The 132,863-nt window shown below is 50.7% G+C and overlaps 6 protein-coding genes and 1 non-coding gene across 9 annotated transcripts; 2 read left to right on the forward strand and 5 right to left on the reverse strand.

Moving 5' to 3' along the window:
• Positions 1-8,084: 8,084 nt before the first annotated feature.
• On the reverse strand, positions 8,085-29,256 carry ATG2A (autophagy related 2A). Its single transcript, XM_052662580.1, has 41 exons — positions 29,002-29,256; positions 26,546-26,708; positions 26,275-26,427; positions 26,048-26,150; positions 25,504-25,639; positions 25,061-25,159; positions 24,668-24,764; positions 24,411-24,575; positions 24,165-24,305; positions 23,370-23,607; positions 23,140-23,284; positions 22,946-23,038; positions 22,351-22,509; positions 22,009-22,252; positions 21,573-21,669; positions 21,316-21,472; positions 20,475-20,617; positions 20,259-20,395; positions 20,007-20,164; positions 19,375-19,525; positions 19,039-19,238; positions 18,864-18,944; positions 18,528-18,634; positions 18,339-18,431; positions 16,686-16,756; positions 16,388-16,464; positions 15,509-15,679; positions 15,232-15,358; positions 14,931-15,145; positions 14,172-14,380; positions 13,802-13,937; positions 11,524-11,724; positions 11,234-11,335; positions 11,065-11,149; positions 10,833-10,968; positions 10,675-10,747; positions 10,440-10,522; positions 10,082-10,203; positions 9,786-9,940; positions 8,789-8,941; positions 8,085-8,699 (listed from the first exon to the last, which is right to left on the reverse strand). The coding sequence occupies exons 1-41, from the start codon at positions 29,170-29,172 to the stop codon at positions 8,463-8,465; spliced, it is 5,784 nt and encodes a 1,927-aa protein (XP_052518540.1). The 5' UTR covers positions 29,173-29,256; the 3' UTR covers positions 8,085-8,462.
• Positions 29,257-38,328: 9,072 nt separating this feature from the next.
• On the forward strand, positions 38,329-47,097 carry PPP2R5B (protein phosphatase 2 regulatory subunit B'beta). 3 transcript variants are annotated; one of them, XM_052661565.1, is made up of 15 exons: positions 38,329-38,681; positions 39,121-39,231; positions 39,508-39,593; positions 40,377-40,573; positions 41,147-41,248; positions 41,408-41,500; positions 41,627-41,757; positions 42,903-42,962; positions 43,066-43,174; positions 43,704-43,757; positions 44,065-44,115; positions 44,239-44,358; positions 45,196-45,323; positions 45,590-45,691; positions 46,315-47,097. In XM_052661565.1, exons 4-15 carry the CDS (start codon positions 40,436-40,438, stop codon positions 46,457-46,459), a joined length of 1,233 nt encoding a protein of 410 aa, XP_052517525.1. In that variant the 5' UTR covers positions 38,329-38,681; positions 39,121-39,231; positions 39,508-39,593; positions 40,377-40,435; the 3' UTR covers positions 46,460-47,097. The 3 variants fall into 3 exon arrangements, with proteins under 3 accessions (XP_052517525.1, XP_052517523.1, XP_052517526.1); XM_052661563.1 differs by having other exon boundaries at positions 39,121-39,593; XM_052661566.1 differs by lacking the exon at positions 39,121-39,231.
• Positions 47,098-47,305: 208 nt separating this feature from the next.
• GPHA2 (glycoprotein hormone subunit alpha 2) lies at positions 47,306-47,959 on the reverse strand. The gene is made up of 3 exons (XM_052662562.1): positions 47,857-47,959; positions 47,519-47,703; positions 47,306-47,407 (listed from the first exon to the last, which is right to left on the reverse strand). Exons 1-3 carry the CDS (start codon positions 47,957-47,959, stop codon positions 47,306-47,308), a joined length of 390 nt encoding a protein of 129 aa, XP_052518522.1.
• Positions 47,960-50,512: 2,553 nt separating this feature from the next.
• MAJIN (membrane anchored junction protein) lies at positions 50,513-67,395 on the reverse strand. The gene is made up of 10 exons (XM_052661696.1): positions 67,295-67,395; positions 61,631-61,676; positions 58,855-58,930; positions 58,553-58,678; positions 57,662-57,693; positions 57,274-57,365; positions 55,661-55,724; positions 52,030-52,102; positions 51,110-51,227; positions 50,513-50,558 (listed from the first exon to the last, which is right to left on the reverse strand). Exons 1-10 carry the CDS (start codon positions 67,393-67,395, stop codon positions 50,513-50,515), a joined length of 774 nt encoding a protein of 257 aa, XP_052517656.1.
• A 32,957-nt stretch (positions 67,396-100,352) lies between these two features.
• On the reverse strand, positions 100,353-105,984 carry BATF2 (basic leucine zipper ATF-like transcription factor 2). The gene is made up of 3 exons (XM_052662466.1): positions 105,875-105,984; positions 104,245-104,349; positions 100,353-101,036 (listed from the first exon to the last, which is right to left on the reverse strand). Exons 1-3 carry the CDS (start codon positions 105,911-105,913, stop codon positions 100,353-100,355), a joined length of 828 nt encoding a protein of 275 aa, XP_052518426.1. The 5' UTR covers positions 105,914-105,984.
• Positions 105,985-108,971: 2,987 nt separating this feature from the next.
• LOC128069315 (U6atac minor spliceosomal RNA) lies at positions 108,972-109,097 on the reverse strand. Its single transcript, XR_008201569.1, has one exon. It is a non-coding gene; the product is annotated as a U6atac minor spliceosomal RNA (small nuclear RNA).
• Positions 109,098-120,705: 11,608 nt separating this feature from the next.
• Positions 120,706-128,045, forward strand: ARL2 (ADP ribosylation factor like GTPase 2). The gene is made up of 5 exons (XM_052662176.1): positions 120,706-120,844; positions 124,780-124,890; positions 124,986-125,148; positions 126,654-126,734; positions 127,572-128,045. The coding sequence occupies exons 1-5, from the start codon at positions 120,780-120,782 to the stop codon at positions 127,704-127,706; spliced, it is 555 nt and encodes a 184-aa protein (XP_052518136.1). The 5' UTR covers positions 120,706-120,779; the 3' UTR covers positions 127,707-128,045.
• Positions 128,046-132,863: the final 4,818 nt, after the last annotated feature.

Here is a 132,863-nt window from a genome sequence, read left to right on the forward strand (position 1 = left end):
AGAGACTCAAAGTGCAAGAATGGCAAAGGGTGTGCCCTTGTTGGCTTGAATTAGAGGGGACCACTTGGAGAAGAATGTTGGTGCTCTAGGAGTCTAGAGCAGCCTTCAGCTGACAACCAGCAAGGAAACGGAGATCTTACTTCTGGAGCCGCAAGGACAGGCTCCTGACCATCCTTGCCAGCAGATAAGAACAGGCATGGAAGCGGATGCCTCCGAGAGCTCCCAGAGAACTCAGCCCGACCAACACCTGACGTCAGCATTCGAGACTGGACTTCTGACCTACAGACCCATGAGCTAATAAGTGACTACTGTTTTAAGCCACTTAGTTTGTGGTTATTTGCTGTGCGGCAACAGAAGACGACTACTGCAACGGATTTTTTTTTTTTTGTCAACCACCCGTTTATTGGATTGGCAACTCCTGGCAACAGGACATGAGAAGAAAATGAAAGGAAACTAGAGTGATCGTGGAGTACAGATAACCAGGAAAAGTGAAAAAGTGAAAGTGTTAAGTCGCTCAGTTGTGTCTGACTCTGTGACCCTACGGACTGTAGCCAGGCTCCCATGTCCGTGGAATTTTCCAAGCAAGGGTACTGGAGTGGGTAGCCATTCAAGCAGATATCAAACTGAATATAAAGTCACCTGGTTTCACACACACACATACACACACACAAAGGGACTCTCAACTGGAGGTGACTCTTCTCCCCAGGGGACACCCTTGGCAATGTCTGGAGACATTCTTGAATGTCATAGCTTGAGGGATCTGCTGGCATCAAGTGGGTGGAGTCGAGAGATGCGGCTAAGATTTTATAAGACACAGGACAGCCCCTACAGCCAAGAGATACCTGGTCTCGACCCAAAATGTCAGTAGGGTGGAGGTTCACACACACAGACACACACACACACACACACACACACACCCAGCCGCTATGGAGAAACAGTGCAGCCTAAGAGCCAAGTGCATCACCAGGTTCAAGTCCTGTCTTGAACCTGATCTTTAGCAACTCAGGGTCTCTGGGACAGGCTGTGTAAAACAGAGCTAAGGACAGCACCCACCTCCTAGAATTAAGTGTTAGTGTACAGAGTGCACAGGACCGCAAAGGCAACTAACTCGAGTGCTTACAGGAAATGTCTACAGGGCTATTCTTGTGTCAGAGGAGCTGGGGCAATTTTGGTTTTGTTGTTGCTGTTGTTGTTTAGTCACTAAGCCGCATCCAACTCTTTGTGACTCCACGGACTGCAGGCACACCAGGCTCCTCTGTCCTTCATTATCTCCTGGAGTTAAACTCATGTCCACTGAATCGTTGATGCCATCCAATCATCTCATCATCTGTCGTCCCCTTCTCCCCCTGCCTTCAGTCTTTCCCAGCATCAGAGTCTTTTCCAATGACACAACTCTTTACATCAGGTGGCCAAAATATTGGAGCTGCAGCTTCAGCATCAGCCCTTCCAATGAATATTCAGGGTTAATGTCCTTTAGGATCAATTGGTTTGATCTCCTCGGTTTATTTCTTTTAGTTTACTTCCCTACATTGTCCAAATTTTATATAATGGACATATTTGATTCTCTCTTTTTAAAGTTTTCTTAATGGGAGGGGAGAAGAGGGAAAAAACTAAGGGACATTCTACAAAGCAGCTGCCCTGTACTCTTCAAAAATGTCGTTGTCGTCTGGTCACTCAGTCTTTTCCAACTCTTTGTGACCCCATGGACCTCAGCACACCAGGCTCTTCTGTCCTTCACACATGTTAAAGTCTTGAATAACAAAGTAAGGCTGTGGATTGTTCCAGATTAAAGACTAAAGAGACCTAACAACCAAACGTGAGGCATGATCCCAGCTCACGGGGACAATCAGAGACACCGGAAAGGGGCCGGCATATCAGATCCCAGGGTTGCATCAGTGTTGCATCACGGATGCCAGGCCTAAATTTGGTAACTACTGCGGTTGTGTAAGACATGTCAGTTTTCTTAGGAGATACATGTTGAAATACTTGAGGTAACTTCCTGCCAAATGGTTCAGAAAAAAAAAAAAAGTGTGTGTGTATGAGACAGAAAGCAAATGTGGCAAAATGACAGTTACTGTGAATCTGAGCGAAGGGTATATGGATGTTCCTTGTACTTCTCTCTCAGCTTTTCTGAAAGTTTCTTGACTATTAAAAACAAAAAGAAGGGAATTCCCTGGAAGTCAGGCATAGGTTCAATCCCTGGTCAGAGAATGAAGATCCGAAAGCTCCCGAAAGCCAGCCGCTTTGCGCTGTAACAAGGCACCCCTCTTTCAGGCACCATGTGGCCTTGTCCAGTATCTGCTCCCTCATTACCTAGTAGTTCCAAGGTACCTTTACAGTCCACCGGATAATCAATCAACTGGATTCTACTCATGCAATGGAGTACTGTGGGCAGTGAATGAATGGGAACAAAATACAGCTCCAGGAACCACCTGGCGTCCACTCGACCCAGCAGCAAGTTTCCACTGATTCAATAACCGACCCCAGGCCAAATCAACACACACTGTTCTGGGCTACGTACCTGGGTGGTATACTGCAGAGAAAGGCAAGGAAACGGTTACGGTAAAGGTCAGCATTGCGCTTACCTGGGGAGCTTCAAGGGGTCACCTCCAAGGACACCTGCAAGGAAGCTCTGCAAGGCAGATTTTCTTATCTTCAATGGTGTAACACATGGGCTCATTTTATACTCATTGAAATATATACTATACATTTGTTTTATACTCAAGTAACAATAAACGTCCCACCAGAAACGTGTGAGATGCGCGCTGAACGTTCACCGGGGACCCGCCGCAGCGTGCTGGGCGCTGACGGTGTCCCGCGGACCGGGAGGGGTCCGGGCGGGGCGGGGCCGAGGGATGGCCGCTGAGACCAGGGCTGGGCGGCGAGGCGGTCCCGGGCGCCCCCTGCTGGTGACCGCTGGGAGTACGGCTTGCAGAAGAGCGGGCTCCCGGGCCGACCGCGTGAATGCCAGCTTCCCCTTTCTGCACCCACCGTTGCCCCTGTCACTCCTTCCGCCCCTCCAGTGCTCACGACCTCTTCCTGGGCTTCACCTCAGCAAAAGGTGAACTCAACTCACCTTCTTCAGGGAACCTTTCCCGATCAAGGCCACCCAACTCTGACCAGTCCTTCCCTGACGTCCTTTCTTTGAGGGTGGACAGTTAATTTGTGTGTACTCTCAGCCACCCTAGTCAGCATCACCTTGGTCCATGGATGAGTGCAGATAGTGAGGAAGCGGCTGGCTGGAATTTACTGAGGCCTCCTCCCTGCAGGCACTGTGCTGACTGCTCCAGGCTTCTGCCGCCCCTCCCCTAAGCATCTTCACTCACTCCTTCAGCGTGCATTTATTCAAACACCTACTCTGTGCCACTCTCTGAGGCTGCAGGAAACAAAGTCAGTGGCCACTGCTCCTAGGGGTTCAGTCTGCGGGCAGAGTAGCTGGGTGTTGGTGATGGGGTGTAAGGGGAGCTCTAAGACAGGCCACACAGCACCCTGGGGACCAGTGAGTTGGGGAGAGGGCGACGCCAGCTCTAGTGGTGAGCTGGGAGGCGTCCTGGAGATCTCCAGGCTAGGTGAGATGTGCGCAGGCCCGGGGCTTGCTGGGGAAAGGCAGCAAGTCAGTGGCGATGGAGGAGGCCGGGGGAGGGAGTTGGGTCTGCCTCTGGTCTCTGAAAGCCATCAGAGGGCTCCGTAGAGGCAGGTGGAGGAGTAAACCCAGGGAAGGAGGCTGCCTGCCACCCCTTCCCCCGGAAGCCAGCACTCTAGGCCTGGGGCCTGACAGCCCCGAGAGGGTCAGAGTTCAGATCCTCCACGCAGCCAGAGTATGTCGAACACCTCCAGTGTTGGGCTGCCAGGCCAGGGAAGATGAATGAGTCCCAGACTTTGCCCTCAAGGAGTCTGGGATCAGCACAAGGATAAGATAAGCTCTTAGAGCTCTGAGCCCCGCACAAAATGAGATAAGGAGGCAGAGAGAGGCCCAAGGAGCTGGTGCAGGTGGAGGGGAGCAGATTGTTCAGTCATAGGAGGGTCACCCCTGAGGGCCCTCAGCAGAGGGGATGGGGCTGACAGGACATGGAGAGCAAAGCTGCGTGTGGGAATGAGCGAGGGAAAGGGGCCGATCCTTGGCCAGCCGCGCCAAGTCCTTAGAGAGAGAAGGTCGACTTGCTCTGTGACTTTAGCGAAATGCTCACCCTTTCTGAGCCCATGTTCTCATCTCCCAGACCAGCCTCACAGCAGTTACCTCACAAGGTTGCTGGGGTGATTCCAGATGATTGATGTAAGCAAGCTCCCAGCACACAGAAAGGGCTCAAGAACATTCCATTTACTAAGCAATTTGGACTTTATCCCTAGGTCTGTGTTTCCAATGTTTAAACACTAATGTTTTAGCAGCAGAAAACTTTTTATTCAAATGAAAATGTTCTCAGAACCCCACGTTATAAAACCCAGGCAGGAGTGAGGCTACTGTGGGAGCTGGAGCAGGGGTGGGGGCCGTGCTTCTGTCCACGGCGGGGGCCTGGGCAGTCAAGAGAGCAGAAGGGGTGGGCGGAGCAGGGGCCTGGCTCCTAGGGGGCTTCAGCACAAACTGGAACCCAGAGTCCTTGGCTCCTCTTGGTCACATTGGACCGTTGGCGGTGCTTCCTCAGGGTGCAAGGTGGAGGCCCAGGGTCGGTCCAGACATTTATTGAGCACACACCTGGGCTCAGCTTGGTCTGGGGGCTGAGCTCATAGGTGGTGGGGAGAACAGAAACACGGGGAGAATGCAGTGCTTGGGGGAAGCATGGGGTGCTGGGGGTGCTCGCTGGGCACTTCCGGTCAAGTGGGCTTTAAGAAAGCTTCCTGGAGGCAGCAAATGATCCAGAAAAGCTTGGAACAGTTATTGATAGTAAGTAAGCCCGACAAAGAGGCTGGGAAGGATGCTCAGGCAGAGGGAACCTCACGGACTGAGCACAGAGACACACGGCACAGCCGGTGGAGGTGGAGCCCTAAAGCAATTCATTCATTTCCCCCACGCAAGCAGGAAAGTGGAAAGGCGGGGAGGGGCAGACTGTGGTAGACAGGTTTCATGGCCCACCAGGGCACCCCCCGCCCGCCCCTTGGCCCGCAGGTCCTGGTGGCTGGCATTGAGGCGAACATACCTGTGACCTATGGAATTGGCAGCCAGAGGGGACACGAGAGCACTGGCTGTCAATTCATAGGTCAGAGCCCTGTGCACTCGCTCTTGGCAGCCTGCTGACAGCCCACTGCCCTTCGCCACCCTGGTGCCGGGAGTGTGGCCATGGGGGTGGGGATCCCTGCTGGTGTGTGCTGGGCAGTCGCCGCTTCGCCTCCTCCGTGGGCGTGGCCCCCACCCCAGATAACAGCAGCCCCACTGGAACTAGTGGTACTTCCACATGGAGTTGCTGTTACAGGGGGTGGGAGCCAGTTGGAGGCCTGGGCCCTGTCCTCACGGCCCTCGGTCCACAGTCTTTTTATGGAGGCTCCTTATCATCTGGGGCCCACACCTGGAGTCTGATGCCAGACTCCTTCTGGGCGAAGTCCAGGCTCAACCCCAGATCTGCTCATAAAGCCGGGAGTGGCTCCCGTTTACAGCTCCTGGGCAGCCTTTGCCCACTGACACCCCACACCCTCTCCCCAAGTTCCTTGTTTCCTCGTTTCTTTCCCAACTAGAGCTGGGCCCCAGGTTCAGGTCTGCCGCTGCGGCCTCCACTCTCTGCCCTTTGCCCACCCTTCCTGCTGCAGCCACAGGGCAGAGACACAGTGAGGGACCACTGGGCATCTGCGATCTCCAGGGACCTCTGAATGCCCAGAACCCTGAGGAGGGCGCCAGACACGAAGCTGGAGATGAGATGGAGAGAATGGTGAGGGGACAGAGAAGGGGAGACAGAGAAAATGGGAGAGTGAGGCAGGGGCGCCGAGAGAGGGCGATGAGAGGGACAGGCAGAGAACGGGAAGCAGACAGAGCTGGGGGACGGGGAGCATAGAGAACCAGAGAAGGTGCTTGAGACATCACCCCCCACAGAATGCTAAGAACAGGGCTATCAGCCGATTCATTCTGGAAGAACACTCAGCACCTCAGTGGCCCGACAGCCAGCAGGGTCCTAGGAGCTGGGTGACCTTGAGCAAGTGGCTTAACCTCTCTGAGCCGCTGCTGGTTCTCATACCAGGGTGTGTGAGGTCACCCTGGCCGGCGCTGTTGCGGAGCCACCTCCCCTTCCAGCTTTGGGTCCATTCCCCCAGTGGAGAGAGGAAGCGAGTGTTGGTTGGGGTCCCGGAGCTGGCCCAAGGCCCCAGGGGAACAGCCCTCTCTCCTGCAGTGTGTTCGCATCCCCACCAAACAGGCTCTGGCCCCTTACAATAGCGGTCCTGTAAGGCCTAGGGGATTCTTTGGAGAACCCAAAGCTTCTGGGGAGAAAGAGGACCTGGGACTCAGCTTTTAGAGTGGACCTAGGCTATGGACCCCTTTCCCAGCAGTGGAAACCGGCCCTGGGGGGCAGAGGAGGCTGCCCAAGGTCACAGAGCAGGTTCTTTTGAAGACCTGCAGGCAAGACCAAGTACCTGGTTTAGCAGAGGCAGGAGCAGAGGCAGAGATCCCCCTGTCATCCACCCAGGCTTCCATCGATAGAAACCGAGGCCCAGGGGCAGAAACGACTCGCTTGGGTCACCCAGGAGTTGCCTCGGGGCCCTTCCTTTCTTCTTAGAAGGGCTGGGCTTGGGAGCATCCAGGGTGACTGGGCAGAGGGGCTGCAAGGACCTAACCCTGCAGGGAAGGCTCTTACCTGGGCGCTGGGCTGGCCCTCGGGGCACGAGGAGGAAGTGGGGCCACTCTGGGCCCAGCGCCTTTTGAGCCGTTGGCCCAGCCCCTGGCTGCAGTTAATGATTACCCTGTCGCTTGTCAATACCGATCACAAGTGCAGTTCGAAGGGCATCAAACCCTGGACTGTGCTCGGGCAGGGTGGGGCAGTTCCAGGAAGCATCAGCCTGGGCCCCACCTGCCTCTCCTGGTGGCATCAGATTCCAGCCATCAAAAGCCTGCTCCCCTGTCACGGCGTGGCCTATCGCCCCACGAGACGTTGAGGACCCTGGGAGCCACTAGGACAAAACTGCCCCACTCACTTAGGGCCCAGGTCCTCACCGAGGAGGGCCCACCAGGGACACAAAGCGGGTTGGGGGGCTTTGCTGACACCCCAGCAAGGTGAGCATTCTCTATGCCTCAGCTTCCCCATGGGCCCTCCCATCTCAGTGCAGTGCTCCTGGAGAACTGGGTGGGGAGGGACCCAATAGAGCGGCCCCTTCTTCCTTGTTCACCAGAGACAAGGCAAGAGGTGTGGGGAGGGGCGGGCAATAGCCATTTCCCCATCCCAAGTGTTTCTGTGCAAAAGTCACTGTCAGGCCCCCTTCCAGCCCGTGTTGTCCCCAGCGCCCCTCCCCCTCCAGGGTGGAGCTGGGACCCCAGGGCAGAGGTTCCAGTCACCTGAAAACCTGCTAAGGAAAGCAGGCGTGGCCCCAGAGGGCCCAGCCTTACAGGAATGGCCTTGACTGACCCTCGTGGTCCCTGGGTCGGCTGGGCAGATGACTGGGAGGGGCCTGAGGTTCAGAGACCAAGGGCGAGGCCTCGGCCCCCCTGGGGTCCTTCACAGTCCAACCCTTTGCTCGGGTCCAGTGCCCTCCCAGCGCCCCAGGGAGGGCTGGATTGGGCTTTTTGGGGGAGGGGCAAGAAACATAGTCTGGGTGAGGTGGGCTCCAAGGACCATTTCTCCTCTCCTCTCTACTCAGCGCCCGCCAGGTCACAAGTGGTGCCAGGGTGGCAGTCCCCCATGAGAGGGGCGAGGGGCCTAGCGCAGCAACAGGGCAGCGGAGGGGAGGAGCAGAGGCGGGCCGGCGGCTGGGTTCGAGGCCAGGGGCTGTGGGTGGGGTGGTGGTGGGCAGGGGGCTGTTCACCTGCCGGGTGGGTGGAGAGGGTGTGGCAACCCCTGGTGGTGAGCTGGGCGGGTGCTGGGTACAGAGCTGGGGACGGGGCGGTGCAGGTCGAGGCTGGGGCACTGCAGGTACACAGGGGGGCTGGCGGTGGGCAGTTTATTCCACGTCATGCAGACACTGACCCACACGCTCAAGGAGCTTAAAAATACATTGAGCCACACGGTGTCCGTGCCCCCATCTCCCGCCGAGACACAGAAAGACACTTGGCTGAGTGGGTCCGGGTCCGAGAGCCTCCATTCTGGAACAAGGCAGCGATGTGGGCCCAGGTGGTGGGGGTGCGCGGTGTCCCTTCTCCCGGGAGGAAAAGTGCAGAGACAGGGCCGAGGCCCCAGGCAGGGAAGGTCCACTCTCACAGCGGTGGGCAGCGGGTGGGCCCGTCAGGGTCCTTCCTGGTCCGTTTCTGAAGGCCTGGCCCATCCGGCAGGGGCCACAGCACTCCGGAGGTGCCCCTGGGCTGGCCGGCCGAGGTGGGGTCCTGGGGGCCGCGCTCAGTCCCGGGCCTCGTCCAGACGCCACTTCAGAGCATGGTCCTTGTGCGCGTCGGGGAGGATCTGGTTGCGCATCCCTCCCAGCAGGCTGGACGTGGCCTCAGTGGCCAGGATGAGGGGCTTCACCACGGTCGGGGGCAGCTGGCGGATGACGCCCCCCACGGCGCCGGTCAGCCCCTTCTGTTCGTGGCCCCGAGACGCCACCTCGCAGATGGTCTGAGCTGTGTCCAGGATGCCCTGTGGAGGCCAGCGGTCAGTGTGGGGGTTGGTGGCGGGGGTGTGGGTGTGGACGTGGGACGGCTGGGAGCGGGACTGGGCCTCCTTACCTCTCGAACCGTGTCGTAGGCCTTGGCCACGCCCTCCCGGAGGTCGGCGGGCTGCTGGCCCTTCCGCAGCCTCCGCACGGAGCGCTTGTCCTGCAGGGAGCGCGAGACGGGCGCCGCTGGGGACAGGATGTCATACACCGTCTCAGCTGTGGCCTGGGGGTGTGGGGGACAGCAGATGAGGAGACAGGACCAGGAGGGAGCCCACTACCCCCCGACAATCCCTGCCTCCCCCACAGCCACACTGTACTGTGCTGCTCCTGGGGTCCTGCCAAGCTCCCAGCCGCCAGGGCAGGGGGCTTTCGGGTGACCTCATGCCTCCTGAGGGGACTCCCTGCACGTCCTCTGGACCCACACCCCTCCTCCTGCCCATCTGGGAGCGCCACAGACACAGCCCGAGCCCAGCGCCTGCCCTCCCCAGCTGCTCCTCGTGAGCTCCAGGGGCAGCCCTGACAGAGACCTGGGTTCCCCTCTCCCTGGCCAGGCCACACCCCAGCTCACTGCCCTGGGAGGGCCTCAGATACCTGCTTATCCCTACAGCCTCCTCTCGAGAGATCCTGCCTGCCCCTCCCCAACTGCCCCGAGGATCTGCACACTCCCCCCTCACTTCTGAGGATGGACACAAACATCTGTCCATCCACCCGCTTCTACTCCAGACCCCAGGGCACTAATGTACAACTGCTCACAGGATAACCCCCGGGCTTCCCCCCCGGGCCTGGTGAAGCACAAGGGTCAATCTCTGGTTCACTCAAGAGAACCAGCCCTTCCCCCCCGTCAGGACAACGCCATGAATGGACACCTAGTGGGCTCTAAAGCTGGGGGCCTGACGCTCCCACACAGGAGCTGGGGGCTCCAGGCCAGTCACTTGGCCTCTTGTCTCTGTGATTGTTCCTCCTAAGATCTCACACGTCCAGACTGCCCATGCTCGGTAGAGCTGTAAGGAGGGAACTGGGCACATGGAGCAGAGCCTCCCCGCCCTGGACGCTGGGGGTCCGCTCACCTGGATAGCTTGCACCAGCCGGTTGCTGAGTTCCAAGGCGGCCGAGGCTGTGGACGAGCCAAAGGAGGCGGCGCCGCGCTGCAGTCCCCGCATGAGGCGGCCGTCCTTCCTGTACTGCTCGATGGGCAGCCACAGCAGGTCCCGGAACCCCTGGACTAGGGGCACAGGGTGGACAGAGATGCCCAAGGCCGCCCCCACCTACCCTGCTGCGGGAACTCGTCCACTTAACTCCCCAGAGTGGCTTCTAGGCTGCCCGAGTATGGCAGTTTCCAGAGCCTCCAAAGTCAGATACTCACAGAGCTGGACGACCGAGTGCATGGGGCCCACGCCCCCCAGCAGGCCGGGCAGCTGGTTCTTGCGGATGTCCTGCAGCCACTCGTTGAGTGCGTAACCCAGCACCTTGTCTACACCCAGGAGCCTGGGACGGGGCGGGGAGAGGAGGGCAGGGCGGGCAGGGCCTCTCACTGAGGGGGTCACAGGGCCAGAGGGAACCAAGGCACCCAACATACCCCGCAGCTCCACCCAGCCCTGTATGGAGGGACTGACTGAGCCCATTTCACAGAGGACAAAACTGAGGTGCCAGAAGCGTGAGGTCTTGGCCAAGGCCCGAGTCAGGAACAGAGAGAGGGCCCTGCGAAAGGCCTGGAGGCTCACCCATGCCGGCAGCAGAGCCGCTTTAGCTTCAGCTCGGAGCAGTTGAGCTGGGCCAGGCCGATGAGGAGACCTGCGAAAGTGCCCTGGGCAGGGGAGAGGAGCTGGAGTTTACACCCTGGGGCCCCGGGACCGGCCCAGCCCCACCAGAGCCACTAGAGGCTGACAGCGGCTGGTATTGCCTGGCCCCCTGGCCTCCTAAGGCCTTGGCAGGATGGAGACCTGACAACCCACTCACCACCTGGTCCATGGTGACGTGCTTGCCATGGTAATCCAGCCAAATGGGCACCTCAGACGTGAAGCGGAACTCTCTGGGTAGGGAGTGAGGAGAGGGTCCTGAGGTCACTGGCCTGGCCCCTTGCAGCCTGGCCCGGGGTCCCCAGCCCAATGCCCTACCTGAAGTAGATGGGCTGCTGCTCGGTGGGGGGGACGCCGTGCCTACCACCTGCGGCCTCCTGGGAGCTGGTGGTCTCCACACCCTCGGGCTGCCCTTCCTGGGGGCCGCTGGGTGGGACCGGGGTCTCAGGGCGAGCTGGAGGGGAGACAGCAGGGACAGACTGGGGGTGGGCCCAGGCATGGCGGTGAGGCAGGAGGCCCGGACCCTGCCCTCGCCGGCCCAGTTGCTCACCTTCGGCAGAGTTCTCTGCCGGGACCACGGGGTTGATGCTGGCCGCCAGGGTGGTGAAGAAGTCCCTGAGGAAGAGCAGGGCGTCCTGTGGGGAGTGAGGGGGTCAGACTCAGAGGCTGGGGGGTGCAGCGGGCTCGGCTCAGGCTCCGTCCCCACGCGGCCCGCTCACCTGATCCACGTTGAGCCGCAGGGGCAGCAGCGAGACACGGAGGCAGCACTCGGGGCCCCCCAGGTTGGTCACGGGGGCCACGTGCAGCGCTTTGACCTTGAGCTGAAGGCAGGAGGTGAGCTCTGGGCCCCGCTGGGCCTCAGGCACCCACACCCCCACCGCTCACCCAGCTGGTCCTGCAGAAGCTGCTCCCTCAGTGAAAGCCGCCTGGGCCCCCACCCTCTGGGACTCACAAATGGCTGGGGTGCCTGTATGTATGAGCGCATGCGGGGGGACCACGGGGCCCGTACCATGTTGGAGTGGGTGCGCCGCGGCATGCGCTCGCTCGTGTGGAGATACAGGAACTTGTTGATCTGGGAGGAGGCCAGCCGGTCGCGCACCTCCAGCTCCTGCACGATGAACACCTGACGGGACAGCGGCTGCTCCTCCAGCTCCCTGCCGGGGACGACCGGGCCTGGCTCTGCCGGGTACGCCTCGTGCTGGAAGCTCACCTGCAGGGCGCACGGCGGCCTGAGCAGGCGCTCCCCACACTCTCAGCCCTCCCCCGCTCCCCAGTCTCAGCCCCACGGGGCAGCCCCGTTCTCACAGCCCTCCCATCCCTGGAGGGGCAACGGCACCCCCGTCACTGTCGAGGGCAGACCCCGGTGCGGTCCTCCCCAGCACCTCTCCCTCGCTACGGCTGTCAGTCCTGCCTCCTCTATAATCCCCCCAGCCCCTCTGCACTGTCAGCTCCGCAGCCGCCCCTGGCCCCGGGGCTCCCGTTCCCCTTCCCTGAACACCCCCCACCCACCCCCGCTCACCCCCTCCAGCCCCTTCTCCTTCCACCCAGAGGAACCTTCGCAAAGTGTTTGCCCGCCCACCCCACGCCTGCAGGACTCCTCCCTGAGGCCTGGCCAGGCCGTGCTCTCCCTCCAAGCCCACCCTCAGCCCTTGCCCTTGATGTGCGGCACCCTGGCCTCTCTGCCCTTGACAGGTCAAAGCCTCTCTCAGCCACAGGCCCTTGGCCGGGCCTTCTCTCCCCATCACTCAGCGCTGTCATCAGCTCCCTGGCCTGTCTGGAGTCCGAGGTGCCCCTGCCACCCCTCTGAAGCACTTCTCAGCACCAGCGCCCTTGCGAGCTCGGGGGGTGGGTCTGTGCAGGCTCGCTCTCAGCAAGCGGCCCTTGACCTGGCCCTTGACCCAGCACCATTTCTCAGGCCAGCCTGGTCCGCTCTCTCCCTCATGGACACTCAGTGCAGCAGCCCATCCTGTGGTTCTTTCCGCTGTCCCTCTGGTAGAACCCAGAACCGCCCGTGGTCTTCAGGGCCTACGCAGCCTGCCCGGGGTCGGATCTCCGGCCTCGTCTCCTACTGCTCCCCTCCCTTCTCAGCGGCAGTCCCGCCGGCCTCCTTGCTGGTCCCAGAACATGCAAGGGATGCTCCTGGCTTGTAGCCCTCGCGCTGTGCCCTCTGCCTGAAAACCTCCTGGCTCACTTCCTCACACCTTTGTGCAAAATGGCACATTTGCACGAGGACTTTCCAGCCCTCCCCAGTGCTCCCTGAGCCCTCTCTCTGTTCACATTCCCCAAGCACTTATCACACTTGAGTACATGTATATATAGTCTTTGGAGGCAGGCATGGCAACCCACTCCAGTACTGTAGCCTGGAGAATCCCATGGACAGAGGAGCCTGTCCACAGAGTTGGACACGACTGAAGTGACCTGGCAGACGCGCATGTGTAGTCTTATCAGGCTCCCTCTACTATGACACAGGGACAGGAAGGCAGGTTTCTATCTGCTTCGCTCATCGCTGCATCCAGCACTTAGAACAGCAGAGCAGCAGCTGACCGAGTGCACGACCCGCAGGTTCCGTGGAGTGAAGCGCTAGCTGAGCAGCGGGGAAGGGAGGGCCTGTTCTGGTCCCCCACCCAGTCTGCCTTCTGTGCCCGAGCCCCCCGCTCACCTTGCTGACCCCGGTCCCCACCCTGCCTCCTCTCCCCGAGCCCCCCGCTCACCTTGCTGACCCCGGTCCCCACCCCGCCTCCTCTGCCCGAGCCCCCCGCTCACCTTGCTGACCCCGGTCCCCACCCCCGCCTCCTCTCCCCGAGCCCCCCGCTCACCTTGCTGACCCCGGTCCCCACCCCGCCTCCTCTGCCCGAGCCCCCCGCTCACCTTGCTGACCCCGGTCCCCACCCCGCCTCCTCTGCCCGAGCCCCCCGCTCACCTTGCTGACCCCGGTCCCCACCCCGCCTCCTCTGCCCGAGCCCCCCGCTCACCTTGCTGACCCCAGTCCCCACCTCGCCTCCTCTGCCCGAGCCCCCCGCTCACCTTGCTGACCCCGGTCCCCACCCCTGCCTCCTCTGCCCGAGCCCCCCGCTCACCTTGCTGACCCCGGTCCCCACCCCTGCCTCCTCTCCCCGAGCCCCCCGCTCACCTTGCTGACCCCGGTCCCCACCCCCGCCTCCTCTGCCCGAGCCCCCCGCTCACCTTGCTGACCCCGGTCCCCACCCCGCCTCCTCTCCCCGAGCCCCCCGCTCACCTTGCTGACCCCGGTCCCCACCCCGCCTCCTCTCCCCGAGCCCCCCGCTCACCTTGCTGAGCTGGATCTCCATAAGGATGTGGTGCTGCCTCCCACTGCCCCCCTGTGCACGCCAGGAGTTCTGTGGCCGGTTGGGGCCGGAGCTACGAGAAGGGGAACTCCGGGGGCCTGAGAGGCTGACCCTTGCCCTGGGCAGAGGAACAAGGAACGAGTTGACTCAGAGGGAACAGCCTTCCCACGTTCCCTCTGGGGCCAGAGATCCTCCCCCTGGGAAGTTGGCGGGGCATGGGGAAGAGGAAGACTTAAGGCCAGAAGATGAGGCTTGGGTTCAAGGTCACCAGCTGCCAAAGGTCAGAACTGGACCCCAGCCCGGGCCCCATCTCCTGGGGGCCCCACTGCCACCCGCACCCGCTCCTTCTCACCTGTGGCCAGGGTGGGGGCCAAAGTCTCGGCCACCATAGAGGTGCCAGACGAGGGAGATCTCACGCAGCACCACTCGACTGCTGGGCACGGGGAAGTGGGCAGGTGCCCGCAGCAGGTCCGTGCTGCCCAGTGGCTGTGCAAAGTGCCCGTCCTGCACTACAATGGGGCCTGGGTGCAGCTGCGTCACCACGGGCTCCCCGTCGGCGGGCTGCAGGGAGGACACCACGTGAGCACGTGGGCACAGCAGCTCCCCTGGTCCAGGCCGCTTGTTTCCCCCATCCTCACACCCCTCTCCCCTATTTCACAAAAGGGGGTCTCACGGGCCGTGACCCAGAGGGGCCTGAGTGCCCCGTGCTCCTGCCAGCCCTGCCTCCCTGAACTAAGGTCTAGCTTGCGTGCGACAGTGAGCTCAGGCATTCCCACTGGCACCGGGCGGCCAGGAGGCCAGCACCCTCACAGCGAATGGTTCTCCTCCCCTTCCTGCTATCTGCCCTGCTCCTCTCCCTCCCGACCCTCAATGTCCCCACCCCTCTGCCCTGGACACCATGCCTTGTCACTTCCTCTGGACCTCCATCAACTTCTTCCAAGCCCACAGTGAGGGCTGCCTCCCCAGGGAGCCCTTCTCAGCTCTACCTGTGGTTTCAACCCTCATTCCCGCAGATGGAGACCACCTCCTGCCTCTCTCACAGTGGGAGCTCTAGTTGGGCCCCGAACTGAGCACCCTCTTCCTGGCCCTGCCCAGCCTGCCCACCACACACCAGGATGCCCAGGCCAGGAGCGTCCAGGATGCAGAACTCATCGCTGTCCAGAGTGTCTACATCCCCCTCCTCTTCCTTTTCAGCTTCTTTGGCCCTGGAGCGGGACCCCAAGCTGCCAGTGGGGGCCCCAGCAGCGGGCGAGGGGGGTTGGGCCCCACTCCGTTCTCCGGGGAACAGGTAGACTGACACTGGAGAGGCCTGGAAGAAGGGGCTGCCTGTGGCGGAGAGAGGGGCCGGTTGAAGGGGCAGCCTGGTGCGGGTGCTGACTGCATCTGCTGACCCCACCACACCCTGACCCCACCTGAGGCCTGCGCCAGCTCCCGCAGGCTGCGCTCAGTGTCCAGGAGGGCGTCCGTCAGGTCCCGCTGGTTGATGAGGGCCGTCTCCACCGGCGGGCACGAGGGCAGGGAGGCGGGGCTCTCTGAGAGCTGGGCCGGGCAGCGGGGCACTGGTGAGCTCGAGTTAGGAGGGAGGGGCAGGCCCCAGGGCCCTGGTGGGGGCCGCGGCAGGGGCGGGGCCTGGGCGGAGCTCCGGGAGCGCCTGGGCGGAGCTCCGGGAGGCGTGGGGCCAGGCCTCACCTGCACCTTCTGGCCGGCGATCTCCGTGGGGCTGGGCGGCCGGGGTGGGGGGTGCAGGTCCCCCGCGCTCGTCAGGTACTGCAGCAGGTTGATCAGCAGGGCGCAGGAGTCAGCGCAGCTGTGCACGTGCATCGCATTGTTGGAGCAGCGCAGCTCGAACAGCGGCTGGCTCTGCGGGGCGGGGCAGGGCAGGGCGGGGGTCAGCCCTGGGATGGTCAGTCAACAACCCACTGGACACATGGGCACACTCAGCCTGAGGGGAAGAGGGGCTTTGCCCAGGGCTGTCCGAGGAGGCACGGGCGCTCTTCTGTGCCTCCAGGCTCCCGAGTCCTGCACCTCAGCCCGGTGAGCCGGGGCCTGTGGTGGGGGTTTAGTTGCTCAGTCGTGCCTGACTCTTGGCGATCCTATGGACTGTAGTCCACCAGGCTCCTCTGTCGAAGGGCCTTTGCAGGCAAGAATACTGGAGCGGGGTGCCATTTCCTTCTCCAGGGGATTGTCCCCACCCAGGGATTGAACCTGGCTCTCCTGCATTACAGGTGGATTCTTTACCAACTGAGACCCCAGGCCTAGTAACTGTCTTTTACAGACAGGGAAATCAGGGACCCCCAAGGGCTGCCTCCTCAGGTCCTGCTCTTTCTGGGCTACAGCTGCCTTGTGCTGGTGGGGTTCCTACGGAGGGATGTCTGCCTAGGGCCGGACCCTTCCCAGGAGGGCGGGTAACCACAGGGGAGGGCTACCAGGGACTGTGACCTGAGCCCAGGCCCCGGGGCAGAAGCAAAAGAGAGCAGGCCGGGGACAGTGATGCCCTGAGGCTCTGTCGCCCAGATACCTGCTCTGGCTCCGGGGACCTGGGTAGACCCTGGGCACAGCCACACTCACCAGTCTGTCATCAGTGTTCCCCTTCCAGGTTTTGATCACAAGTTCCAGGAGGTCAACGTCCACGACGCAGACATAATCTGAGGCAGAAAGCAGAAAAGGGCCCTGTTGCCTCCTCCTACCCAGCCCCAGCCCTGGTGGGAGAGTCTAGGGTTTGAGTGGGTACCGCCCTGGTGTGCGTGAGTGTGTCTGTGGGCGCTGAGAGCCTGACCAGCAGCTGGGGGAGGACATCTGGCTGCTCTGGGGGTGGCCAGGCCACAGTCCCTCGGAGGGGAGGGAGCCCAGCCTAGGCCCTGCCCACCTCGCCGCAGATCCAGGGTCTCCATCTCACACTTGTCGGACAGGTACAAGGCGGAGTCGTCGAGGATGAACCTGGCGGGGAACAGGGCTGAGAAGGGCCGGGAGCCGCTGCAGGGCCGCAGCTCCTAAGAAGGTGGGGCTCACAGAGACAGGCAGAGGGGCCCTAACAGGGCGTCCCAAGCTGACAAGAAACTAGTGCTGGCCCTTCTCTGGCCTCAGTGTTCTTGTCTGTACAATGGGGAGACCACAGGCCCAGCCAGCAGGCACTCAGGAACACTGGGCAGCATTTCTCTTCCTGCATATCTGTCCAGCTCGTCCACCTCACCTGGAACTCACAGCAGCCCTGGGAGGGAAATGTCCTGCTTTCCCCCTACTGCTTCTAAATATGTAAGAATAAAGCTAATCTCAGATTCTGAGAACAGAACCTGGGCCCTCCCAATCTGTGGGTTCTGCTTCTGAGGACTCAACCAACTGCGGATCAAAAGTATTTTTTAAAAAATCCATTCTTGGTCAGGGAACCAAAACAAACAAACAAACAAAAATTTAGAAAGTTCCAAAAAGCAAAACTTGAATTTGTTGCATGCTAGCAACTACTTACGTAGCATTTACAATGTGTTGGGGATTAAAAGTAATCTAGAAATGACTTAAAGAATATGGGAGGATGTGCATGGGATACACGCAAATGTTGCACCCTTTTACATAAGTAACTTCAGGGCCCCTGAATTTTGGTGTCACGAGAGGTCCTGGAAGCAATCCCCTGCAGATACTGAGGGATAGCTATCCATCTCCTTCCAGTCTTTTCTGTGAAGACACGGAGATGTATACAAACACACCCACAAAAATCTTAAAAAAAAAAAAAAAAAAATATATATATATATGGCTTTGTATCTTGTTTTTTTTCAGTCAATATTATATGATGGAATTTTTCAATGTTACTCTTAAATTTGACTTTAATGGTTGGGTAGGCCATGTTTGGGTCAGGAAAATCCACTGGAGGTGGGCATAGCAACCCAATCCAGTGTTTTTGCTTGGAGAATCCCATGGACAGAGGAGCTGGACAGGCTACAGTCCATGGGGTTGCTAACAGTTGTAGACAAATGAAGTGACTGAGCACAAGGCCACGTTTACTGACTGAGGTCGTAATCTGGGGTCACATAAAGTGTTTACAAGGTTTGGCTATTTTAAATTATACTACGGAGGCTTTATATTTCACCCTTCTTATCCTTTCTTTTTGGCTCTTCCCTGGTGGCTAAGAGGTTAAAGTGTCTGCCTCTAATGAGGGAGACCTGGGTTCAATCCCTGGGTTGGGAAGATCCCCTGGAGAAGGAAACGGCAACCCACTCCAGTATTCTTGCCTGGAGAATCCCATGGACAGAGGAGCCTGGTGGGCTACAGTCCATGGGGTTTTATCCTGAGGACGACCTCCAGAAGTGAGATTATCAGGCAAGAGCTCAAACGCTCTGCCTCAGAGGTCTGACTGCCTCTAGGCAGGGGAAACCTCCTCGACTTCCTCAGAGAGGGATCACTCAGATGCACAGAAAGGCTCAGACTGGCCTGAGGACACGGAGCGGGCATGTGGGACCCTGGGGCAGGGGCAGCTACAGCCGATTTGGGGTGGGATGGACGGGGGGCTTGGGTAGGAGGAGCTGCATACCTGAGCAGGAAGGTAGCGGTGTCCATGACGATGTTGCTGGAGAGGGTGAAGGTCTCAGCAGTGACAAGGACACGTACGGGGAGGTAGAGGGGCCTGGGAGGGAAGGGGTCACGTTTGGGCTGGGGCAGCTTCCTTGCTCATGAGAGCCTGGCCCCAGCCCCAGGCCCCCAGGCCCCTAAGCCTGGGTACCTGTAGTCCATGGCACAGGAGAACAGGTGGACGTGTAGGATGGTGATGACCGTTGGAGGCAGGTAGCCCAGCACTGGGTCATCCAGGACATCTAAGAACTCCAGTAGCTTTGGGGGCCGGAGGAGAGGTACATGAGGGTGAGGGAGCTTCTTTCTTCCCCAACCCCCAACCCCAGCCCAGCCCCCTACTTGGGCCCACCAGCTGTCCACCACAGCCTGGCCCAGGGGCTCTACCCACGAGCCAGCTCCAGTCCAGGGTCAGCTCTGGCCCAGCCCCTGCCCTCGCGCCTGCCTCACCCAGGCCTGGAGACCTGCCCGCTGCACCCCGTTGGCTCACCTGGGAGTGCCAGCTCTGCTCTGGCAGGGCCATACGGTGGCGCAGGGTGGCCCTGTGCAGCCGCAGGGTCACCAGGAACTCCTGGAGGGCAGGGCAGAGTCAGCACGGGAGCCCCAGGGACCTGGGAGGCAGAGCCCTGACCAAACAGGTGGGCCGGAAGCAGGCGGGCCTGTACCTTGACGTTCCTGTGGGGGTCCAGCTGGATGCGCACCGCGGTGGACAGCATGTGGGGGCCCCGGCCCTGGCCTCTGCGGCCCGAGGCTCCTTCCTCAGTCACCCCGTCCTCTGATGGGTAGATGGTCCGGGCCAGCTGGGCCGGGGGAGCAAAGGCGGGCAGCTCCAGGCGACTGGGCAGTGGGTAGTCATCCATGGCCGCTGGGGAGGTATCTGGTGAGCTACCCTGCCCAGTTGGTGGACGACCCACTCTACCCAGGGCACACATCCCTCCCGAGAGACCACCCCTGACCATGGACCCCTGGGACCCACAGCAACTGGCCCCCAGCCCTCACACCTCGGTGGTAGAGCGCTGCCTTCTCCGCTTCCAGGCAGAAGTAGCCAAGCCCCGGCTGGCCTCTGTACTGAGAGACGCTGAAGATGGTTCCTTGTTCCACGTCCAGCACCAGCTCCCCATGGGCGCCCTCCAGCCGCTTCCCACACTCGTCCTGCAGACAGAGCGCGCAGCCTGGCCTCAGAGGCTTTACTCGGCAGCCCCCACGCCCTCAGGGTCAGGGGGCCTCCAGAGCCCTGGTCTGACTAGGATTGGCTCTGGCCGCTCTCCAGACTGCTGCAGATCCGGGGCAGCACCCAGAGGAGAAGGGTCACCCTCCCTGTCTACCTCAAAGCATCGGATGGTGCCTGCTCGGACCCCGAGCCTTACCTAACCCTAACCCTGAGTGCCTTACACCCGGCAGGTGCTAGTAAGCGGCTGACGGGGCATGATGGGATGGGTGGGGTGGCATGGGTGGGTCGGAGGGGCAGGTGGGTGCTAATGGCTGGGCAGGCCACACTCGGACCCCAGTGGGGCTTCTGTTTCACACATTCCCAACTTGGAGCAGCTCACACAGGCCTGGTTTTCCTGGCAGTGGGGGCTCTGGAGTCGGGGGTCCCTGCTCCTGGGCTGTCGTCACCTCCTCTATGCCTCACCTTGGTCTCACAGTGGGCGGTGATCCGGCCCTTCAGCACCGTCACCAGTGCAGAGAAGGTGCTCTGGGAGCGAGGGCTCCGGGACTCACGGGCAAGGGGCTGGGGGGCACCTGACGCCCCCACTGAGAAGTGGGTATCCTCGTCGTCCGAGTCCGAGTCTAGGGTGAGGTTAAGGAACTGAGTGGCAGGGAGGCCTGGAGGTGGGGGGAGGGTCTGCCACAGCCCCCAGGGCCCCTGGAGCACCCTTCCTACCCAGCCTGAGGGCAGACTTGCACATCTTGAAGCTGTCGTGCCAGAGGCCCGAGGCACCTGGGCAGCCGGCGGCGGGAGTGGGGGCGGGGGCGGGGAGCAGGTCTGCGGGCTCCCACATGAGCAGGTCGTTGTTGATCCTGAGAGGACGGTGAGACCACGGCAGTGAGGGGGGCCCAGCCCAGGCCCTGGCCACCCCCCTGCCGCCCACACCATCACCTATTGTAGAGGCTCTCGTAGACCTCCTTGCTGGGCAGGAAGACATGGGCGGCGGGCAGGATCACTTCCAGGCTACAGTGGGACAGCGCCAGGGCCCGGTTCTGAAAGGTCCTCATCTCCTCAGGGTCTCCAGGGATCACCATCTTGCAGGGGGAGGGACGAGGGCGGGGAGAGCAGGGAAGGGGATGCGAGAGAGGTCAGGGCCTGCCGCCAGACTTAGAATCTGCTTCCTGAATGCCAACTGTCATTCACACGAGCCTCCTCTGCTGGGATGTATGACAGCCATCTTCAGGCTGGTCTGAAGGACTGACAGCATGTGAACCCTGCTCCAAGGGGCCTCATGTATGTTACCTCCTCTATCCCCACGGCAGGCCCCACGGAGGGGTCATTACACCCACTCTCTGGAAGTAGAAGCTCATCTGTTGTTCACTTTCTAGGCGGTTGGACAATCCCGAGATGACAGCCACCAAGTGGCAGAGCCTGTATTCGAACCTAAGCCGTTTGGACCAGAGGCCAGGCGCTTAACTGCCTCTTACTCAACCCTTAGCACCTTCAGAGAAGAGGACCCCGGGGCCCAGACGTCCACTGCTGAGAAATGGCTGATGGGACGGGGTCACAGCCGTCCCACCAAGGCCCGTGGCCCAGGGCGCTGCCCTCGCCACGGCCCTCGCTCTCGGGCCCCACAAGCTGCGGTGTTTCTGACTCTTCACTGACGAGACAATGGAAGACATGGAATTCTCGCTGGCACTGAGTCACGTTATCTGGCCCTGCAGGTGGTCTTGTCTCCCTGGCCCACAGCCACCAAGTGGCTCCCGAGAGACTCAGAAGGCCTGGACCTCACCTCTTCCGTCTCGTACATGGTCCTCTTGGAGGAGAAGGGCGAGGGCTCAGGCTCCCGAAGGTCGCACAGGTTCTCAGCCGACAGCTCCAGATCCTCTCCCTTCTCCGGGGCCACTTCCCACTGTGCGTTGAGCTGGGGGTTGAGGGTCACCACTACCCTGCCAGGGCACAGGCCAGTCACTGGCCTGCAGGGCCTCCCGCTGCCCTCGGAAGCAAAGCCCTCCTCTCCTGTCTGCTCCTTCCAGAGCCCCGACTTACTGGGGCAGGAAGTACTTGTGCCCAGGGCTCTTGGGATCCAGAGCTTTGGAGACCCGCAGGCAGGGGACGGGCGGCTTCTCTCCATCTTCATAGGTGACTGGAGGGGATGGGGAGGGGTGGAGGTCGTCACTGCCACCTTTTCCCATCTCTTCCTCAATACCAGGTGGGTCAGTGGGGGCCTGGAGCCTTGCCCACGACAACTGTGTTTTATTGTTTACGGACCTGTGCCCTCCACTGCACCCACATTCTGCCATGGTCCTGGGATAAACGGTCCATTCTGCCCACTGCAAGAGGAGCCCGGGGAATGGAGGGCGCCTCACAAAGCAGATGAGGCCTGGACCCCACTCATGACCCAGCCCCTCCCGGGGCCCCAAGTCCCCCTCTCTCAGAGGCCTCAGCCCCCTGCCCAAGGGGTTGTCTCCTGGGGGAGTCTTACCATGCAGGTCAGAGCAGGTAAGTTCCAGGCGGGTGGGGGCTGGGGGACCAGGCCCACTGCTCAACTCTGACTGGAACTGGGGCTCAGTCAGCTCCAGTCTCAGCTGCTCAGCCCGCACGGCCCGGCCTGCCCAGGGGTCCCGCTCAGGCCGCAGGTCAGCGATAGGGAAGCGCAGCTGCAGTGTGGCCCGGGGTGCTGAGAGCCGCACCAGCGTGTGCTGCTCGGCTGCCAGCGGGGGCTCTGTCTGCGGGGGGAGAATCAGAGCTGCGGCAACCCCCCGACCCCCGTGGTCAGGAGCGGGAGGATTCGTGCCCCGCTCTCCACCCTGGTTGGGCCTCTCACCAGCAGGCCCGCAGGCAGCTCAGGAGGGGGTGTGGTGGCCTGGAGCAGCAGGGCAGCGAGCCGGTCCAGGGCCCCCAGTTCCACATCCGCCTGGAAGTCGGCCAGGTCCAGGGCCAGTTCTGAGTGACAACGGCAGGCAGGTGGGCGCCGGGGCCGGCTCTGAGGGGGAGGGTGCTCAGGTCAGCGAGGGCCGTGTGGCGGGGTAGGTGAGGGCAGGATGGGCAGGGGTCCCCTGAGCGAAAACAGGAAGAACACAGAGCCCTCCCAAGGTGTGAGGAGACGAGTTCGGGGAAGGACCCAGGAGGGGAGCAGGGTGTCACGGCCTGCTCGAAGCAGACAACCATGCCGCCCAGAACCTACCACCCTCAGCCCTACGGGCTGGCAGGGCTTTGCCATGAACCAGGAGAGGGGCTGAGAGGGTGGCATGCACGTGGCCCAGAGGTATTTCAGGGCTCCGGGGTGGGGGTGTGCTCTGGATGGAGCACAGGGACTGGGGTGGGGGTGGGGGCAGAGAGGCACCCGGGGAGGCCGGTGGGGGGCAACACCCACAGCAAACAGCCAGGGGCCCCAGGCCTGGAGGCGGGGGGGTGGCTACCTTGGGCACCCGGCGCAGGGTCTGCGTGTGGCGCAGGTGAGCGCAGGGCTGAGCCGAGGCCTGGGGTCGCAGGCTGTTGGGGAAGCTCAGGATCTGGGCAGGGACGGGGAAGATGGTGGGGTCAGGCTGAGCCCCTGCACCCACCCTCGCCGCCAGGCCCGGGCACACTGCACGCACAGGCTGTCAGCCCTCACCTCTGCGCACTCAGGCTCCAAGGCGCCCCTGGGCCACAGGCACTCTAGCACCTCCAGCTGCCCGAAGTGCATTTCTGTGCTGGTGACCCGCCGGCCCCTGCTTGTCTGCAGCTCCCAGGACAGCTGCACGGCAGCACCCGTTAGCCTATGGGGAAGAAGCCGGGCGTCAGAGGGGGGACTTCAGGGGCTCGGGGAGTCCCCTCATGCTCAGGCCTGCCTTGGGCTTGTACCGGACATGGCTGCAAGGACAGGCCCTCTGGAAGCGCGGTCGGAGACGGTGCAAGTCATGGGAGCCGAAGGACCCATCCACGGTGGCATCAAATTCGGCAAAAAACTGGGTGGTGAGGTCAGGTGGTCCAGAAGACGGGGCAGACGTCTGAAGCAAGGTCAGGGTCACACCCCCCAAGGTCATCTTCAGCAGCGAGTCGGGGCGCAGGGTGTTTGAGGGGGGCACTGGGGCTGTCCTGCCTGAGAGGATAAAGGCTTCACCAGAGGCTCCCCAGAGCTCGTGGGGACCCCAGGTCAAGTCACAGTCAGACACTTGGGCTCAGGGCTGGGAGAAGCCTTGGCCGAGGTGAACCCTGACTCCGACCGGGAGCTTGGCCAGGCAGGGGTGACACGAAGCCTCGTATGTCAGACACTGAGTCCAGGCTCGATTCAACCTGCTCAAGGAAACTGGACAAACTGGAGGTGATAAAGCACTTACCCAGTACCTGACACATATAAACCCTCAAACATACAGCCTGGTGGGGTCAGATCTTATCCCTCACGAGGGGAGAAACTGAGTCTCCAAGAGTTTAAGTACTTGGGCCAATGTCACTGACTCTACCGCCTGAGCCCCCGGGGAATCCCCCAGTATCACTGACTCTGAAATCCACGCTCTGTCCATCACTTTGCCACCTCCCCTGAGTGTTCCCCTAGAACCAGGTCACCAGTGGTGGACCCCCAGGCCTCCTGCACACACATAAGCAACATGACCCGACACGGTGCCTTCCTCTAGCTCTCCCTGACCTGGGATGACTCACCGGTTGTGGGGGCTTGGGCAGAGAGCCGGCGGGAGGCTGTGGTACTGTGCACAGAGGAGCCCAGGTCTACGTCGGAGAGCGAGAGCTCGGACACAGCTGAGGCCACACTGCTTGTGAGGCCCGCCATGGAGAAGAAGAGGTCTGTGGGCCAGAGGAAGGGGTCTCAGAGACGGCCGGGCTCGGCCCTCCGACCCCTGCACCCATACCGGACTCCCTAGCAGTTGCCAGGTCTAGCCCCGCACCCACCAGTGCCCTCTAGGTTGACAAGGGGGTTCGAGAGGGGGTCTGGGCTGAGGGGCTCAGTCCCAGTCCCCGCCTGCAGCTGCTGGTTCAGATCTTGTTCAATCAGCCACAGGTCTTCAGCGCCGAGCGGGCGGCTCTTGTTCAGCTTGTCCACCAGGCTCTCGGGGTCTGCCAGGGAGGACATGGCCTTGTGTCAGTCCTGTCTGCCTGCCCCTTCCCAGCCATCCTCCCCCACCCCCCAGACTACCCAGACGCCTCACCTGCAAGGCTCACAGCACCGAGCAGTTCCTGAAGCTGCTGGAGCTGCCGTGGGGTCAGGAGCAGGTGCAGGGAGCCCAGCTGTCCACACACCTCCAGCTGGGGGAGGAGCAAGCAACCATGGAGCTCACGCCAGCCTCTGCGGCCACCCACCTGCCCTCACCCGAGGAGGCAGCTTGCCAGCCGCCAGGCTGAGCTCGGCCACCAACTAGCTGTGCGACCCTGGCCCCAACTTGACCACTCTGAGCCTCTGTTTCCCTGTTTCCCCAGTTGCCTAGAAGGCAGTGAGCTCCCCTCTTCCAATGACCTCGCTCTGTGCCAGGGAATACCAGCTCTGCTCAGAAGGATTCTGAAATGGGGTATAATTCCTTGTCCCCAGAGGTCTGGGGACCCACCTTGGGGCCTGGGAACGCCTCATTCTGCTTCAGTTTCACTGTCAGCTCCAGGCACCCTGAGCAGCTGCCGATCTGCAAGGGCGGCTGTGGGGGTCCTTCCTGGGAGACGAGATATAGGAGAGGAGGGATCGAAAAGATGCGGTCAAGTGGCACTAGTGGTAAAGAATCCGCCTGCCGATGCAGGAGACGCAAGAGATGTGGGTTCACTCCCTGGGTTGGGAAGATCCCCTGCAGGAGGAAATGGCAACCTGCTCCAGTATTCTTGCCTGGAAAATTCCATGGACAGAGGAGCCCGGTGGGCTACAGTCTAAGGGCGCTCAAAGAGTCGGACATGACAGAGCACATACGTGGTTAGAAGGGGTGGAGAAAGGCAGGTGGATCAAGGGCCAGCAAGGACAGGGATTCGAAGGAGAAAGAGATTGTGAGGACCAGAGTTGGCCCACCTGCTGGGGGAGCTCTTCGAAGTGCAGGCGGACCCCCGCCAGCTGCAGCAGCTTGTGGAGGAAGGCAGGAGGCTGGTGCACATCCACCGGGGGCGCCTGGCTTGGGTCTCGCACCGCCTCATCGCAGTACTCCAGTCTGGGGAGTGGAGGATCAGATAGTGCCCGGGCCACCGCGAGCTGGGGTCCCCTGCCACGCACCATACTCTAGAAGTCTGGGGTCAGTGACGTCCGGCCTGCTGAGCTACTGCACTGCAGCCAGGCCATCCTGGAACTCCACGGCCAGCTCTTGCTCCTCAGACCCTCGGCGTGTGACCTGATCCTGGGGTCCCAGCACCCTGGCCCTGTGCCACCCAGCCCCTGGACACCACTCCAGGCTCCCAGCACGGTCCACCTCCCTCTGCCACGGCCACAGCCCAGGCCCACTCAGACTTGACCTGACACCTCCGAGGAGCCCGGGATGGGGAGGCAGGCAGGGCCAGGGCCATTCAGTAGCCCCTCGCTCCCCTCCCCATTCACACAGCCCACCTGCTTGGCCTGTCCTTACCTCTGCACATGGGCCTCCACTGCCACGCCACGCTCCCCAGTGCCCGGCGAGTGCTCCACCCTCACGACAGTATCTAAGAAGGTCACCTTGATCCTTCGCAGTACTGAGGGGTTGGGGGGGGGGGGTCTCAGGTCAGGCAGAGTAGTGAGGGCCGGACAGTTTCCCTGTCAGGCAGCAGGGTGCTGCCTGAGGTCCTTGTGCTAAGGGTCACGGAGGGGCCTACTCACCAGTCTCGATGGTTTGGGCGAACATCTCCAGTCCTTCCAGGGGCTGCGGTGGCTCAGAGGGCTCAGGCAGCCCGTCCCGCAGGCACTCCTGAGCCAGCTGCATGCTCGTGGTCATGCACGAGGCCCAGCTCTGTGAGTCGGCGGTCCCCGGCCCTGCAGGTAGGAAGAGGGTCTCAGGGAAGGCGGGCCCAGTCAGATCCTGGGTGCCCAGGCCCACTCCCACTGTCTGCTCCCCTCCCCCACCCCCACCTGAGCTTTACCCTGCTCTTACCTGGGCCCTGGCGGGGTTGTAAGGTGAGCTGGAGGCCTGACACGTGCACAGTGCAATGGTCGGTAAGCAGGGCAGCCCAGGGCACGGCCACTTCAATGGAGCCCACGAAGCCTTCCACCAGCTCCAGTGGCGACTCCATAGACTCCAGTACCTCATTCACAGACTGGGAGCAAACAGGAGACAAAGCCAGCTCAGGGAACTCCCAAACCCAACTGTCTCCCTGGCCACTGCACTCCTCACCAGGCCGTTCCACCTTGGAGAGCACTCTTGCTCTCCCATCCCTCCACGTGCTACTTACAAATCCTATCTTTGCTCAGCTGATCCCTACTCTTGGCTGCCCTATTACTGTACAGTCCAACACGCCCAGTCTTTCAAACCTGAGGACGCGGGAGCTGAAGGAGGAAGAGGAGGGAGCCAGGCAGAGGGGATGGAAGGGAGGGTTCCAGGCATGGGAACAGCACGTGCAAAGGCCCAGCCAAGACTGCCGCAGCCCACGTTCACCTGGACAAGCACAGGGTTTAAGGGGAGTGTCCGGGAGAGGCAGGCAGAGGCTGACCTGAGCTAGAGGAGGACTCCCAACTCCACCTGGTATAGCTGCACCTCTCTCTGAGGCACAAGGCTACAGCCTCCCATTACAAATAGATGGGCAGCCCCCTGCACCAGTCTGGGAGCTCCCTGGCTGCAGGAGCCCACCTGCCTTCGTGGTGTGACTTTAGGCACTGTGTGGTGCCACCCAGAGAGGGCCTCAGTAAACCTCTGTTGGATCCATGAAGAAAATACATGGCAGAACCAGAAGGTCCACAGAGATCAAGTGCAAATTCCTTACCCAGAGACCCAAGATGGGGAAACTTGAGGCCTAAACAGAAGGGACTTGTCTAGTCACCCAGTGTATTCTAGAAACTGAGATTGAGACCTGGGCTTTTCTCTTCCTCCTATCGCAGGGTCCCCAGGACCAGGCTTCTCTGGGGGTCCACAAGGTAGGGGCTGCAGGCCTAGCAGCTTGGAGAAGGGTGGGCATATTGGGAAATAATTTGCATTCCACCAGGGGTCAACTCCTCCCTGGAGGCTAGGAAGGAAAGCAGCCTAGCTAGGAGTCAATTCACTCCCCAGCCAGAGGGCAGGGCAGGTGGGAGTGTAGAAAGACTACAGGTTTGGGCCAGTTTAAGAGGCTGAGGTTAGAGGTCAGAAAAGGTCTTCTGCATGGGGATTCACAGGTAAGAAGTGTCACCAACTCTGGGCCTATGGGTCTCCTCTGCTCCACATTTGCTCAGGAAGGCCTGGTCTACCGTAAAGCCCAACTCTTCTTGCCCAGACTATATTGAGGTGAGGCACACTGTCTGCTTCCCTAGAAAACTGAGAAGCCCCTGTCCTCATGGCGGCTTCCCTGGTGGCTCATTTGGTAAAGAATCCACCTGTAATTCGGGAGACCCGGGTTCGATGGCACCCACTCCAGTATTCTTGCCTGGGAAATCCCATGGACAGAGCAGCCTGGCTGGCTACAGGAGGTGGTCCATGGGGTCGCAAAGAGTAATATACAACTTAGCGACTAAACCACCAACCACCACCTGTCCCCTTGCCCACCCCTGTCGCTCTGGACTTGAGGCCTGACCCAGTGCCAGCCCTGGTCTTTCGCCTCTACGGGGAGGCTCCTTTGCAACTTCCCAGGTCAGCTGTACCATGAGTCACAGCTCTTTACCGCCCCCAGCCTCAGGCCTCTGACCCAGACCTTATTCCTCTCTGCTTGCCCAGAATCTCTCTCCTTTCTGCCTCAGGCCAGACCTCTCCACCTTTCCTCCAGGGCTTTCCTCTAGGTGATGCTAGATGCTGATGTCCAAGCCCCTCCCCAAACACCCATTCGGTCCATCCCACTCTCCCCAAAGCAGGAAGTAGGCAGCAGTGGCAGTCACACAAAGTGTTGATCAACAAGGGTGCTGACGCGGTTGCTGACATCCATATCCGGAGATGAACACCACCCACTGAGCCTGGGACGTGGGGTCAGGAGGTCAGGGCACCTTTCCCACAGGTGCCCACAGCAGGGTCCTGGACCCCTTCCAGACTTCCCCAACCAGCTGTATGTCCCAACTCTGCCACATCCGTGGCCTGGTCCCACCAGAGCCCCCTAGTTCCTGCAATCCCTCCTCACCTTCTCCTTAGCCCCTTGACAACACCCTCAACTCTGGCCCCCAATTTGATACGCTTATCCTGTCACTCTCCAGAGAAGTGACATCCGGCTCCCCAGCCTCAGTTTCTCTTCCTGCGAAGAAGAGGCAGGGACCCCTTCCCGTCTAGCTTCTGGCTCTGGACGCGACTGGCTGGGGTCCCTCTGACCCCTGGAAAGGGCCAGACACCCAAGGCCTCTCCACTCCGGTGCCTGGTCCCTTAGGTCAACCCTTTCGCAGGCAGCCTCAGGCCGCTGAGCCCCCCGAGTCTGACCCTTCCCGGGTTCGGATCCTCACCCAGATCTCCAGATGTATATCCCGCAGGGCAACGCTGCCCTTGTACAGATCCAGGCTGAGCTGGTCCAGGCTGAGGTGCTCCTGGAAGAAGTGACCCAAGTAGTGGTGAAGCAGGTAGCGGCAAACCCGCTCTTTCACACAGTTCGACCACGGCCACAGCCATCGTGACATCTCGGGGACCGCCGGGCCCGGGCCGCTTCCACTCGCCGCCTGCCAGCGTTCCCCGTCCGGTTGTGCTGTTCACTAGAGCCCCCGGCTCACCCCGCCGCTTCTCTTAGGGCCAGGCCGCACCCCCCCGGACGCCCGACCACGCCCCCCACGCTCACTGCCATTGGTCACTGCAAAGGGCGAGGCCTACTGATTGGCTGCGGGGGCGGAGCCTTCAGGCGCGAAAAAAGGGACTGGGCTCCCAGTACGATATAGAACTCCCAATATTGATTTACGCTTGCGTATAAATTCTGTGTGGGTGGACCTTTAACCTCTCCTACGGGCTCCGGGAAGGCTGTAGCCTGAGGTGCCAGCCCTTCAAAGGAATGCGCATGTGCCAACTCGTCCAACTGGTACTTGAGGTGGTTGAAGAGAATTTAAAGGGACAGTGTCCCATTAAACTTAGTAAAAGCTTTCTAGAGGACTACTTAGTGTCAGAGCCCCAGCACTCATCTCTAGAAACAATTAACTGAAAACATTTGCATTCTGAGCATTACTTTGCTAGCGTGTGAGATGCTTTTGAACTGTGGTGTTGGAGAAGACTCTGGAGGGTCCTTTGGACTGCAAGGAGATCAAACCAGTCAGTCCTAAAAGAAATCAGTCCTGAATATTCATTGGAATACTAAAAGCGAAGAAGAACTAAAGCGCCTCTTGATGAAAGTGAAAGAGGAGAGTGAAAAAGTTGACTTAAAAACTCAACATTCAGAAAACTAAGATCATGGCGTCTGGTCCCATTACTTCATGGAAAATAAGTGGGGAAAAAATGGAAACAGTGGCTGACTTTATTTTGAGGGGCTCCAAAATTACTGTAGATGGTGATTGCCGCCATGAAATTAAAAGACGCTTGCTCCTTGGAAGAAAAGTTATGACCAACCTTGACAGCATATTAAAAAGCAGAGACATTACTTTGCCAACAAAGGTCTGTCTAGTCAAAGCTATGGTTTTTCCAGTAGTCATGTATGGATGTGAGAATTGGACTATAAAGAAAGCTGAGCGCCGAAGAATTGATGCTTTTGAGCTATGGTGTTCAAGAAGACTCTTTGGAGTCCCTTGGACTGCAAGGAGAACCAACCAGTCCATCCTAAAAGAAATCAGTCCAGAACATTCATTGGAAGGACTGTTTCTGAAGCTGAAGCTCCAATACTTTGGCCACCTGATGTGAAAAACTGACTCATTTGAAAAGACCCTGATGCTGGGAAAGATTGAAGGCGGGAGGAGAGGGGGACAACAGAGGATGAGATGGTTGGATGGCATCACTGGCTTGATGGACATGCGTTTGAACAAGCTCCGGGAGTTGGTGATGGACAGGGAAGCCTGGTGTGCTGCAGTTCATGTGGTCGCAGAGAGTAGGGTACGACTGAGCAACTGAGCGACTGAAGTGATTTGCATTTTGCAAAACGCTTGACCTTTCTCTATCTCATTCCACCCTCACAGCAACCCTCTAATAGTCTCTAATGTAGAGACTATTGTAACCATTTTATAGAAAAGGAAACAGATTTATAAAGGTTGCTATGAGCCCACAATGAAGAAGGTCTCACCTGCAATGCTTGAGAGGAGATTAACGGATCTTCCCTTCTCTTTGTACTTGGTCAGGCGTCCAGCCTCTCTCCCTGTGATAATAATAATAACTTTTAATATCTCTAATCCTAAAATCCAGTAAAGAATGGATTCTAACCCCCCTGAGCAGGGGTTTATTATTTTGTACAGCCCTTGAACCAAGAATGTTTTTTACATATTAGAACAGTTGGAAATAACAAAAAGAAAGATTTCATGACCTAAATAGCGTATGAAATTCACATGTGTCCACAAATAAAGTTTTAGTGGAAGATATCTATGCTCATTTGATTAAGTACTCTAGGGCTGCTTTCTTTTTAAATTTTTTAACGAATTAATTTGGCTGTGTAGCTGCAGCACGTGGGATCTTCCTTGTGTCATGCAGCCCATGGATTCTCTAGTTGCAGTGCAAGCTTATTTGCTCTCAGCATTTGGGATCTTAGTTCCCTGACCAGGGATCGAACCTGTGCCCCCTGCCTTGCAAGGCGGATTCTTAACCACTGGACTAGCAGAAAACTCCTTGGGATTGCTTTCTTGCTACAGCAGAGTTGAGTACTTGAGATAGAGCCCTGCAAAGCCTAAAATATTTATTTTCTGGCCATTTATAGAAAAATTTGCCCACTCTTGCTTTACAGGTTTGGTCACACAAGATCCCTTACACCATTATGACTTAAGAGATACTCACAGGTAATTATAATCCCATTTTAGCCTTACAAGAGTGATGAACTCTGCTGCTGCTAAGTCAGTTCAGTCGTGTCCGACTCGGTGTGACCCATAGACGGCAGCCCACCAGGCTCCCCTGTCCCTGGGATTCTCCAAGCAAGAATACTGGAGTGTGTTGCCATTTCCTTCTCCAATGCATGAAAGTGAAAAGTGAAAGGGTAGTTGCTCAGTCGTGTCCGATTCTTCGCGACCCCATGGACTGCAGCCTACCAGGCTCCTCCGTCCAAGGGATTTTCCAGGCAAGAGTACTGGAATGGGGTGCCATCGCCTTCTCCAGAGATGAATTCTACTAAAATCTGAAACCAAAAGTTGGCCTGAAGCCCAAAGGTCAGGGATCTGGATTCCAATCCCAGCTCTGTGTGGCCTCAGGCAAGTCACTGTTCCTATTGGTGAGCCTGTTTTAATCCCTTTAACCTGGGGTTGGGTTCAGTTCAGTTCAGTTCAGTCGCTCAGTCGTGTCCGACTCTTTGCGACCCCATGAATCGCAGCACGCCAGGCCTCCCGGAGTCCACTCAGACTCACGTCCATCGAGTCTGTGATGTCATCCAGCCATCTCATCCTCGGTCGTCCCCTTCTCCTCCTGCCCCCAATCCCTCCCAGCATCAGAGTCTTTTCCAGTGAGTCAACTCTTCGCATGAGGTGGCCAAAGTACTGGAGCTTCAGCTTTAGCATCATTCCTTCCAAAGAAATCCCAGGGCTGATCTCCTTCAGAATGGACTGGTTGGATCTCCTTGCAGTCCAAGGGACTCTCAAGAGTCTTCTCCAGCACCACAGTTCAAAAGCATCCATTCTTTGGCGCTCAGCCTTCTTCACAGTTCAACTCTCACATCCATACATGACCACAGGAAAAACCATAGCCTTGACTAGACGGACCTTAGTCGGCAAAGTAATGTCTCTGCTTTTGAATATACTATCTAGGTTGGTCATAACTTTTCTTCCAAGGAGTAAGCGTCTTTTAATTTCATGGCTGCAATCACCATCTGCAGTGATTTTGGAACCCAAAAAATTAAAGTCTGACACTGTTTCCACTGTTTCCCCATCTATTTCCCATGAAGTGATGGGACCAGATGCCATGATCTTCGATTTCTGAATGTTGAGCTTTAAGCCAATTTTTTCACTCTCCTCTTTCACTTTCATCAGGAGGCTTTTTAGCTCCTCTTCACTTTCTGCCATAAGGGTGGTGTCATCTGCATATCTGAGGTTATTGATATTTCTCCCAGCAATCTTGATTCCAGCTTGTGTTTCTTCCAGTCCAGCGTTTCTCATGATGTACTCTGCATAGAAGTTAAATAAGCAGGGTGACAATATACAGCCTTGACGTACTCCTTTTCCTACTTGGAACCAGTCTGTTGTTCCATGTCCAGTTCTAACTGTTGCTTCCTGACCTGCATAAAGATTTCTCAAGAGGCAGGTCAGGTGGTCTGGTATTCCCATCTCTTTCAGAATTTTCCACAGTTTATTGTGCCACACAGTCAAAGGCTTTGGCATAGTCAATAAAGCAGAAATAGATGTTTTTCTGGAACTCTCTTGCTTTTTCCATCATCCAGTGGATGTTGGCAACTTGATCTCTGGTTCCTCTGCCTTTTCTAAAACCAGCTTGAACATCAGGGAGTTCACGGTTCACGTATTGCTGAAGCCTGGCTTGGAGAATTTTGAGCATTACTTTACTAGCATGTGAGATGAGTGCAATTGTGCAGTTGTTTGAGCATTCTTTGGCATTGCCTTTCTTTGGAATTGGAATGAAAACTGACCTTTTCCAGCCCTGTGGCCACTGCTGAGTTTTCCAAATTTGCTGGCATATTGAGTGCAGCACTTTCACAGCATCATCTTTCAGGATTTGAAACAGCTCAACTGGGTAGACAGCTCTTTACCTGAAGAGACTGAAGAACAGCCTCTGAGAGAATTGTTAGAAACACAAGGCAGGCCCCATTCTAGGAGGCCAGCTAATAAATAAGATGCTGCCCAGAAGATGCTTGTGGAATGAGTCAAGACATCTGCCTGACCCCCATGATAGGCCAGGAGCAGAGCTGTGTTCATCAAGTGTTTATTAAATTAATAATAAAAATAACAGGGCTTCCCTGGTGGTCTAGTGGCTAAGAATCTGCCTGCCAATGCAGAGGACAGGGGTTTGTTGACTTGAAAATTAGCCAGAACCTAAAAATTGAAGTCCTCCCCTGGACAGCAAGGAGATCAAACCAGTAAATCCTAAAGGACATCAACCCTGAATATTCATTGGAAGAACTGGTGCTGAAGCTGAAGCGCCAATACTTTGCCCACCTGATGTGAAGACCCAACTCATTGGAAAAGACACTGATGCTGGGAAAGATTGAAGGCAAAAGGAGAGGGAATCAACAGAGGGTGAGATGGCTGGATGGCATCACTGACTCAATGGACAAAAGTTTGAGCAAACTCGGGAAGATAGTGATGGACAGAGAAGCCTGGCGTGCTGCAGTCCATGGGGTCATTAAGAGTTGGACACGATTTAGAGACTGGACAACGACAAAAATGGAGAGCCATGTTTTATCTGGGAGACGGCATTTCAGGAGACCCTGAGAGAGCTGTTTTGAGAAGGTTGGGTGGGTTGGGGTGGGGGGGAATCAGGTTAAATAGAAGTTTGCAACAAAGGGCAGATGGTCTGAACATCAAAAGTATTTCTGTGAATTAAGAAGAGCAGAGTTCCCAAGTTAAAGGGATTAAGTGCTTTTCTCTGTATGGGAAGATGCAAGAATCTGGCCTCACTGAAATCATCCCTTTCCTGTGCACGTCAGCTATCTGGGGAGTTCCTCAGTGCTCAGCATGGGGAGTGGCTGCAATGTGATGACTGTTATGTCTCAGGTATTTTTCTCTTTACTGAGTGCCCTTACGGCTCGGGAATTCACATTTGGAGACTGGGAATCCTGATGACTGTGACATCCTTGCTGACTGACATGGCAGGAAATACTCCATTTCTCAGCTTGGATCCCTGGTCTGGGAAGATCCCACACGCCGCAGAGCAACTAAGCCAGTGCAGCACAGTTACTGAGCCCATGCACTGCCAATTGCTGAAGCCCAAGCATCTAGAACCCGTGCTCCACAACAAGAGAAGCCACTGCAACAAGAAGCCTGGGTACCACAGTGCAGAGTAGCCCCCACTGGCCACAACTAGAGAAAGCCCATGGGCAGTAACTAAAGCCCAGCACAGCCATAACTATAGCCCATCAGGCTCCTCTGTCCATGGAATCCTCCAGGCAAGAACACTGGAGTGTGTCAGTTCAGGTCAGTTCAGTCACTCAGTGTTTCCATTGTTTCTCCATCTATTTTCCACAAAGTGATAGGACTGGATGCCATGATCTTAGTTTTTTGAATGTGGAGTTTTAAGCCAGCTTTTTCACTCTCCTCTTTCACCTTTATCAAGAGGCTCTTAAGTTCCTCTTTGCTTTCTGCCATTAGGGCGGTGTCATCTGAATATCCGGAGAAGGCAATAGCACCCCACTCCAGTACTATTGCCTGGAAAATCCCATGGGCGGAGGAACCTGGTGGGCTGCAGTCCATAGGGTCGCTAAGAGTCCGACATGACTGAGCGACTTCACTTTCATGCATCGGAGAAGGAAATGGCAACCCACTCCAGTGTTCTTGCCTGGAGAATCCGAGGGACGGGGGAGCCTGGTGGGCTACTGTCTATGGGTTCGCACAGAGTTGGATACAACTTAGCAGCAGCAGCAGCAGCATTTGAATATCTGAGGTTATTGATATCTCTCCTCGCAATTTTGATTCCAGCTTGAGTTTCTTTCAGCCCAGCATTTCGCCTGATGTACTCTGCATGTAAGTTAAATAAGCAGGGTGACAACATACAGCCTTGACGTACTCTTTCCCCAATTTTGAACTAAGTCTGTTGTTCCATGTCTGGTTCTAACTGTTGCTTCTTGACCTGCATACAGGTTTCTCAAAAGGCAGGTAAGGTGGTCTGGTATTTCCATCTCTTTAAGAATTTCCTATAGTTTGTTGTGATCCACACAGTCAAAGACTTCAGTGTAGTCAATGAAGCAGATGTGTTTCTGGAATTCTCTTGCTTTCTCTATGATCCAACGGATGTTGGAAACAGGAAGATCTCTGGTTCCTCTGCCTTTTCTAAATCCACCTTGAACATCTGGAAGGTCTCAGTTCACACACTGTTGAAGCCTAACTTGAAGGATTTTGAGCGTTACCTTGCTGGGATGTGAAATGAGAACAATTGTGTGGTAGTGTGAACATTCTCTTGCATTGCCCTTCTTTGGGGTTGGAATGAAAACTGACCTTTTCCAGTCCTGTGGCCACTGCTGAGTTTTCCAAATCTGCTGACATATTGAGTGCAGTACTTTAACAGCATCATCTTTTAGGATTTGAAATAGCTCAGCTGGAATTCCATCACCTCCACTAGCTTTGTTCATAGTAATGCTTCCTAAGGCCCATTTGATTTCACACTCCAAGATGTCTGGCTCTAGGTGAGTGATCACACCATCGTGAACCTTTCATCTTGCAAAACTGATATTCTATACTTGTTAAACAGCAACACCAAAATGAGTGAGTTTTGTGGTGTGTTAATGATATCTCGGAGAAGGCAATGGCACCCCACTCCAGTACTCTTGCCTGGAAAATCCCATGGACGGAGGAGCCTGGTGGGCTGCAATCCATGGCGTCACTAAGAGTCGGACACAACTGAGCGGCTTCACTTTCACTTTCATGCATTGGAGAAGGAAATAGCAACCCATTCCAGTGTTCTTGCCTGGAGAATCCCAGGGATGGGGGAGCCTGGTGGGCTACCGTCCATGGGGTCACACAGAGTTGGACACGACTGAAGCAACTTAGCAGCAGCAGCAGCAGCAGCAGCAATGATATCTCAGTAAAAATGATTTAAAAAATAATTTTCAGGCTTCCCTGGTGGCTCAGTGCTAAAGAAACTCCCTGCCAATGCAGGAGACATCAGTTCAATCCCTGATTCGGGAAGGTTCCACAGGCCTTGGAGCAACTAAGCCCTGTATGCCACAACTATCGAGCCTGTGCTCTAGAGCCTGGAAGCCACAACTGCTGAGCCCGTGTGTGTGCCACAACTACTGAAGCCCTTGCTCTAGAGTCCGTGCTCCACAACAAGAAAAGCCACCACAATAAGAAGCCCTTGCACTTAAACTATTAATAGAGAGTAGTCCCTGCTTGCAACAACTAAATAAAAGCCTGCACAGCAATGAAAACCCAGAAAAACCAAAAATAAATATTTAAAAATTATTTTTAAAGTCTTCTTCAACTCTTCAATAGCCATGTAATATTGTGTCTATTTTGAAATGCAGTTCAAAGGCTATTTCTTGCAGGAAATCTTATGTGTGTCTTCTGCTCTTCAGCGCTCCAGTCCTCAATCTGAGGGTTGTACAAAGCACCAACCTTCCATGGCCACTCTGGCCTGGAGACCCTCAGAGTCCAGAGCACTGGCCCCGGGACCTCAGCTGGGGGTCTGGAGCTCATGTGCTCCTGACTTAGGCTGGGAGGTGGGAGTCCCGGATTTCGATGGCAGGATATGTAACCTTGGGCAAAGCACTTCTCCTCTTCACTCCTCAGGGTCCTCATCTGGTTGTAGAAGGCTTGGTGGGCCTCCCCTTCCCCAGCTTTTTCTGTAGGGGTGTTGGAGAAGCTTCATCTCCTGAGCCTGGGAGGTGGGCAAGGGGGAAAGTATGGGCTTCTATTTGACAGATGAGGCCACAAGGGCCAGACAGACAAGACCTACCGAGCAAAGGATTCTGCCCTGGATCTCAGCCTGGCGAAACTGCAGCATTTGCTTTTTATTGCTCCGGTAGGTGGGCACCCTTTGGGCACCCAGGCTCCGTCTGCAGCAGGCAAGGTGGCTGGGTGGTTCCAAGGCAGCAGAGTGGCCAACAAGGCCTAGGGTAGGGTGAGGAAGACTCTGAAAAGGACCCCAGCCCCTCCCTGACTTCATCGCCAGGTTCCATTGCCCATTCTTGGTGCTCCATGGACTAGTTGTTCATTTGGGAGGAACTTCTGGGTGGAGATTTCACAGTATAGGGTAGGGGATGGAGTCCAGGAGAATGAAGGGTGTTGGGGTCCAGGGTGCTAGGAAAGGGGCCCAGGACTACAAACTGGGAACTTTTGGCAGGAATGCCAAACTCCTGGAATTCCACCTGTGCCTTGGAGTCCCTGCAGCAGGGTTTTGAACAAGAGACCCCAAGAGCACATCTTAGGTCCCAGAGAGGCTGGGAGTTCCATCCAGAGAGGCTAGCTTGCTGGGGTGGTGTGGCAGCATTAGGGAGCATCTCCAGCTCTGATGCTTTGCCACTCCTAGGCTGGCCCTTTAAATCCAGACCATGATGTCACCTTAGACAGCAAGGGAGGGGAGGGGGACTGCAGGCTGAGGAAGGACTTCATTTCCCAGCAGCCTTGGGGGGTACCACACCCCTCCCAGCAGGCACTGACTCACTGCAGACTATTAACCAGTCCGGTGCCATTTTCTACTGGGGTTTTAAAGTGTCCAGCCAGTCTGGAGTGAGAGTGACATTCCCTTGTGGGTTGAATGCCTGGGGCACAGATGGAGCAGGGCAAATCTTTGGGTGTGACAGAGGATTGGGCCTCTTGCCCCCAGCTTCCTGGTGCAGACTCCTGAGTCTTCCTCTCTCCGTATACATTCCCTTCCAGAGCCCAGGAGCCCAGCCCCAGTTGGACCCCGTCCCACTCTGCTTCAGTCTTGTCCCCTGGTTCCCGCAGGGATTAACCCTTCGGTCAGGCAGCCGCTTTAATTGGTGCAGGGACTACATCTCCCAGCTGCCCCCGGCGGGAACTTCCTGACGCAGCCCCCCTCCCCCGCCCCCCAAACCCGCGGGGATGTGCGGGCCGACTGGGGGAGGTGACTTGATGTCATCGTGAGAAGCTGGGCGGCGGGTGCCGGTGCGCACAGAGCCGGGGCTCCCGCGGTGCTGCGCGGGTCTGATCCCCCGACTTGAGGAGAGGTCTGCGCGCTGCCCCGGCCAGCCCGGAGCCCGCCGGGCGCCCGCGCCCCGACTCGGGGCTGAGTTGGGGGCATGCTCCGGCCCCCCCGGAGCCGGAGAGAGAACCCAGGAGCGCCGCCGCCCAGCGCCAGCGCCCCGAACCGGACCGCTGCGAAGGAGCCCTGAGCAGCTGCTCCCCTCCCCACAGGCAGCCCCTGGAGGGCCCGTGACCTAAGTCTGAGCGTCAGAGAAGTGAGTGTGCCCCCATTGGGAGGCAGATGAGATTTGGGGGTGAGGAAGGAGAAACTGAGTTTTGGGAGGGCGCCCGGTTGTAGGAAGGGGGTGGCATGGGGATAGGGCCCCCATTCCTGTAAGAGTCCCTGGTGACCCTGATTAGTGGAGCAGGAACGGGGTCCCCATTCTGTTAGGGGCCAGGGATGAGGGCCAAAGTCCCCATTCTAGATAGGGTCTGGCTTGGGGGAGAGGCCCTATTTTGAGGGGGTTGTTTTAGAGCCTGGGGCCTTTATGTCTGGGAGAAGGGAGGCACCTGCACCTCCTTTAGGGTCTGGGCCAGGGTCGGAGGGCAGGAAGACAGGCTGTCAGCGGCAGCCCCACCGGCTGTCCTGAAAGAACTGACAGCCTCTCTGTCTCTTTCTTGCCGGCCTCTCTGCCCTGACTTCTTTTTCAAAAGAGCCAGGCTGGGAACCCTAGCTGGACTCTTCGGACCCTCAGGAAGGACCTGAAACCTGAGCCATCCTCCTGTCTACCGTGCTTGCCCCCCAGGACTGGGCAGTTGCCAAAGGTCCTGGGGGGGGCCCAGGACTGTGGTTGTGCCCACCCCATCCCCCTCACCTCCCGCAGCGCACAGGATGGGCCCAAGTTAGTCAACCCAGCCTCATAAAGCATCCTGCAGCCCCAGAGGGAACCTCAGGGGCTCTGAAGGCTTGACCCACCGCCTAGCCGCCATGGAGACGAAGCTGCCCCCAGCGAGTACCCCCACCAGCCCCTCTTCCCCGGGGCTGTCCCCTGTGCCCCCACCCGATAAGGTGGACGGCTTCTCCCGCCGTTCCCTCCGCAGGGCCCGGCCCCGGCGGTCCCACAGCTCCTCTCAGTTCCGCTATCAGAGCAACCAGCAAGAACTCACTCCACTGCCCCTGCTCAAAGGTGAGCCCGGCTGCTGGCCGCGAGGGGACCTGAGTCCTGGAGTGGGCCAGCGAGCCTTGGGGGTGGGGGAGTGAGAAGCAGCTGGCAGCTGTGATCCGACGGAGTCTGGATGGCCCCTTCTGAGCAAGGGACTCCACCACCTGAGCTGACCCCCACCCCCCAGCCCTCTCGCCCTCTGTGCTGACGCATGGCCTGACTGGCCTGTCATCCTTGGAGGTGGGGCATCTGGAGGTGGTGCCACCCTGGGGGGCAGACCAGGGCTAAGGGTGGGGCCTACAGCCTGGGTTCCAGGAAGCCACTAGCAGCCTGGCTGCTGCCAGGGTCCTGGAGCAGGTGCTCAGCATGGCTCCCTGCAATTGTGGTGTTGTCCCCCCACCTCTGGGTACAGGGCCCCACTAGCTGAGGCAGAGGGCACCCGAGAGACTCCTAGTCCTGGCTCTTCTCCCCACTTCTGGCTCTTAGGACAGAGTGCTACCTAGGAGAGGGAGGCCATGGCTGTTGGGGGCACCTGTGGAAGGCCCAGGTGTCCAGGGTCTGTAACCATGCTTTCCAATCAGGCCGTCGTGTTCTCTGGGCCTCAGTTAGGATGAAGAGATGAAGCTCCTTTACCTCACAAGAATGGAGGATGGGACAGAAGTGGTTTACTTTCTGCAAGGAGTGGGAGATGGCCCAGAAGCATGGGGCATGGGGGCAGAGAAGCCTGCCCTAGGGATTAGGAAGGCTCACCCCTGCCCAGAGCTGCAGCAGCTGGGGCCCAGGCTCAGACCCCTCCTCCCTCCCCAGATGTGCCAGCCTCTGAGCTGCATGAACTGCTGAGCCGGAAGCTGGCCCAGTGTGGGGTGATGTTTGACTTCTTGGACTGTGTGGCCGACCTGAAGGGGAAGGAGGTGAAGCGGGCGGCACTCAATGAGCTGGTGGAGTGCGTGGGGAGCACCCGGGGGGTCCTAATTGAGCCTGTCTACCCAGACATCATCCGCATGGTGAGCACCTTGGTGCGCATGGGAACCCTACTGCCTGCCCGCGGAGCTCCCGGGCAGAGAATAAACCCATGCCCTTTGGCTTGGCCTTAGGGCCCGTGTCTCCCGCCTGACCCGTCTCCCAGCCCCACTCCTGCCCAGCACCCTGCCAGTGTAGGTCCCTCAGTGCCTCCTGGACTTGTCCCACCCTGCCCTTTTGCTTGCGCTCTTCTGAAGCCTGGTGTGCCTTCCTTGTGCCATGGCCTGGCTCATCTGCTGCTTCTTCCATGAAGCCTCTCTCAGTATTCAAACTAGAAATCTCCCTTCCGCTGCTTAGAAGGTCCGTCGACCTTACCATTTTCCATCTCATCTTCCCTGCTGGACTGCACCTGCTAGAGGGTGGGGATGTGTCTCATCTGCCCCTCAGTCCCCAACTGCAAGCCCAGGTCTTCCATGAACTAGATGTTCAGGCAGTGATTGCAAAGGAGGGAACTGCTTGCTGAGGCAGGTACTGAGGCCCGTTAGACTTTGGATGAGGGATGTCCTAGCTTCTGCCTCAGAGGGTTCTTCCTTAAAGAACCCTGACCTGCCCCTCAGATCTCAGTGAATATCTTTCGGACGCTGCCGCCCAGTGAGAACCCTGAATTTGACCCTGAAGAGGATGAGCCCAATCTTGAGCCTTCATGGCCACATCTTCAGGTAGGAGGGCTGGGGAAGACAGGGATATGAGTTTCAGAAGAGACCCGAGGAGGGGGTAGAGGGTCTCCTGAGATCCTGGACTGTTGGCTGAGGGCCACAGGGCAGGATGAAGGGGGAGGCAGTTCCTGAACTCACCGTGTCGTCTATCCCCTCCTCCAGCTGGTATATGAGTTTTTCCTGCGTTTCTTGGAGAGCCCAGACTTCCAGCCCTCTGTGGCCAAGAGATATGTGGATCAAAAGTTTGTCTTGATGGTGAAGTGGGGAACCCAGGCTGGGTGGTATCATGGGGCAGGGGCAGGCTCTCTGTGGGGGCATGGGGATAGGATGGGAGTAGCCTGGCTTGGTCTCTTTCCTAACCCCTGATCCCGGCTCCCACAGCTCCTGGAGCTGTTTGATAGTGAGGACCCCCGGGAGCGTGAGTACCTCAAGACCATCTTGCACCGGGTCTACGGCAAGTTCCTGGGGCTCCGGGCCTACATCCGCAAACAGTGCAGCCATATCTTCCTCCGGTGGGTGCCTGCTGCCTGCCCTGCTGAAACCTCTGGAGGGAGCCGGGAGAGCTGTAGGAAGAAGAAGACAGAGGCAAAGGCTTCTGGGCTAGGGGACCCTGTAGAACTATGGTTTATTGAGTTTTTTCTTGGCAGCATGTACTGCTACCAGTAGTACTGCTTATACAAATCCTGTGAGATCAACAGAGAAAGGTATTTATTTCCGTTTTACAGATGAGAAAATACAGGCTGAGAGATGAAATGGTTTTCAGGGACTAGGTCAGTTCAAGGGGTCTAGGATCTAAATCTTTTGATCTTTGTTGTACCAGGCCATAGGACCCAAAGAAAGAGATTCTTACTGTAAGTATGTATTGAGCACCAATGCCTACTTGGCATCAGAGGCCCATATGGCCTTTTAGTTGAGACTGGCTCTTGAGCTCGATGGCCTGTGTTTAAGTTTGGTTCAACTATTTGGGTGAATTTGGGCAAAATATTTAAGCTTTTTCCTAGCTTCCTCGTCTCTATAATGGGAATGATAACTATACTAACACAGAGTTGTCAAGATGAAATGAGGCAATGCCTTCGCTCACTATAGCTCCTGGACGAAGGCTAGAACTCTGAAACCTTAGCTCTTATTGTTATTAGCTACGAAATAGGTGAGGAATGATCCCTGTCCTCCAGGAGCTCAGGGTATTAGATCCCTTGCTTATTAATTTTAGGGCAAGTGTGACTGAGCTGCTGAGCCCTGATTTCTTCATTTGTGTAATGGATCTAATAAGCTTTACCTCTTGGGATAGTTTTGAGAAATACATAGCCCAGAATAGACACTCTGTCATTCTTTCGGTTGATTGGCATGAAGAGTGAAGGATTCAGGCTGAGTGCCTGTGGACTGGATGGGACCAGGTAATGAGAGTTAAGGTCTGGCAGATAATGCTTCATGGAAGAGAGGTTTGAGCAGGGACCCAGAGTAGCAGTGGTGGCTGGGCTGAGAGGGTGATATAGAAGTGGGTGTGGATCTCATTGGGCCTGGTTTGGTGTCTGGGGAAGAGAGCACAGCCTCTGGGTTAATGTGCAGGGCTGGGGTGGGTAGGCAGGGTGGTTGAGAGGAGGGTTGGGCCCGCTCCAATTGCCTTGAACTCTTGTGCATCCTTCTCTTCCTCTCAAAGGTTCATCTATGAATTCGAGCATTTCAATGGCGTTGCTGAGCTGCTGGAGATCTTAGGAAGGTGACTCTCTCTGGGCCTCAGCTGGAGCATCTGGAGGACTCTGGGAGGAGGGACGGAGGCCCAGTCACCCCAGCCCTCTGCATCTCTTGTGTCCCCTCCTCAGCATCATCAATGGCTTTGCCTTGCCCCTGAAGACAGAGCACAAGCAGTTCCTGGTTCGAGTCCTGATCCCCCTGCACTCTGTCAAGTCGCTGTCTGTCTTCCATGCCCAGGTGAGGCCCAGGCCTGGCCCCGCCATAGTGGAGAGGGCCTGAGGGTCAGGGCAGCCACCGACTGGCAGGGTCAGCCTGACACTCTGACTCCAGGCACTCGAAAACATGAACTCATGGGATCCTCTCTCACCTTTTTCTTGACTAATTCTCTTCCGTCTAGAGAATCCCCACGATCCCTTCAGGCCGGTCTTAGACATCAGCTCTCTGAAGGCTTCCCAGCCCCCTCCCTCTTAACTTGCTCTGGGCAGGCTTAGGCTCTCCTCTTTCTATATTCCCGTAGATCATGATACAGATTGTGGTTATGGAACCTTTTATAAAATTTTTAAGGATTGGTTTGCTGAATATTTCCCCTGTAGGGTCATTATTGTGTCCCTACACATCACACACGGTGCCTGGTATCTCCTAGGTGGTCCGTAAATGCTTGTGAATGAGTGAAGAGTAAATGAGCAAATATCTGGTGTCCTCTCCTGACCCCTGTCCTCCTTCTCTCTGCCTACCCCTCCACCACCCTACCCCCACTCCCTTGCAGCTGGCATACTGTGTGGTGCAGTTCCTGGAGAAGGATGCAACCCTGACAGAGCATGTGAGTACCTCTGGTGTGTGCGCTAAATTGCTTCAGTCTTGTCCTACTCTTTGTGGCCCTATAGACTGTAGGCCGCCAGGCTCCTCTGTGCTTGGGATTCTCCAGGCAAGAATACTGGAGTGGGTTGTCGTGCCCTCCTCCAAGGGATCTTCCCAACCCAGGGATTGAACCCACGTCTTGTGCGTCTCCTGCATTGCAGGTGGATTCTTTACCACTGAGCCACCAGGGAAGCCCTCAAGTACCTCTGGTGGGGGAGGCAACCTGGTGTCCTGGCAGGCCTGACTCCTTTCTGCCTCAACTCCCACAGGTGATCCGGGGGCTGCTCAAATACTGGCCAAAAACCTGTACCCAGAAAGAGGTATGAAGGAGGGCTCTGGTGTCCACTGCAGGGAGGCTGGGAAGGCTTGGCTTCCCGAAGGCAGTTGGGTGTATGTCGGGGGAGATGGGAACCATCGCCCCTGTGTCCCTGCCCCCACCCCAGGTGATGTTTCTGGGGGAGATGGAGGAGATTCTGGATGTTATCGAGCCCTCGCAGTTCGTGAAGATCCAGGAGCCCCTCTTCAAGCAGGTGGCCCGCTGTGTGTCCAGCCCCCACTTCCAGGTACAGGTGGGGACAGGTGGGGTGAGAGCCAGGGTATGGACTGGACGGTTGGCAGGTTGACCTCACACAGCTTCCTCTGCCCTCAGTTTCTCCTCTGGACCTTCCTGGGTCTGATAATGTGGAGATGCTGGACTCAGGGTCAGGAGACCTCCCAGTGGCTGAGGAGATTTGAGCAAATCACTTCACCACTCTGAGTTGGATTAAGCTTCCTTATCTGTAGAATGGGCTGCCTGGGTGGAGAGGAGAACTGAAGAGACGGTAGCATAAGCACATCTGGTAACCTGAAATGGATGTTTACCAAGTGTCCATGAATGGGATGGATGGTTGTCTTCACTTTCCCCCTTTCTTAGTGGCCTTAAATTTCATTGGCCTCACAGAGACCAGCAAGGCTTCCCGACTCCATCCAGGCTGGATGTAACCAGTGTTCTCCTACATGTGTGTGCAGACTTTCATTTTTATAAGCCGTAACCTGGTGGTTGTCAATTTTTCCTCACAGTGACTCTGGCACTTCAGTTTACTAAATACCTCATATAATTCTTATAACAGCCATATGGAGGTAGCTATTATTAGCCCCAATTTACAGATTTGAAAACTGAGGCTGAGGGGTAAATTGCCTTTCCCAAAGCCATGTGGCCAGTGTGTAGTGGAGCCAGGATTCACTTGAGCACTGGACTCCAAATCCAGTGTTCTTTGCACCTCACCATGTTGGTCAGATGAACCCTGAAGATGGGATATAAGGAGGACAGCGTGCCCTGGGTCTGGGGCTGGGTCTGATTCCAGGACAGGCACCTGCAGGGAAGCCACTGAGGCGCTTACTCTGCCATCTCGCTGCCCCAGGTTGCAGAGCGGGCTCTGTATTTCTGGAACAATGAGTATATCCTGAGCCTCATTGAGGACAATTGCCACACTGTGCTGCCTGCTGTGTTTGGGACCCTCTACCAAGTCTCCAAGGAGCACTGGAATCAGTGAGTGCCCAGGCTTTGACCTGATCCACAGAGGCTGGGGCAGGGCCAGCCAGTCCAGAACTGGGGTTACTCCTAGCTGGAGAGGATCAGGGAAGGCATCTGAAGGTGGTGGAGGCGGGGTGAAAGGGGAAGGAGAAGGGTAGTGCTTATGGTGTTCAGGGCTGCAAGCTGTGTTTGGGACACAGAGATAGGCAGAATGCTGGAGTGGGAGGTGGGACCCAACTGAAATTGCTCTCATCTCTCACCTCGTCCTTGTCCCTGCCAAGAACCATTGTGTCTCTGATCTACAATGTGCTCAAGACCTTCATGGAGATGAATGGGAAGCTGTTTGATGAGCTCACGGCCTCCTACAAGCTGGAAAAGCAGCAGTGAGTGCTGAGAGGCTGGGCGTGGAGGGAGAGGGGAGAAACGCAGGAAAAGGACCAGCTCCTAAGGGTTGGAGGGAACCTAAAAGGATAACCCATATCCCATCTGGTCAGATGTTTAAAGTCTCTCCCTATGGTTTTGTCACGTGCTGGGCCATCTGTGCCCAGCTTTCCACTGCATCCTCCAATTATCCTCCCAAGTACTTCCTCCTAGTATGGAGGTTACTGGTGGCTCAGTGGTAAAGAATCTGCCTGCCAATGCAGGAGATGCAGGTTTGATCCCTGGGTCAGATAGATCCCCTGGAGAAGGAAACAGCTACCCATTCCAGTATTCTTGCCTGGAAAATCCCATGCATAGGGAAGCCTGGTGGGCTATAGTCCATGGGGTCACAAAAGAGTTGGACATGACTTAGCAACTAAACAACATAACAGCCCTTCAGGCGGGGCCTCTCAGGGCCAGGCTGATCCATCTACTCCATGACCATGGGCTGGGACCCGTCTCTCCTCGGTGTTTTCTCCCCAAGTGGAAGATTCCCACTGAGTCTCTTTGCAGGTGGGGTGGTGGTGAGGGAGTTAGATTGCCCCTGGAGCTCCAGGCAGGGAACTGCCTCTCCCTCTCTCCCCAGGGAGCAGCAGAAGGCCCGGGAACGTCAGGAGCTGTGGCAAGGCCTGGAGGAGCTACGGCTACGCCGGTTACAGGGGACCCAGGGGGCCAAAGAGGCCCCGCTCCAGCGGCTTACACCCCAGGTCACCGGTGGAGGTCAGAGCTAAAGATCCCCAGAAGGGGAGGAGCTAAACCCAGAGCTATCAGTCCCTCCACCCTCCCTCCTGCCCAGGGGCCTAGAGAGATACACACCTGCTCCTGGCCTTGCCAGTGGGTCTTGGAGGGCTCCCTGCCTGGCCCAGCGTGGGCAGTTTCCTCTGGGGGGAGAGGAGAGATGGTGGTCCTGGCAACAGAATTCTCAGGCCCTCCTGGCAGGACTGGACCAGGGTGCGCTTGATCAGGAAGCGGCCATCGGGGACTGCCCTGCCCCACAAAGCTGGGCTCCAGACTGCAGGCAGGTTCCCACCCCCCGCTGCCAGCCTGGGGCAAGGGGACGCAGCCCCTCGCCTGCCCCACCTTGTGCCAGCGCGAGGTCCTTCCTCACCCCACCATGGGATCCATGGTCTATTTATTCTCCCCCAGCTCCCCTGCAACACAGACATTATCCTGGGCCTGGGGCACTCTCCTCCTCTCTCCTCCCTGGCCCTGTACATCCTTGTCCCCTTTTTATTTATTGGGCAGGGGGAGGGGTAAGGGCACAGGCAGAAGATTCCCTGTGTCCTGGGACAAGGGGGGTGGTCACAGTAACTGTGGTCTGTTCCCCTTTCCATGGCTGGGGGTAGATTTAATAAAGAGAGAAACTCACGATCTGCTTGCTTTATTTAGGGGTAGGGACAAGGGGGAGGTGAACTGATGAAGGACTGGTTCGGAAGCTAGGCAGAGGTGGGGAAGAGGCAGAAACCCCCCTCTTTTCAGAGGGTTGGACCTGTCATCCTTACTGAGGTTCAGGATACGTGGGCTACACTCCGACGCTAAACCCTGTGACCAGGGGGAGGGGAAGGGGGGAGGAAGGGCTAGTAGCGCGAGAGGCGGCACATGTCACACTGGCAGGCCCTGGCCGTGAAGACCTCCAGCTCCTCCTTCCGGCTCCCCCCACAGCGCAGCTGCACCTTCACCTGTGGGAGAGGTGGGCGTCTGCTCCAAGCTCCTTTCTTAGGCCATCTTAGATCCCTGCCTCCTCTGTCTCCACAACCCCAACGAGCCACTGCCGAGCTCAGCCCCCTCACCTTCCTCAGGCTGCTGATGGTACAGCACTGAGACATGGAGGTGATGTTATGTCGATAACCACTGGCCACCAGCACGGAGTACCGGGAAGGGAAGGCGCTGGACTCGCAGTGGCCCACACAGGCCTGTGCCACATGGGAGCCCTGGCAGGTGCCTTGGCGGTCACTTCGCACCGTCACGTTGAAGGCTAGGAGACAGGGGAGTGGTAAATGGTGCCTTGGCGAAGGCTTGCCCAGCACCTGCCACCTGAGCCTCACTGGGTCCCTCAAGGGTGCCCCAGCTTGGTCCAGTCCATCCGCTCTTTGCTTCCACCCAGCTCTCTGCTCCCAGAGTCACTTACGGTGCAAGTAGCAGCCTGGGATGGCGGCCTGTCGACTCTGGCCTTCAGTGACCGCCAGGAGCAGCAGGCAGAGGAGCAGGGTTTGGGGGGACGCCATGGGCATCTGAAACACAGGGGGTGGATAGATGTTTCTAGGTGGGTGTGCAGGTGTGGGGGAGGAGCTTTTTACATGCTGCAGCCTCTGGGTGAATGAGCTGGGGCTAGGCTGGTCTGACTGTGGTGAGGCATGCCTTAGGGGCTGTCTTTTCCTCGTGTGTGCCTTTGGGTGTATGTGTATATGCATGTATGTGTGTACTCATCCTCTCTGGATGGGTGTGAGTGTGAGCAGCTGTCCCAGAGTGACTCGCGTGTCAGCCCACTGCAGTGATTCTCCCCAGGAATCTCCTCCACCATCTGGAGCACAAACCTCTGCCTCCCTCCGCCTGCCCCGTCTGGGCCTGCAGGACCCTTAGCTACAGCCCCCAGGCCCTCCCGGGGCTCTTGCTGCCTCAGTGAGCTCACCGCTTCTGAATGGATTGGTGAATGGCTCCTCTTGCCTCCTGCTGGTCTCCAGACGGTGCTGGCTCTCTGAGTATTTATTCGCCATCATCCTGGAGCCACGCCTTCTTGGAGATCAGCTTTCAGGCCTGCCTCTCTTCTGCCCGAAGCCTCACAGCAAAACCACCTGGGAGATCCTGCTCTTCTCTGAGGTGTGGTCCTCAGAGAGTGGTTTCTGCTTTCCAGCTGTCCTAGGGCTGCCTGTGGCCCAGGGCTGGGGAAGTGAGGTGTAGAGAGGCCAGGACCTGGCAGAGGGGGCAGTGTGTGTACGCTTGCAGAGAGAGGGCTCTGGACTGGGCTGAGTTGTGGCCACCTGGATTCTCTTTGCTGTGTGACCTCAGGCAGGACACGTCTGTTTGCCAGCCCAACCTTAAAGTGATTAAACCCAGCCCTGCCTATCTCTTTTACCCAGGAGATTCTTACGGACAAGGGAGGTGATAGCATCTCACTGATGTTATCAGTGGGGATACCCTGAGAGGTGCTTCATGGCAGAGCCAGAGGAGAGTGGGGCAGGGGGTTCTAAGTTCGTTTCAGAGCTTCACTTTCACTGTCAAGCGGATGATTTCTCATTCTGGGGGTCAGCTACAGGGTGGGGTTCCCCCTAGTTCCTGGAATAACAGGGACCCGACACTTGGAAGAGCCTGAAGCCATCAACCCCAGCAGATCCAATCATTTAGTCCAGCCCTGGCTCTGGTGTTGCAGGTGGAGGCAACTAAGGTTCAAAGAAGGAAATTTACTGAAGGTCACACAGCTAGTTCATGGCAGGGCTGATTTGGAACCCAAATCTGCTGTTCATGCATGGTGCTAAATTATACCTGGGGCGAGAATGTGGCAAGTTAGAAAAAGACCCCTCATCAGCGAGAGCCACAGGGGCTGGGGCAGGGGAGAAATCAGAAGGAAGCCAGTGCTAACTCTGGCCCCGCACACCCTAGGGCTATAGTCTCATTGACTTGCTCAGAGAAGCAGAGCCAACCACACAGACAGCCAGAGCTGGAAGGCACTTGAGAGCTCATCAAATCCTACCCTTTGATTTTCCAGATGAGAAAATAAGAACCAGAAAGGAAAGTGACTTTGCCAAGGGTTCATTGTAAGCCTGGAAGTCAGAATGGCACTACTCAGATCTCCAGACTCTGGGGCTGAGCCTCTGGACAGCTTTGTAAAGCAGGCTGTGTTTGGGACAGGAGGGCAAAGGCTGTAAACACAACTTGTCCCTAGTCCTCCAGTCCTCATGCAGAGTGACTTCCCCTTCAGTCCTTCTCCCCTCAGGTCCCAGGCCCTTCAGTAGCCCACCTTATCTGTCCACCCACCTAAAGGAAAGGTATCAGAACAAGGGGTCTCCAAGAGACCCCTTTAGCAGTCCAGCCCTAACTTTTCCATTTACCATGAGACACTTCCAACATGACAGATAATCAGCTCTGTTCAAAGAGTAGGAGTAACAAGGGCTCATTACCTTACAAAGTGGCCTATTCTAATACTGGTCATCTCTACAGCTAAAAAATGCCTCTAACCTACACTGACTTCAAGTTAATCCAGTAAACTGGTCTGCATTACTGTCAAAAGCCAAAGGAGTAGCTAGATGAGAAGAATTTATCTACGAAGAGACTGTATTTTGGGGCCAAATGGGGTGAACTGACAAGACATGATTTCTTGAGGGGCAGCAGGGCTCAGGACATGGAGTCTTGCGAGACCCCATTCTCTAACCCTGCCAGGAGAGTTGAAGAGTTGAGGTCAAGTACAGACTCCACGTACCCAAAGTGTTCTGTCAACAACTAGATCCCTATATCTTGAGAAAAGAGTTTGCTCTCTCTCTACCTGCACTAAAATTCAGTCATTAAGTCTTCATAAATAATTTATTGTCATTAGAAATCAAAGTGCCAGAGATGAAAGACCCAACTGGCCCACTGGGCAGTAAAATTCTCAGACTAGAGCATTTTAGAAACTTACATTCTTAGTGATTTAAATTGGGTGAGGACACTCCTTTGAAAAGAGGCAAATGAAAGGACAAACCCACAGGAGGACTCAGGGAGTCTGGGGCTTTCGTTCTCCATGACGGGAACGTCATAAGCAGAGAGTGGAGTGGGAAGGGTCACTGCCCCTCTCACTGCTGCATTTAGGAGGCTCACTGGCTGCTCTTTCTGAAGAAATACCTAAACGGGAAGAGAGAGCTGCAGAAGGAGAGCAGAGCAGGTTGAGACTCCAGAGGTCCGGTTCCCGTCTCCCAGGTCCCATTAGGGCTCTATTACTAGCTAGGGCATTTTTTCTCTGAGACCACTGATTGGAAATTCAAGTCTGAAACAGCATTTGAAAAGGTACCCAAGTTAAATTATACTCTGGAAGTATAAGTAAAGAACAATAGCAATGGGATGGCTGAGCTCTAGACAGATGAAGGGATTTGTTTTGTACTCTGCAAAAAGAACTCTGAAGACAGAGCCTAGGTTCAGAGAGAAGAATGGAACTATTTAGTAATGAAATCAACTGAATAACCCAAACACAATAAGAATGGTTGTTGTCCAAGTAACATTTGGGATATCAGATTCAATGCTGGGCACATCAGGGTGGGGTAGGTTAGTTAGGACCCTAAAGCTCTATCTCATTTCCATCATTTGTTCTGCACAAAATAGAGATTTATAAGGGTAATCTGCTTTCTTTTCTAGTCTACTTTCCCTGAGAGATTCAATGGGGCTAAGTTTAATGGCAGGAGAGAAGTCTGTCTTACGTCAGAAACCCAAAGAAGCCACTGGTTCCCAGCTCTGTGGGTCCCTCAGCTGGAGGTGGATTGTTTTGCTGCGTTGGTGGGATAGTCTTCCCTACCAGGCTGTCCTCCCACTTAGAGTCTGCAAGGGAAACACTCAGGCAGGGAAAGGGCTACTTGCATGTGAGCAGAAAAAGGCAGGACACTGAGCATGAGCCAAAGGCAGCCTCAAACCAGGATAAGTGAAGCCAGGTGCACTGTTTGTTCTGATCTTCTCAATTTCATCCCAGCTCAGTAAGAGGCTATTCTGACCTTGGAGTATTTTCAAAGTCAGGTCGAGATTTCTTACACTGCTCAAATCCTAGACACCTACCATGGCCGGTGTGTCTACACATGGACTGACAACTTGTTGGAGAACTCACTTTGCTCATGTGCCTGCATCTGTGATAACTGCATCCATACTGAATTCTCATGCTGAGTGAAAGATCAGCCAGCCAAAAGGGCGACACCTTGACATGCATTCCCAGCCCCTGCCGAGCACCATCTGCACCTTCGATATTAACACTAATGCCCCAAAGAGAAGAGGAGGAGAGACAGCTTCCCAGAGATTGTTCTCTGGGATAGAAAAGCAAAGCATATCCCTCCCAACTTTTCCGTAAAACTTACACGGACTGTTCTGAAACTGTGGGAGCACCAATTTTGCTATCAGAAGCACAAGAAGAACATGCATTGCCTCTTTCACTCCATTTGGGACCTGCAGGGGCTCCTATTACCCCAGAGCATGCCCCCAGACTGAATGGCCAACAAGCGCCTCCACGGCAGCAAGGCACATCGCCCACTGAGTGTGCCCAGACTCAGAGCTCTGTGCTGCTTTGCTCATCAGGGGACTAAAGAGGACAGAATGCTTATTAGAGGAGAACAAATATGAATTTCCCAGAACCTACCCTGGTCCTGGACATCGGTGACATCAAACGCTGGGGTCTTCTGGCATTCTTGCTGGGTTTTTCTTTCTCTGTTCTGATGAAAAGACCAAGAAAAGTCTTCAACTTTACTCTTTTCCAGCTTGGGGGTCTGAATGCTATTTGCTGGTGAAGAGATTTCACATCAGTGCTGGGGTCTGGCTTCTGACTGCCCAGACAGGTTCTATTTTTCTGTCCTTTTCCCATATCAGCTTCCTCATTTCATCACTGTCCTCCTAAAATCATAATGTTTAACAGACAAGAACAAACCAAGCTGGGTGTACCTTATCATTCCATGTTTCTGAGTGCCAGCTATTGCCAAGGACAGAATTTCAAGGTTTCAGAAATCAGGAGGACCTTTATTTTACCTTGGAGAAAAGTATAATCTATATGGTAAAACTGACATATAAACTAAGTACTATAAGTCAGTGTGATAAGACTACCCTATCAGTCTATATAGAGTGCTGAGGAGGTTGTGAAGAGAGTGGGTGGTGGTTAGACAAGGAAGACTTCACAGGGGAAGTGATATTTAAGTGAGGCCTCAATGGACAGCACCAAGGAGTCACAGAGAGCAGGGCATTCCAGACGAGGACACGATGTACAAGGGCACACTGCCATTAACATGTAAACATGATCAATGTGGCTAGAGCCAGCAGAAGCATGACTGGCATAAGCAGCCAGCGCCCCACAACACAATCCTACTGTTTCTCTCTGTGCTACTGCCCTGTAGACCTTACTCCGTACTTTGAAGTGTAGGCTGGTTCCAAGCCTACAATATTCTCTGAGACAACTTAACAGTCAGAAACACGGTTTATATATTTCTTTTTGGGAATCACTGCCAACTGGTCACTTCCCTCATTGAGGCAAAACCTGAGGCTTGACCACCCAGCAGTGCTGGGGAGTTCTTGAGCCATTTTGCCGGTGAAGAATTCTGTAGCAAGTGGCTGCCGACTGTCAGGGTGAATCAAGGGGGCAGAGGCACAGCAATGCCAGGAAAGGGAGGACAGGTCCTCCATGCTAAGCATGAGCTGATATTGCTGGTAACCTTTTCCACAAACCCTTAAATTCCAAACCACATGGGCAGCCACCTAAGTCATACTCCTATAAAAGTGAAAAGAACTCTTGGGCAGAAGGAAACTACCTCTCACTTCTATATAGGGTGGAGGGGAATTTAGAGGCCCTAGATATGATTTCTAGCTTGAGGGAATGATTCTCACGAACTTAAGGAAACTACGGTTTGCCATTTAAATCCTGCTGCATTGGCCCTAAGGAAAGCATCGACTAAGGTTGGAAGTGGGGACCAGAAGTGCAAAGGCCCTGGGGCAGAGGTACAGCCTATCTCTGAACCAGTGGAAATTTCCATGGTAAGAGAGCCTTTGTGCTCTTCTGAAATCTTGACAGAGGTTTCCTCAGGCAAATGTTGTAAGAGAGGAAAAACATTATAGCCTGAAATAAAACTGAGGGTACCATCCAGGACATCCAGCCACACATAATACCCTGAAAACCTGACGCAAAGCTGTCCCCTGTACGTTCAGGGTCACCTCTGCTTCAAAGTGCAGGTCAAGTAGCAGAGGCGGAAAAGAAAGCTACGTGCACGGCAGTCTATTTCCCTTCTGGACCATTCATCTGCTCTCTTCCATTTTTTTATCCTTTTAAAGTCTGGATCTCTAGATCTGGGAGCTGAAGTAACAAAAGGAATGAGTCTGCCCTTCTTATCCATTCTCCCTAAACACCTCTGATGAAACAGAGACCTTATTCAGGTATGTGTTGTATTCTTCTAAGCTTTCCCTGCACAGATGTGTACAGATGTGCACAATCCATACTGACTGTGTTTCTACACCTTAACTCCCCCCAAAGGGGAGCAAAGATATCAAGCACTGGACCAAAGGAGCATGTTCGATTCTTCCGGCTCTTAATGACTTGCACTAAGAGTCACTGTGATCACGTTAATTTAGGAGACGTCTGCTCTCTGGGAACAGGGTCTACAGTGGAGATCATTTGGGCTCTGAGTCAAAATCAATAAACATATTCCTTTTCTTTTTTTCTCAGAGTTTTTTTCTAACCCAGTATCAGGTTGACAAGGTAATTATGTTGAGTTAAGAAACTGTGGGTTCTTGAGGGAGATGATGCGTCAGACTAAGAATAGAAAAGTAAAAAGGGTAGAGAGTGAGGGAAGTGTTCCTTTAATAGTAATTATCTTGGTTGTATAAAGTGTCTTTGTTCTCCAGAGCTTCATGTACTCTTCTTGTACTTTATAAATTCTTCTTCTTCCCTCTTGAAAGGATGAGAGTATAGAGAGGGAAACCATCTGCTGAAATCACTCCGTGGGCCAGTTGGCCATGGGTATAATAACATGGCTCTGTACCCTGCCCCTGCCTACAGAGGCAGAGGTCTTCATCTTTAAGGGTTCACTCTACTCCAACTAAATGGTGAACTCCTGGGAAAAAACTAGATTTTATATGTTTGTGTGCACTCCAGCACCTAACACAATGCCTGGCAAATGGGACAGAATTGTTTAGAAATGAAAATCAGTTTTCTGCTTAAAAATGTTTTAGGGAATTCCTGTGATCTTGAAGGTGGCTTTAAGACCTTTTAGGATGCAGCCTGAGCTGACCCCTCCAGCAGGTCACTAAAAGCACTGCACTCTTATACTCTTTCCACTTGTCTTAAGTGCTTGGCGCTACCCTGAGCTACTCTGGGAACTCTCTCTCACATCCACTTGGTCTCAGTGAGGCTCTCCTTTGTGGTCCCTTTGTCCCCTGGGCTTCCTTTATTCCTGTCCATAGCACACTTATCATAAATTGTCTGCCCAGCTTTACATTTTCAGCACTGTTGGGGTAGAGTGTGCTTGCTAGTACTTGGCACACAGTAGACACTCAATAAATATTTGCTGATGAATGAATATATAAATGTTTACTCAATAACTGATGATGTTTTGGATCCTGGGAAGGTGAGGGAGGTGAGCTAGGAAATACTGCTTTGTAGCTGTGGTGGAGAAGTAAGAAAAGTCACAAATAACAGCTATTTCAAGGAAAAAGGGCATTATTTTAGGGGCTATTATGGAAAAGAAGCCCTAAAATGGAGGAGTAGCAGATGTATGAATATCTAAATGGAGAACAGACCTCACAAAATGAATCAAGTATTATTGAGGCCGACCCATCACTGCTGTCAATGAAGTTTTCTTTTACCAGTATCCTGTGCTGATACAAACCTATTTTGTCTGTAAAAATTAGATGTTCCCAGACTCAGACTCCAGTGCAGATGAGGGCAAAAAGCTTTTGAAAAAAAATTCTACACTGGATCTCACCTCAACTCAACAGACCTATTTTCTTTTTCAACTGCAGAGTATAAAAAAGCAGCTCTTTAAGCTAAGAGAAGGCTTTTTAACAAAAGGATTCATCGATGTGTGTATTATGCAGCTACATTTAGGACAGGCTGTGGCAAGGGTGGATGGCTGAAAGTTGCTCTGCACACAGGGAAACCTGTCTGAGGTTTCCAGAATGAGTGCAGTGAATTCAGTCTGTACTTAGGACCAAGATGTGCTGGTAAAAGGAATCCTGACTCGTAACCAAACAGAAATAGCCAAGAGTCTTGAAGTCTCCATTTTGGTGCATACCCTCCTGGTTTCCACAGGGGGCTTCTTTTTGCTGAGCCCTTGACTGGAAGTCCCCATCTCGGCCCTAAAGTGGGAGGAAAAAAAGCCCAAGAAACATTACTGGCAGTGGCAACATCATCACATTCAAGCAAAAGTATCCCAGATGAATATTTCAGCAGGTTGGCTATTTTTACGCCACTCCTGGCCTGCAGAATTCTGTGGCCAAATTCTCTTTGGGTGCTGCTTTAATTCACAGCAGAATCACAATTTGAGACACTTGGGGATCTAGGGATTGAGAAAGGGAAAATGTGATCGACAGCAGGATTTTGAAATACTTGGTTGGGCATCAAAACACAGAGAAAGGGAAGATATGAGGCCCCTTCTCCGTGAAAAATTCAGTCAAACAGAACCAAGCAAAGCTTCATACCTCCAAGCACCCTCACATCCCACCTGTCTGGGGAAGGAATTTCCTGCCTCTTCACTGACACATGCATTTGGACAGTGTAGGGGTCAGCTCCTGTATGGCCTACCCTCACAGCCCCATGAGTCCTCACTGCCCTTGCATGTATTGGTGCCCACATAATACCAGGAAAAGAACACTTGCTTTCTGTGAACCTGAGTTGAAAGCACTTTGGGTTGGGGAGCAAACCACACCTTGGATTATTCCAGCATCTCTCTGTGGGTGTTAATATGAAAAACTGAATTGTCTTACTGACTCATTCTGTCCCTGACAGAGAATCAAAAGAAGAAATAAGTAGCCCCTACAATAGTAACTTCAACATGTTAAGAGTTGTGCTCAACACTCCCCGTAATTTGCAGTACCTCAGCCAGTAATTGAGGCATACCCTCTTACAGACATCTATGTTTCGGCCTGTACTACCTCTTAAGGTAGAGTTCCAAAAGCTGCACAGGCTCCGCATGCAGCAGACACAACCACCCACACCTGCTGGAAAAGTGAGAGCAGGTACAAAAATATACTGCTCACTGCATAAACTAAGATTATATTTTATTTGTTCTCACTCTTCTGAGGCTTTCTCTATGTTCATGTATAATGCTGTGGGCCTTCATATCTTATGCCTTCTGAGTGTCTTCTTTTTTCTTTCTCTTTTTTGGCTGCACTGCTCGGCTTGTTGTTGCTTAGTTGCTCAGTCCTGTCCGACTCTTTGAGACACCATGGACTGTAGCCTGCCAGCCTCGTCTATCCATGGGATTTCCCAGGCAAGAACACTGGAGTGGGTTGCCATTTCCTTCTTCAGAGGATCTTCCTGACCCAGGGATCAGACCTGAGTCTCCTGCATTGGCAGGCAGATTCTTTACCCCTGAGCCACCAAGATCTTAGTTCCCCATCCAGGGATGGAACCTGTGGTCCCTGCAGTGGAAGCTCAGAGTCCTAACCACTGGACCACCAGGGAATTCCCTCAGTCCTCACTGAGGATAATGAACAGAAAGCATTCTACTTTGCTGAGGAAGTAGATTTGCAAATTACATTGCAAATACCAACTTGCTTCCTTCCCTTAGTCTACCCACCCGAATAAGCAGCTATGAATAAAGCCCTGAGACAGAGTGACTCACCCCAACAGAGGGCAAGGCCTAACTAGAATGCAGGGTTTAGTGCCTCACCCAACACCACTGACCTGTCCAGCCCTGGCCTGGCTGGGGAGCTGGGCACTTCTCTGCGTTTTCGTTTCTTCAGCACGGTTTCTGCTGCTTTCCTCTCTGCCAGGACCTTCAGAGAGGAACCAGATTCCTGAGACTTTTCCTTTTCCAGAGTTGCTCACATGAGGGCACAGTGAAGAGAACTGCCCATCTATAAATTGCCAAAGGCAGCTTCTAACATCAGCTTTCTAAGTAAGGATAGACAGAGTCTCAGAAATCTAGCCAAGAAGATAAAAAATTCTTGAGTATACAATCCTTATTGGACCTGGGCAACAACCAAGGGGCAAAACAGAAGAGTCAAGAGCAAAACATGAGATAAGAAGCAATAAAGGCAATTTTCATTTCATAAAGAAAAGGCAAACTTACCAACCCAAGAGGACTGCTATTCATTGATTTTCCTACAATAGGAAATTTGAATATCATAATGAAGCAAGGCTGTTTCTTCATTGACTTCTTAGAACTGGTTCTAGATAAAACTTTGGTGTGTGCCCTTTTCCCTTTCACCTGGTATCAGTTTTCCTAGAAATACTGTGTCTCCGAACTTTTTTCCTCCCTTATTTTATTGTCACCTACAAGTCATGTGGAGATGTGGTGAGAGGTGACTCCACGGTGTCATCTAAAAAGTCTGACGCAGATAATATTATAACAATAAGTCACTTAAATGGGGATGATCCCTATTAGGAAAGAAAAAAGGTAGAACTTATGGCATCAGTGACAAATGAATTGAGATTTTTTGAGATAATGCCTTTGTACTTTCCCCCCCCCCCCCAAATCAAACTGGTAGATGTCTCCTTGTCCCTCTATTTGTAAAAATAACAATGGCCCCCAGAGATTAAAAATTGGGAGATATGTTTAAGATATTACTAAGATGAAAGTCATTAAATACTCTAAAATGGAAGGAATTATTTATATCATAGGTTATTTTTCATTGAGTTATTACCCTAAGTCACACTGTACTTTCCATTTCCCCATACACATTTAATATTTTCAACAACTCAATGACTATTATTAGTTTTCACCATTTCACAAAGGAGGCATACAAAGATTGAGTAATTTATCTAAGGTCACACACTCAAGTGGCAAATCCACCAAGATTTGAACCAGGCAGTCTAGCTTGGAGGACATGCTCCTGACTTCTGCAGTGTCAGTGTGGGGGCTCGATCTGGCTATTTCACCACATTCAGCACTGCTAACCTGTGGATGTTCAACCGCCCCCTCTTCCTTCTCCTCTACCTACACTTACATCGTTCTACTTACCTGGTGACAGATTTTCATGAAACCATTTCATCTCCACGTACAGAGTGAAAACAAATGGATAAGGGACCAAGACAGCTTCCCCGTGTTTGAATTTCAGATGGGATACTCTTTCCCATTTGCTTTTATCTGGGAAGTGTGCTAAGGAGTGAGGATGTAGCCAGTATGAATCCCTGAGTACTGTTTTAGAGGAAAGACTCCATCTCCTTTCCTTGACCTACCCTCCAAACTGCACGGGTTTGCTGCTTCCACTTAAATCTACAGTGTGAATTGTAGTTCATTTCCCCCCAGGAAAGAAAGGATACAGGGAAATACAATAAAGTGTTCCGTAGCAAATGGCTGTAAATTATCCAGGTTTCCTAAGACCGCACGAATAGAATCCTGAAAAAAAAAAAAAAGTGAAATAACTTTAATACTAATTTCAGCCAGCCTATCAATTTATCTCTATCACTGCTCTTCACATAGCCCATACTCTTTTAGAGTCCAACTACTTGCTGTTCCCTGAATATACCTTCCACTTCTCCACTCCTCTGCTCTGGCCTGAAATACCCTTTTAGTCCATCATCATATGACTAAATTCCACTTATTCTTTTATGGCACAACTCAAAAGCCATCTCCTCCACAAAATTTTCCCTGATTTCCCAAGTTAAATTAACTACAGGTCTCAAATTTCACAGTAGTTAGCCTTGGGCCTTTACTATATTCCTTGCATCTTTTTTTTCCCCCTTCTGTGCCTCCAGGCTTATGAAATCTTAATTCCCTGACCAGAGATTGAACTCTGGCCCGGCAGTGAAAGTGCTGAGTCCTAACCACTGGATTGCCAGAGATTTCCCTCCATGTACATATTTTTATTTTCTTTACTAAGAAATCTTCTTGAAGTAGAATATATACCTGATTTATCTTAGCATCCCTTCTCTACCACAGTGGATGAAGCATAACAGGTCCTCAACAAATAGATGCTGGATTTGTTGCTCAGTTCTGTTGGACTCTCTATGACCCTATGGACTGCAGCCCACCAGGCTCCTCTGTCCATGGAATTCTCCAGGCAAGAATACTGGAGTGGGTAGCCATTCCCTTATCCAGGGGATCTCCTCGAGCCAGGGATTGAACCCCATCACAGGCAGATTCTTTACCATCTGAGCCACCAGGAGAGCCCCAATGAATAATATTGGTATTTATTTATATGTACTTATTTTGCTTTTGTTTATGTCAAACCTTTTCTTCTACTGTCTTTAAATCTTAATTATTTAGTCTCTAATTAACCTATGCTTATTAGTATATGGTCAAAGAGTCTGACATGACTGAGCACTCACCACTACTCAAGAACCCTTTAAGATAAAAGATTTCTATTATCCTCTTTTTACCGACGAGGAAACTAAGACAGAGAGAGGTATGGTGATTTACGGAAGGCTACACAGCTAGTAATGATAAAGTTAACACACGAACCCAGGCAGTGGGGCTCCAGAGCTTACACTCCTAACCATTAGACTAAACTGCTTATCAATACATGTTTTCTAAGTGAATGACAAAGGATAACTTCTGCTTCAAAACTAATGAGAGTAAAAAAAAAAAAAGAAGAAAGAACATATAAAAAGCACTTCAAAAAGTTTTAGGGAATTCCCTGGTGGTCCAGTGGCTAAAACTCCACACTCCCATTGCAGGAGGCCTGGTTTTGATCCCTGGTCAGGGAACTAGATTCTGCATGCTGCAACAAAGAGTTCGCATGCTACAACAAAGACTGAAGATCCTGCAACTAAGACCTGTGCAGCCAAATAAATCAATAAATGTTTAAAAAAAACACAACATTTTTATATGATTATAAGTGTATATAAGTGTTCTCTAGCTACCATTAGATGAACTATTGTGCAGCAAGAACTATATACGTCTATTTCTAATCCTCACTACAATCCTGAAAACTGATATTATTTATCAATCTTACTGACAGGTAAGGAAACAGACTCAGATAAGGAAGACAAATTTCCCAAAAATTGTACTGTGAAGGCAGAACTCGAGTTCAAATCCAGGTTTCATTGGTTCTAAAGACTATGTTTGCAATATTTTACTGCGCTGAGCTTTACTCTGCCCATATTAATGAAGCAAAGTGAAATAAATTTTGCTCTACTCATAATTAAAATAAGCAGAAAACTGTCATGGTCCTATGTTAAAATAACTGCTATTTATAATGATGCCTCTGAGGTCCTCAAAGATCCTAATGTGTTTTTCAACACATAGCTAAAGAGTACTTTTAAGGCTTTGACCCAAATTTTTGGTTTCAGTTTTGCATTTGTGTATGCAATTATATTCTAATTCTTTGAAATGTGGCAGCATATGTCTTTATAAATCACAACAGTCATAGATCACTCAGTCATGAAGTTAGAAAAGAATAAACTAGTTTAAAACTCTCATATTATGAATGAGGCAAATAAGACCCAGAGAGATAAGTGATTTGCTAAGGCTCACACATTTCTTAGTGGTTCAGCCAGGACTAGAAACAGGGGCCAGGCCCCAGAACTCTTAATTCCTTGTCCAATGCTTTCACCAGTTTACAAATTTGTTCACCTTCTTTTTCTTCTTCTTGAGGGAGAATCTAAAGCCATTAGAGTTGGGTAGGAAAGGAATGAAAATGAAGTGGAAATATAGCAGATGCAAATGTTTCCAATTAAAATGAAGACACAGCAGCCTTGTCTGTGTATTTACAGTTGAGTTTCCTGAACGTCAAGTACCAGGCAGTGGTTGGGATGGTGAGGTTTCCCAGAGCCCTGGAAGGCAGCAGTCCTCCGGATGCGTTCTCTATGCCAGCCACCACAAAAGACAGCTGCCCATGGCTGGGAACTCTAGTGGAAACAAAATCACTCTTAGCCTCAAAGGTGCTGACACTTCAACTAGGAAAATTGAGAAAGAGTATAGGCTTTAATTTCCCTGGAAAAACAGTAACCTTTCTCTGCAGAAGAAATGTGGCAGGGAGAAGTCAAATAATCAAGTGGAGATTGTGACTAAGTTTGTAGGAAACAACTAAAATCTAAATAGGGATGCATCCTCAGCTTAAAAAACAACATTCCCAGAAATTGCTTCTTTCCCTACCTCCAGCTCCTGGACGATGACTTCCTTGTTTTCTACCTCTTCCCCTCTAGAAGGTAAACAGACAAGAAGTAAGTAAGCCAAGAAGAAAAGCTCTGGAGACAACAGACTCTAGTAAAAAGTGATATTTCCAATGAGCTAAAGGAACATAACTAAATAACAATTGTGTGTGCTGACCCAGTGCTCAAAGGAAGAAGAGCTCACTAGGTGGTGTAGACAGAAAACTGGTACAAGCTGTACCAAAATATCTTCTCCATTACCCTGCCAAGACCTGACATTTCCACCATTAAAGTTAATAATTGATTAGACCAGTAGTTCAAGTGTAATCTGTGGACCTCCAGGGGTCCTCAAGACCCTTTCAAGGAGTCTCCAAGGGCAAAGTTAGTTTCATAATAATACTAAGATATTACTTGCCTTTTTCACTATATTGACATTTGTATCATAGTGCAAAATCTGTGGTGGTGAAAATGCTGGTGCCTTAGCACAGATCTAGTCAGTTGCACTAAACTGTACTAGCAATTGTAGCCATCTTTGCCACCACACAGGAAAAAAAATTTCAATTCCATTTAATATGTTAGAGGAAGAAGTAAAGCTTTAATAATTCTGTAAATCTCAGCCCCCGAATAATGGATTTTTAATATACTCTGTGATAAAACAGGAAGTATGGATAAAGCGTTTCTGCGGCATACCAGAAGATGATGGTTCTCTTGAGAAGTACCTGCACGACTTGGGAATGTGACAGACATTTTCTCAAAGGCGAACAGTGAGCTTATCAATAAAACTGACAGTATTTGTGGTTAAGGATAAATTTTTGGATTTCAAGTAAAATTTCGAATTTTGGAAAACTTTTATCCACCACTGTGGGGTTGACAACTTCCAAATACTTGGACATTTTTCTGATAAGATTGGTAGTGATATTAGCAAATATGTTTTTTGACACTGTATAATGAAGTGTGTTGACATTTGAACAATCTGCATGTGAAACAATATTTTCCAAGCGACCATAGAAACATTTCAGGTTACAAAATCATTCTAGGTAAAGGATAGATCAGCCTTCAAAGAACATGATAGACCAATGGATTTTAATGTTGCAGAGATCAGAAAGTACAGTGATATAATTTCAGATTCCACATTGCAACTAACCTTTAAAAAACTACTATATTTTTTAAAAATGAAACTGAGTTTTCTGGTTGTCTAGTGGTTAGGACTCGGCACTTTTACTACTGTGGCCTGGGGTTCAATCCCTGGTCCTGGAACTGAGATCCCACAAGTTGTGCTGTGCAGCCAAAATTAAAAAAAAATTTTTTTAATTTTAAAAAATAATAAAAATTTTAAAATAAACAAAATAAACAACTATTATTTGTCAAGTTTTGATGCAGGGCCAAGGAAGAATATCCACAATGATCTGAGAAGATTATTAATATATTCCTACCTTTCCCTACTACAAATATTTGTTGTTCAGTTGATCAGTAGTGTCCAACTCTGCAATCCCATGGACTGCAGCATGCTGGCTTTCCTGTCCTGCACCATCTCCTGGAGTTCGCTCAAACCCATGTCCACTGAGTCAATGATGCCGTCCAACCACCTCTGTTGCTCCTTCTCCTCCTGCCCTCAATCTTTCCCAGCATCAGGATCTTTTCCAATGAGTTGGCTCTTCACATCATGTGGCCAAAGGATTAGAGCTTCAGCTTCAGCATCAGTCCTTCCAATAAATATTCAGAGTCGATTTCCTTTAGGATTCACTAGTTTGATCTCCTTGCTGTCCAAGGGACTCTCAAGAGTCTTCTCCAGCACTATGGTTTGAAAGCATCAATTCTTCGGTGCTTAGCCTTCTCTATGGTCCAGCTCTCACATCTATACATGACTACTGGAAAAACCACACCTTTGACTATATGGACCTTTGTCAGCAAATATATGTAAAGCTACATATATACGTAAAGCTGAATTTTTCATGTAATTCAACCAAAAGAAAAAATCCACAACAGATTAAATGTAAAAGCAAATATGATAATCTAGCAGTTTTTTATTAAGCCAGACATTAATGAGATTTGCAGAAATTTAATGTGATGTCAATCCTCCCATTAATTTTTTGCTTTAGAAAATATGGTTTAGTCACAAAGTTGTGTTTGACTCTTTTGCCACTCCATGGACTGTAGCTTGCCAGGCTCCTCTGTCCATGGGATTCTCCAGGCAAAAATACTGGAGTATATAGTTATTTTAAATAAAAATATATTAAAGCTTAATAGGTATATCATTATTTTAAAATTAATATTATACATTTAAAAGTTGTGGTAAAATACATATAACCTCAACTTTTCCATTTTAACTATTTTTTTAAGTATATAATTCAGTGGCATTAATGAATGGGTTGGCCAAAAATTTCATTCAGGTTTTTCCATATGATATTACATTCAAAACCATGGCTTGCAGTCAGCACTACCTTATTTCTAAAACTTATTTCCACAAATAGAAACATTGTGCTCTTTAAACAATAACTCCTCATTCTTCCCTCTACCCAGCCTGTCTCTATGAGTTTTCCTATTTTAATATTTCATATAAGCAGAATCATACAAGATTTACCCTGTTGTGACTGGCATATACCTAGGAATGAAATTGCTGGGTCATATGGTAATATGGTCATATGGTAAGGGCTTCCCTGGTGGCTCAGATGATAAAGCGTCTGCCTACAGTGCGGGAGACCCGGGTTTGATCCCTGGATCAGGAAGATCCTCTGGAGAAGGAAATGGCAACTCACTCCAGTATTCTTGCCTGGAAAATCTCATGGATGGAGCCTGGTAGGCTACAGTCCATGGGGTCGCAAAGAGTCGGACACGACTGAACGACTTCACTTCATGGTAATTTTAACTTTTTGAGGAACTGCTAAACCAGTTTCCACAGTATCTGCATCATTTTACATTCCCACCAGCAATGTATGAAAGTTCCAATTTCTCTACATCCTTGTTAACAACTGTTGTTTTGTTATTTAATTATAGCTATCCTACTAGGTGTGAAGTGGTATATCATTGCAATATTGATCTGCATTTTCCTAGTGACTAAAGATATTGAGCATTTTTTCATGTGCTTACTGGCCATTTGTATATCTTCTTTAGAGATATGACTATTCAAGTCCTTTGTCCATTTTCAATTGGATCGTTTATCTTTTATTGTTGAGTTGTAGTTCTTTATATATTCTGGATATTAAGCTCTTATCAGATGCATGATTTGCAAATATTTTCTCTCATCTGTGGTTTTCCTTTTCACTCTGTTAGTAGGGTTCTTAGACATATAAATTTTATAAAATCAACTAAGTCCAATTTATCTAGTTTCTTTTGAGGCCTGTATGTTTGGTGTTGTATTTAAGAAACCACTGCCAAATCCAAAGTCATAAAGATTTGCCCCTATGTTTCATTCTAAGAGTTTTAGTTTTAGCTCTTATTTAGGTCTTTGATCCATTTTCAGTTAACTATAGTATATTGTGTAAGATAAGGGTCTAACTTTATTCTTCTGCATGTGGATATCCAGTTTTCCCAGAAACATTTGTTAAAGAAACTGTTCTTTCCCATTGAATGCTCTTGGCATTCTAGTCAAAAATCAATTGACCATAGATGTTAGTGAGGTTTTATTTCTGGGCTCTCAATTCTATACTATTTATTGGTTTATATGTCTGTCCTTATGCAGTACCACACTTTTTGATTACTTGTAGCTTTGTAGAAGTTTTTTAATTGGCAAGTATGAGTACTTTAAATCTGTTCTTTTCCAAGATTGTTTTGGCTATTTGGGATCCCTTGAAATTTGATATGAATTTTAGGTTGGGTTTGTACATTTGCAAAAAAAAGTGCCATTGGGATTTTGCTAGGGATTACATTGAATCTGCTGATTGCTTGAGTACCATTTTCATCTTAACAATATATATATTTGGCTGCACCACAGGGCATGCAGGATCTTATTAACAGTTCCCTAACCATGGATCAAACCTCTGCCTCTGTCAGTGAAAGCACAGAGTCCCAAACACTGGATTGCCAGGGAATTCCCATCTTAACAATATTAAGTCCTCCAATCCATGAACACAGACATTTTTCTAATTAATTAATTAAGTTTTTTGGCCTCTCTGCATGGCTTGTGGAACCTTAAATTCCCTGACCAGGGATTAAATCCAGCTCTGACAGTGGAAATGCTGGGTCCTAACCACTAGATCACCGTGGAATTCCCACGGAGGTCTTTTTATTTAGGTCTCCTTTAATTTCTCTCAGAAATATTTTTTAGTTTTCAGTGTGTGAGTTTTGTATCTCATTGGTTGAATTTATTGCTAAGAATTTTTTCTTTTTGATACTATTGTAAGAAGAATTGTTTTCTTAATTTTCTTTTCAGAAATTACTGCTAGTTTACTGCTAGTGTATACAAATCAACTGATGTTGATTTAGTATAACTTTGCTGAATTCATTGATAAGGTTTAACAGTTTTTTGTTGGTTTGTGTGGGTTTTTTAGGTTTTTCCACATATAAGATCATGCCAGGAATTCCCTGGCAGTCTAGTCGTTAGGACTCCATGCTTTCACTGCCAAAAGCTCAAGTTCAATCCCTAGTTGTGGAACTAAGATCTCACAAGCAATGTGGTGCAGCCAAAAAAGAAAAAGAAAAAAGAAAGAAAGATCACGTCATCTGCAAACAGAGATAGTTTCACTTCTTCCTTTCCAATATGTATGCATTTTTTCTTTTTCTTGACTAATTGCTCTGGCTAGAACTCTAGTACTATGATGAACAGAAGTGATGAAAGTGGGCATCCTTATCTTGTTCCTGATCTTAAGGAAAAAGCTTAAGTTTTTCACCATTGAGTATGCTGTTAGCTGCGGGTTTTTCATATATAGACTTTATATTGAGGAAAGTGAAGTCGCTCAGTCGTGTCTGACTCTTTGTGACCCCATGGACTGTAGCCTATCAGGCTCCTCCGTCCATGGGATTTTCCAGGCAAGAGTGCTGGAGTGGATTGCCGTTTCCTTCTCCAGGGGATCTTCCCAAACCAGGAATCGAACCTGGGTCTCCCGCATTGCAGGCAGATGCTTTACCATCTGAGGAAGCTCCCTTCTATTCCTAGTTTGAGTATTTTTATCATGAAAGGGTGCTAGATTTGGTCAAATGCCTTTTCTGCATCCATTTAGAGGGTCATGTGGTCTTTTTTCCCTTCTTTCTATTAATGTGGTGTATTATATTGATTGATTTTTGTATATCCAACTATCCTTGCATTCCTGGGGTAGTCTCAGGAATATAAACAATGCCAATCTTCTTATTAATTTTTTAAAATATGGCTATTTTAAATAAAATGTTATAGTATTTTTAAATTAATAAGTAATTATTTAAGATTGTTCTTTTGATTTTATATGATAAATATTGACAAGTATGACTCTTTTAATCAAAAACTCTTTGGAAGCCTCAATTTTATGTGCAAAGGGGTCCTGAGATAATTTGAGAACCACTGCCCTAAAGGTATGCTATTACTAATTTTAAAACTTATATGAATAATAAATATATAGAACATAACATACTTGGAAAAGAGAGCTACAAGGTGCTGCTTCAGCCAGTCTCCTGGACTTGGTGAAGGCAGAGAAGGAATGACCTGTGAGAATGTATTAACCTGTGTTTGTAAAAGCTGCTCTTCTAGTTTTAAAATTACCTGATGCTGTTGCCATATCTAATTTTGAATTTATACACATTGGGTCCTGCATGAAGAAATCTCGTCTCTGGAAATGGGTAGGTGAAAGGTTTTAAACTCATTGCTTCCGAACAGTAACCTAAATAAAATAAAAGTATTAAAGAATTACAAAAAAGCTAAATATGGTTCCTTATGTACTGGAAATAAAGCCTGCTCCATCTGTAGCATCTCTTCATCAGTATAATGTTCAGTTTACAGTATCATTGCCTATGTCCCAGGCTCAGTTCTAATATTAATTACCTGGACCATTTCCCCACCTGCATGGGGATGATACATGATATTCTGAGATAATCTTTATATTTGAAGTCAGAAGACCTAAGTTAAAGTTTTGCTGTTTACCTTATGATCTTGTACAAATTACTTCTTTTCCATGAGACTAATGATACTAACATCTGATGATAACAGGGTTTTTGATAGGATTAAATCTGTCTCCCAAATATCTCTTGCATCTGTTCTCATCCCTTGCCCCCATTTTCTCTGGAACCTAGGCCAATGTGAAGAGGGCTCAAATCAAATAATGAAACAGTTCAAAGGATGCACCAATAAGAGGCAATTGGGAACGCCTCTGCTGTTAATTTTCTATAACGTTTAGGAATTAGCACACCTTCCTGCTACAGCCAATGCAGCAGATAAGGCTGTATACTAATGTTTTAAAGTCTTGCCAAGGAGTGCCTTATTTTCCCTACCTCTCAACTATTCTTCTTCACCACTTATGAGAGGACCCTGAGCCCCAAGAGTGCCCCCTATTCTTTTACTTTTCCTATTCCTACTCACTTAAGGGCCTCTCTGTGGGAAACTCAGAAGAAATGGAAAACGAAATATGGCATGCCTCTTCTACTCCAAGAGAGCACTTGGTATGCACTCAGAGGACTTTTCTATGCCTCTTTTTATTTGTAAGGTAGAGATAATGAGCCTTGTACTTTCTGTCTCTTCATATGGAAGTTTAAATAATAAATAATGAGAGTAAAAGGTCCAGAGTTTCTAGGATCAAATCTACCTATATACAATGCAAGGTATTGATTTCAGAGGCAGCTGAGCTAAGGCAGACAGAACAAGCACAAAGTAAGAATAATTTATGTTTTAATCTCAGTTTCATTATCCCTACATAGTTTTTCTGGGCCTTGGTTTTATTATTTATACAATAATAACAACTTATGTATATAACAACTAACATCAATTTTTTGTCATACCCTATTCTAAGTACCTTATATATAGATCTTACTTAATTCTCACAAAAAGCCTATGAAGTAAGTAGTCTAAATTTGATAGATGAGGAAATTGAAGTACTGAGAGATGAAGTAAGTTTTCTATGGCTATGGATTTTGGAATTGGAATTCAAACTGAGGCAGTGTTAATTGAGACTTGATGGTCTTAACCACTTTTCCACGCTGCTTCCTGGGGTTATTAGAAAGCAAAAAACAAAACAAAACAAAACAAGATAATGACTATAAAATCATTTTGCAAGTACTAACATATTATACACACATAAAGAACTATTTTCATTATTCTTTCCTCCATATTACCCTGATTCCAAGCCTACTCAGCAGGGAGAACTCTAATATGTACAGTTGGAAGATCTATGTGCCCAAAGAATAGCATTTCCCACAATTTCCAAAGTTCAAGTCTGGGGCTGCCAGTAAAGAGATATCCCAGTGTCCTATCTTAGCTGCTTGGGATTAGAATGACAGGAGGCTGGAGCCAAAACCTGAGACTATTTAGACTAGAACTGCACTCAAAAGTGAAAAGAAATAGTTGGTGCCAACTTCAAAGTTACCAGAGGGGAAATACTGTTCACATCCTGAGAAAAATTTGCACATTCTCCATGCCCTAGGCATGGCAAGAACCCACGCTAGATTTGATAGTGTTTTTGGTGCTAGATGACTTTACCAAGTAGGCAGGGACCACCTGATGAGACTTAGGTTGCTGTGACAAAAACTGAGCCCTTAGTTATTCAGAGGGTTCTTCTAAAATGCAGTCACCTCTCTCCACAGACTGAGGACTGGGGCCATCAGAGCAAAGGAAATGAAGAACATTTGCTGGAAATGACAATCCAGAGAGGAAACTTCATGTGCTGTGCTACAGCTGGCTGGCTGAAAGAAGTAAAAACAATCCTCTTCTAGCTGGGGCCTGTTCCTGTTAATTGCTGCCTGCCTGCTTCAGAAACAAACACCACACACTAATTATTCTATTTGAAAATAAAGATTAGACAGCATAATCCCAAACAACCACATAGTACCAGTGGTTCAAAGATTCACAAGGTTATTTTCCAACATGAGTACTGCAGTCATGGTGACACTATGTCCCAGGAACATATCATTAAGTTGATGAGATCTTACAGATGAAAGGTCAGACTCTCAGCCAATTTTAGGTGATCATAAAACATGATGCCTTTAAAACAAAAGAAGAGAAGTTATAGGCAACATGGGATAGTGGGAAAGACGCAGGATTTGGAATTGGAGGACCAAGGCTTGAGTCCTAGCTCTGCCTCTTAACAGTCATTCGACCTTAATCAAGTCACTTAGCCTTTTCATTTCTCAATCTCTACATCTCTAAAAGGGGAATACACTTATCCCTGAAATTTCTGTGAGGATTAAATGAAATAATGCTGTAAAAAGCACTTCATAAATGCTGGGTAATTATATTAACATTAGCTCTTTTGATATATTTGAAGTTTCTCTCTTAATGCTTTACTAGAAAAGCAAACTCAAGAGAAGTGTTTAGCTTTAGTATCAGTACAAAATGTGACAAATCTCAATTAAGACTTTTTCCTTGAAATTCCCCAATAATAGATTTAAACGACACATAGGCACCGATGTTAGAGAGGGAAAGATTTTTTAAGGTTTTACTAGTTTGTCTCACATAAAGAAACATTTGGGTCACTACACAGAACTTGAATCAGTGCTGAATGCAATATGAAGATAATGATATGACTACTGAAGCTGAAGGAGAAGATCATACAGAAGTACTGGCATTAAATATATCTGGTGATACTTGATGGGAAAACCCTCCACAGTGTTAATAAAAGAGCTTTCATAAGCATTCATTAAAAATACACTTACTGAGCAGGTCTAACATAACAGGCTCTGTGACCACTAATGAGTTTGGGCCAAAAGAAAAAAAAACAGGGAAATCCCACTCATGCTATGAATCCAACATCCAAGTTTTAGAACTGAGGCTGAGGACAGAAGCTTGGCTTCTCCTTTTACCTTCAGAAGTCCTTGGCTAGTTTCAAAAGTCTGCCTGCCTTTGCTGAAATAGATCCAAACTCTCTGAAAACCTATATTTCCAATGAGATTCATGCTTGCCTATAGCTGAAGTGCCCTTCATTTCAGAGGAGACAAAAAGAAGTGAATTCATCAAAGAAGGAAATGACTGCTATAGGTCACATAACTCAGTATAGAACCAGGATTAGCCCCCAAGATTGTTGAATCCTTTGGCTGATACATTTTCCATAACACATCACCTGATTATTTTATAATGATCTATAACCCTGGTCAATTGCATAAATCTGGATAGCATCCTCAATTTGGGTACAAAGACATCAAGCCAAAGTGCAGCATTTCCAGATTAAAGCTTCTTAGGATTATATTTTGGGATACAAAGGGTTTCTTTCACATTTGTTTGTCTTTGAGCTCTATTTTCAAAAGGAACTATTCTCAGTTTCCTCACCTTGCAGGGTGACTAGGATGATTAATGAAATAATGCATGTATAATTGCTTACTGCAGTGCTCTATGCATAGGTTATTCAATAAGGAATAGCCATTTTAAAAGCAAAACAAATCCAAGAGTTAAGATATAGGACAAGAAGAGCTGATCTAAGACTACCCAAGATTCTTCTATGCCTACTGATGTCATTCTTTCCCATTAGACTTCTACCTACTCTTTCTGGTAAGACACAATCTTTAAAACATCACTGGCATTTATTCAGAAATATATTTGCAACTGGAACTGTGTCAGATTTTGTTTTGTTTTGTTTTGTTTGGGAGGGGAGAAGTAACTAAATCTTCTAACAGAGGGATAGGAAGGTGTCCTGAAATGAAATCAAAAGGCCTTAGTGAACAACTCAATAGGGCAGAAGGGAGATTAAGTCAACTTCTTAAGTTACTCTTTACACCTAAATGGCTCTTCCACTTTCATTTTAACCATCCTAAAAGCTAATGGAAGAATTATCTTTGGTCAATAGGTCTAGGCCTTTGCTCCTTACTTGGAAAAAGGAATAGAATGGTATCTAATCTCACCACCCTGCCCATTAGTTGTTGCTTGTTACATGAAGATCCTTGGAGAAGAAAATGGCAACCCACTCCAGTATTCTTGCCTCAAGAATCCCATGGACAGAAGAGCCTGGCAGGCTACAGTTCAAGGGGTCACAAGAGTCGGACACAACTTAATGACTAAACCACCACATGAAGATCAACCTATTAGCATTCATATCACACTGAATTCACTGCAGAACTCTAAAAATCCTAATCCCAGGAATCCTAAAAGCATTTGGATGTAAAATTGCAGGCAATGAGGGATATTTTATTCTTTGGTTACACCACTGGGTGAATTGCCCTGAAGCAGTACCTGCAAAGATTTTTAAATGATAAAAAAGCATCAGTACTTTCAGAGGGCAAATGGTGAAAAGAATATCCTTAGCTAAAGAGAAAGAAGCATCTCTTGCAGTTTTGAGCTATAAACTTTGAGTCCTTGATATACATATCTCAAGGGTCTTAGTGACAGAAGACAGACGAAAGTGTGAAAAGCAAGCTTCTAAAATATACAGCTTTGTTCTTGGCATGAAAAAATGGTAGATTCTGAAGAAATGAAGTTAATAAAAAACTATATTACTTTTTACACAAAGAGAGCAAATTTCACACAGGAAATCTGAAATATTTTACTGCCTTTAATTCTGGTGAGATACTAGGAAGATAAAAATTATATTCACTAGGTTTACAAAAAGATAAACCTGACATGAGGAGATCATCTAATTTGACCATGGTCATACATCAAGAGCAAGACTAAAACACAGCTGTATTGCTAAAGCAAGGTAGTCCCACTGAATTAAGGGTGTCAAGAATATAGTTACCTTATGAATTATCCTAGACTCAATATTAGCCTCAATTCTTTATATCTTTATATTTTACCACCTAAGTATAACTCTAAAATAACAGAATCAGGCATAACTGCTAAAAAACATAAAATTTAGCACTTTGAAAGATCATCAGACCATAGGGATCTGATGAATAAAATCTTACATTTATAAAAGCACTTTCAGTTTATACAATGCTTTTCCCATCTATGCCTATCTTATAAGATTCAAAAACATCTATTGAAGCAGGCAGGGCAGATTCAGCTAACTTATACTTCACGCTAAATGCTCTCCTAATTTTTATCTGATTTGATCCTCTCTATCTTGTATTCATTCAATATTTATTCATTCAGTTCACAATTATCTGCATATCAACTACGTTCCAGAAACTTAACTGCTGGAGATAAAGTGGGGAATAATAAGAACTCAGTCACTGACTGAAAAGAGCTTACAAATAATTTTAAGGATGATGACTGCTACAAAAAAGGACAGGGTGACAAAGGAACATGACAGAGAATCCTAACCTAGAATGGAAGTCAGGGAACTTTATGTAAGTGACTCATATTTGAAGGATGAGTATGAGTTGGGGAAGACACAAATGGTGGGTGGGTGAGGGGTCTGATGTAGGTACAAGAAAAGCAGATACAACAGTCCTCAGTTGAGAGAGACTGCTGTCTTTTCAAGAGAGAGAAGTATAGTACTTCTGAACACAGTTGGCAAGAAGTGTGACAAACTAAGACTACAAAGATAAACAGTGAGTCATCACACATTTGAGAGCCTACTATGTACCAGGCATTTCTTTCAGCAATGATAGAGCAGGTAATAAGAAAGACATGATTCTTTGTCCTTAACAGCTTAGATTTCAGGAAGTTTGGAGAGCAATAATAAATGCATAAATAAATCAATGTAATCTGAAGTACTGTACGTATTATGAAGAAAATAAAACAGGGTTTTGTAGTAGAGAGTGACTGGGAGACTGCTTTAGTGTGGCCAGTGAAGGTCTTTCAGAAGAGATCAAACTGATTTACGGGTTTAATGGAAAGTGAAATGACAAAGTCAAGGGGAAAAGCATTCCAAGCAGGAAAAAACAAGCACAGATGCCCTGTGATGACTGGTAGTTAAATGACAGAAAGGTCAGTGTGACTGGAGCACAGAGAATGAAGACTTGAGTAGAAAGAAATGAAGTCAGAGAGCTAGGCAAGAGCCAGATCATATAAAGGCTGCCAGCCATTGTAGAGTTGCAATTTTATGCTAGTGAAAGTGAAAGTTGCTCAGTCGTGTCTGACTCTTTGCGACACCATGGACTATACAGTCCATGGAATTCTCCAGGCCAGAATACTGGAGTGGGTAGCCTTTTCCTTCTCCAGTGGATCTTCTCAACCCAGGGATTGAACCCAGGTCTCCTAAAAAGAAGTGTAATTACTTGATTTATGCTTTAGAAACAGTACTCTGGCTGCCAAGAGAAAGATGAATTGAAGAGTTATAGTAGTCCAGCAGAAAGATGCTTCAGATTCTGACTTTGAGGTCTTAGTAGTCAGTAACTACTAATATTGGGGGTATATTTTAGACTGATGGACTAGATGTGAGAATCAAGAATGGCTCTTGATTTTGGCCTATGCTATTCAGACAGGTAATGGTACATACCCTTTACTGAGATGGAGAAGAATTCTGAAGAAAAAGATTTGCCATTCTAGGGAATTCTCTGGCAGTCCAGCAGTTAGGACTCTGGGCTTTCACTGCCAAAGGCCCAAGTTCAATCTCTGGCAGGGGAACTAAGATCCCATAAGCTGCTTGATGCCACCAAAAAAAAAAAAAAGATTTGCCATTCTCTTTCTGTTCTGGGTAAGCGTGAGAGGCCTGTTAGATATCCCAGTGGATGTGTCAAGGGGGTGGTCTCTTGGTATGCAAGGAGTGGAAATCAGGATAGAAATATAAACTTGAGTTATCAGTGCTTAGATGGTATTTGAAGATGGTATTGGAAGCTGTTTGAACAGTAAGATCATCCAGGGAGAAAATACAGATAGAGAAGGAAAGAGGGCCTTCCTCATAGGCCAGGCTATGAACTGTGAAGTCTATCCAAAGAACAATCAGAAGGCACTGAAGGGCATAATAAAGAGATGACATGATCACATATCTGTGGGTTTAAAAAAACAAACAAACAAACCAAAAAATCAAAACAATCCCTCTGATTGTAATGTAGGAAATAACCCAGAACCAGAACAGATGAAAGAGGCTCCGTTAGGAGACTCCTGTGGTTCCTGGCAGAAGCTGATAATAGCCTGGTTTATAGTGATGAGAGTGGAGATGAAGAGAAGTGGTCTGGTTTAGAAGACGTCTAGTCATGATTTGGTGACTTGATAGGGTAAGGAAGAAGTCCAGACAAGGATTGTGAGCTGCTTGAACAAACAATTGAAAAATAAAGATACCTCCTCCGCCAAAAAAGGAGCCTTAGAAAGTAAGTTTTTGAAGGGAAGATAATTGAGTCCATTTGGGGATATGCTCAGTCTTAAGGTGCCCACAAGATATCTAGACATTCTAGGTAGGCTGTTGGATATTGTGGTAGGTTTACTATTTGCAGATTAAGGAATTAAAGTTCAGAAAAGTCAAGGACATAGGGTCAAGTATACCTTTCCCAGATGCCAAGATTCAAGGACCTGAGTAGCTGAACAGAGAGATCTCACTGAGAGCTACGAGTCAAATATTGATACTTACTTCCTAGATTCAGTCAGGCATCTGAAAACAAGAAATTAATTCAAATCATTAAGACATGATGTGACAAGACATATTTCGATGAAAGAAGTCATGTTTTCATGCCAACTCCTAAGCCTGAGTTAGAGGATGGTTATGAGCCAGAATGATGGCTTTTGTGTGAAACTTTGTATTTTTAAGAGGCTGTGGTGAGGGGGAGCTGGGGGGCTCAGAAGCCTGAATCTGTGCCAGAGGCAGCACTTCGTGCTGGGTGTGGTGTGGCTGCAAGAACTCTACCTGGGGTTCCTTCACCTCCGCCCTGCTCACTCGCCTGTGGAAGGGTATCTATAGTTCGGCGCCTGCCTGTCTTCCATCCCTGCTCACTTGGTTACCCGGACCTGAGTTCCAGGCCGCCGCCCTAACCACGAGGCCCAGCGCTGGGCGTCCAAAGGGGCCCGGGGCTTCTAAGGCTGCCTCAGGAGGCGGCTGCGGAATGGGGGCTGGGCCCGAAATCTCCTTCAGAGAAAGGCGCCAACCTCACTAGAGAAACAGGCCGCTGCCAGTTGTTACCTCAGACCCAAGGACCTCCCAGGCGCGGCCTGGCTCTTTCTTACAAGGGTTCTTCGTGCCTCATCAAATTGGCCTCGGCCAGGGTACCCACTAAAGTGTGTTCTTTAAAAAGACCGGGCGCCGACCTCGCACGAAGCCTGGCTTGCTGACCTGCTCGCCCTCGCGCCCACAACTCAACTCTCGCCGCGGGCAGACCAGGCCTTCAGCGCACGCGCAGCTGCGCACCCAGGTCGCCAGGTAGGCGCGCTCCGAGGCCTGGGCCACCGTCTGCGCGTGCGCGCCGCTGAGACGCTGCCCGGGGGTCGCGTGAGACCAAAACCCAGGACGGCGTCCAGCCCGCGGGAGCACAGAATCCCAGTGTCTTTCCCTGGTTCCTGAGCTCCTGTTCCCGTTGGTCTTTCTGTGCCTGGCGTGGGTGGGTCTGGTACCGTGGACCGCGGAGCTCCTACTGTGTGTCGAGCATCGTGCTGGCGCTTTCCATACACGCGCTTCTTTTAACCCTCACCCCTGTACTGTACAGCAGTTATTAATATCCCAGTTCTAAAGAGGCCAGGAAACAGGAGCGACTTGTGGACACGCAAGGACTTGAACACTCAGATGAGGTTTTGTGACTCCAAAGCCCAGCACCTTCCCATCCACTTCCTGCTGATCAAATTCTGACTGCCCTGTGAATTATTAAACGCCGCAGTCCCACATCCAGTGGGTGTCCTGAGTTCCTGATAATGGACCTGCCTACTTGGGAGACACCCCTCGGCCACAACTCTTATCCCTGTAGTCCTGCATTCTCCAGTCTCCATTTTTGCTGTTCATGCCATCCCCTCTGCATGGAATACCTCCCCCTACCGTAAGGCCACCCCATTTTAAAGCCTACTCCATATGCTGACGGCTGAGTCTTGTGTATTTTTCATACTCAGGACCACTGAGCATCTACTATCAGCTAGTGCTCCACAAGGGCCTGGGAAAGCAAGGCAGGAAAGAGAGGAAAGAAGTGGGAGCAGGAGGGAGAGAGGAAACTAGATCCGAGGAGGATGCCTACCCCATCCAAAGAGGGCATCCGCCAGCCAGTCACCTACTGAAAGAAGGGAAGTGTGGCCTGGTAATGTCCAATCTGATTTTCTTGAGAAATCTCCCAAAGTGTTGGCGGGGCTTTCCTAGTGGTCCAGTGGTTAAGAGTCCATCTTACAATGCAGGGATAATGGTTGGGTCCCTGGTCCAGGAAGATCCCACGCTCTTTGGAGCTGCTAAGCCTGTGCACAACTACTGAGCATGCACGCTGGAGCCCAGGAGCCAGGAACTAAGGCCGCGCACCCGAGAGCCTGTGCTCGGTGTCAAGAGAAGCCACCACACTGAGAAGCCAGTGCACGGCAGCTAGAGAGTAGCCCCTGCTCTCCACAACTAGAGAAAGCCTGTGCAGAGCAATGAAAGACCCAGTGCAGCCAAAAATAAATAAAATTATTTTTTAAATAAAGTGTTGGCAACAGTTGAAAAACTTGAATACACTGTGTGGACTGAGACGAACACTTTGGGGGCAGACCTAGCTCTTGAGCCACCTAAATGTAGCTCTGACCTTGACTAACACAGTAAAAGTTGACCAAGTGGATACAGCTTGAGTCCCAGCACAGGGCACCTTCAGGCCACTATTGGGTGCACATCCCTTGCGCTCTCCAGGCCTGGGAACCAACAGAAAAAAACCTTTTGGGGTAGAGGTGGGATCAACGCAGGGAAAAGGAATCAGTCTGCTGAGAGCCTGAAGAAAACTGTTGTGTACCTGTGCTGGTTAATTTCTATCTATTTACCTGGACATTGTTTGTACCTAAGATTGGGGTAAGGAAAGTCATGAGTCTTACATGACCACCTGTGTAATGTGTGTGAAGATTTCCTGTGGAGGAGGTCCCCTGGCCAGGGATAAAGGACAGAGGAAGTAACCACTGTTTGGACATAAATAGCCCTCAGTTTCAACCAGCTTAGAGAGAAATAGACAAAAACCTAGGGGATTCCAGAAACCCCTGGGGCATTACTACAACCCCAAATGACCGAACACCCCACTACCAGTCATCTACAACCATGGAGTGTCAAGGGAAACAAAAGGAACACATAAACACTATAAAGGGATGAGACTGAACCAAAGTGCTCTCTGGCAGACACATATGTACACATACACTGCTATCGAGGCATGGAAGCAACATTTGGTGGGTCCAAGGTGAACTCTCAGCCCATGTGGCCCACTGGCATTTCTCCCTGTCCAAGGAGAGTGCCGGCTCCATATTGGGCTCTATCCTTAGTAATGAGGCCAGGGTTGCTTCCACTGGCTCACGCTGAGGGCCCAGAGTGGCATGCAGCTTATTGTTGTGTCTGACTGTTTGCAACCACATGGACTACAGCACGCCAGTCTTCCCTGTCCTTCACCATCCCATGGAGCTTATTCAAACTCATGTCCATGGAGTTGGTGATGCCATCCAACCATCTCATCCTCTGTTGTCCCCTTCTCCTCCTGTCTTCAGTCTTTCCCAGCATCAGGGTCTTTTCTAATGAACCGGCTCTTCGCATCAGGTGGCCAAAGTATTGGAGCTTCAGCTTCAGCATGAGTCTTTCCAATGAATATTCAGGACTGATTTCCTTTAGGATTGACTGGTTTGATTTCCTTGCGGTCCGAGAGACTCTCAAGAGTCTTCTCCAGCACCACAGTTCAAAAGCATCAATTCTTCAGTGCTCAGCCTTTATGGTCCAACTCTCACCTCCATACATGACTACTAGAAAAACCATAACTTCGACTATTACAGACCTTTGTTGGCAAAGTCATGTCTCTGCTTTTTAATATGCTGTCTAGGTTTGTCATAGCTTTTCTTCCATGGAGCAAGCCTCTTTTGATTTTATGGCTGCAGTCACCATCTGCAGTGATTTTGGAGCCCAAGAAAATAAAATCTGTCACTGTTTCCATTGTTTTTCCATCTATTTGACATGAAGTGATGGGACTGGATGCCATGATCTTAGTTTTCTGAAGGTTGAGTTTTAAGCCAGCTTTTTCACTCTCCTCTTTCACCTTCATCTAGAGGCTCTTTGCTTTCTGCCATAAAAGTGGTGCCATCTGCATATCTGAGGTTATTGATATTTCTCCTGGCAACTTGATTCCAGCTTGTGCTTCATCCAGCCCAGAATTTTGTATGATGTACTCTGCCTAGAAGTTAAATAAGCAGGGTGACAATATACAGCCTTAATGTACTCCTTTCCCAGTCCATTGTTCCATGTCTGATTCTAATTGTTGCTTCTTGACCTGCATACAGGTTTCTCAGGAAGCAAGTCAGGTGGTCTGATATTTCCATCTCTTTAAGAATTTTCCACAGTTTGTTGTGATCCACAGAGTCAAAGGCTTTAGCGTAGTCAAAGAAGCAGAAGTAGATGTTTTTTGGGAATTCTCTTGCTTTTTCTATGATCCAGTGGATGTTGGCAATTTGACCTCTGGTTCCTCTGTCTTTTCTAAATCCAGCTTGAACATCTAGGAGTTCTTCGTTCACATACTATTGAAGCCTAGCATGGAGAACTTTGAACATTACTTTGCTAGTGTGTGAAATGAGTGCAATTGTGCAGTAATTTGAACATTCTTTGGCATTGCCTTTCTTTGGGATTGGGATGAAAACTGACCTTTTCCAGTCTTGTGGCCACTGCTGAGTTTTCCAAATTTGTTGGCATACTGAGTGCAGCACTTTCACAGCATCATCTTTTAGGCTTTGAAATAACTCAGCTGGAATTCTATCACCTCCACTAGCTTTATCCATAGTAATGCTTCCTAAGGCCCACTTGATTTCACACTCCAGGATGTCTGGCTCTAGGTGAGTGATCACACCATCACGGTTATCTGGGTTATTAAGATCTTTTTTGTATAGTTCTTCTGTGTATTCTTGCCACCTCTTCTTAATATCTTCTGTTTCTGTTAGGTCCATAACATTTGGGTTCTTTATTGTGCCCATCTTTGCATGAAATATTTCCTTGGTATCTCTGATTTTCTTGAATAGATCTCTAGTCTTTCCATTCTATTGTTTTCCTCTATTTCCTTGCATTGATTACTTTGGAAGTCTTCCTTATCTCTCCTTGTTATTCTTTGGGACTCCGCATTTGGATGGATATATCTTTCCTTTTCTCCTTTGTAGGCATACAGCTACTGGAGGAATTCTTACCTGAGACAACAGGAGACCCTTTCATGGGAGCCAACACCTGAGCAGGAATGCTAAGTGCCAAAAATTCTAGGAGTGGAATTAGAGCAAGTGACATTATTGGACGAGGTGGGGAGGCTAAAGTGAGTATTTAACTTAGAGTGGATTTAGGAATTTGGAGCCAGTGATAAAGAGCTACTCAATATTTGCTCAATCAACAAACATTTGTTGAGTAACTTCTATACAAGCACTGTTCTGAGCCCTTAGGGATACCTTGGTGAACAAGCCAAAGTCAGCTGTCATTATGGGGATGTGTGTCACCTAGATGTGAAGGCTGTAGTGTGCTTTGGTGAATCACCAGGAGAGTTGTATGGGCTGATGACCCTGCTTAAGGAGCTAGAAGTGGAAGAGATACTGACTGCAGAGATGAGACAGTGGGAGAGGGCGCCCCTTCTGGGCCTGAGGACTGCCTTGTTCCCTGGGATTCTTTTGTCTTCAGTTCAGTTCAGTTGCTCAGTCGTGTCCGACTCTTTGCGACCCCATGGACTGCAGCACACGAGGCTTCCCTATCTATCACCAGCTCCCGGATCTTGTTCAAACTCATGTCTATCAAGTCAATGATGCCATCCAACCAGTCCATCCTCTATTGTCCCCTTCTCCTCTTGCCTTCAATTTTTCCCAACGTCAGGGTCTTTTCCAATGAGTCAGTTTTTTACATCAGGTGGCCAAATTATTGGAGTTTCAGCTTCAGCATCAGTCCTTCCATTGAATATTCTGGACTGATTTCCTTGAGGGTTGACTGGTTTGATCTCTTTGCTGTCCAAGGGACTCTCAAGAGTCTTCTCCAACACCATAGTTCAAAAGCATCAATTCTTCGGCGCTCAGCTTTCTTTATAGTCCAACTATCACATCCACTGGAGAAGGAAATGGCAACCCACTCCAGTGTTCTTGCCTGGAGAATCCCAGGGACGGGCAAGCCTAGTGGGCTGCCGTCTATGGGGTCGCACAGAGTCAGACACGACTGGAGCGACTTAGCAGCAGCAGCAGCATCACATCCATACATGACTAGTGGAAAAACCAACTTTTAAAAATTTACGTATAATACAATTCACTATTTCTGATGTATGTGTATGATTTTTAGCGTATGCTTAGACTGAAGGATAAATCAGGATAGAGAACAATTTCATCACACTAAAAAATTCCCTCAAGATGCAGTTAAACCTTCCTCTCACCCTCAACCACTGGCAACCTGTCCTTCATTCCTAAAGTTTTGCCTTTTCCAGAGCGCCATATAAATGAAGTCTCATGGTGTGTAACCAGGAATTAGGTTGTTTCTCTTATTGAAATGCATTTAGATTTATCCATGTTTGTTTTTCTTTTTTTTTTCTGGCCATCCCATGAGCAGAGTCCTAACCACTGGACTGTCAGTGAATTCCCTAAATTTATCCATGTTGTTGCATGTATCAATATTTAACTCCAGAAAAAAAAAAAAGTTAACTCCTCTTTATTATTGAGTGCTGTGCTAAATCACTTCAGTCGTGTCCAACTCTTTGCAATGCTATGGACAGTAGCCCGCCAGGCTCTTCTGTTCAGGGGATTCTCCAGGCAAGAAAACTTGCCATTTCCTACTCCAGGGGAGTGAGTTGCCATTTCCTATTCCAGGGGATCTTCCCAACCCAGGGATTGAACCGGCATCACTTTCATTTCCTGCATTGACAGGCATGTTCTTTACCTCTAGCGCCACCTGGGAACCATTGCTGAGTACTATTGTGTTGCATGGCTATACCACTGTTTATTTGCCTATTGATAAATATTTCTGTTGTTTTCAATTTGGTGCTATTGTGAATAGTTTCTATAAGCATTCATGTACCAGTTGTTTTGTGAATTTAAGCCTTCATATTGTTTTTCCTGTTTTTTGGCTGGATTGCACAGCATGCAGGATCTTAGTTCCCAGAGCAGGGATCAAACCTGTGCCCCAGGCAGTGGAAGAGCAGAGTCAACCACTTGACCACCAGGGAAGTTCCAAGTTTTCATATGTATTAAGTAAATACCTCAAAGAGGAATTGCTGGGCTATGAAATCAACCCTGAATATTCACTGGAGGGAGGATGCTGCAGCTGACCTCCAATACTTTGGCCACCTGATGGAAAGAGACAACTCATTGGAAAAGACCCTGATGCTGGAAAAGATTGAAGGCAAAAGGAGAAGAGGGTGGCAGAGGATGAGATGGTTGGGTGGCATCATCAAATCAATGGACATAAGTTTGTGCAAACTCCTGGAGACAGAGAAGGACAGGGAGGACTGGCGTGCTGCCTTCCATGGGGTCTCAAAGAATTGGACACTACTTAGCGACTGAACAACAATGACAACAACAACATGGTAACTATATGTTTAATTTTATAAGGAATTACCAAACTGTTTTCTGGAGTGGCTGTATCATTTTGCATTCCCATCAGCAGAATATGAGAGTTTCAGCTGCTCTGCATCCTAATCACCATTTGATATCTTCAGTTAAAATTTTTTTGTCTTTCTAATAGATGTTGAACTAGGAATCAGCAAACTAAAATGGACTGGAATGGGTGAATTTAACTCAGATGACCATTATATCTACTACTGCGGGCAGGAATCCCTCAGAAGAAATGGAGTAGCCATCATGGTCAACAAAAGAGTCCCAAATGCAGTACTTGGATGCAATCTCAAAAACGACAGAATGATCTCTGTTTGTCTCCAAGGCAAACCATTCACTATCACAGTTATCCAAGTCTATGCCCCAACCAGAAACACTGAAGAAACTGAAGTTGAACGGTTCTATGAAGACCTACAAGACCTTTTAGAACTAACACCCAAAAAAGATGTCCTTTTCATTATAGGGGACTGGAATGCAAAAGTAGGAAGTCAAGAAACACCTGGAGTAACAGGCAAATTTGGCCTTGGAATGCGGAATGAAGCAGGGCAAAGACTAATAGAGTTTTGCCAAGAAAATGCACTGGTCATAGCAAACACCCTCTTCCAACAACACAAGAGAAGACTCTACACATGGACATCACCAGATGGTCAACACCGAAATCAGAGAGATTATATTCTATGCAACCAAAGATGGAGAAGCTCTATACAGTCAACAAAAACAAGACCAGGAGCTGACTGTGGCTCAGATCATGAATTCCTCATTACCAAATTCAGACTTAAATTGAAGAAAGTAGGGAAAACCGCTAGACCATTCAGGTATGACCCAAATCAAATCCCTTATGATTATACAGTGGAAGTGAGAAATAGATTTAAGGGCCTAGATCTGATAGATAGAGTGCCTGATGAACTATGGAATGAGGTTCGTGACATTGTACAGGAGACAGGGATCAAGACCATCCCCATGGAAAAGAAATGCAAAAAAGCAAAATGGCTGTCTGGGGAGGCCTTACAAATAGCTGTGAAAAGAAGAGAGGTGAAAGCAAAGGAGAAAAGGAAAGATATAAGCATCTGAATGCAAAGTTCCAAAGAACAGCAAGAAGACATAAGAAAGCCTTCCTCAGCAATCAGTGCAAAGAAATAGAGGAAAATAACAGATTGGGAAAGACTAGAGATCTCTTCAAGAAAATTAGAGTTACCAAGGAAACATTTCATGCAAAGATGGGCTCGATAAAGGACAGAAATGGTATGGACCTAACAGAAGCAGAAGATATTAAGAAAAGGTGGCAAGAATACACGGAAGAACTGTACAAAAAAGATCTTCACGACCCAGATAATCATGATGATGTGATCACTAATCTAGAGCCAGACATCTTGGAAAGTGAAGTCAAGTGGGCCTTAGAAAGCATCACTAGGAACAAAGCTAGTGGAGGTGATGGAATTCCAATTGAGCTATTTCAAATCCTGAAAGATGATGCTGTGAAAGTGCTGCACTCAGTATGCCAGCAAATATGGAAAACTCAGCAGTGGCCACAGGACTGGAAAGGGTCAGTTTTCATTCCAATTCCAAAGAAAGGAAATGCAAAAAAATGCTCAAACTACCGCAAATTGCACTCATCTCACATGCTAGTAAAGTAATGCTCAAAATTCTCCAAGCCAGGCTTCAGCAATACGTGAACCGTGAACTCCGTGACGTTCAGGCTGATTTTAGAAAAGGCAGAGGAAGCAGAGATCAAATTGCCAACATCCGCTGGATCATGGAAAAAGCAAGAGAGTTCCAGAAAAACATCTATTTCTGCTTTATTGACTATGCCAAAGCCTTTGACTGTGTGGATCACAATAAACTGTGGGAAATTCTGAAAGAGATGGGAATACCAGACCACCTGACCTGCCTCTTGAGAAATCTGTATGCAGGTCAGGAAGCAGCAGTTAGAACTGGACATGGAACAACAGACTGGTTCCAAGTAGGAAAAGGAGTACGTCAAGGCTGTATATTGTCACCCTGCTTATTTAACTTATAGGCAGAGTACATCATGAGAAACGCTGGACTGGAAGAAACACAAGCTGGAATCAAGATTGCTGGGAGAAATATCAATAACCTCAGATATGCAGATGACACCACCTTTATGGCAGAAAGTGAAGAGGAGCTAAAAAGCCTCTTGATGAAGTGAAAGAGGAGAGCGAAAAAGTTGGCTTAAAGCTCAACATTCAGAAAACGAAGATCGTGGCATCTGGTCCCATCACTTCATGGGAAATAGATGGGGAAACAGTGGAAACAGTGTCAGACTTTATTTTGGGGGGCTCCAAAATCACTGCAGATGGTGATTGCAGCCATGAAATTAAAAGATGCTTACTCCTTGGAAGAGAAGTTATGACCAACCTAGACAGTATATTCAAAAGCAGAGACATTACTTTGCCGACTAAGGTCCGTCTAGTCAAGGCTATGGTTTTTCCTGTGGTCATGTATGGATGTGAGACTTGGACTGTGAAGAAGGCTGAGCGCTGAAGAATTGATGCTTTTGAACTGTGGTGTTGGAGAAGACTCTTGACAGTCCCTTGGACTGCAAGGAGATCCAACCAGTCCATTCTGAAGGAGATCAGCCCTGGGATTTCTTTGGAAGGAATGATGCTAAAGCTGAAACTCCAGTACTTTGGCCACCTCATGCGAAGAGTTGACTCATTGGAAAAGACTCTGATGCTGGAAGGGATTGGGGGGCAGGAGGAGAAGGGGGTGACCGAGGATGAGATGGCTGGATGGCATCACGGACTCAATGGACGTGAGTCTGAGTGAACTCTGGGAGATGGTGATGAACAGGGAGGCCTGGCATGCTGCGATTCATGGGGTCGCAAAGAGTCGGACACGACTGAGCGACTGAACTGAACTGAACTGAATAGATGTTGATGGTATCTAGTTGTAGATCTAATTTGCATTTCCTTAATGACTAATGAAATTAAAAGACGCTTACTCCTTGGAAGAAAAGTTATGACCAACCTAGATAGCATATTAAAAAGCAGAGACATTACATTGCCAACAAAGGTCCGTCTAGTCAAGGTTATGGTTTTTCCAGTGGTCATGTATGTATGTGAGAGTTGGACTGTGAAGAAAGCTGAGCACTGAAGAATTGATGCTTTTGAACTGTGGTGTTGGAGAAGACTCTTGAGAGTCCCTTAGACTGCAAGGAGATCCAACCAGTCCATCCTAAAGGAGATCAGTCCTGGGTGTTCATTGGAAGGACTGATGCTGAAGCTGAAACTCCAGGACTTTGGCCACCTCATGCAAAGAGTTGACTCATTGGAAAAGACCCTAATGCTGGGAGGGGTTGGGGCAGTTGAAGAAAGGGACGACCGAGGATGAGATGGCTGGATGGCATCACCGACTCAATGGACGTGAGATTGGGTAAACTCCAGGAGTTGGTGATGGACAGGGAGGTCTGGCGTGCTGCGATTCATGGGGTCGCAAAGAGTTGGACACGACTGAGCAACTGAGCTGAGCTGAACTGAACTGAATGACTAATGATACTGAACATCTTTTCATGTGCCCTTAATTTCTGGGGAATTAACAAACCTGTACCCTAATTCAGACACCAGCTTAACAGTGCTAAAGAAGACATGTGCAGATTCACACTTGGCCCGCCAAACTGGAACATTTTAACAGCAATGCTCAGCAGATGACAACTGGATTCAAAGCACTTACGCCAGATCTGTCAAGCCAGCAAGCAGGTGGCAAGAAATTCCTGGCTGCTAAGCTATGTCTCCTCTCTTCCAGGTTTTCTGTGGAGAAGAACATTCTCTCTGCCTTTGCCTTTGGCATGTACTCACTGTCAGACTCTTCATAACTCCTGCCATTGCTTTTTCCTAGACCTCGTATTTAACATTCTCCTCCCTTCTTTCTCTCCTTCACTAAATATATAAATATTTATTGAAAGCCCACATCATGTCAGGCATTGCACCGGGCCCCAAGGTCCTAAAGTTGAAGACGTCTGCTCACAAAATATTCACATTTCTAACAGGGGGATTAACATAAAGCAGATTTTAACATACAAAGTAGTAAGGGCTCTGATGCACCTGTGTTCCAGGCCTTGGGGGACTTAGAGAATGATACTTAATAAGCCAGGAGTTAGGAGGGTTTTCTGGAGGAGGAGCCACCTGAAATGGGTCCTGGAGGATGGGAAGTATTGACCTCAGAGCCACAAAGGGGACATTCTGGGAAGAAGAGACAGTGTGAGCAAAGGCCTGGCGATAAGAACTAGCATGCTGCGTGTACCTGTCTGTGAGAAGTTCAGTTTCACTCAAAAATATAAGTGGAGGTGTGGAGTGGCAGGAGGTGGGGTCCATGAAGGAGGGAAGGGAGAGACCATGAAGAAGCTTGTGCTCAGGCACTAAAATTTATCCCCAAAGTAACAAAATGCCTTTAAAAGCTAGATTTGGGGACAGGGAGCTGGGGACGCGGGCACAGGCACCGTGGCCTCAGGCTCTTCTCTAGCAGCTGCGAGGGCATCTCGGGAGCTGCAGCATAGACAGCAGTCTTCAAATTCCCAGTTCCATTTCTGCTCAGCTGAGAGAGTAGAACTAAGGCGCCCACCCTCAGCAACAGCAGCCTCTGGTCAGAGGGCAGGGAGAGCAGCAGGCTGCCTGCCCTCCAGTCACCACGAAGCTCGGTCCTCAGACCGGGGCTGACGGGGACGCCGGGCTTAGCGAGGATCTTGCTCTGCCGGCGGCCTCACAGGGACACGGAGACAGGACACGTGTTTTTAATGGAGTCAAATCCACATGGTTTGTATATTTTTTCCTTTAATCTTGGGCATTTGTTTCTCTTTCTGAGAACAAAACTGGAAACACTACAGAGCCAATAATCATAAAGTGTACCTTTAAGCTCTGTACAGTTTTATACAAGTTCACGATGTACTTCTGCTGTCTTCTAGATAATTTATTCTGCAAGATATTACTGCACAGTTGTAAATAACTTATGTACTGTAACATCACTTCAGTTATGTGTAAAGAGATAAATTAATTACTTGCCCCCCTCCCCCAAAACAAAAGCTAGATTTAGGTTTTAGAAGAATATTTCTGGTGCCTTTTCCTTTTCTGCTTATTGATTCTCTCATCCTTCAAGGCCCAACTCAAAGGTCACCTCCTCTGTGAAGCCCTTTCTAATCCCTTAGCCAGAAAAATCTACTCCTTCCTGGGGCTCTCTTTCCTGCCTTGTACATACTGATCAGTCTGCCTGGCACGTGGGAGCTTTCGTTTACTCCACTTTGGTCTCCTTGTAAGGCTTGACTGGTGTCTAGCCCAAGGCGATGGCACCCCACTCCAGTACTCTTGCCTGGAAAATCCCATGGACAGAGGAGCCTGGTAGGCTGCAGTCCATGGGGTCGTGAAGAGTCGGACACAACTGAGCGACTTGCCTTTCGCTTTTCACTTTCATGCATTGGAGAAGGAAATGGCAACCCACTCCAGTGTTCTTGCCTGGAGAATCCCAGGGACGGGGGAGCCTGGTGGGCTGCTGTCTATGGGGTCACACAGAGTCGGACACGGCTGAAGTGACTTAGCAGCAGCAGTAAATGTTTGATCAATGTGAATCGATTTGTGAATGAAGGAAGTTTTCTGGACAGGCCAGTGCAGAGCCTATCAGATTATACCAGAGGTTCTCAAACTTGAACCTGCATTGGAATCACCTAGAGTACTTGAGGATTGCTGGGCCCAATCCCAAACTTCTTTTTTAACATTTACTTATTGATTTGTTTCTGGCTGTGCTGGTCTTTGTTGCTGGGTGCGTTTCTCTAGTTGCAGAGAGCGGGAGCTACTCTAAAGTTGTGAATTTTGTGGGCTTCTTAGGTCTCAGTCTTGCTGCATGTGGCCTTAGTCGTTGCTGCACGGCCTGTGGGATCTTCCCGGACCAGGGATTGAAACTGTGTGCCCTGCATTGCAAGGCAGATTCTTGACCACTGGACTACCAAGGAAGCCCCAGCCCCCAATTTCTGATTTATAGGCCTGGAGTGGGAAAAGGCCTGAGCATGTATATCTTGAACTTGTAAAATAAATTCTCAGAAGACAGTTGGTGCTGCCTCGGGGACCACACTTAGAGAATCTTCGATGTAGCTGCGGTTACAATTCAAGTGTTTCTCATATCCAAGTCCTGTGCTGGGGCATTGTCAAAGGGCCATTATTGCTGCAGTTTATCGACCGTCTGACAGACTATCTGGCCCTTCAGGGGATTTCTTTGGTATTGACTCTTGTCCCACCTGCTTTGAGCTGCAGCTAGGGGTTCCTGTACCCCTTCCTGGTCTTTTTATCCCAGGGACTCCATAGGACTTTTCAGAGGAGGCCCTGGTCACATGGGTTTCTTAACTAGCTTCCCTCCCACTGAGTGGTTCCATGAGGGAGCCCCAGAAGACAGGATAAATCCTGAGCTTAACTTGTGAAGAAACTGGGGATGTAGGGAGAAGGAGTGCCAGGAGCAGGGGAGTTCCCGCAACCTCCTGCAGCTCCCCCTGAGAGGCTCAGAATGGGGTCCTGTCTCCTTTAACAGCTGCTGCTCTCTGGGCCTCTGCAGCTCCGCCTCTCCCTCCCCCAGGGTGGGAAGGAGCCCCTTCATCAGCAGCTCCACTTCCTGCAGCACCTAGGGTTCCCTCCTCCCCTGAGTCTCTGTCACCTCCCTTTGGGCTTCCCAGGCCAATTACCTGCCTGATGCCAGTCCTCCGCCCTCAGCCTTGGAGGCTTGAGGCCACAGATTGGCCTGGCAGGGCCACAGGGAGATATGACCCTACTCAGAGAGGTAGCCTTGGGGGTGGGAGCAGGGGGTCTCCTAAGGGTGGAGACTAGTATCAGGTTGGCCAGTTGTTGCTTTCTCTTTGCATGTTGGGTGTTTCAGTTAGGTCGCTGTGAAGCCAGTGACCACCGGGGTATGAGCCCTGTAGAGCTCAGGGAAGAGATGGGGTGGGTTACGGCTCCTCAGAGAGGCTTCAGAAGACCTCTGGGCTCGGGGAGGCCATTGTGCATTTGGTAATGAGAGCTGATTCCTGCAGGTGGTGGCTGTCATCGGACAGAAGCAGAGAACCCCAGAAAGGAGGTGAGAGAGACGCTGCAGAGACCTCTTCAGAAGAATGCTCTTTGGAAAGGATTCGTGTCTGAGCCCCCGGAGGTTCAAGTATGCCAAGAGCTTGTTCTAGACTCTAGGTCCCAGGCCCAGCCCAGAGAGTTACACACAGCTAGCACTCTGCATTTGTACTGAGGATCCCAAGCGGTTCTTGATTAAAAATAATTGTATCATGAAAATCTTCAAAAAATTTCAAAAAACTTGTACACCCACCTCCTAGATTCTATCACTACCATTTAATTGTACTTGCTTCATCATATATCATCCATCTGTCCATCCATCATTCCATGATTTTTTGAGGCATTCCAAAGAAGTTGCATACCTCAGCATATTTCCCCCTAAACACTTTATCACACGTATCATTAAATAGAGATCAACACTGAGTTACAAGCTTTTTCTTTTAAAAAAAAATGAGGCTGTGCTGTATCTTCGTTGCTGCCCGGGCTTTCTCTAATTTCAGTGCATGGCCTCAGTTGCCCCGTGGCACGTGAGATATTAGTTTCCTGACCAGGGATCAAAGCTGTGTCCTTTGTATTGGAAGGCAGATTCTTAAACCACTGGACCACAGGGGAGGCCCCACAGCTTTGTATTTTTTAGTACAATTTATGTAAAATGAAATGTCCACGTCTTCATATATATTTGCTGAGTTCTGACAAATGCATACACCTGTGTATCTCAAAACCCTATCAAGGTATGGAACGCTTCCTTTGTACCAAAATGTTCCCTCATGCCCCTTCCCAGTCAATCCCTGCTCCCACTTCCACTCTTACCCTGGAGGTTACCACCACCCTAATTTTTTTCCATTATAAATTGTTTGCTTGTTTTAGAACTTCATATAAATGAGTGTATAGTGTATACTATTTTGTGTAAAGTTTCTTCCACACAGAATAGTGCTTTTGAGATTTATCCATTTTGTTGCCTAAATCCACAGTTCCTTTTAATTGCTGAGTAATATTGTGTCTAGATCAGGCCCCTTTGTGCCATGGGGCACCCAAGGGAGGAGCCGGCAGCTCTGCAGCTGGGTTAGGGTCTCTCAAGACCGAGTCTAGTCCCCCCCACAAGGATCCTTTCTCTTGTTTCTTTGCCCTGCTATATGATATTTGTTCCCTTTGCCTAGAATTCTCACCCTGCCATATGATTCCCCCATCACTTAGCTGAGTCCTTGTATTAATTATCTGTTGCCATATAATAATTTCTCTCAAAACATAATGGCTTAAAATGATAACCACTCGGGACTTCCCTGTGGCCCAGTGATTAGGACTCTGTGCTTCCACTGCAGAGGGCATGGGTTCCATCCTCGCCTGGTTGCAGGGTGCAGCCACAAAAAGTTTTTAAATAAAAATGAATAAATAAGTAAAATGATAAACACATTATTTCACACAGTTTCTATGGGTCAGAAATCTAAGAGGGGCTTAGCTGGAGAGTTTTGGCTTGAGGTCTCTCATGAGGTTGGAGTTAGGATATAGGTGGGGTCACAGTCAGGGGGCTCAGTAGTAGAGAATCTGCCTGCCAATGCTGGAGACCTGGATTCGATCCCTGGGTTGGGAAGATCCCCTGGAGAAGGAAATGGCAACCCACTCCAGTATTCGTGCCTGGGAAATCCCATAGACAGAGAAGCCTGGCAGACTACAGTCCATGGGGTCAAAAGAGAGTCTTAACACAACTTAATGACTTAACAACAGTCATCTGAAGGTTGGAATGGGGCGGGAAATGCTGCTTCCAAAATGCTCACTTATAGGTCTAGCAAGTCGATGCTTGCTTTTGCCAGGAGACCTCATTTCTTCCTTGTCTGGACCTCTCCATAGTGATCTCACAACGTGGTAACTGAATTCCATGATAAAGATAAATTGACCATTTAAAGTATTTCCTTTGACTTAATAACTCCCTTCTGGAAACCTGACCTAAGAAAAGAACTCAAAGTGTAGGTATCCATTTTTGCACAAAGATATTCATCATGAGGCAATCTATGTGTGTCTGTGTTTCAGTCGCTTAGCCATGTCCAATTCTGCAACCCCATGGACTGTAGCCTCCAGGCTCCTCTGTCCATGGGATTCTCCAGGCAGGAATACTGGAGTGGGTTGCCATTTCCTTCACCAGGGGATCTTCCTGACCCAGGAATCGAACCTGAGTCTCCTACACTGCAGGCGCATTCTTTACCATCTGAGCTATAGGGAAGCCCCAAGGCAATCTATAGTGGTGAAAAACGTGAGACATCCCAAGCATTCCACATAGGATGGGTGGTTAAGTAAAGAATGTTATATCCATGAAATTGGCATGTTACACGGCTACTAAAGTGATTGTTTTGTGGAGTAGTTAATGACATAGAAAATGCCTATGATATTCTCAAGAGAAAATTTCAGGATATAAAACTTATGTACAATATGATCCTATGTGAGGAAAATAATTTATATTTTGAATTGAATTTGAATTTTAGCATACTGAAGAAATATGCTAAAATGTTAAGGGTGGAAATTGCTATGCTCTTAAAAATTTTTTTGAAAGTTATACAGTCACAAAAAATTACAAAGGCAGTCCAGAAAGGTCCGTACAAGACTTATGTGATGTACTTAGTCACTCAGTCGTGTCTGACTCTTTTCGACCCCATGGACTGTACCCCATCCGGCTCCTGTGTCCATGGGGATTCTCCAGGCAAGAATACTGGAGTGGGTTGCCATAACCTTCTCCAGGGGATCTTCCCAACCCAGGGGTGGAACCCAGGTCTCCTGCACTGTTGGCGGATTCTTTACTGTCTGAGTCACCAGGGAAGCCCTTTACATGACTTAGTACAGTATCAAAATCAGAAAATCGTCATTGCTATAAAGTGTGTGTATAAGTCTGTATCTTTTTATCACATGTGTAGTTTTGTGTATTCACCACATGGAAGATACAGAATTGTTCCATACCCCAAAGATGCCACCCTTTATAGTCACCCCAACCCTTCCATCTACCATCCCTAACCCTTTACTACCACTAATCTGTTCTCCACTTCTATAATTTTGTCATTTTGAAAATGTTATATAGTGGAATCTTACAGTAGGTGGTCTTTTGAGATCGTCTTTTTCCACTCAGCATAATGCCCTTGAGATCCATCCACCCTGGTTCGTGCATCTATAATTCATTCCTTTTTATTGCTGAGTAGTATTCAGTGAATGGTATAGAAAATTTCCCCACTTGCTTTTCAGATTTCCTATGGAGCATGCAATATTTTAAGGCTTAGGGAAAAGGAAACATACTTGCAAGAGGGGCGGTGCAGAGAGAAGCAATTCATGCAGTCAAGGAAATTTTGTGTTGAATTAAGTAACAGAATTTTAGACTTGGTGTGCCCTCGGCAGTTACCTGGGCAAGTTTTTTGTGTTGTAGGAATCCTCCATGCAGTATCCTGGAAGGTTTTTGGGCAGCCTCTGTGTGGATACTCTCAGTAACAGGGAAATCGCTACCAGATGAAACAGCTCATTAAATTGATACAAAATATGCCTTGCTTCCTGGAGCTTGGGCATGACTGAAAGAGCTTCTGTCCTGGGTTATTTTTATCCTGCCTAGAGTCTTCCCTTTCTCCACTAACTAGATAAGTACAAGCCCAAGAGAGTGAGAAAAGCCTGCAAGAGCCTGAGCAAGCTGGGGATGTCCTGGATCCAGGGCTGACCTCTCTAGGGAGAGTTCAGCGTTCACTGGCTTAGAAAAACAAGAGACTGAAGACCTTTCAAAATGGGATAAAATTCTGCATGAACACACACACAGATATCCATGGTCCCCTAGGAATGTTCTCCTTTCTGCATGATAGGAGTGTCCTTCGGAAGGCATGGAACCACTGTCTCAGAGGAAAGGTCTTAGCTTCTCTTCTGCCTGGAGTCCCCAGTTTCAGACCAGAGAGCTCTTCCTTTTCCTCCAACCATCCTTGAATGCAGACTCTGATCTGTCCATGGTTCTGATTGTTAATAGTTTCACCTGAGGACAAGGCGTGGTTCTTTCATTCATTTCTTGATGGTAACTTGGGCTTTCCTTGTGGCTCAGCTGGTAAAGAATCCGCCTGCCATGCAGGAGACCTGGGTTTGATCCCTGGGTTGGGAAGATCCCCTGGAGAAGGGAAAGGCTACCCACTCCAGTGTTCTGGCCTGGAGAATTCCATGGGCTGTATAGTCCGTGGGGTCGCAAAGAGTCGGACGCGACTTTCACTTTCACTTCGTGGTAACTTGTCGATCATGGACTGTGTGCCAGGGCCTGTGATGTGCTCCTTATAGCCACCCTCTTTTTTTCGAATATATAATTTCATTTGTTTTTGGCTGTGCTGGATCTTCGCTGCTGCCCGGGCTTTTCTCTGGTTGCGGCAGCTGGGGGCTGCTCTCTAGTTGCGGGGCACAGGCTTCCCACTGCGGTGGTTTCTCCTGTTGCAGAGCACGAGCTCTGGGACACTCAGGCTTCAGTAGTTGCGGCTCGTGGGCTCTAGAGCTCGGGCTCAGTAGCCGTGGCGCACAGGCTTAGTCGCTCTGTGGCATATGGGATCGTCCCGGATCAGGGGTTCAACCCATGTCTCCTGCACTGGCAGATGGATTCTTCACCACTGAGCCACCAGAGAAGCCCCCCACCCTCTTTCTGTTGAAGCACATCAGACATAACAGGAAAGAGCACAAATCAAAAACACACCGTTCAGTGTCTCATACAGTGAATACATTCATGTAACCACCACAAAGATCAAGAAACAGAACATTGTCAGCCCCCCACCACGAAGGCTCCCGGTCCCCTTCCAGGGGCTGTCCTCCAACTGTGACCACTACCCTGACTTTTAACAACATAGATTAACAGTTTTCTACTTTTTAACTTTAGATAAATGGATCATACAGATTGTCTTCCCTTCTTTCTCTGGCTTCTGTGGCCCAGCATTATGTTTATGAAGCTTATTCACACTATTCCAGATAGTTGTGTTGATAGTTTGTTCATCCCTGTTACTGTGTAGCATTATCTAGTATAAAAGATTCCACAATTTACTGGGTATACTCTTGATGGGGCCTTTTGATTGTTTCCAGTTTTCTACCATTATAAATATTGCTGATATAAAATCTCTCATTTATGTCTTTTGGTAAACATGTGCTTTTCTAGTATATATAATGTATATTACATTTACATGTATATATAAATATGTATGGGCTTTCCAGATGGCTCAGTGGTAAAGAATCCACCTGCTAACACAGGAGCCAGAGGAGCCACAGGCTCAATCCCTGGGTGGAGAAGATCCCCTGGAGGAGGAAATGGCAGCTCACTCCAGTATTCTTGCCAGGATAATCCCGTGGACCGAGGAGCCTGGCGGGCTACAGTCTGTGGGGTCACCAAGAGTCGGACATGGCTGAGCAACAGCACATATATGCACGCATGGATATGTATTCACATACACACATATACATTGGGTGGATTGCGGGCGGGTACTTTTTTCAATTCCCATTTTTCAGATAAGAAAGCTGAGGCTTGAAGACATGTGGAGCCGGTCGTGGAGCTGGAATGTGAAGCCAGTCCTGTCTGGCCCTGGAGCTCAAACTCTGTAACCATCATGCTTTACTGCCTCCCGCTGTTTAAATGTACTCATGATGGGCCTGACTGGCTGCTGCCACTGAGGGAGCTAAAAAGGTAGGAAGGCACAGTTAGTCACACAAGAAGGAAAATGATAGATGCTGGTGAAAGGCACATGAGTGTGACAGGGAGTCTGAGGGGTCATTTTTTATCTTGGAAGGTCATATGAGGCTTCCTGGAGAATGAAGCATTTGATGAGGAAGGCTGGGGGCAGATTCTGGGCATGCAGGAGGGAAGGAGTGCCAGGCTGAGAGAGCTCTGGGGCCTGAGAAGAGGAGGCCCTCATAGAGGCATAGTGGCAAGGGCCTTCATAGATTCTTTCATCTGGTCCCCAACATGTCCACCCACACACCTTTATACTGCTGGCTTCCAAATTTATATGCTCAGTCTTTTTTTTTTTTTTTTCGGCTGTGCTTTGTGGCTTGTAGGATCTTAGTTCCCCAGCCATGGATCAAACTCAGGCCCTCAGCAGTGTAAGTCCAGAGTCCTAACCACTGGACTGCCAGGGAATTCCCTATACACCCAGTTTTGACCTTTCCCCTAATTGCCAAACTGTTTTCTATTCAGTTAGATGACAAGTAGGCATCTCAAACTTGACCTGGCCCAAACAGGTCTCCAGGTCTCCCTTCCCCAACATATCCACTCCAAACTGCTCCTCTCGCAATCTTTCTTGGTCTTCGGTACTACCAACCACCCGTAGCTCAGGTCTCAAGCTGCAGCATCATCCTTCTGTCCTCCCTTTCCCCATGGCCAATCCATGAGCACATCCCATCATCCCTACCCGTAAAGCACACCCTGAATCAGACCTCACCTTACCACCCCCTGCTACCCCCCTGGCTGTGGTCACCAACACCACTTACCTGGAAGACAGCAACAGCCTCCCCACAGCTCTCCCAGTTCCTTCTGAAGTTCCACGGGGAGAAGCCTTCTTGGCCTCTTCCAGCATCTGGTGACTCCACGTGTCTCCTGGTTGGGGGCTACCTGACTCCAATCTCTGCCTCTGTCTTCATGTGACCTTCTTTGTCTTCTCTTCCTGTTTCAGTGGTCTCCTCTTATTCGTCTTTGCATTTAGGGCCCACCTGGACAATCCAAGATCATTTCATCTTGAGATTATTCATTTAATTATATCTGCAAAACCCTAAGGGCACATTTGCAGGTTCTAGGTGGACTTATCTTTTCAAGTGCTACCATTCAACTCTGTGTTGTGTGCTGTGCTTAGTCGCTTCAGTCGTGTCTGACTCTGCAACCCCATGGACTGTACCCCACAGGGCTCCTCTGCCCATGGGATTCTCCAAGCAAGAATACTGGAGTGGGTTGCCACGCCCTCCTCCAGGGGATCTTCCTGATCTGGGGATCTAACCCGCGTCTCCTGCATTGCAGGCAGATTCTTTACCTGCTGAGCCATTAGGGAAGCCCATTCAACTCTGTATAGAAGTGAATATCAGAAAAAAATAAAACAGCTGGAAGAATTTTTATTGAGTTTACATTCAGTCCTCCAGTGAGTGATTACTTTTCAAAGCGTAGAAGACTCTTGGCTTGCACATACTTGCTATTTCAGCTCTGACTGTTATGCGTCACTTCAAAGGTCGTTCTCAAGGAGTGAGTGTCTGCATTGTGTTTGCTGTAAGGCTAACGTGAGGCTGAGCGTCTCTAGCCTCGCTACAGCCTCCAACCTACCAGATTATCTCTGCCCACTGCTGGGGGCATTACCGCTGCCTTCAAGGGGTCAAAATTGTTTCCTCCTAAAAACAAATAGTCTCCCCAAGGAAAGCCAGCTGCTAGTGCTGCTGCTGCTAAGTCGCTTCCGTCGTGTCTGACTCTGTGCGACCCCATAGACGGCAGCCCACCAGGCTCCGCCGTCCCTGGGATTCTCCAGGCAAGAACACTGGAGTGGGTTAGTGCTGATGATAAAAGGAAAGAGAAGGTATCCAAGAAAGTACTAGTTCTCACCCAGCGTGATGAGCAACCTCTAAAACGAATATTCTCCCAATGACCCTGCCTTCTGTGTTTTTGTTTTTGTTTTTCTGTTTTTGGCTGCAGTGGGTCTTCGTTGCTGCACGCTAACTTTCTCTAGTTCTGGCAAATGGGGGCTCCTCTTCACTGAAGTGCACAGAATTCTCCTTGCAGTGGCTTCTCTTGTAGAGCGCAGGCTCTAGAGTACAGGCTCAGTGGCTGTGGCACATGGGCTTAGCTGCTCCACAGCATGTGGAATCTTCCTGGGCCAGGGATCGAACCCGTGTCCCCTGCACTGGCAGGCAGATTCTCATCCACGGAACCACCAGGGAAGGCCCCACCTTCTGGTTTTTATGCCTTTGTGACATCCTCTTCTCTTGAGTGTGGGCTGGATCTAGTAACTTGCCTCTACTCAACAGAGTATAGTAAAACTGACAGGATGTCATTTCTGAAATTAAGTTACAAAAAGACTGTGGCTTCTGATCGCTCACCTTTTTCACTTTCTAGCTTGCTTGTTCTGAGCGAAGCCAGCTGCCATGTCCAACAGCCCTATGGAGAGGCCCACATGGCAAGGAGATAATACCTGCACCCAACAGCCTGTAAGAACCTGAGGTCCTCAGTCCAGCAGCCCTCCAGGAACTCAGTTCTGCCAATGACCTGGTGAATAAGCTTGGGAGTGGACCTTCTGGGGCCCACAGGCAGCCATACATGTGAGCTTGGGAGCAGATCCCCCAGTTGAGCCTTCGGAAGATTGCAGCTCCAGCCAACACTTTGAGATTTGGGGGCTGTTTTTTGTTTTGTTTTGTTTTGTTTTCATTTGCTTGGGTTTTTGTTGTTGTTTGTGTGGACCATGTTTAAAGACTTAATTGAATTTGTTACAATATTGCTTCTGTTTCATGTTTATTTTTTTCTTTTTGGCCCCAAGGCATGCAGGATCTTAGGTCCCTGAACAGGGATGGAACTTGACCCTCCTGCATTGGGAGGTGAAGTCTTAACCACTGGGCCACCGGAGAAGTCCTTGGGCAACACTTTGATTGACGCCTGTGAGAAACCCTGAGCCGCTAAGCTGTGCCCAGATTCCCACTCTACGGGAATTTTAAGATGATAAATGTTTGTTGATTAAACCACTGGGTTTTGGAATAATTTGTTATGCAGCAATAGACACACCCAGATATAGATTTCTAGGATATATTCAACCATGTGAAAGCCTTCTGCCACAGTGGTGGCTGTTTACAATTCGGGGATTCACAGATATTAGCTCATATGCCTCAAGAATCTACAGCACCTCCTCCCACTCCTTTGATTCTGTTTATATTTTTAAACAAACATAACATAAAACTATAGTGACAGTTGCACATTTTATTTTTTCTGCTTGATATGTTGTAAGCATTTTCTCACCTCATTAAATATTCTTCAAAGCATTCTTTGTTCTTACCATCTCTTCTGGGGTATGAGTATACCAACATTAATTAAGTCACTCCCCTCTCTTATTTTGAGCTTAAGGTAGGATTTTACCTTCTTGGGTCATGTCTATGGGCATGTTTCAGCCCCTCCATTCAGGGCCTACAGGGAAAGTTCCAGGAAGGTAGAAGGCAGAATCACCTGTAGTTAAGTGCTCCTGAGTTACATCAAGCCTATACCATTTCCTAGCTATGTGACCTTTACACCCGTGGGCCTTGGTTTCCCCTTCCAAACAATGGGGTAATAATTATATCTACTTTCCAGAGTTATTAGAGGCATCAGTGAGTTAACCCAAGTTACACAGAGAGTGCCTGACAAATTTTAGGTTATACAGACACAAGCCAGGCCACAGTGTCCTCATCACCCAACGAGTCCTCGAGCACCATACGTCACACCGACTTTTCTCCCAGACTCAAGCCAGCCTCCAACCAACAGTGTCTTGGCTTCCCTCCCACCAGTCTGTTCTCCCTGAACCTGCTGGTGACTCCTGCTCTGTAGCCATCCACAATCCTGTGGCCACGACACCTCCTCTTCCTGCATGACTCTGAGCAAGTCCAACCCATCTTAAGGCCTCAATCTCCTCATCTGCAAAATGGGAAGGGAGGTTGGATTAAGAGGTCCATGAGGGATTGCCCACCTAAGATTCTAGACCATGCTCTTTCCTTTCAAAGGTTTTTTGGTTTCAATAGTACAAAGTACAGTCAGAATTTTAAACAACTAACTAAAGCAGAAAGAATTGGAAAACACTTTATTTACCATAACATAGGTACCATGTGCTCAGCATTTCCTGGAGTGTGTCACGTACTAGCCTAGTGTCTGCTTACGTGTGTAAATCTGGGTGAAGAGCTGGAGCTTCTCATCTCTCTCCCCTTACAGTGTTTGTCTTCAGTCTGAATGAGAACCCACCATCCCCCACTTCCGCCCCCATCCCCAAGCAGGCGCTGCAACTGCGCTCCTATCTGGTCCCAGGCCCCTGCTCCATCAGGCCAAAGAGCAACAGGGGCATTGCTCAGAGGGGCTGGAGGGTAATGGGAGTCTGTGAGCTGTACGGGGATGAGGGCAGTACTGAAGAAGACACAGGTCTCACTGCATGCTAAGTGCTAAGTCGTTCAGTCATGTCCAACTCTTTGCCACCCCACGGACTGTAGCCTGGCAGGCTCCTCTGTCCATGGGGATTCTCCAGGCAAGAATACTGGAGTGGGTTGCCATGCCCTCCTCCAGGGGATCTTCCCAACCTAGGGATGGAACCTGCGTCTCTTACGTCTCCTGCGTTGGCAGGCAAGTTCTTTACCACTGTCACCACCTGGGAAGCAGGGAATCACAAAACAAAAGGTTCAAGTCCAGCACTTGCTCAAACCTAAGTTTGCATCTGCTCCTTCCCTCATTCTTTCCACCTGCCTTTTGTGCAAGACATGAATGCTCTCAGAAGTCCATTCACCATGGCCCTGGGAGGAAGGTAGAGGTAGGGAGCTATTTGGGAATAGCTTGGTGAGCTGACCCTTCAGAATCCAAGGTCACCATGTGGCTATGGACCCTCAGTGTGTAGAAATCCCAGAGGGGACTGCTCCAGGCTTGTCCACAACTCCAACTCACAGGTTCAGCTCTTTGGCATTGAAAAAACTACTAGGAGCAGAAAGGATTCTCTTCTGGGCTCCTGCTTGGCCCTTCCCCACCTGGGTTTGGACTCTGGACCAGCCCCAGTAAGGGCAAAATTTCAGAAATTACAGGGCTTTGTGGCCCTGGGAATCACAGAGCAAAAGGGAGAGTCCCTGCCCACTCCCAGCACTTAAACCTCTCAGGCCGGCTCTAGGTTTCTAGGACCCCAGCCCCTAGGGTGCCTGGGCCTGGATCCCACCAGGAGAAGGAGGAGCAGATTGTGATGTTTCGGGTCCCAAGAAAGGCTATGTGACCTTGGACAAGTCACTTGGCTTCTCTGAGCCTCTGTGTCCTTTCCACTTCTAGTTAGCTGGTCAGCCAAGAAAGGCAGCCCTCAGCAGCAACAGGAGATGCCTGTGTGCTGAGGCTGCTTCCTGGGTCCGAGGAAGGGGTTAGCTCAGTTCTGGGGGCCAGGTTAGAAGTGGACTTGAGCAGAAGAGAGCAGAGGGAAGTCCAGGAGGGGGTGGGGGCTGGGATCCACGCCCAGCCCTTGCCAATCTGCTGCTGAGGAAGCTGGCTTATGCTCCCTGCCCTGCAGAGACCCCAGCCCTGGAGCAGCTGAGGGGCTGTGGGGTGTGGACCCTGGCTTCCCCCTGGTGGGGTGCTCCAGCCTGAGGAACTCTAGAGGGGCAGGTTGGGCTGTGGGGCTGGGCAGGAGGGTGTTGAGCTTGGAGGAAGGTCTCAGCAGGCCAGAGCCAGCAGGGGAGGCGGACTGGGCAGGGCTGGGTGACAGTCGTGCAGGAGATGTAGTGACTGCAGCGGGACCAAGGGACAGGGAGGGCAGGGGGGACAGGAGGAGGCCGAGGGACCCACGAGGCTGCGGGTCTGGAGAGGGTTGCAGAGCCGAGGGAGAAGAGACTGGGGTCCGGAACAGGCCCAGCTGCTCCTGGCAGCCATGTTGTCCGTGGGGCACGGAGCCTGGGGGCCGCTCGGCCTGGCCCCAGCAGCCAGCGGCCCCCGGAGCCAAGCAGGAGGCACAGTCCAGCGGGCACAGGCGCTCATGCACGTGCAGGGCCTGAGTCCACCAGGCCAGCTCAGCCTGAAGGGCCTGGATCTCCTTCCGCAGGGCGTGGTTCTGCTTCTCCAGTGACTCATGCTGCTGGGGGGAGAAGCAGATATAGGTGGGGAGGGTTATGTCAGCCAGAATCAGAGGCCCAGCTTGAGCCCTAGTTCCCAATGGCCCAGGGTCCTCAATTTAGGAGGAAAGATACCGCTGCCACCTCAATGCCCTTTTGGCTGCTCTCTGGCCAGACATGACCACCAGCTCAGACCTGTCTGCTCTCTCTCCCCAGTGCCAGGTGCCTGAGCCAGCCAGCCTGGGATCTCCGCTCACCGGGAGCTCCACCAGCCTCCTAAGTGGTGCGCCTCTCAAACTGCCTGATCTCTTGGCCCAGAGGAGACCTTCGCTGGCTGCAGTGCCAATGGAACATTAAAGCCCTTTAACACCTCCCACGACTCCCCACGTGTGGTGGCCTCAGCTCACACTTCCAGTTTCATCTCTCCAGCTGCTCCTGATGCCCCCACTTCCTGTTCCTCAAATGGACTCTGCTTCCTCGCCACACTTGCAGTCTCCTCTGCCTGGACAATTCTGGCCCCGCTTCCCCAGTCGAATCCTGACATGGCCTTCTTGTGACAACTTAGATGCCCTCTGTCCTGGACACTTCTAGGCTGCTCAGTGCCACTGCCAGACCTCCTCGACATCCAGCACTTGCCCACCGAGGCACTGTGGGCAGAGTCCAGGCTCACAGTTTACAGGTTGGCAGCACAGGTGTGCTCTCTTCGGCATTTAGGTTCTGTTCTGCTGAGCGCTGGGTGGGAACCCGGTGGGACAGTAATCAGTGTGAAGTTCTAAACAATCATTTATTAGTATGATGGCAACAGTGGTGGAAAATGCAGAAGCAACTTTATTTCCACAGCTCATCAGACTCAGAGAAGGCAATGGCACCCCACTCCAGTACTCTTGCCTGGAGAATCCCATGGACGGAGGAGCCTGGTGGGCTGCAGTCCATGGGGTCGCGAAGAGTCGGACACAACTGAGCGACTTTGCTTTCACTTTTCACTTTCATGCACTGGAGCAGGAAATGGCAACCCACTCCAGTGTTCTTGCCTGGAGAATCCCAGAGACGGGGGAGCCTGGTGGACTGCCATCTATGGGGTCGCACAGAGTCGGACATGACTGAAGCGACTTAGTAGAAGCAGCAGCAGGCTCAGTGACTTCCTTTGAGCCCCTTGCCCTGCCTTTTATGGACACTTTCTAAAAGAAGAAGCTGCAAGGGTGTTTTATATTAAAATGTTGCTTAAGCCATGGACTCAAAGTTCTAACAGGCCTCAGAGCCACCCACAGCCCCCCTCCCAAGCTGGTTTCTGCTGTGGAAGGTGGAAAGACATTTTAAAAACATGTCATTAGGTCACTCTTTACCTAAATTCTGCAAAGGCATCAATACACCTCCAGAAACTGGGTCACTTATTCATTCATTTACCACCCTCAGGTTGCTCAACTGTCACCTCCTCTGGGAGGGCTTCCCTAGTGAGGTTTCCATCACCCCACATGTCCCACTCCCTTCCCTGTTCCCTGCTTTAATCCTTCCTGGGACACTAATCACTATCTGGTATCCCAAATACCTCATAGGTCATTTATTTGTCTATCTGGCTCCCCCGTGAAAATATGAGCCTTGAGGAGGGTGAACTGGACTTTTCTCTGCTGTGTTCACAGCTGTATCTCCAGTGCTTAGAACTGTGCTTGCCGCATGAGAGATACTCAGTAGGCATTTCTGGAAGGAAGGAATAAATGAGCTCATGAAGTCTCAGCTGCCTCCAGGCAGGCCATCCTGGGCATCAGTCCTCGTTCGCATGCATTGTACAGGGTGCTACTCTCTTAAGCTCATGCCAAGCCCTATTTCATTCGCCTGCAGTGCTTTTTCTTACCTTCATTTGGAAAACTCCTATTCATCCTTCAAAACCAGCTCAGACTTCATTTCTGTATCACCTTGACCCAACTATCTATATGTTGTTCCTACCTATGAGTTCCCACTTTATTTTGACTCTATTGTTCACTCCAGAGAGAAATACTGAGTTCCTTCCATCTGCCAGGCACTGGTCCAGGTGACGGGGAGACAGTAGGCAGCAGAAGCGTTCCCTGCCTTCAGGCTGCTTACAGTCTGGTGAGGAAGACAAGCAATGGCCCACATCTAGACTTGTGATGCAAGGTCAGTGTTAACCAGAAAAATAAAGCAGAGTAATAGGTGAGGTCTATTTAGCTCAGATGTTTAGAAAGACCTCCTCCTTTTGAGGCGGTGACATTTGAGCCAAACAGCCAGCAAGGAGTGAAGATCTAGCTGGGCTGCTGTCTGAAGATAGAGGGAGCAGCCGGGGGAGCCCCTGAGGCTGGACATGCTCCATCAGGGAAGGAACACAGAGAACGAGGTGCAGGATGTTGGGAGAGGAAGGTGGACAGTGGGGGTGGGGTCGCAGAGAGCGTAGGACCTTTGGGTGTGGAGGGCTCTGAAGTTTACTCGTTGCAGTAAGGACTATCACGTATGCAGCCCAACCAAAGGCCAGGTCCTGAACCCAGCTCTTAACGGTCCCCCCGAGGTGTGTCCTTTCTGCACAGAGGAAGAAGGGAAACCCCAAGGTCAGGTTAGCATCTGAGGTCAGGTTACCATCCAAGGTGAAGAGGCAAGTGTGAGTAGAGCCTCCCCACCCTCCACCCCACCAGGCCCCTTGGCCTCCTTTAGTCTTCACAAGGGTCCTGCCAGGGGGCAGGGATTTTTGGATGAGGACAGTGAAGCTCAGTGAAGGAAAAGACCTGCAGCTATGGAATGCAGCAGCTGGGACTCTAAAGCCAGCCCATCTTAACCCTGAACCAGTTTCTCGCAGACGGTCTTGGCCACTCACATCAGAACCCCGACAGGCAGGGTGATCGCCACAGTGCAGCACCTCTGAGGTGGGTTCTGGATGGGCAGGGCTCAGGGACCTACCTTTGGATGAAGGCCTCGCCTGGTCACCGGGCCAGGTTCTCCCTGTTTCCCTCCACTTCTTGTCTCCTCCCTCTAGACTGGGGGCGCCTTGAGGGCAGGCCTGGGCTGAGAATGCACTGTCATGCCCCTGGAGCCCAGCGTGTATCTGGCACACAATTTCCGCTCAGCACTCAGGAATTTCTGAATCTCAGCTGCAGAGCCCTCCTCTCTCCCCAGGTTCAGGGCCCCTGGCACCTACAGCAGTGCAGGGGAACTGCTGATTAGTGCGACAGAGAAGAGGTGGCCAGCCCGGGTGAGTGACGTCGGGGATGGGAAGGGAGGCGTCCCCACCTGGTGCAGGGCATCTGCCTTGCTCGTGTGCTTCTGCCGGCTTCTCTGGGCGGCCGCCCGGTTCTTCTCTTTCTTCCTCAGCTGCCTCTGATGCTCCTCAGCATCCTGTAGGGGCCCGACAGGGGCGGGCTAGCTGTAAAGCCATTCCCTTCTCTTTTGGGGGGGTCAGCGCCATGCGGCCTGTGGCATCTTAGTTTAGCTCAGGTGTTTGGAAAGACCTTGTCCTACTGAAGCAGTGACATTTGAGCCAAACACCCAGCAAGGAGTGAGGGTCTAGCTGGGATGCTGTCTAAAGGTAGAGGGAGCCGCCAGGGTTCAAACCCGTGACCCCTAAATTGGAAGCCTGGAGACTTAACCACTGAACCACCAGGGAAGTCTTAGCCATATCCTTCTTGAATCAAGTCCCCGAGGGTCCCCTTTCCACCAGAAGCCCTCTCTGGCTCCATCGGTGTCCACACACCCCATCACAGACACAGCACAGCTCGGTGGAATGCCAGCCTCACATACATACCACTCACAGCTCATGACGGGGCAGCACACGCCCCAGACAGAACCCGCTTCACACCTACAGGCTCCTTATGCACCGTGTTGCTCTGGGTAGATCATTCACTTCCCTGAGCCCCATTGCCTGATCTGCCCCAAATGGAGGCACTGGTGCCTTCCTCACCGGCTGGAAAGCTGGCAGGGGTTAATAAAAGTCGCAGTTGTTCTAATCACTACTGTTTCCACCGTTAAGGCATTGATTTCTCTAGCCTGAGCTCCTTCTGTGAGGACGAGAGGGGGGGTGGTTCTGATTCTACTCTGCGTTCCCCTGCCCAGCTCAGGCCCAAAGCTGATATTCATTTATCCCACAAATATTTGCACACCTACTATGTGCCACGCACTGAGCTGAAGGGACACAGCAGCAAACATAAGAGGCAGTACTTCCTGCCCTCAAGCTACTTGCATTCTAGTGGGCCAGCAGCCTAGAATGAGAGAATGAGTCCCTTCTGACAGAAGAGCGGAAGCAGAGGGTGACAGCTGTGACTCTCCCCCTTCACTGGGGGAGAATAGTTAACCCACATGCCCAGGGCTCTGGAAAATCAGACAAGCGGGAACACTGGAGACCCCACAACCCCCTCCCTCAGGTCACTCTGGGAGGTGTGTTCTGAGTGTGGGGATCTCAGGCAGGACCCTGGCCTCCCTCGCTGAGGACTCTGCAACTCCTAAGTTCCTGGCCACAGCAGGCCCCTTGCAAGTGCTGGGGGACTGAGAGACTGGAGCCTGGAGGGGAAAGACCTGCCATAAGAGAAGGGCCTGAGCCTCTGGTACTTGGGTTCTGGACTAGAGGCAAGGCCTCCAGGGGAGCTGTGGCCAGAAAGCTCAGGGAGGAAAGAGGAGGCTCCTGTAATGGCAGCGTAGGACAGGTAGGTGAGGAGAGAGCTGTAATCAGAGGCCAAGTTCTAAACTGAAGCCTGGATCTGCAACGTGAGATCAGGAAAGCCCTCAAGCCAAACCCCTAAGCAGACTGAGGCCCAGAGACGGGTGTGTGAGGCCTCCGCCCCCCAGCACCCCCCAGCCCCTGCGTCGGCCCCGGCACCCTGGGGCATATTCCCCTTCTTAGCCCCTGAACCTGCTCCCCTGCACTCACCGTCCTGGTCAGAGGCCCATCGCCCCCGCAGAGGTGCATGGTGGGGAGGAGAACACGGGTTCACACCGGTGGGGCGTCCCTCAGCTGCTGTGACCTCCCAGTGCCCTCTTGGGGCCCAAGGAAGTGGCAGCTCTTTAAATCCCCGGTGACCACTCCGCCCCCAACAAGCCAAGTTTCAGTTTCTCCTAAAGCCACCGGCTGCTCAGAATCCCAGGCTCGGCTTGGCTCACGTGGCTGGAATTTCCTAACACGAACGGGCCTTCCGGTTGGGCCCCTTTTCTGGGATGAGGACGGTGGAGTGTGGCCAGAGGAGGGGGGCTGAAGGCCAGGTGTGGGGAGGCTATTGTAGGAGAGGGCGGGCAGGCTGCCAGAGACAGAGCCAAGAGGAGAAGCCAGTGGGGCACCAAGGGCTCACCAGGGATGTGGGGGCACCCCTGGGCTCCACAACTGCAGGAGCCAGGTTCACAGCCCACTTTTGGCTCGTTGGAGCTGTGCAGTTTTGAGAAGGTGATTTACCCTCTCTGAGCCTTAGTTGCCTCATCTGTAAAGGGAGATGATATAGATATCCACTCACAGGCTTGATGTAGGGACTAAGCAAGATAATACAACCACCTCCCCCAACGCTGTGAGACTAATAATGTTGAGACAAGTCTGCAAAAATAAGCAACAGCCCTTAAATAGATGAACAGATGGCTAATGGCTGTGTTTTCATACAACAGACCACGCAGCAGTAGAGAGAGTGACGTCTAGCAGTTAAGAGCACAGCCCCCGAGCTACGTGACTCGGGTATGTCATTTCACCTTTCTGTGCCTCTGTTTCCAAATCTGTTAAGTGGGGACAAAGATAATTTTGTTGCAAAGGTGACGTATGTGAAGGCACCTGAAAGCATGCCTGGTGCAGAACGAGGGCTCAACAAATATTCACAATTGTGATGCGATGGAAGAGTCAAAGCTGCGTGTATCATCATGTCTAAAAGTTCATTCTTCCACTTGGAAGAAAATGACAAGTGGCAACCAGATCTGAATAACACCATTTCTGAAATGTTGAATAATACGGATATGTAATTATGTAGGAAAAGTATAAAAACATGCATGAGAATCAGAAACACAAAATTCAGAGAGTGGTGGCTTGCTGGGGGTGGAGGTGGAGAGGGACTAAAGGGGACCCACAGAGACTTGAGTGTGTCTGTGACATATCATTGCTTCAGCTGTGGGAACACAGTTGTCTTGTGATAGTATTATTAGCTACACTCTGGGGTCCTGGAGAGGGAAAGGGCAACCCATTCCAGTATTCTTTCCTGGGAAATCCCATGGATAGGGGAGCCTGGTGGGCTACAGTCTGTGGGGTCACGAAGAGTCAGATACGACTTAGTGAGTAGACCACCACCACCACACTTTGGGGTAGTCCTGAAATGTTTCATAATAAAAACTTTTGTTAAAGATCTAAAAAAAACCTGAAGCCCCAGGCAAATCTGTATGATTGCTGTATCTCTAAGACAGACCATGCTTGGGAGCGACAGCAGTTCAGGGGATGGTGGAGCCATTAATCCCCGTCCAAGAACAGCATCATAACTGATATACAGTGAAGAGTCAGTCCTGTGGTCTGCTGACCAGAGCATCTGGGGGTTGTGCCTGAGTCTCAGGGGCTCAAGGCTGATGGTGTGGGTAAATACTGTGGATTCCATCTTCTGACAGATAATGGTGTCCTGAGAGATAATGTGTTGAGGAGTTCACAGCTGTCTCTGAGCTTATTAGAAAAGAACACTGTCAGGAACTCCCTGGTGGTCCAGTGCTTTGGACACAGCACTTTCACTGCCGTGGCCTGGGTTCAATCCCTGGTTGGGGAACTAAGATCCCTACAAGACTCATGAGCAGCCAAAAACGAGAAAAAGAAAAGAACACTGCAATTGATTAGCAATGTCTGCCATGCCGTAATTGATCAGTGATGCCTGTCATGAGCAGGGCATTGACAGCAATACTCCCCTGCTACCCACCCCAGTATTCTTGCTGGGAGAACTCTGGGGCAGAGGAGCCTGGTGGGCTACAGTCCATGGGGTCACAGACAGTCAGACACAACTGAGAGACGTGGGCTTCCCCAGTAGCTCAGACAGTAAAGAATCTGCCTGCAGTGCAGGAGACCTAGGTTCAACCCCTGGGTTGGGAAGATCCCCTGGAGAAGAGACTGGCTACACTCTAGTGTTCTTGCCTGGAGAATTCTGTGGACAGAGGAGCCTGGTGGGCTGCAGTCCACAGGGTTGCAAAGAGTCAGACAGGGCTGAGAGACCAACACTTTCATGCCTACAAGTGGGCATGAAACCTGTTTCTGCTTTAGAGTCAGACTGGACTCTGACACCTGGCACTCTCCTCACCAAGTCTAGCACCTGGGATCTCAGTGTCCTCTTATATATGCTGTGGATGACCAGGAAATCATACCTGTTTACAAAATTGATTTGAAGATGGGAAAGAATGAAATGAGAAGAGAGCTCTTTTTTTTTTTTTTGGACATAGACTGGTGATTCGATTCTTACATGATAGTATACATGTTTCAATGCCATTCTCCCAAATCATCCCACCCTCTCCCTCTCCCTCTGAGTCCAAAAGTCCGCTATACACATCTGTGTCTTTTTTGCTGTCTTGCATACAGGGTCGTCATTGCCATCTTTCTAAATTCCATATATATGTGTTAGTATACTGTATTGGTGTTTTTCTTTCTGGCTTACTTCACTCTGTATAATTGGCTCCAGTTTCATCCATCTCATCAGAACTGATTCAAATGTATTCTTTTTAACGGCTGAGTAATACCCCATTGTGTATATGTACCACAGCTTTCTTATCCATTCATCTGCTGATGGACATCTAGATTGCTTCCATGTCCTGGCTATTATAAACAGTGCTGCGATGAACATTGGGGTACATGTGTCTCTTTCAGTTCTGGTTTCCTCAGTGTGTATGCCCAGCAGTGGGATTGCTGGGTCATATGGCAGTTCTATTTGCAATTTTTTAAGGAATCTCCACACTGTTTTCCATAGTGGCTGTACTAGTCTGCATTCCCACCAACAGTGTAGGAGGGTTCCCTTTTCTCCACACCCTCTCCAGCATAAAAAATATGGTTAGATGCCACAAAGTAGGTGGCAATGCCTTAACCGTATGCGTGTTGTTAGGCCCGAGAGCCTCTTCCATCCTTGTCAAGGGGAGTGCTAACCTTCTCTCCTTTCATACAACACAAGAGAAGAGAGCTCTTTGCATATTGTGAAGTACTATCTGGCTAGACTCCATTCCCATTCCTGAGATTTGTGGGGACACAGGAGGAATTATGCCACCTCATAATTTTAAATGCCTGGGTACACTTGGGATTGGGCATGACGGCGGGGCCTGGCCCTCCTTGTGTGTGAAGGGCCTGGGGGAGGAGGCTAAAGTGGGGGCACCCCATGCAGTGAGGCTGCCCCAACTACTCTGAATTACTTCTGTTTCCCAGAAACCAGGAGGGCTGAGGCCTCTTGCCCAAGGCGGGCACCTGAGGGGCTCATTAGGCCATAAGCTCCTCAGGGAAGGATCTGGGGGAGCCACAGGCATGATGTAACCAAGGAAAACACACCTGGAGGTGGGGAGGGAGGGGTGAGTAGGGCTAGGGCCCAGGTATCCCCACCTCAAGCTCCCAGCCCCAGATATAGACCCCAAGTGTTCCCCTCTCAAGACTTTGGCTTCTGGCGAAGGGCGACAGCAAGTGTTCCTGTGACCCCTCTCAGAAGGCCACAGCCCCAGAGGAAAATCACAGAAGGCAGCATTTATGGCTTGATGTCCCTGAGGAGTGGCAGGGAGTCAGGGACACAGAGTGGGTAATGTTTAACCGTGAATGGCCGTGCCAGGCTGGCAGAGTAGGCTTCAGGGCCACCCAGTCCAACTTCTTACTTAGAAGGTGAGGAACTAATGCCCAGAGAGGCAAGGTCATCTGGGGGAAGGGGGCGGAGCTGGAGGGGGGACACACCACCTTCCTCCAAGCCCCGTCTGTCTCCACACCCCGCATGGAAGGCCCCAGTCTATGAGTCCCAGGACTCGAGCACCTCCATGGGTGAAGGCTTGGAGGCCTCCCCAAACCAGACTGACAGAGTGAGCTCCTGGGCAGCAAGATCGCTGCCTGTCTTACTCTCTGAAGCATCTCCAGCACCTCAAACACTGCCTCCACCTAATGTTGTTGCTGTTCGGTCGCTCAGTTGTGTCCGACTCTGCGACCCTGTGGACTGCAGCACACCAGGCTTCCCTGTCCTTCACCATCTCCTGGAGCTTGCTCAAACTCATGTCCACAGAGTCGATGATGCCATCCAACCATCTCATCCTCTGTTGCCCTCTTCTTCTCCTGCCCTCAGTCTTTCCCAGCATCAGGGTCTTTTCCAGTGAGTCAGCTCTTTGCATCAAGTGGCCAAAGTACTGGAGCTTTAACTTCAGCATCAGTCCTTCCAATGAGTATTCAGGGCTGATTTCCTTTAGGATTGACTGGTTTGCACTTGATTAACGAACACATGAGTGAAAGTCCAGCATGCAGGCAGCTTGCCAGCAGGGAACCCCACCAACTTCCTGGATGAGTAAAATACTTTCGCTTTCCTCATTCCTAGGTTCCTGGGGGACTCTCCCTAACTAACTTCTTCATTTTACCAGTGGGGAAACTGAGGTAACAGGAGGGGACTGTCACACAGCTGGTTGGGAGAGGCCAGGATGCATTGATTACCTTGTCCCAATTCCCTCCCACACCTCCTAGAGTGAGAGAGATGCCCAGGGTCTTCAGTCACCCCCTCTCTTTCTAGGCCCTGTCCACGTGCACCCCTCGGTTGAGGCCTGGCCTCTCCAGGGCACCCCAAGCGAGCTTCAGATGATGGCAAGGAGAGAAACAGGCCAGGTGCCAGCTGGTGGGGCTGAGGCTGGCTATCGACTTCCTGCCATGAGCATGGATAGGCCCTCATGGAAGCTAAGCCTCAGCTGGGAGGGGTTCACAACCGAATGGGGTGTAGGACGCATGCCCAGCATATTGCTGGGCAGGGCAGGAGGGTGACAGCCTGCCTCTATGAAGGCGTCTGTGGCAGGCAGAGAGCACTTCCTGTTGGGGAGATCAGAGGCTTCCCAGAGAAAGAAAGGAAGGACGTTGTCTTTGGGAAGGACACTGAAGAACGGGGAGAGGGACTTGACCCAGGGCCCGGAACTTGATCTCAAGCAAGTCATTTAACTAACGGGACTTCCCTGGTGGTCCACTGGTTAAGAATCTGCCTGGCAATGGTGGGCATGTAGGTTCAACCCCTGGTTGGGGAACTAAGATCTCACATACTGCAGGGCAACGAAGCCCACGAGCCGCAACTACTGAGCCTGTGCACCGCAACAAAGACCCTGCATGCCGCCACTAAGGCCCAACGCAGCCAAATAAGTAAATAAACATTTTTAATTACAAAAAAAACCTAACTAACCTCTTTCTGGCTTATTGTAAAATGGGGGTAATAACATAAGTATCTAGAAGTAATACATATGAAGTGCTTAGAACACTGCCTGGTGCACAGTAAGTCCCATAAATATCTTTTAAGCTTTTAACAGATGCACTTAATAAAAAACTGATGGACTTTTTGTTCACATACCGCAGGCTTGTATTTTGGTTTTTTCATTATTACTTTTATTACTATTATTAATTTTAGGGAAAAAAATGGCAGAGTGCAAGATCAGGCATGAGTTTTTTTATTCTAATGAAATACAGTTAGTGAAAAGAGGGTTAATGAATGTGTCCATATGTAAAGAGCAGCACATATTTGATGAAAACTGCTCAAAATTTCTCATGCTTACAAAGGAGTCTCAATAAGAGGTGGGAAATGAGCTGTCTCTAGACTCTTAGTTTATAAATGATCTGGCTAGGCTTAGGTTACTGACAAGTTTTGAGAATACCAGCTTCAGGCATGGGTTGATCATGATGCCCAAACAAGGCCATCAGGAGTCAGTGCTTCACCCTACCTGCTCTGTCCCTGACTGGCTTCATTCTCAGGCAGCTCCTGCTCATGGTGGTAAGATGGCCACTAGAAACACCAGCTTAGCTGCCCCAAGAGGGGCATCCCTGCTACTTTCCCATTATTTCCAACAAAGATATCAGACCTGGCTCTGCTTGGTCTGCCCTGAGTCACGTGCCTGTTCCTGACATCAGTCACTGTGGCCAGGAGACAAGGTGAGATAGGTACGGCTGGGGTCCCCTAGGGGCCAGGGGTGAGGGAGGGGAACTTGCAGAGGGCTTGGGGCACTGTTGGCAGGAGAAGGGGGACCGGATGCTGGGCTGATGTCACCACCTTGGCTGAGATTCAGATATGAGGAAGCTGCCTTTCTGCAGTATATCCCTTGGCCGGGTCATGTCCCCAGCTGGGACAGGCTCAATCCCCACGTGTCTCTCACACCAAGCCCGGCTCTCTCTCCTTTTATTGCCTCAGAGGGACCTGTAAGTGGGAAAGATGAACAATGCTGGGCAAGGACGGGTAGTGACGTCGTGGGGACAACCCACGGCATAGGGAGAAAAGGACTGACTTTCACTTCAGCATGGCACCTTCACCGTGGGGGTTCTCATTAAAGCTGGAATCTGCAAATAGCTGGGCCTCCCAGGGAGAGGGCAACTTCATGGGGTCTCTGTGATGCCATTACCTCCCAATCCTGCCGGGTCCCCTGGGGCCTCCAAAGCTTTACGTTTCTGATTCTCCGCTACTTCTTGAATGTACATGTCTTTCTGGGAAGCTGACTCAAACCTCTGGAAGAGGGCAGGGACTATAAATAGTAAACAACCGAGCCCTGAAGAGTGGGCGAGCCTCCCAGGGCTTCTCGGGTATGGCAAGAGAGACCACAGCACATGGATTTCCCCAGGTGGCCCAAGTCCCACACAGGTTGAGTTCAAATCCCCGCTCTGCATCTTCTATTCATGTGAACTTGGATAGGGCCCTTAGTTTCTCTGGGCCTCAGTTTCCTCATCTGTATAATGGGCCATGGTGATAACTGAAACCACATCTGGACAGCAGTCACTGGCGAGCTCCTTCTTGTCCCTGTGTCCCTGGCTGGGCCTCCCTAGTGATGTCACATTTAGACTGTCCACTTTGGATGGTGGAGAAGCCCAGGCTGGGCACCGTGCTGAGATCCTCGACACTGGAGAGCAAAGACAGTCTCCCTGGCCTTGGAGGGAGCGTTTCCCTTCTTCAAACAGTTCTCTCCCCCTGAGCTTCTGTGTTGGTTCCCACGAGAGCTCTGAGAGGCAGGAAACTCTCACTAGGAGGCTAGTTTGGGAGGCGGGCGGCCAGGGTCATGAGCAAGGGCTGGAGGACTGAGGTGGGATGAGGGCTAAAGCCCAGCCCCGAGTGGCCAGCAACTCATGAGCACAGACCAGAGAGCACTCGCCACAGCTAGCCCAGCCCAGGATTCATACCAAGGGTGCCAAGAGCTTTGGCAAGGCAGACTGGCAGTACTTCATGGTCAGAAGATTCTAGAGATTGTCATCCAGTCTCCTTGTTTTACAGTTGGGGAGGGGACTTGCCTCGGGGCAGGGAGGCAGCAGAGCCAGGCAGGTTCTGCTGCAGCCCCGGATTCTTGTCCCCTGTGACTTCTCACTTATCCAGCTAACGTCTGCCAGCTCTGCTGTGGATATAGCAGGGACACAGGGCACCCTCAGAAGAGCAGGAAGCACTCTCACTTGTGGCAGAAACCTGCCATGGGTCCTTGGGAGAAGGACTCTGACCTTCGTCGTTGAAGCACCGTTGAAGACGGGGCCTCCCATGGGTCCTGGGCCAGGTGGGGGCCCCCAGTCAGAAGCAGCCCAGGAAGTTGTCCCAGGAGAACTGGGTTCACCTGCAGCTCAGGGACTGCCAGGGACGAGGCCTCTGGCAGACTTGGGCCCTCTTTGGGGCTCAATTTCCTCATATGTAAAACGAAGGAATGTGACCACTGACCTCTGAGAGCCCTTTTGCTCTGGGTGGAGGTTGGGAACAGCCTGAGGCCTACGGGGAGGAGACACCTCTAAGCTGGAGGGAGTTCCTGCCATTTGAGAGAAAAGAGTCAGTATTTTACTGAAACAGGGGCTGAGCGCCGAACCGACGGTGGATGCACGGCCACCAGAGACCCAGCACTTCCTGCCTTCCACGGCAGGCCCCAGCTCCCACTCGACACCCGCGGGTAGGCTGCCTGTGAGACGCCCTGCTTGGCTGGGGCCTGGTCTGGGCGTTGAGCTCTATGGGGTCTCAGAGGAGAGGGTGGGGGTCAGGCCTGGGCTGAGAAGCTTGGTGGTTAGGAACAAAATTGATGCGGCTCTGCTGCTTTCGGGCCACGTGAGCAGCTAGAAAGCAGTTAGTGAACCCTTTGTCCCGTTCCTTTTACTCAACAGATATTTACTGAGCATCTATTATGTGGTAGGCCCTGTTCCAGGTACTGTGATCAGCTTAAAAAAAAAAATCCAAATCCTGCTGTTGGGACTTTCCTGGTGGTCCAGTGGTTAAGAATCTGCCTTCTAATGCAGCGGACGCAGGGGATTGTGAAGACTTCTTTACATTCCTTTTATACTGATACATGGTAGTTACTTTAATTCTCAGATCCACCTTGCATGGCAAACATAATTAGTATACTGTTTGTACAAAGGAGACAATAGAAACTCAAAACGGTTAATGATTTGACCCAATTCACAAAGGTGATGGTGGTTCAGTCATTCAGTCTGACTCCGCGACTCTATAGACTATAGAACACCAGGCTCCTCTGTCTATGATTCTCCAGGCAAGAATACTGGAGTGGGTTGCCATTTCCTTCTCCAGGGGAACTTTCTTACCCAGGGATTGAATCTGGGTCTCCTGTATTGCAGGCAGCCTTCTGCATTTCAGGCTGATTCTTTACTGACTGAGCCAGCATGGAAGCCGCCTGCCTTCTAATGCAGGGGATGCAGGTTCAATCCCTGGTTGAGGAACTCAGATCCCACATGCCTCAGAGCAACTAACCTTGTGTGTCACAACTACTAAGTCCGTGAGCCACAATGAAGATCCCGTGCAGCCAAAATAAAAAACCAAAACAAAAAGAAACAAATCCGTGCCCTCGTGGTGCTTCCATTCTTGAGGGGATGGAGGTGTAGGGGAGAATAAATTGGGATCAGTTAAGGGAATTACATAGGCTGATAGGAGGACTTAGGTGTCACAAGGGAATACAGAGCAAAACAAAGGATTTGGAGAATGTGGGTAGGGGATTGGGCTGTTTCAAACTTAACAAGGGTGGTCACACTGGACCTCGTTGTGCTATTTGAACAACAACAACAACAAAATTTTGTTTTTTTTTAATCTTTTTTTGGGGGCGCCACACCCTGTGGCTTGTGGGATCTTAATTCCCCAACCAGGGATTGAACCTGTGCCCTCAGCAGTGAAAAGCACGGAGTCCTAACTGCTGGAGCCCCAGGGAATGCCCCTATAAAATTGTTTTGAGACGTTGAACGTTTGAGCAAAAAATTGGAGAGAGAGAGGTGACAAGGAGGTTTGCGTTAGGGGTGCAGGTCATTCGGAGGACTGACATGCAGGGGCGGAACAGGCGATGGGGGCATAGAGAATGGGGAGCACTCTTGCAAGGGGCTGGAAGGCCACTGAAGCCCTTGGGCTCCAACACTGAAAGATACAGGAGCGCCCAGCAGACTGTGCAGGGCTTTGAGCAAAGGACGGACATGATCTGACCAGAGGTTATAAAGGGCCCTTCACCTTGGGGAGGAGGAGCAGCGAACCGCTGGAGAGACTGCTGCCGCCATCTGGGTGAGCGGAGTCCTGGCTCATCTGTCTAGTGGAGGTAAGAATGGTACCTGCCTCTCAGGTTGCTGAGTGAAGGCGCAGCAGCTCCTCCCTCACCCCCTTCCCCCCACCACTGACCCCGCGCCATTCACCAGGCCAGGCCCTGGGGAGACAAACAAGAAGCAGCCAGCACAGCCTTGCTCTAGAGGTTACCAAGGCATGGGTCAGATAGACGTGGAAGAGCTCATATTTTCAGGTTCCTAATCATTCTTATGGAGAAGGGAATGGCAGTCCACTCCAGTGTTCTTGCCTGGAGAATCCCATAGACAGAGAAGCCTGGAGGGCTACATAGCAGTTCACGGGGCGGCAAAGAGTCGGACACGACGGAGCCAGTGACACACACACACACAATCATTCTTACGATTCTGGAAAGGTCTGAGGATGCTGTGTGCCCTGAGGAGGATGACTGGGCTGTAACAGCTCATTTTGTCATCTGGGAGTTGGAGAAGTTACCTCCCCTGGCTCCCACGAGAGGCATCTGGGCTGAGATGTATAACGAGGATGCTCAGACACTCTGACTTGCCATTCGAGGCCTTCAGCTGTGGCTTGCATGTTGCACACACATGCACTGGGGACACAGCAGCCCTTGGGTACTTCAGGAATGGGGTGGGGGTACAGGAGCAAGCCAGAGTAGGACCGTGGTCCACAGGCAGCTGTCGGTGACTAAGTCATGTATTCAACCCTCCCGGTCTTCGTTTACTCGTAAGGACAAAAGCTGCCGCCAAGTGCTGGGTGGAGCTTTCGTCATACATGTGTGGTCCCCAAAATAAAACTTGCATCACAGATGTTTCACCAGAGAGAAAAACAGGAAGGATTCCTTTGATCAAAACTGTAACTTTTTAAAGATATATATATAAGATGGCAAGCTTCTTCACACTACTTTTTTTTTAACTCTATTTTTTTTTTTTTGGCCACCCCTCCCATGGCATGTGGGATCTTAGTACCCCCGTGAAGAACTGAACTCTCTCTTCCTGCAGTGGAAGGATGAAGTTCTAACCACTGGACCGCCAGGAAATCCCTGTAACTTCATTTTAAACAACCTCAATTGAACATTACAGTTTAAAAGAATCAAATAGGAAATTGATCTGGAGCAACCTTAAATATATATACATATAAATAAAATATATACTTTGATATATATTCCTTGCTGGGCTTCCCTGGTGGCTCAGCAGTAAAGAATCCGACTGCAGGACTTCCAGAGTGGTGCAGTGGATTAGAATCCGCCTGCCAGTGCAGGGGACACAGGTGCGACCCCTGATCTGGGAAGATCCCACATGCCTCAGAGCAACTAAACCTGTGCACCATATCTACTGAGTCCGTGTGCCGCCACTACTGAGGCCCAAGTGCCCACAGCCTGTGCTCTGGAACAAGAGAAGCCACCGCAGCGAGAAGCCTGGGAAAAGCAGCAAAAACCCAGCGCCGGAATAAATAAAATTAAATTAAAAAAAAGAATCCGCCTGCCAGTGCAGGAGATTTGGCTTTGATCCTTGGGTCAGAAAGATCCCCTGGAGAAGAAAATGGCAACCCACCCCAGTATTCTTGCCTGAGAAATCCTATGGACATAGGAGCCTGGCAGGCTACGGTCCATGGGGTCGCAGAGTCAGACACGACTTAGTGTCCAGGTGTCTTAGTGTCTGTCTTAAACAACAATAATACTACTCGGTGCTAATGCTTAATGATCAACAGTTTTACTTAAGTAGAGTCTTTTCCCTTGTTGCTTTTTAAAAATTTTATTATTGTTGTTATTGTTCCATAATAACAAAGTTTCCTCTATGATTATAAAGGTGATGCAGGAAGTGAACTGTCTGGATCCAAAAGGTTACACCTCTGGGACTTCCCTGGCAGTCTGCTGGTTAAGACTCCGTGCTCCCAGTGTAGGGGGCACAGGTTTGATTCCTGGTTGGGGAACTAAGATCTCGAATGCCATGGGGTGTAGAAAAAAATTCTACATGTCTTAAAATTAAAACCGTAAGGCCAAATTTTCCTCCTCAGATATTGGATGAATATTCCCTTTTAGAAGGCATCTAGAACTCTATCCACAAGTTAAAATTCACTTACTTAGTTCCAAGAAACTCTCCCTTCCAAAGCCGGTTTCAGAGCTGTCAGGATTTGGGTATTTTAAGCTCATGAGTCTTTCCTGTGAATATGTATATATTCAAAAGATATATATATATTCACAGTTATATATAACTACAGCTCTAGAGATCTTCTTTCCCAGTTTTCTTTCAAAGGTATTCCCCAAAGATTTTATTTCCTCAAGAGCAACCTTTCCTCCTTTCCATGAGGCAAATGAAAATACTTTCACCAGGCTCCTAACAGGGCTTTCCAGGTGGCGCTAGTGCTGGAGAACCTATCTGCCAATGCAGGAGACGGCAGAGATGTCGGTTTGATCCCTGTGTTTGATCCCTGTGTCAGGGGCGTGCCGTAGTCCACGGGCTCACAGAGTCAGGCGTGACTTACTGCCTTACTCACAGCAACAACAGCAGTAGTGAAGTAAGACCACCCAGAAGTGCTTACAGCAATAATTTTAAGTTTCCTTCAAACCTGCTCCAGCGTTAACAGCGGAGTTGCAGCAATTTTCAAACTTCTGTGACTATGACCTTGTGAGTACATATATTCTGATATAAATCAGAATCTGATATAAATATCAGAAACAAACGTGCTAACAAATACCACGTACCTTCTCTTCAAGGGCACAGGCAGCAATGTTTTCTTTTTTTATTTATTTATTTGGCTGTGCCAGGTCTTGGTTGCAGCACATGGGATCTTCAATTTTTTGTTGCAGCATGAGGGATCTCTGACCAGGGATTAAACCCGGGTCCCCTGTATTGGGAGCAAGGAGACTTAGCCACTGGACCACCAGGGAAATACCAGAAATGTTTTCTGTTTTGTTCCTTCTATTTAATTTTTGCTCATGCTACCTGGCCGAGCTATATGAAACTGGTATCTGTGTGGTCCAAACGGTCAAATATGAGCAATTTCATATGGTCCAACTTATTTGTGATGCTAAAGTAACTCTACAATCTACTTAATGGGCTACTTAGTATCCCACAGTTTAAATAACATTGTTTAGGGGTTATTGTCATTTTAAAAATTAAAATGGGCCTGAAATTCATTTTTTTCACTTAATATGGCCTGCACATCTTTCCATGCAGGTATTGGGTTGGCCAAAATGGCCATTCGGGTTTTTGTAACATCTTATGAAAAAACCTGAACAAACTTGTTGCTCAACCCAATACTACACCTTTCTCAAAGGCTTAATAGAAACCACCACACATGATTACCCCAACTTAGGTAACTGATGTCCACTGAAGACTCTTCGATTTTTTTCCTATTTCTTGCTGTTCCAAACCATGCCAAAGTGAACTTCCTTGTCATAAATGTTCATGTGCTGGTGCTAGAATTTCTGTAGTGTAGACTCAGGGAGGCATGATGGAAACACACTGTGATCTTAGCTGTATTTCAAAGCCTTTGAAGAAAAATTACTGTCACTTTTTCCCCTTGGGGGCGCTTGTGGAGCGCAAGCGGTGCTGACCGAGGGGCCCCACCAGGCACCCCTTTCTGTTCAGCCCTCATCTCTCTACAACCTTCTTCTGCAAGTTGGGAAGTTCCAGCTCACCCCAGACCTCTCCCTCTGTAGACAAACACCATGGAGGAACCCAGAAAAACAATGCTCTGTACTGCCCACCAGACCTAGTTTAAATTGCTGCCCAAGTTCCTTAAACTCTGGGGACTCCACTATCACATCTACAAAAAGGAAATAAATCTCTTAGGCTTGCAGGGAAGATAAAGCAGGAAACGTGGATGCTTTATAAAATGTCACAGAAATCATTCTTTTCAGCTAGTGCTGCACTGGTGTTTCCCAATCATTAGACACAGCTGCTTCTACTGCCTACTCACATTCACCCCATCGTTCTCTTGGGAAGGGCTCAAAACAAAGACACTAAGGCTCACCCTTCATTTTTTATTTTAATTTTTTGGCCTCCTGGCACAGCAGGAGGGATCTTAGTTCCCCCATTAGGGACTGAACCCACACCCCCCTGCAATGGAAGAAAGAAGTCTTAACCACTGGATCGCTAGGGAAGTGCAAGGCTCACCTTTCTTTTTCTTGGAGTGGGGCACTGAGTGGCATGCTGGATCTTAGCTGCCCGACCAGGAATAGAACCCCTGCACCCTGCAGTGGAAGCAGGGAGTCTTAACCACTGGGCTGCCAGTGAAATCCCAAGCTCATCCTTCTGAGTTTACAATCTGCAGAGTCCCTGGCCTCGGCTTCCTCACTTATTCTGGACTTGAGAACGTAAAGAACCAAACTCTTGGACAAAGTCATTCATTAAACTACAAATATTTATTGAGCAACTACATGTCAGTTATGCTAAGCACATGTGAGCATCAATTTTCTTATTGGCAAAATGAAAAATGGTGCTTCTCACAGAGAAACAATGGGCATCTTGGGCAGAACAATTCTTTGTGCAAGTCTGTCTAGTGACCTCTAGACGACAGGCGCTCTGCCTTGTAATTGGAACAACCACTGACAGCCCTACACATTTCCTCAGGGGCATTTCCACCCTGGAAGAAGAATCCCCAGCCTACCCCCTACGATTGATTTCGGACGCCAGGGAATGAGGGGAAGCCCTAACACTGGCAGATTTAGGATGACGCCTTCCAAGGCCCAAGACAGCAGGATCTAGATCCTGTTTCCGCGGAACAAAGCCCTACGGTAGCCCCAGGGTGACGTAAACGGCCTTGGGGCTCTCGGTTCTGACTCCAGAACTACTCCCTCTGCAGCTAAGAAACAGCACCGGAACTTCAGGTTTCCGTTCCAGTCGGGCCTGAGGTCCTGGAAGCGCGGTCTGGTCTCCCAAGAACTGGGGATGCGAAGAGTTAACGCGAGTGGCCGCGCAGAAGCGTCCCCCACCCGGCAGGCTAGAAGGATTGTGCATCCCAGCACCTCCCGGCGCCTTCGCGGTCACGTGGGAACGAGGGCGGGCCCAATCGAGGAGCCAGCCAATAGGCTGTGCTGTCCGTGGGCGTGACAGCCAATAGGAGCAGGGAAAGGGGTCCCGGGATACGAAGAAACGGCGGCCGGGAGGGGGCTACTGGGACATGGGGCTTCTGACCATACTGAAGAAGATGAAGCAGAAAGAGCGGGAGCTGCGACTGCTCATGCTGTATCCTTCCTGACGCCGGAGCCGGAGCCGCGAGGGTAGCGGGGTGGGGCGGGGGGGGCCCGCCGGGCGGGCAGTGTCAGGCGCCCCCTACCGGGCGCTGCCTGTGCGGCCGGCCGGCCTGTACCAACTGCCCATTGTGCGTCACGCTCGTGGGCCCTACCATCGCTTTTGGCGGGGGGGAGCCGGGAGGAGGCCGTACCACCGGCTCGACGCGGTGGGGGGGGCTTCGTTTCCAAGATGTGGGCGTCACGGCGCGGCGGACCAGGTGTCCCAATATAGGGGGAGGCGGGGCTGGAGACTGGAACACTACCATCCGTCGGCCCGAGCGTGGGGCCGCGGTCCTCCCCCGCCCTGCACGCCTCCTCCCCTAGTTGGAGGGTGCCAGGCCTCGGCCCCGCCCTCAGGGTCGGCCTCTCGGGGGCGTGCGGGCCCCGCCCTACTCTCCCTGTAGAGGGCGGAGGAGGGGCGCCGTCTGCGGGTCGCTAGGTTCGTGTGGGTCCGACTGTGCATCTCTTTGCAGTCTCACGGCCAGTCGGAGTCCCCGCGGTTGACGGCTTGTAGGCCCGAGAGCCTTGCGGATTTTCTGAGTCTCGCTCGCAGGCGTGCACATCCGTTCCCCACCTCCGTGCCAGGCTGTGGCGGGGTGGGCGGCAAGCTGAGATCCAAGAGCTGGGCGTGCCTCACCCCCAGCAGAGAGGAGACATTTATGTGCACAAATAACTTAGTAACATTTACATCATGTTTGTTTCTAAGACAGGCACAGAGAATTCACTCATCCAATAAACATTTATTGAGCGCCTGTTATGTGCTAAGTTCTGTCCTGGGCGGCTAGGGAAAACAGCAAAACAAACAAACAAAAATCCTACTTTCGGACATTTTGTGTGATACTGAGGGAAGAAAATGTTAACAAAGTTAATACGTAAAATATATAGCACTTACAGAGAATAATCCTGCATAAATGCGGCGGTCAAAGTCCAAAGACCATCCTGAGAAAGTGACAGTTGAATCTAGACAGGTGAGGCGTGAATTATGTAGAGATCTGGGGAAAAAATGTTTAAGCAAAGGAAACAGCAAGTGTCAAGGTCTCCGAGGAGGAAGCCGACTGGTGTGTTCAAAGGACTGTCAAGGAGGGAAGTGTGTGACCTGAGGGAGTGAGAACACCGAAGGCGAGGTCAGATGAAAGAGGTATTTCAGGTGGGGCCTTTAGTTCTGAACTTTTCCTGTGTTTATTTATTTTTGTGGATTTTTTTTTTATGAGGACCATTTTTAAAGTCTTTATTGAATGTGTTACAATATTGCTTTTGTTTTATGTCATTTGTTTTTTGGCTCTGAGTCCTGTGGGATCATAGCTCCCCGACCAGGGATTGAACCCACAGGCCCTGAATAATTGGAAAGTGAAGTCTTAACCACTAGACCACCAGGGACATCCCATATTTTTGTTATTTTTTTTCAATAAATTTTTTTTTGCATTAAATTTAAAATTTTTAATTTAACTTTTATTTTGCAGTTGATTTTGGGGCTTCCCAGGTAGTGCAAGTGGTAAAGAATCTGCCCGCCAATGCAGGAGACCGAAAGGGACAGGTGTTCAGTCCCTGGGTGGGACGATCCCCTGGAGTAGGAAGTGGCAACCCCTTCCAGTATCCTTGCCTGGGAAATCCTGTGGACAGAGGAACCTGGCGGGCTACAGTTCATTGAGTTGCAAAGAATCAGACGTGATTAAGCACACACATGCACATTGTTAATTTACAATATTGTGTTAGTTTCAGGTATATAGCAGAGTGTTTTGGTTATATATATATACACACACATTCTTTTTCCATCCATTTTTTAAGATGGTTGGATGGCATCACTGACTGGATGGACATGAGTTTGAGTAAGCTCCAGGAGTTGGTGATGGACAGGGAAGCCTGGTGTGCTGCAGTCCATGGAATCACAAAGAGTCGGACACGACTGAGCGACTGAACTGATTCTTTTTCAGATTCTTTTCCCATATAGGTTATTACAGAATATTGAGTAGAGTTCCCCATACTATACAGTAGGGGATGTTTCCTTTAATGAGAAGTGCAGAGAGGAAGTGAGAGCTGAGACCAGTTAGGCTACTGCAGTAACACAAGTAAGGTAGGATGGCAGCTTGGATCAGGATGGAAGCAGTGACGGACATTGATTTAAATCTTGATAGACTAGCAGCAGTTGCTGCTGGATTGGCCGTGAGCTTTAGAAGAATGGTGTCAAGCGTGGCTCCTAAGCGATAGGATGAATGAGGAGCCACTTGCTGACAGGTATTATAGAAGGAGGTGGGGAACACATTCAGGGGGAAGATGAGAGCTCAGATTCGGCCTGTAAGATGCCGCTGAGACATCCTAGAAGTGTTACCCGGGCGGCTGGATCTAGAGACCAATGTCCAGGGGAGCAGCCAGGTGGGACGTACGAATTTCAGAGTCATCAGCAGAAAGATGGTATTTGAAGCCATAATTCTGGGTGAGACCACTGAAGGAGTGTGTGTGGACAGGGAAGAGAACCTAGCAGCCAAGCTCAGATCAAAAGGTCAGGGCGATGAGGAAGGGTGACCAGAAAAGTCAGGAGAGCCAGGCAAGGCCGTGTCCCGGAGTGGAGGAGGGGGCTGGCCAGGAGCAGGAGGAAGAGGGCTGAGGATACCCGGTCAGTGGAGAGCAAGGCGTCCCTAAGGACTGACCTTGGCCAGAGCAGTTTCGGGGAAGCAGTGGGAGCAGAGGTCTCATGGGTTCACAGAGGAGCAGGAAGACAGAAACTGCAGAGGGTGAGTATGGACAACAGTCCTGAGATTTGCTGTAAAGGGAACAAGATAAAGGAAAAAGTCGGGGGGAGAGGGGTCAAGAGAGGGTGTTGTCCGCTTCTTCTTGCGGGGGGAGACATCCGCTCATCAGCTGATGAGAATGATCCAGTGGAGAAGGAAGCAGGGTGATGGAGCTGGGCTGGGGGGCGATGAGGAGAGCAATCAGCCACCAGTGATCAGGGACTAAGGGTGGGTCTCGGGAGAGGTCCTCTCACCACCCCCCCGAGTCCCAGCTGTAAGCCCCCATGGGTGTCAGAAGGAAAAAGGAGGGTGGTTTTCTCCGGCTGGTGAACTTACCCATTTGTTTGCACACTCAGCACCAAAGGCTTTGGAATATTCCAGAAACAAAAGGGCCACGGTGGCTGCCTCCAGATACTTGCTCCCTGGAATGCTGTTCTTCCCCTAGTCCTTCAAAAAGCCAGCTCCTTGCAGTCTGGGCCTCAGTCCAGCTGTCTCACACTGGAGCGGAGGCTGCACAGGGCAGGGACTGTGATTCCAGGGCACCCCCAGAGCCAGAGGTATTCTGGAGCAGTGTAGGCCTTAAGCATGGGGTTGGCAATTAGTCCATCAGGTTTTTCTGTAACATCTGTGGCGAAACCGAAGGGACTTTTTGGCCAACAGTACATTTTTATTTTATGTTTTTGTATTATTTGGCTGTGCTGGGTCTTCGTTGCCGCACAGGCTTTCCTCTAGTTGCGGTGAGTCGGGGCTCCTCTCTAGCTGTGGTGCGCAGGCTTGTCTTGGTGGTGGCTTCTTTTGTGAAGCAGGGGCTCTAGGGCCCGCGAGTTTCAGTAGTTGCGGCTCCTGGAGCACAGGCTCAGTAGTCGTGCACGGGCTTAGTTGCTTCTTGACGTGTGGAATCTTCCAGACCCGGGAGCGAACTTGAGTTTCCAGCATTGGCAGGTGGAATCTTTACCACTGAGCAACCAGGGTAGCCTGGCCAACCGTATATATTGTGGGATGAATTAAGAGCATCTGGTCAGAAGATGATGTATTTTCACATTTATCGTGTAGGTCAGGCAGGTACTCAACATACTTTTATATGTGGTCAGAGAGGGGCCCTGGGATGATGTCACCAGCCTGCAGAGCCTGAGGGCTTCTCCTTAACCCGGCGTGCCCCCAGGGGCCTGGACAATGCCGGCAAGACGACCATCCTCAAGAAGTTCAACGGCGAAGACATCGACACCATCTCCCCCACACTAGGCTTCAACATCAAGACCTTGGAGCACCGAGGGTGAGCGGGATCCCCGAGGGTGGGCCTGCCCAGCGCAGGGCAGGGAGGGCGGGCGGGGGCCAGACTGACCCTGCAGCCCCCACTGCCCTGTCCAGATTCAAGCTGAACATTTGGGATGTGGGCGGCCAGAAGTCCCTGCGGTCCTACTGGCGAAACTACTTTGAGAGCACCGACGGCCTCATCTGGGTGGTGGACAGCGCCGACCGCCAACGCATGCAGGACTGCCAGCGGGAGCTCCAGAACCTGTTGGTGGAGGAGGTGGGCAGGGGGCTCCCCCAGTGTCCAGGTCCCAGTGCTTCGTGCACCTGTGTGGATGTGTGAACACTACCCTCAGCCGATTCCCCACAGGGTCCATGATCCCAGGGGGACGCTCATTTGGGGTCTGTTCCTTCACCCAGCCCTCACCACATGTCCAGCACCCTTGGGGAGGCAGAGACAACCTGTACACCCGCCCCGGGGAGGCTCACAGTGCCATGAGCAGAACACGGGTCCGTGTGGACTGAGATGTGGGTCCATGTCCCTGCAGCATCACTGCTTCACCACCCTGAGCTTCAGTTTCTGCACCTTGAGCCAGGCTTTGGGGAGGATGACTTGAGGCTGGTGTGTGAAGCTTTGGCAGGCAGTGGAGTTGGACTGTTTGCTTTGTGACCTTAGGCAAGGCACTTAGTTTCTCTGAATCGCCACTGCATTTCTCAGATGGGCATTATATTAATAATTACGGTGATCTTAAAATGTACTGTTTGGGCCAAAATGCTCTTTAAATAAAATTTTAGATTTATAGAAAAGTTGCAAAGATAGTGAAAAGTTACCCATGTATCTTTCACCTGGTTTCCCTTAATGTGAACATCTTACAGAACTGCCAAACATTTGTTAAAACTGTTTAATAAGAAATTAACAAGTTGCTGTTAACCAAACTACAGGTTTTGTTTGGATTGCACCAGTTTCTCCATTAATGTCCTTTCTTTGTTCCAGGATTTAATCCAGGTTACTCCATACATTTAGCTGAAAATCAGGACCCTTTTGAGAGTTAAAGAGGGAGTTGTTAATAATTATTTAGGGACAACAGGCCTAACCAGCAGTCGAGCAGGTCCAGTGAGATCCTGGCTATTGAGTGTTCAGCCCTGGCCTGGCACCTCAAGGCCCTTTTCAAGGGCTAGAGCCACCATCCACATGGAAGGACTCCCGGTCACAAACACACAGAGGGAAATAACTGGAATCACAGGCAGAGAGGAAGGCCTCTCAGGGTAGTGGGACAGTTAGGGGACTGTATGAACTTGGAGGAGGGGAAGCTCATTGCCCACAGCCCCACAGGCCCTGGGATAGTCGCGTTCTTTTTGATGTCAGGTCATCAGGTCAGAGCAGTCTAGGAGCAGAGGCTGGAGGATCATCTTGTCCATCACCCCCTCCCCTTGTCTCTAATGCCTCCCCTTGTCCCTCACCCCCTCCCCTTTTCCATCACCCGCCCTTGTCCATAACCCCCTCCCCTTTGTCCATCTCCCCCTCCCCTTGTCCACAACCCCCTCCCATTTATAGAAGAGGAATCTGATGCACGGAGGAGAGAGGTGCCCACTTGGGTGTGACAGTCACAGGAAGGCCGTGTTCACACTGCCTACCCTAGTTGTGTCTTTGCAACCACCATGGGACCTTGCTCTAATCTTCCAAACTGCTCTCTGACCCCAGCTGCTCTGGGTGATTAGCGCAGGGGCTGGGCTGCCCTCTGAGCCTCCACCCCGCCTCAGGGTAACTCTGTTTCTCTTCTCCAGCGCCTGGCCGGAGCGACCCTTCTCATCTTTGCCAACAAGCAAGACCTGCCCGGAGCACTGTCCTCTAACGCCATCCGCGAGGTGAGTCCAGGCCTTGGCACAAGCTCACAGAGGAAAAGGGGCATGTGATTCTTTGTTGATTTATTTAGAAAGCATTTATTAGCCCCTGCTGTGTGGCAGGACCTGTTCAGGGTCCTGGAGATTCAGTGATGGAAGACAGAGTTGTGCTCCGCAGCCTGGGGCATGGCAGACCGGCAGGTAGATTGTCCCCGGGGAAAACTAACTGGCAAGCAGTGGGTGCCTTCTCTGTGCCAGGCTCTCTGCATGGACTACCTTACTCAGTTCTCGCCGCAACCTCCTGAGGCAGGAACCATTATCATTCTACAGATGGTGAAGGAGGCTTAGAGAGGTTAGGTAACTCACCCAAGGTCACACAGCCAGGAAGCAGACAAGCCAGGATTTAAGCACAGGCCTATGTGACCGCAGGTTACATCTTAACTCTGAAGCTTGAATACCAGAATGAGAAAGAGTGGGGTTAGAATCTAGGTTCTGCCACTGATTAGCTGTGTGACTTTAGGCAGGCTGCTTAACCTCTCTGAGGTTTTCTCCTCAGTGAAATGGCCAACACAATCCCTGGCTTACGGAGCCTTGGGGGTGAATGGATAAGAGGACATTTGTAGGGCCCATAGCACAACGTCGGGGGCCCTTGTTGCGATCTTATTATAAGGGGTAGTGCTGGCATGGTGGTGACAGAGAGCCCAGGTGCCCTGGGAGGCCAGCAGATCTTCACCAGGGGAGGCTTCCCAAAGCAGACCTTTGATGGGGGCTTGGATTTCCCCGGGGCCAGGGGAGGGAAGGGGCTGAGGGTGGGCAGGGCCTTTGGTCCCTGGGGCCCACCGTCACCTTCCGCCCTCCCAGGCCCTGGAGCTGGACTCTATCCGTAGCCACCACTGGTGCATCCAGGGCTGCAGCGCCGTCACCGGGGAGAACCTGCTGCCTGGCATCGACTGGCTCCTGGATGACATCTCCAGCCGCATCTTCATGGCCGACTGAGCCGCTCCTGATGCCCCCCCCACTCAGCTCACAGTCTAGGCACCCCCCACCCCGCCACCAAGCACCATCCCTGGAAGGGTGGGAGTCCGCCAGCCCAACTAACAGCCCCCGCCCCCCTCCATACCCTGCTGCTGCTACTGCTGCCCACTGCTGCCCTGTGGCCAGCCGGCTCCCGAGGCGGGAGGCCTGTCACCCTGGCTGTACCCCTGGCTCCTGACCCGGCCCGCCTGCAGCTGCGGGACCAGGAAGAGAGGGCTGTGGCTGGGAGGGGGCTGCCTCTGCTGCTATCGAGGCTGTGGGCCTCACCATTTGCTCAGCTGTGAGAATAAATTGTTCCCCACTCCCATTCCTGGCTGAGTCATTTGTTGATTCTGCAGCCCTGCAGACTGCCTAGAGCCCGCAGCCCAGTGGGGGACGAAAAAGACATCATTTCAGTCAGAGGATCAACTGTCGCTGTGTCAGGGGAGTAGCAGAGAATTATAGAAGCACGGGACAGGGCATTGGAATTCCCTTTGGAAAAGTTCAGATGGGCTTCCCAGAGGAGGTGACACGAAAGCTGAGAGTAAAGGATGAGTAGAAGTTTTCTGGCCAGAGGAAGGGGAAGGACAATTTACTGGAGCAACTGCTACCTTCAGAGGTATGAATGAGGAAGAGGAAGGCACCCCGACATCAGGGCTCTCAGCTTGCCACACGGAACATGGGCTGAATCTCAGCTCCCAGCTTCCCACTGCAGCCAGGCATCTGTGCGCGGTGGGCAGCCTGCACGGCTGTGTGAGGCAGCACTGGTTCAAGCAGAGGGACTCACAGGACAGAGGCCTGAAGAGCAAGGGCTCTGGGGAAACGGAGGGGTGATGACTGCGGTGTAGGAGGACGTGGACGTCAGGCCGGTTAGCTAACCGAGAACAGGGCTAGGAAGGGACCTTCCCTGAAGGCTAACAGGCACTCTTTGAGGCAAGGGCCAGGGTGGGAAAGGATGGGAACTGGGGGGACCCCAGGGCCCCCATCCAGGTGGCAAGATAAATGGATATTTGGACAGGGCACCTTGCTTGTAGTCCTTCCAGTGGGGGCTTACTCTGCAGGGCTCTGTTTGAAGTACTTCTCACTTACGATCACATTGAATTATAAGCCCAACCATACATGTCCCCATTTATGTAGGAACAAAGTGTCCAGGAGGTCATGTGACTTGCTCAAACCACCCAGCTAGGAAGTAGAGGGCCTGGGATTTGAACCCGGCACACTGAGCCACCACATCCTGCTCACCGTTTTGTTCTTGTTTCTCTGCTCAGAATTCCAGTGCCAGATGGAATTTGGCATAACGTCTTTATGAGGGAAGGTGAGTTTTCCTAAGGGACAGGTGAGGAAGAGACACAGATTCACTGCTCCAGGAGCCCGGAGGGTGGAGACCGCTGCAAATCTGCACTCTGTTAGGATGGGAGAAGAGGAATGGATTTTGGGTGGAAACCTTAAAATATAAACTTGTCGGGACACCCCTGGTGGTCCAGTGGTTAAGAATCTGCCTTCCAGTGCAGAGGACGCGGGTTCGATCCCTGTTTGGGGAACATGCTGTGAGGCAACTAAGCCCAGGTGCTGTAACTACTGAGCCCTTGCGCCTTGATGACGACCCCATGTGGCAAATAAAGACCTGACGCTGCCAAATAAGAAAATCAGTATTAAAGTGTTTAAACTGTCCATCACCATAGAAATTGAGAAAGACCTGCCGTGCCTTCTGTGCAAGATAGACACCATGTCCCAGGCTTCCATCCCTATGAGGAGCAGGAATATCCAGTCCCCAGAGCCGAACCCTGGCTCTGCCACTCACCGACTAATGAAAAGCTAGTTGCTTAACCTGTCTGTGCCTCGGGGTCCCCACCTGGGTTGAATATAGTGTCACCTACTTCCTAGGGTTGGGAGGAGAATCAGATGGGTGGGTTGCCTTGTGTGTCGTACGCACTATAGGTCAGCTGTAATTATCTTTATTTGAACCAGTAGGAGTTCAAGCAGATCCAATCTGTGAATTCAGACATCCACTGATCTGGGTGAGTCAACCCAGTGTTCAAGCCCTCCTAGGGGCCCTTAGTAAGCAGCATGCTTTCACTCAAAGGTGAATTATACATGGCTAATGACAAATATTTCCCAGGCAAGAATACTGGAGTGGGTTGCCATGCCTTCCTCCAGAGGATCTTCCTGACCAGGAATCAAACCTGGTCTCCCACATTTCGGGCAGATTCTTTACCATCTGAGCCATCAGAGAAGTCCAGAGACAAATAAGAATGCTAACAAGCTTACACTCATCACAAGTCCTCTGAATGTGGAGGATGAGCTGCAGCAGAAAGCCTGCATCACGTGGTCAAGCTGACCCAGTGGGAACGTGGGGAGCAGACCCCCTGCCCCTGTGCATTTGCAGCTCTTCCTTCTCCCCTGCCTTCTGAGAAGGCTCTTCTGTTCACTTCTACCAGTGATGGAACTCCTGATGGAAGGAGAAAGGCCCGGGGCTAAGCTGACCTATTTGGGAAAGGTCTTAGATGGATAAAGAAGGCAGAAATGGGAGAATGGGGAGCTGCTGGGCAAGGGAGGGGAGGGAATGATGGGAGAGAAGGGGACTTGAAGCCAGGGCCCTGCCAAGAGAACTCTGAAAACCAGGTGTGTGTGTCTGTTAATCGCTCAGTCCTGTCTTGACTCTTTGCGACCCTATGGACTGTAGCCCACCAGACTCTTCTGTCCATGGGATTCTTGAGGCAAGAATACTGGAGTGGGGAGCCATTCCCTTCTCCAGGGGTCTTCCCAACCAAGAAAGGGGTCTTCAGAGGAGCCCTGTGTATGCTGTAAGAGGGGACACAGCCCATCCCAGCCTCCTCACAAACACCTCCGGATGAACTACCCTGTTTCCACCACTCCCAAGAGTCTGGTCTGGGAGTTTGCTTTGTGTTTCTGAAGTTATAGCACCCACTCATCTGAGTTCCAGTAAGAAGAACGGCCACACTTGCTACTCCATTTAGGCTTCACAGCGTGGTGGTGGTGGGATCAGTCAGGGTCCTGGGTGTGCTGTCCAGACACAGATCACTGCCTTCAGCAGAAAGAACGTTTCTTGGACAGATACTGGGAACTCAGGGCATATCAATAGAGATTGGACAGCTCCAAAGGCTGGGCAGCCAAACCCACAGCCAACACTGTACTCTAGGAACCACGTTGTCCCCTCACCAGGCACTGTGCCTGTCCCTCACTCAAGAGTCAAGTCTTTCAGGAGGGAGTCCCCAACCCCTACTTGGGACCTGGGGCAAGGAAAGGAGCTGGTACCTTTGGATTCTGAGCTAAGAGGCTGGAGGGCTGCACATACTAGTGAACTACCTTGAAAGATCTGGTGCTATGATGCTAACAGAAAGGCAGGGGTGAATGCTAGACGGACCCACAAAGGAAAAAGAGAAACATCCACTGCAGTAGATTCTATATCAACATGCCCATTCTAGGGATGAGAAACTGTCGCTCAAGTAGTTAAGAGAAACTCTTGTAGTTAGTAAGACATGTGGCTTCAGAACCCATGTCACAACTGTACTTCTCTGGAGTTCTTTATGTTCCCCTAACTTATATGCAGAGTAACTCATGAGAAACGCTGGACTGGAAGAAACACAAGCTGGAATCAAGATTGCTAGGAGAAATATCAATAACCTCAGATGTGCAGATGACACCACCTTTATGGCAGAAAGTGAAGAGGAGCTAAAAAGCCTCTTGATGAAAGTGAAAGAGGAGAGTGAAAAAGTTGGCTTAAAGCTCAACATTCAGAAAACGAAGATCATGGCATCTGGTCCCATCACTTCATGGGAAATAGATGGGGAAACAGAGGAAACAGAGTCAGACTTTATTTTTTTGGGCTCCAAAATCACTGCAGATGGTGATTGCAGCCATGAAATTAAAAGACGCTTACTCCTTGGAAGAAAAGTTATGACCAACCTAGACAGTATATTCAAAAGCAGAGACATTACTTTGCTGAATAAGGTCCATCTAGTCAAGGCTATGGTTTTTCCTGTGGTCATGTATGGATGTGAGACTTGGACTGTGAAGAAGGCTGAGCTCCGAAGAATTGATGCTTTTGAAATGTGGTGTTGGAGAAGACTCTTGAGAGTTCCTTGGACTGCAAGGAGATCCAACCAGTCCATTCTGAAGGAGATCAGTCCTGGGATTTCTTTGGAATGAATGATGCTAAAGCTGAAACTCCAGTACTTTGGCCACCTCATGAAAAGAGTTGACTCATTGGAAAAGACTCTGATGCTGGGAGGGATTGGGGGCAGGAGGAGAAGGGGACGACCGAGGATGAGATGGCTGGATGGCATCATGGACTCGATGGACATGAGTCTGAGTGAACTCTGGGAGATGGTGATGAACAGGGAGGCCTGGCGTGCTGCGATTCATGGGGTCGCAGAGTCGGACACGACTGAGTGACTGAACTGAACTGAGGGAAGGAGAAGGTAATGGCACCCCACTCCAGTACTCTTGCCTGGAAAATGCCATGGACGGAGGAGCCTGGTGGGCTGCAGTCCATGGGGTCGCAAAGAGTTGGACACGACTGAGAGACTTCACTTTCACTTTTCACTTTCATACATTGGAGAAGGAGATGGCAACCCACTCCAGTGTTCTTGCCTGGAGAATCCCAGGGACGGGGGAGCCTGGTGGGCTTCCGTCTATGGGGTTGCACAGAGTCGGACACGACTGAAGCAACTTAGCAGCAGCAACAGGGAAGGAGAAAGGGAAATGATTTGCCAATGTCGGGCACATATTGAACACAATAAAATTTGAGGGAATGGATGAAAGAAGGGAATTGGGAAGCAAAGAAGTCTTCACGACCCAGATAATCACGATGGTGTGATCACTCATCTAGAGCCAGACATCCTGGAATGTGAAGTCAAGTGGGCCTTAGAAAGCATCACTACGAACAAAGCTAGTGGAGGTGATGGAATTCCAATTGAGCTATTTCAAATCCTGAAAGATGATGCTGTGAAAGTGCTGCACTCAATATGCCAGCAAATTTGGAAAACTCAGCAGTGGCCACAGGACTGGAAAGGGTCAGTTTTCATTCCAATTCCAAAGAAAGGAAATGCCAAAGAATGCTCAAACTACCACACAACTGCACTCATCTCACATGCTAGTAAAGTAATGCTCAAAATT

The sequence above is a fragment of the Budorcas taxicolor genome, chromosome 25, assembly GCF_023091745.1.
Source record: "Budorcas taxicolor isolate Tak-1 chromosome 25, Takin1.1, whole genome shotgun sequence".
NCBI classification, from domain to species: domain Eukaryota; kingdom Metazoa; phylum Chordata; class Mammalia; order Artiodactyla; family Bovidae; genus Budorcas; species Budorcas taxicolor.

Excerpts from the sequence above, each read along its gene's own strand:
- ARL2 (XM_052662176.1), top strand. The coding sequence starts at position 120,780 with ATGGGGCTTCTGACCATACTGAAGAAGATGAAGCAGAAAGAGCGGGAG. Across the intron at positions 120,845-124,779 it reads GAGCTGCGACTGCTCATGCT|GGGCCTGGACAATGCCGGCA; the intron begins GTATCCTTCCTG and ends GCGTGCCCCCAG. Across the intron at positions 126,735-127,571 it reads CCTCTAACGCCATCCGCGAG|GCCCTGGAGCTGGACTCTAT; the intron begins GTGAGTCCAGGC and ends CCGCCCTCCCAG.
- PPP2R5B (XM_052661563.1), top strand. The coding sequence starts at position 39,395 with ATGGAGACGAAGCTGCCCCCAGCGAGTACCCCCACCAGCCCCTCTTCC. Across the intron at positions 43,758-44,064 it reads ATGCAACCCTGACAGAGCAT|GTGATCCGGGGGCTGCTCAA; the intron begins GTGAGTACCTCT and ends CAACTCCCACAG. Across the intron at positions 44,116-44,238 it reads AAACCTGTACCCAGAAAGAG|GTGATGTTTCTGGGGGAGAT; the intron begins GTATGAAGGAGG and ends CCCCCACCCCAG.
- ATG2A (XM_052662580.1), bottom strand. The coding sequence starts at position 29,172 with ATGTCACGATGGCTGTGGCCGTGGTCGAACTGTGTGAAAGAGCGGGTT. Across the intron at positions 24,576-24,667 it reads CGGTGCTGTGAGCCTTGCAG|ACCCCGAGAGCCTGGTGGAC; the intron begins GTGAGGCGTCTG and ends CCTCCCTGGCAG. Across the intron at positions 16,757-18,338 it reads ACCGCTACCTTCCTGCTCAG|GTTCATCCTCGACGACTCCG; the intron begins GTATGCAGCTCC and ends GTTCCCCGCCAG.
- MAJIN (XM_052661696.1), bottom strand. The coding sequence starts at position 67,395 with ATGAGTTTAAAACCTTTCACCTACCCATTTCCAGAGACGAGATTTCTT. Across the intron at positions 57,694-58,552 it reads TCATGAAAATCTGTCACCAG|GAAAATCAATGAATAGCAGT; the intron begins GTAAGTAGAACG and ends TTCCTATTGTAG. Across the intron at positions 52,103-55,660 it reads CCCCTGTGGAAACCAGGAGG|AACAGAGAAAGAAAAACCCA; the intron begins GTATGCACCAAA and ends TCTTTTCATCAG.
- BATF2 (XM_052662466.1), bottom strand. The coding sequence starts at position 105,913 with ATGCACCTCTGCGGGGGCGATGGGCCTCTGACCAGGACG. Across the intron at positions 104,350-105,874 it reads ATGGGCCTCTGACCAGGACG|GATGCTGAGGAGCATCAGAG; the intron begins GTGAGTGCAGGG and ends GGGCCCCTACAG. Across the intron at positions 101,037-104,244 it reads AGGCAGATGCCCTGCACCAG|CAGCATGAGTCACTGGAGAA; the intron begins GTGGGGACGCCT and ends TTCTCCCCCCAG.
- GPHA2 (XM_052662562.1), bottom strand. The coding sequence starts at position 47,959 with ATGCCCATGGCGTCCCCCCAAACCCTGCTCCTCTGCCTGCTGCTCCTG. Across the intron at positions 47,704-47,856 it reads CCCAGGCTGCTACTTGCACC|CCTTCAACGTGACGGTGCGA; the intron begins GTAAGTGACTCT and ends CCTGTCTCCTAG. Across the intron at positions 47,408-47,518 it reads CCATCAGCAGCCTGAGGAAG|GTGAAGGTGCAGCTGCGCTG; the intron begins GTGAGGGGGCTG and ends CCTCTCCCACAG.